The 144,179-nt window shown below is 20.6% G+C and overlaps 3 protein-coding genes across 3 annotated transcripts; 2 read left to right on the top strand and 1 right to left on the bottom strand.

Annotated features, from left to right (window-relative positions):
• Window positions 1–24,019: 24,019 nt before the first annotated feature.
• Window positions 24,020–24,978, top strand: LOC122719074. The gene is made up of 2 exons (XM_043944611.1): window positions 24,020–24,348; window positions 24,641–24,978. Exons 1-2 carry the CDS (start codon window positions 24,061–24,063, stop codon window positions 24,776–24,778), a joined length of 426 nt encoding a protein of 141 aa, XP_043800546.1. The 5' UTR covers window positions 24,020–24,060; the 3' UTR covers window positions 24,779–24,978.
• Window positions 24,979–57,229: 32,251 nt separating this feature from the next.
• Window positions 57,230–61,453, top strand: LOC122719069 (sorting nexin-4-like). Its single transcript, XM_043944601.1, has 10 exons — window positions 57,230–57,357; window positions 58,393–58,499; window positions 58,631–58,847; window positions 58,927–59,032; window positions 59,111–59,220; window positions 59,284–59,421; window positions 59,578–59,788; window positions 59,866–59,998; window positions 61,033–61,147; window positions 61,228–61,453. Exons 1-10 carry the CDS (start codon window positions 57,280–57,282, stop codon window positions 61,276–61,278), a joined length of 1,266 nt encoding a protein of 421 aa, XP_043800536.1. The 5' UTR covers window positions 57,230–57,279; the 3' UTR covers window positions 61,279–61,453.
• Window positions 61,454–66,847: 5,394 nt separating this feature from the next.
• LOC122719046 (insulin gene enhancer protein ISL-1) lies at window positions 66,848–127,303 on the bottom strand. The gene is made up of 6 exons (XM_043944571.1): window positions 125,764–127,303; window positions 80,322–80,508; window positions 75,652–75,956; window positions 68,945–69,246; window positions 68,322–68,528; window positions 66,848–67,233 (listed from the first exon to the last, which is right to left on the bottom strand). The coding sequence occupies exons 1-6, from the start codon at window positions 125,900–125,902 to the stop codon at window positions 67,000–67,002; spliced, it is 1,374 nt and encodes a 457-aa protein (XP_043800506.1). The 5' UTR covers window positions 125,903–127,303; the 3' UTR covers window positions 66,848–66,999.
• Between the last annotated feature and the right edge of the window lie 16,876 nt (window positions 127,304–144,179).

Raw genomic sequence — 144,179 nt, 5'->3', positions numbered from 1 at the left:
ATTATAGAATTTCATTAGTCCACTGAATATAAGAATCAAATTAATTTGATGAGAATAACTCTTCAGAAGAAAATATGGACGTCAATCGCTAGTTTGTTATTTCTGTTCACATCACGTAATTGATAAAATAATTTTTATACAAGAAATAATTTACAAGTTCTTTGAAATCATATAATTCATCTTGTATAATAGCTGTCATTTATTAATATAAATGCAATATATATGTACAAAATGAAAATGTCAGTCATCGTTCTGGTTTTGTTACAAGATGCGTCTATGGTATCGGTTTCTTTTTCCTTTAAGGAGAATAGCGAAAAAATGAGCTTCACGTGCTAACGTAAATACGAAGCTAATCGTAAGTGTTCATAAAATAATTATGAGACGGAGAATGTTATTAATATGTTATTAAAAAAACGTGTGACTGAGGAACAGTGATTGTTATAATAGGACTTAGAATAACAAGAATGAATAATCAATCTCACACTGGAATCTAGAATATTGTTAAAAATTTTAAATTAGAAAATAATAATTAATTTTAATAATAAATAGTTGTTATTTCATTTTGCAATATTTATTCAAATAATAATTTTAGCTTTTGAATTTTTAATTTGAAAAAATTAATATTTTCAAATTAATATCAAGTTCCAAAAACACATAATTCAGATTATTCAACATTCTTAAATAAATGAATAGTTTCCAAAAATATGCAATTTAAGCTATGTTCTTGTAAATTTAATTGTAATTAGAATAATTGCATTTAAGATTTGAATTACGAAAATTTAAAATCTTGGAAGATCTCACTAAAAATATATTTCTTACATTCTATAATCTCAAATCTATAAAAATTCCAAAATTTAATTGACGTTTTCACGTTTTCTTAGTTTTAATTTGTAATTTGTAATAGAATAATATTCACATTAAGATTAAAAATATTTACATATAAAATATATTACATATTAAATTTTTTTCAATTACGAATTTTAATCAAAACAATCAATATATTTAATATAATATTAAATATATAACATAACATAAAAGAATCACAAGTGATTTGAAACAAGAACTGTATTTCTTCTTCGTAAAATAATAATTGTTTGAATAATCTAAAGATATTATTTTAAGATTTATTATTATTTTAAGATTTCAGTGTCAAGATGGTTTTGTCTATTACGATTTCACGGGGTAACATGTTCACTCGTTGAAAACTAAAATCGTGAATGAAGCACTTTATGTTCGGTTGTGAAGTCAAGTTTTCTTTGGCAATGAATCAATTAGAAACTATGAAAAAGCATCTAGAACGTTTCCAAATGTTAGCAACTTTGCACGCAAAATTAGACGAGAACTATGCAAAATTCTAGCTCGTATATCCGTCCATTGAATTTAGAATTTTGAGTTATCGGATTGAACATTGCGTTATTGTTAATAGGACTATCAAATAAAATAATATCTATAATTCTAAAATTAACTCACCGATAATTCATAAAAAAGTGTATAGCTAAAAGATAATTTTCAATTAACTCGTGTTTCAAATTTGATAATAAAATATAATAAAATTTTGATAATAAAATTTAGTGATTAATTTTTAAGGTTAAATCTCTATGGTGTGTGATATAAATATTTGATGATGCAACATTAAAAAAAATATTTTTCTTCCATTAATCGTATTTCTTCGATACATTAAAATTCGATACATAAAAATTAAATTATAATAACAAATATTTCAATATTGGAAAAAAAAAATATATTTGCTTTTCTCATATTCGCAATGTTAATTATGTAATTTTTATAATTCTCTACTTTTTTTGACAAATTTAGTAAAAAATTTATTCATAAGATCTAAAAGACATAAATAATATAATAAAATCAAATCTTATTTTAATCCAATATAAAATATTTATGTTAATCTAAAGATATTATTGAATCGTTTAACAAAAACAGAAAAATTAATATGTATGATACTTGTTAAAATATCATAATTAAATTCATAAAAAATATAATATAATCGAAAAATATAATATCGATTATAAATAACTCATTTATCCACAATGTTTACATTAATATTTCCTTTGGTATTTAATGTTATTGTTCAAATCTATTTTGATAACAATTACCTTTATCCTTGATAATAATAATGATTTTGAAATATATTGTAAAAAGTAAAATTTTGAGCAACTTTTTTGTTTATACATAATCGTATTTTAATTTTGTTATACATAATCATATAATCGCATTTAATTTTTCATAAGATAATTTTTAGTACTATACCAATGATCTTCTGTCTATGTTCCATGACAATGTATGTATCAGTATACGATTGTCATTTATCAAGTATTTCTATAATTCATAATAAATGAATTAATAATGTGATCGTACTTAGTATCTATCTATATTCAAGCTATTTACATTCGCGAAATGTAAAAATATAATATAAAATAAGCGATTGAAGTTATAATGATAGCGATATCAGTAAATATATATTAGTTTCATTGTTGTATATGTCACAAAGAAAATTTTAGAAAAGAATTTGTTCAAATCTATAAAAAAATAGATTTTCGATAAATATACACACACACACACACACACACACAGACATATATATATATATATATATATATATATATATTAATTGCCGATTGCTCTAATGTGTTTATACAGAATGTTAATATATATATATATATATATATTAATTGCCGATTGCTCTAATGTGTTTATACAGAATGTTAATATATTCGTGGATACCTTTGAATGGTCGACTCTAATAACTAACTTAATAACTAACTTAAATAAATATAAAAGTTGGTATACAAAAATATCGGTTGAAACTTACTTATTCAATTATATGCAATTGAAGTTTATCTTGTTAGAGGAAACAAGACAAAATAAAGTATAGTGGAAACAATTTCAATCACTTATAATTCAATAAATAACTTAATTAATAAACCTTAATATTTTTCTTTACCAACTTTTGCATTCATTTCGACTTTTAGAATTGATCTTTCAAAGATATATATTCTTATAAATATATCAATAACTTATATAAATAATAAAGTTTGTATAAACATGTAATTGATAGTCATATACTGATATGATATAAATTGTCATAAACATACGTTTATAAATAGTATTCAATGGTATAGTATTAAATGATCTTTTGCAAATAATTCGATTATGTGTAAAAAAAAAAGTATCTAAAATGATATTATTATTTCAAACTTATTAAGATCGAGGAAGTCAATCTGCAGATTGATTTCCATTTTTATGCAATCTCTATTTGTAATATTATTTACATAAATCTAAAGATTTTGAGATAATCCAATAAACTAACAAAAACTTTTTAGATTTGAAAACTTTATAGATAATCCTAATATAATATAAATAATCCTAATAATATTGAATTTTTGAATATTGAATTTTTTTTACCAGAAAGATTTAACCATCTAACAGAAAGTTATGATTATTTGATTGTTTCACCAAATTATTTTTTAACAAACTTTTTACAAATTTTTTATTCGAATATTCATCTAATGCCACTCAATCGATGTCCTTATGCAAAACGCAATCGATCCGAAGGTGTGAATGATCATGATGACGCAAAATGCAACGATGCCTGTGGAACGATCCTTAAAAAAACAAAACCAAGTATATACATACTTTCCTTCACCGTGATTCAGCACACGTAAACAAAGCGTTTGCTTAGTGAAATATCTTAAATAAATATGTTATTATCAGAAGATACAATGAAAATATATTACGTAATCAATGTTATTAACGCAATGGAGCAACGTATGAGAGAAAAATTGAGTATAAGGGGGAAAAAGTGTGAACGATAAAATGACGAAAAATGTATGGATACGATAAAAAACGTGAAATGCAGATCGTATTAAAATATAATTTACGCTTAAAATGATTTATTTTTCTCATTTTTTCGTCTACACATGCTACAAATTGCGACCAAGAATTTTTTTTTCTTTTTTTTATACAAAGGATAAACGTGCATTTGTTTTCTTAAGACCGATCGATCAATCGATTTCTACCATCGATATTAATCTCGAAGTATTTCAGAAATATAATTAATACGCATCGTTCTTACGAATTAAAAACAGGAAAATTCAACGTTTCTCCCTTCGTAAGCGACCTATCGAGCTTCTTTGGGTAAAATTTCCGGATCCATTTCACGTGTCGCAGTCATAAATTTTACTGGTTATCAAAAATCGTATATGTATATATGTAGATCGCGATTTTTCGATACCGACTTTGCGCTTAATGTTACGTATATGTGTCGATCAAGTCACGCTTTCTGTTGACAAGAATAATCTCGATGCAGAAAGCGTGAATATGTTAAGGAGAGAGAACGAAAGTATGCGTGTGCTTCGTGAGAGTGAGAGTATGGCTTTCTCATTGAGACATGGAGTCCATTTTCTTTCCTTCATGCGAGAATATCCTTTATTTTACAAAGAAATGTTACCGCAACAGGTTTTAAGACCACCGATTGTAACTCTTTTAATACTTTGTATCCCATTATAGTGTTATTTTTTTTCTTCTTCTTCTTCTTCTTTTTTTTTTCTTTTGTTTTTTCTATTTTTGTTTTCTTCATCTTCTTTTTTGTTTTTCTTTATGCGTGAGTAAGCACAAACTGTTTGAAAAAATTGTATAAGATATGTAGACATATACTTGAAGAACTTGAGTTATATATTTAACATGAATACTATTTAATATATGATTCAAGCTTATAATAAACAGGTTGTATAGAAATATTGTTATTAATGACTCTTTTTTACTCATTGACTAATAATCCTATCCTGCATATTCCTATATTTTTCTTTTAATCATATATATTTCTAATTATATTATTTTAAGAAAACAATATCTTTTTTTTTCATATAGTAATATCTTAATAAGATAGATATAATGCAAGAATACGTGACATCTATTAACGAAAAAGATCGATGTTTTAGAAATTACTAGCGTTGTTTTTGATTTGCTTATTCTTTAAGATGAGAAACGATAACGATCTAATATGAAATAAAAAGAAAAAGTTTATAAATATTTAAAAATTAAATTATTTCCTGATATGAAATATATTTAGTAAAAGTACTCAAAGGTATTTAATTTGAAAAAATAATAATAAATTTATACATTAATAAAAATATATTTTAGAAAAAATGATTCTCCTTTATAGAGACACTATACTATATTTATATATATATGATATATAATATATTATATATAATAATTCTCAATAAAATTTTTATCTTTCATGAATAACAATAACATGAGAAAGATATCGTATTAAATAACTATATCTAATATCTAATATTAATAAGCAAATTTGATTTCAAAATTCGAAAATCTCAAGTGTCACGAAAATAAGTCATATATGTATTAAACTATAACCTGATTATATACTTATAATCTAAAATTTTAATTAAAATAATATGTTTTAATCGATAAAAAAAGGTAATTAATTCTCGAAATATTTTAATTGAATCGATTAATTATATGATACATCATATGATAAAATTCTGAAAAAAAAAATATCCTTTCTAGAAGAAATATTCTTTTAAAATAGAATTTAACATATCTTATTTTAAATAAAAACAGTACAAAGAAATAATAATTATATAGATATTAATATATTCATGAAATATCTTTGGAAAACTTATCATATAAAAATATCATTAAATGTTATAAAAGCTTATTTTTGAAGTTATATGTAAGTAATTGAAGTTTACATTAGACTAAGCAATTGTGGTTTACATTAAACACAAAGAATAAGACATCTTTATCTCTTATTATTTTCTCTATTATATCATCCTATTGTTCCGTCTTTTCATCTTATTTCATTTAATAAAAATTTCAATTTATAATTTAATAAATAATAATAACTTAATCGATATTTTTCTATTCAAGTTTCATGTTCGTTTCAACTTCTAAAATTGATCTTCCAATAATGTTCTATACTTAGCTATATAAATACATAAAAATATTTTTTCAAAAAGATTACAATTAAATTTCAACTGAATGAATATCTATTCACATAATCCAGTTTTCACTATCTGGTTAATCTGGTTGATCATTATAATGCTTGTTTTTTTATTCTATATATATATATATTTTCTATCTATTTTTGATGTTATTCGATTACATAATCAATACGACAACATGGAAAACAAATATTATACCGATCGATAATTGGTCGATATTCATTTTCGATCGAACAAAGAAAACCAAACGATGTGAAAAGACTCTTATTAAATTCTCTGTTTACAATAGAAAAAAGCTAACGAGGTAATCAAGGCAAATAATAGAGAATATAAAAATGACATGCGCTTGATCGAGCGCAGACAAGCATTCCACATCAAGTGTAGACAAGCATAAGATTTCTATTTCTTAGGTAGCGGGATATGTCCGAGTTACGTTTCAAACTTTCAAGATTCTTCGCAACTTTCGAAATCTTTAAAGATCTTCGCGTTTCTAGTAATATTCAGAACGATCTAGAAACTTTCCGAATCGGCGATTTGCTCGAAAACTTTATTCTTATTTCTGCTTTTATCGTACTCGATTTCGATGATCGTAAACCGACTTAGTTTATCACCGATAATTATCTATAAGTTTCTTTATTTGTCAATGGTATATTATCACTGCTTTATTATTTATATTAAAATCCGAAAAATCAAAATTAATTAACTATTTTTTTAAAAAGAAAAAAATCTTTTTTTTCAGATTAAGCATACATAAGTTAATTTTTATAAAAAAAATTTTCGCAAATATTTTAAATTTTTAATTATTATATTATTTATTTTTTTTATAAATATTTGTTATTTTTTCAATATTTTTTTTATATTATTAATATAAAATATTAATATTAATTATATTAATATATTTATTATATTAATATTAATTTATTAATATTTTTTTAATATTCTTTTTTCCTATTGTTAGTTAAGTCTTCACAAATAGTTTATAAATAGTTTGCAAATTTTTTATAACTATCAAATTTTTCGTAAACATTGTTTCTATAACAATTTCCAAATAATAATCTATCAATTTTTTTAATTTCTTGAAGAAAAATCGATTCATTATTTATGTTTGCTATGTACTTGTTATTTTTAAAAAATCAAGATTTATAAAAAAATAATTCGCGAACAACTTCTACACAGATCATGTAAGTTCTGCAAAAAATTCTATTTCATTCTAATTTAATCTTATTAATTATAAGTAATTAAACTATATATTGTATTTGGTTTTACTTCACTCAATTCTGGAAAATCTTAACAATGAAAATTTCACTATAAAATATATATGAATTAATTAAGTGTTTGCCAAAAGATTGGATGGTAATGATATTAAGTATTATAAAATATGAATGAACAATGTTCATTAAATATTCGCCGATGAGGACATTTCTTATAACTCTGCATTAAGAACATTTGCGAATAAATGTAATGCAAATAGATATGCAAACAGACAATTTCTAGAAAATTTAATTTCTATAAATTATACTATTCTATAAATTTAAGTTATATTGTACAAATTATATTATATGCAATGAGAACGCATCTTTATATTATAGAATATACATCTTTTTTTTTTGTATCTGAAGAAAATTTTAGAAAAATATCCAGGATTTCTGAGATAAATAATCTGGGTAATATGAGATGAGAGATTTCTATTCATTGCCATATCTATTTTTGCTAAGAATTTAAAATATTTCAAATAGTGAATGAATATATCAAGTGATAAATTTAAATCATTTCGAATCTGATTCCTAAATCTAAAAATTGTTGAAAATTTTGAAAGTTATGAAACTTCTGATTATCTTGGAAAATTTGGAAGTTTTTATCGTTTTGAAAATCTTATTCTATCTTATTTATACTGTTTATTTCTTACTCACTTCGAACTTGATTTTTGAAACATGAAAATTCTTGAAAAATTGAGAATTCAAAGTATCTTGATCGTTTTTTAAACTCTTGAAACTCATATTTTATTTTATTTATATTTTATATCTATTATATCTATTTTTCATTCTTATGTTTAGTCGAAATCAGATAATATCAATTTTCAAAATAAATAAGAATGAAAAATAGATAGATAAAAAAAATAATAAAAAAAAAAAATAACTTTAAAAAATTTCAAATTAAGATCTTTCAAGATATTCAAAATAATCAAGATTTTAAAGACTTTCAAGAATTTTTAAATTTTGAGTTACATTTTAAAAATTCAAATTATTTTATTTATTGTTATTTTATACATTCAAAATAATTTGAAATATTCCAAATATAATTGGAGAACGAGATATGTATATTGTATTCTTCCTACACAATATCCAAATTGATTCTATAAAATATATACTTACATAAATGATCAATAATTATTCCTAACAATTTTTTTATCTGAGATTTTTAAAATCCATACTAATGTTCAAATTTCATTAAATATAGTTAGATGAAACAGGAAATGGATAGAAATCTTCTCTTCCACATATATGTATGTATATTTTGTTGGAAAGTCGTTAATCAGTGTCAAAGAAGGAGTAGAAGGGAAGAATAGTGCATTGTGGTATCAACCAAAGAAAGGTAAAATGTCGAGGATCGAGAGACAGGAAGGAAGACTTAAAATGGAACTTTTAAGTGTAAGTGTGCTTCTCTTCTTTCTTCATCTCTTTCATTCTATACTTCCATAGAATGCTGAATATAAGCTTTTCATAGATTTTTTTACATATTTCTTCGTATTATTTATGAATTTCTATTAAATTTTTATAAGTAGAATACAAGATTAAAAATCTAGCTGTGTTAATCTAGGAGTATCATTTTACATAGTAACAAAAATTTTATACTAATAAATATATCTATAAAATTAACATAATATCTTAAATGTTAATATGAAAGATATTTATTGTAAAAATATTAAACTGAATTAATTAATATATTCAATTCTTATGAAAATAATTGTCATTATATTTAAAAAATAAAAAATAAATATATAGTATATATTATACACTATAAATATTTCTCTATTTATATACATAAATATTTCAATTATGAAACTTCAGAATGAACATAAAAAATTGTAAATTTTTTTTTTTGGTTTATTATTGATGTGTTATATAACTTAAATTATATTGATATATATCTATATTTTGTATATTCTAAATAATATACATTTCTGATTAAAAATTTAATGAAATTGTAAAATTGTAAAAAAGAAGATATTATAACTTACAACATATATATATATATATATATATATACTTCTATTTAAAAGTCTTAGAACAGCAATTTTGATACATAAAAAAAGTTAAAAAAGTTAAAAAGTTAAAAAAAGTTAAAAGATACAGAAATTAAAAACATATAATTTGATATTGATAATTTATTTATGTATTGAATTAAAAAATAAAAATATCTTGAGATTTTTAATGGTAATATAACTTCATTATTATTAGTTAGTGAAATATTTAATAAAAGTCCTAATACAAAATATAAAAAATATATTGATCAATTAGTAAATTATTATACATATATATAATATTTTATAACAAAGATATAATATAAACAATCTTACTTAATATTATATAAATTTATTTTTTTACAATGTATATTCTTTGTAGATACTTTCTACATAACATTCTATTAGATATGATTTTCTAATTGAAGCATTTGAATAAAAAGAATATTAAACGAAATGGTAGTTTATAGTGAGACTTTTTCTCGCAATAATAAAAATTTTCTTTCAAGAGACAGAAGAAATGTTGGAAGGAGGAAAAGGATAAAATATTCTTCTAATAAATAATAAACAATTCTTAAAATGAAGAAAAATTTTTCTCTTTTTCTATAAATAATAAAAAATTAAATGATATAATATCATAGTAATCTTTTTTTTATCCCTCTTATACACATAAAGTCAAACGATATGGTAAGATATCGATGAAATAATTAAAGTTGAGATTCATGATAAGTAAGAAGAAACCGACTGGTCGAGAAACAGTGAGATTTCTTTCAATTAAGTAGGCGCGTAGAAAAGTCGCATGATTCGCGGAACAACGAAGCGTATGTGTCATAGCAATATAGCACCTTCCTCCATGGTGAAATTTTTAATTAAATTCTCGCTGTTTTCTCAACCATGCCGCGGACTCGGTGCAGCTCCATCGGAGTTTTTTCATTCGTCGACTTCATGTAGAAGTCCAGGTTATTCAGAAAGGTCTCCATACCCCACGTTCCTCAGTCTCTTTTTCCCTCTCTATGAATCTCTTTCTAGTTCTCTTTGTAACCTTCCTTCGTCGACCGCCAAGCCGAATCCATCCAACTCGAGATTGCATTTAAGTTTCTTGAGTATCGTTGCAAGGAGCTTCATTCTAATCTGCCATCCTCTTTGGCCGCAAAACAATTAAGGGCTACCGTCCTCGCGACTTGCAGATTTTTCTCGTTCTTCACAGCCATCACTATTTTTTGCTCATTTTTTTCTTTCTTTCGATTGCTATTCCATATTGTATCTAGCTTATCTGGATAATTGAATAATGAAATTAAACGAATCATGTGATAGCTGACAATATAGTGTTTTGATGTTCGTTAGAGATGTTCTTTAAAGAAAAATTTAATGTATTGTTTTACTTTTCGAAGAAAAATTTTAATTCATTGCATGATGTTTGAAACACAATTTTATTTTTTTTTTATTTGATATTTTGTAGTTTCATTAAAGAATATTTTTTGGTTTAAAAGTAAAGAAAATTTTTATTTTTCTCGGAAGATTTCATATAATTTGATTTTTATATTGATTTTTATAATCTTATATTTATTTAAAATTTTTTATTTAGATTTTTCACTTATTTCATTCACTTATTTGATAGATAGACGATAGACTCTTTCTTATTGAATTCATTTTAAAGTCGTTTTAAATTCGTTTTATATTATATTAATAATGTAAAAATTCAATTACTATTCGTATTTATAATTTTCTAACTATAATTTTCTTAATTTATCAAATATATTATTATACAAAATATTGTATTATATATATATTTAAATTGATTACGACTAAGATTCAATTTCGATTTAAGATAGTATTTATTTAATCAAAATAGAATTTATTTAGAATTTGATTATTGCAATCTTTTTATTTTGTATTTCTTCTTTTTTCAAAACTTATTTATATAACTTATTTATATAACTTTTTTCACTTATTTATATTCGTAATATTAAACTGCTAATAATGAGAAAATATAAACAAGAAGAAAATTTGTTTATAATTTGTGAAATTATTTTTGCAACTTAAAAATAATGAACATATATATGTAAATAGAATGCAATAAAATATTATTGAAAATTTTTTGCAAATAATTCAGGAAGGATAACCATTGATTACATGAAGAAAAAGTTACTTAAAATGGTATTTTTATATAAAATAATGATAATGGTAATGATACTAATAATGGTATTTTTATATAAAAAATATTTCAAGAAAAAGCCTTAAAAAGAAGAAGCAATCATTGATAAACATCACCAAAATAATTAATAAGACTCTTATATTTTAAAAAAATCAAAAAATATGAACTTTTTTTTGTCATTCGATAACGGATAGATTTTAAAAATATTATTTTTTAATTCTAAAGAAATAAAAACTTTACATCATATAAAATATCACGCACATCCCAATAATGATATTTTGTAATTTTTTATATTTCTTGAAATATAAAAATTGTTGAAAAAACAGTCATTTTTCGATTTAATAATTTTTAAATATATTACAGAAATCAACATATTAAACAATTTTTTTTTATATAATCTTAATTAGTCTTAATTTTTGAATTCGCAAAAAAAAATTACAAAGACATATGCATTCATCAATATGCTATTTATCAATATTTAATATATTTAATAAACATAGCGGTTGATAAAATATGTGAATTCATCACATTTATTGTTTATCTATAGAAAATTTGAGCGAATCCGATAATAAAATATGAAACAATTCTTGGATGATCAAAATTATGATGATAGAAGTTAAAAACTATGATACTAATATTTCTATTATAATAATTTTATACTAATTTTAATAATAATTTTATTAATTAATTTTAATAATTATTTTATACAGTAAAAAGAATTAAATTTCTGAAAAATCTCATGAAGAATAAAAATTATGATCGACGAACATTTAATAAAATCAGACAGAAAATGTATATATATATAGATATATAAATAAAAAATATAATTCAGAAAATTTAATAATTTTAAAAAACAATCAATATGAACCACGAACAATTAAAGCCGAATTTTCAAAAAGTCAATCTAAATTATACAGAAAAGTGATAAAAATAAAAATCATCTATTACGAATAAGCGAAACTGTTCTGCGATCTATAAAACGGATTTACAAATATTCAACCGTGAATAAGTGAAATTTTATTATATTTTAAATTCTTTATTCCACATATTCAAAGGATGCTTAAATTCGATTGAGACATTTCAAGTTCATCAAAATCCATTAAAAAGTAACTTTATAATCGATTCACATGTTATACATTTTGGACAATATAATATTTTATTTATAAAAATAGTAAGCAATTGTTTGCTTATTATGCTTATGATGAACATATATATGTAAGCGAAATTTAATGTAATAATAGTAATCTTTTTTTGCAAATATTTCAAAAACTATATTCAAGTGGTCATTATATATATTGTAAAATATTTGTCAAAATATTGATTTTAATAGCCTATAATTATATATATTCAAATTTATGTACATATCATATAAAATATTTTTTCATTAATAATATAGAAGATGGTGAACACACATTTTACATTTTTTCTTATAAATTTGATCTGTTTATGATATAAATTTGATATTAAAATGAATGCAACCAAAATAATATACATTCGATAAAATAAATCAACAAGATATTGTTCTTTAATAATGGAAAGATTTCTTATTTTTATGTATTCTGAATTTGTATTTACAAAATATGTAGCTAAAAAATATCAATTTTCGCTAAATATTAACAAGAATATTCTATAGTAATTTTTTTCGAATATTATCAATACATAGTATTATTTCTTTCCTGTATAAAATTTTATTTATTATCATAGAATATTTATGTCAAGATTATATTATATAAATTTGAAATTATTCCTTTCAATTTACTGATGACAACGAAGGAATATATAAAGATTCATATTAAGTTTCTTCAAATCGGAAATTAACAAAGTGATATATATATATATACTTATTGTTCTTTGAAAATAAAATATTGAAAATCTTTATCCATATGTATTAAAAATAAAATAACTTCAAAGAGGTATATCTCAGCAAAAAAATTTTATGATTAAAAATTAAATTTGATTCCATAAATATATATTTTATGATAATTAAAAAAAAATATAATAAAAAAAGTAATATCTTTAAAATGTTCTTGATAAATATTAATTCGATATTTTTTATTCATTTATCTCCTAACTTAATACGATTTGATAATTTTTACAGTTAGATATGAATTTACACAAAAAATATAAAAAAAATTATTCGATAATATTTCATTGATGTGTTTTATGAATTTGTTCTTTTAATTATACCTATCATTTACATAAATAGGTCAAATTTATAAAAAAATTGTAATGGTATCATTACATGAAAGTATCATTACCATCTTTTATACTATTAAGAAAAATACTTTATACACTAAATTATAAATAGTCTGGAGAAACATTAAAAATTATAAAGTGTATTATGATTTTGTTGCAAAGTATAGTTCAAAAGTTATACATATATATAACTTAATATAATAGTTTTAATATGCGAACTAATACCTTAGTTACGCATATGTAAATTTAATAATTTTAGTATATTACGCAAGAAATATTACGCAATATACAAATGTTTGATTTTTATAAAAAAGTTTATTGAAATAGATTCATTTACAATTATTCAAATGGAACAATATAAAAATGCAGCGCAAATGGTATTTATTGCAGTTACGTATAAAATATAATTGAACTCAAAAATATAATGAATTTTATTGATTTCTTTGCGGATTAAAGACACACAATCTGTTATTCAATTTTCCTTCTTATATTAACTATTTAATCGTTCGTTCATATATATATATATATCTACATGCTATCATCCTTCTCTTGTCGCTTCATGAAAATATAATGATTGACAATAAATGTTCGTGAGATAGAATTGAATTTGCAATGTTAATCATTCCTTAAATAATATCGCTCATCTTTTTCGATTTTACAAATATTTTTTTCACAATGTACATGTTAATGTTCGCAGAATAAGTAACATTATCATTGTTTCCATCATGCCAGAATTACAAATTCGTTTTCAGATGTCATTTCAATGTTAAGATTTGATGAATCGCACTATTTTTGGAGTTTCTAGCGAGAGAATCACTGTATTTCTTTTAGAACAAAACAAAGTATATGTGAGGAGAGGGAAACGTTAACGGGTAAAGGTAGCTTACTTATAGACATACCTAAGTAAATATCTCCAAAATTCAAATTAATTGTCAATTATTCATTTCTCATTGTCAAGTCTTCTGCGAATAATTATAAGTACGAGTCAGGTGGATGAAGTCCAAAATATATTTTACGCGGGAAGAAAAACATATGAAGCGCGAGTTGTTGAACATTATAAGTTGTAAAGTGTGTAATGATAATAAATAGAGAGTAAGCATGCTAACATTTTGTCGGAAGAAGACGTTTAATTGCCTAAGAAAACGTATTCCGCCTTGACTTCCGTGCAGAAAAGATATCAATATGCATAATGGTTTGAGGGGGTTGAATGCTCGAAACTCTAGCCAGATACTCCGCAAGTAAGCGAGCTATAACGAACTATGAATTATGAATTAAGTCGGAACGAAGAAACGTCTCTCTCCCTTTGTGTACCCTAGTCTACTTCTTACGACTGTTCAATTTAACGGACGATTCTCATGCTCGTATGAAAATAACAAATGTTATTCTTATTACAGTTATAACTGTAAATATTTTGCACTTGTGAAAACTATATCTATTATATATTATATAATAGATAAATATATATTTATATATATTTAATATATATATTTAATATCTATTAAATCAGCTCACTTTGGATAAATTACATTGAAATTGTCACTAATGCTCAATCCGCGATTCCGTGATTTTTGAAATAACATCGAATCACTGCGCACGGTAAACTTTTAGCAGTACAATTCTCTTTTTTTTATTTGTTCTTTCTTTTTTCCTCTGGTTTCTTCTTTCTTTTTTCTTTACGTTTTCATGTGAAACTGTATAATTTCTTCAAACTGGAAATTTATACGGATACCACTTTTTGATTGGTAATAATTTGTAGAATCTCTTGGAGTATTTGTTTTGATAATAAATAATTAATGCTAACAATTAAATATATAAAATATAAAATAGATTAAAATAAAATTTGAATTGAAAATTATTTTTATTATTCATTTTTTTATATATTGTTATAAAATAATAAAAAATTTAATATAATATAAAAATATTTTTGTTACATATACATGTTTTATATTATTTCTATACTAATTATGAATAATTTGAACAATAATTGCAACAAAAATTAATTTTTTAAACAAAATTAAAAATAATTCAAAAATTAATGAATCTGAGTATTAAATTTTATTATAATTTTTTAAGTTTTGTGATAAAATAGTTATGAAATATGACTATATAATTATATATAATCAATTATAATTATATAATTATATATAATCAAAAGTAAATTTAAATATAATTTTAAATACTTCATTCATAATTCCAAATATCATTTTCTTTTATACTTCACAAGTAAGTGGAAAATCACATTGTTTATAAATTTCTTTTTAAATCTTATTTAATATTTAATATTTTTTATTATATATATGATATTTGATTATATATATATATTTTTATTATATATATGATATATATTTTATTTGATTTTTATTTAATCTTATTTTATTTTTAGTATATTTTTTATAAACTATTTTATCGTGATACGCTCGATTTAAAAAATTAATATAATATTAATAGAATTTTAATATTAAAATTATTTTTAATGTGTTTAACAATTTTTATTGCAATTATTCTTAAATATATTTTATTTAATATTTAAAAATTCTTATGCATTTTTATTTCTTACATTATTTCTTAATATTTCCAGTTGATTCGTAATTATAAATAATTCAATGCATTCTATATTTTTATGATATATGATATTTTAAATAAATTTTTGTCTCTTTTTTATTTCAACAATATTTATATATATTATATATTTGATGAAATACTATATAAATGAATTGTTATATAAATATTTATTACTCGAAATATATTTCTATCATAGATATTATAAATATTTATTAATATTTCTATAAATTTTTTCTGAGTTATTCTGTAAATTTCTAAAAATATGTATATATTATTTATTTCTTCTAAAATTTTACTAATAAATGAATCAACATTTTGTTTGAAAATTAATTACTATGCGATACTTTCTATATAAACAAAGATAGAGATTTTTTCTATTCATTATGTATCAAAAGAAGATAAAACATAGTTACATATTATTTTTTAATATTTATTTTCTAATATACCGAGACTTGATAAAGTAGAGATCTCTCTATGATAATAACAGATTATATGATAAATAGTATAGACATAATATGCAATTTTTTTTTGTATTATTATAAGAATTTGAAGACACAAAAAAAAATATAAGATATCTAAACTAATATAATAAATAATGTATTTTTTTGTTTCACAATTTTGGATCTTTAAAATTCGATTATCATTTCATTATCATTCTCAATATTATCGATTTACCATAAAATTATATCATTTATGATGATTAAAATTAAAATTATATTTTAATATAAAATTACAAAGAAGATATAAAACAAATTTTCATAAAGTAAATTTCATATTAAAATATATTTAAAAATATGTAAAATTTAAAAAATTATTATCAATATTGATGAGTTAATATAATATGAATTAATGTAATATTTCTTTCTTTGTTTTAAGAATTCAAGAATCTTGAACCAGTTTCATATTATGTTATTGAGTCAATATAGAAAACAATTGTAGCATTAATAATGGTTAAAATTAAAATTTGATATAAAATAATAGCACATTCTATGGTTTTCATTGTTCTTGAAACTAATTTTTTTTAAATTTATTAAAACTTTACATAAAAGTATCTCTCTCTCAATATTATAAATGAAAATAAAACATAGTTATTATATTTTTCTGCAAATTTTATCCGTTTATATAAAAAATAAATGGAATAAAATAATATACATCTAAAAAAACGGATCAGACAATTTCTTTTTGTTTGAGAATGAAATAATTTTTGATATATTTTTATGTGCTGGCTGTAATTACTTGCTTATCATTTTTGGTTTAGCAGATAAATGGATTTCTGTTATATTTACGTAATTTTTCTATTATTTGTATTAACTCCATCGAATAATTTTTTTTCTATGAAATCGAATTTATCATCATAATAATTTTCTTTTTTTTTAATAATATACTGTTCATTAAAATCATTTCATTTTTAATATGAATAAAAATATATTGAAAAGTATTTTGCCTTGATATTTGAAAAATCATGAATATTTCATATATTTTCATTCTATTAATCTTCTATTAAAAAAGATAAGCCAGAATCTTCAATTTTCTTATTTTTTGTAAGTAAGTTAAAAATAAAATAATTTCAAAGCAATATATCTTTATATTATTATATTAATAATTTTATGATGATAAATTAAAGTGATAAAGTATATAATATAGTAGTAGGCAGATAACTAATTTTTACAATTCAGCACAAAAAAATAAAAATTAAAAATCTTTTCATTTTTAAACAAAAAAAAAATTTTATCTATCTTTATCAAAGATATTTTATATGGATATGTTTAAACTTGAAATTTCTATTTTATTATATTCTATTAATCTTAAAAAGCAATATATATAATTTATCTATATATATATAATAAATTTATCTATATATATTATATATAATAAATTATATATATATATAAATTATATAATTTTGAGAGAATAAATAAGATTAATAATTAAAACAAAATAAAGAATAAAATTAGTATTTTTTATCCTTGTTTTTGTATTTATTCTGAATTACTGATTGTGCAAGAAATGAGAATGCTTACTATAATAGAATAATGAATATATATTGAAACCAGCTATTATAATTCTATTTATATTGAAGTTGGTAAAAAGAAAATAAACGAAAATATAACTAATATAATTACATTTATGTTACATTTTCATGTACATGTATACATATCATTCATATATATATTTATGCATGTATTAAAAAATTTGATTAATTTTTACGCTAATAAAATTATATTATAGAATAATAGAACTATATTATATATAAATTTTATTCATTTCCTAAAAAAATTTAATAAATATTAAATTATTTTTTTGTAGCAATATTTCTGGTAACCTATCACACCCTGAAATTGTAAAGATAGTTTTATTTGTAAAGATAGTTTTATGTATAAAAATTATATTTATAATGATGAATTATAATTATAAAAAACTTTTGTTGATTCGAAATTTAAGATTCAAAGTTTGTAAAAAATTTTTTATTTTAATATTATTGCCAACGTTACCGACACAGCATAAAATAAGATTATATAAGTATTTAGTTTTGAAGAAGGATCGATCAATCGTTTGTACATATTTCTTTATTAGTTTGTATATATATTTTTTATATATATTGCAATATCAGTGTGTATATATATATAATACAATAATAATTAATTTATTATACAATATAATATTCTTGAGAAAAGCAACATTTCTTTTTTGTTCCATGACCGATACATGATAATAATTTTTGATTTCGATGACAATCGATATTGTCATTTCCTGTGTTGCGGTTCATATTGGTTCAACATTTCACATTATTGACGTTTCACACAAAGATATCTGTTACGGTCATAACAATATAATATAATAAATTAATATAATAATTAATAAAATATTCTTATAAATTCTTATAATTGTAATATTCTTATAAACGTGTCAATGAAAGCTTGTTGAACCTATTTCTATTGCAAATGTACAAATTGTTCCTGTAATTTTAATGATTTAAAGTTAAGGATCTAATTTGTAATTCTAAATTTTACTTCATTTTAGATTTTATATTTTTATATATTTTAGCATTTCTATAATTCTATAAATTTCATTTCATTTTAGATTTTTTTTTATACATTTGAGTATTTATTCAAAAACTAAATTCATTATAAATGTATAAAAAATAAGTATCATATCTAGAGAATTATGATTCTCAAATCGTATGATGATTTCTGATTTTGTTTCTTTAGAAGGTTAATTAACTATATTAATTATTTAATATTATTGTATAATTTGTGTAATGATTTATGTAATTATTAAATTATTATTATTATTAAATTATTAAAAAATAATTTAATAGATTATTATTAATAAAATGTAATTCTAATCAATTTCTGTTTTTACACCAAAGATAACGTTCATGATTTTTATATTATTTTTTTTTTAAATATGTTTTTACTGATCTAAAACTTAAAAGATAATTGTTATTGATAACATTTTTTTTATTATATATTTTTTTATTATATTTTTTTTATATTATTAGAAAATGAAATTCATTAAAAAGCTATTTTCTTAATAACAACTTATCTCAATGCAGTAATAATCCAACTATTAATCCAACTAAGATTAATAATTTCGCTTCAAGTGATAAATAAATGATTTCTTATAAAAAAAATCTATTTCAATATATTACATGTAAAATTTAAAATATAATATAAAACAATTTAACATTAAAATAGTCAACAGTGAAAAGAATGTATTATTTTTCAAACATTTTTTATGTTTTTTCAAAATCGAAAATCTTAGTCTCTTCAATCTTTTTAATCAGATTATATTAAATTTTTATATTAAATTTTTATATTAAATTATATTACTTTCACTAAAATCTTAGATAAATGTATATACTAACATTAAAAATAAATATACATTATCACATTTATTATGTTTTTATTAAACTTATATATATATTATATTTTTTAATAATTGGATTTCTGTTTTATAAATATAAATATCTATTCATATTTATTCATATCTATTCATAGAGAACATTTATGGATTATAGAATATAAAAATAAAATATAAAATAATTCTTAAGCAAAGATTAGTGATCAAAATTATGATTATAAATATGATAATAAGTATGATGCTGATTATTATTGATATAATGATATTAATATTATTATCATTGTAACTTCGATTATTATTAATTTTAGAATTAAATATAGATAGAAAATAGAAAACGTGAAAAGTTTGAATGCAATATAGCATAAAAATTTCAATTAATGTTAATAATTATAATAGTTTTCTAAAAGAATCTTAAAAAAATTATGAGATTTTTATTTCACTCAATGGATATTATAATTCTGTTATATCGATAACGCAGGAAACTAACATTACTAAAAAACATTACTAAAAACATTTTTCACAAAATTTTTAATCTTAATTTTCAAATCATTCAAAATTCTTCTCGCAAATATTGATTTTCTGTAAAATAAAATTATTTATAAAATTTCAGATACAAAATTGACTGTAATAAATTTTTGAAAATACAATCTTTTTTGTTATTGCATAATATATAATAAAAACATCATCGAATTTTCAAATTTTTATTAAAATTTCTTTAAATATAGTAATGAATCCTGATTAAATAAAAATATATATTTTTATTTTAAAAAAATGATGATTATCTTGAGATTTTGGAATGTTTTCATCTAGACAAATCTGATTATGATATAAAAACTTAAATGATATAAAACTCATGAAACTCTTGATTATTATTATTATATAATATAAATAAATAATAATATATTCAAAATATAATATATATAAATATAATATATATATAAATATATTATATATATATATATATATATATAAATATATTATATATATATATATATATATATATAAAATATATAAGTTTCAAAAATCAATCCTAAGTTGAGATATGTTCAATAATGCATAAATAATGCATAGTTTAAAAAATAATTAGATAGGTTAAAATGAAATATTCTGTATATATATGTATACATATATCTTGTATATATAAAAAAATAATTGATCATCGGTAATCATTAAGAATCAATCAACAAAATAAATGAATTCTGAAAACAGTCAAATAAAATTTCGAACTCTGTGATTTGCATTTGTTGCTGGATTTTTTCCAAAAAAGAAAAATAAATTCCATTCGAAGTGTTAATTAAATTACTTAGTTTATATATTTTATGTTTTACTTTTCTTATAATCAATCTACTGTTTCATTCAAAGATTTATCTATAATTATTTAAAAAGCATATTATTAATAAGCATATTATTAACTTCGATGATTTTTGAATGTATTGTAGAAATCGCTCAGCTTTAATTTTCGAAATATTTGCAAAAAATGATAATAATTATTTAAAAGAAAGAGTCTTTTGATTTCGATTATGAAATATGTTATAAATATATTATTACGAAATATATTACGAAATATTATCTTGAAATATCTTATTAATATTCTGTACAATTATTGTTCTCTTTATATGTTATCATAGCTTTGTCTTAGTTTCTGAAATACTTGTAAAAACTAAATTCTATTGTAGCAATATATATCTTATTGCTATATATTTGTATATTGATTATTTTCTTAACGATAGTTAGATACAATAAATTAAATCCAAATTGAATTGTTAAATCTAATCTGAATTTTAGTTTATAGCATCTATAAAAGAGAATACAGATTCTTCGAATGAAAATCTCTTGTAATATTTGTATTTTGGATTAATATTATTATTATCAGTATTATTATCAGGATTATTAGGATTATTATTTATCCAGGCTAATATCACTAAACTTTAACTTTAATTTCATATAAATATATTGTTCAGAATCATGCTTTTATATTTCAAATAAAGATCATATGATATATTAGATGAAAAGGAGTCTTTCGTAAATAATAAAAACCATTTCTAAAATGGTTATTATTATTATATTGAATTTTACGTATATATGATTATCATTTATCAATTATTTATATTATATTCTACATTTTAATTATTTATATTTATACATATACATATATATTATTTATATATGTATATTTATACATATACATATAATATATATAATATATAATATATATGTAGAAGATGTATATGTATAGGAGAAATTAACAAAAAATTAGAAAGTAGCAATTTTTGCAATATGTCTAGAAAATTAAGGCAGAACAATTTGAACATATTTACATCAGAACATCAATCAGAACATATTTATATAGAAAAAAGTTGTTCAAAATCTTATCCTCTATTCAAAAATATAGAAATCGATAAAGTTCTTTTTCTAAATAATTACTTTTTCTTTTCTTATCTCTTAATTTATAAGTTGTAAAATCACGTAACAATCAAATAGATTTTTCAAAAATTAATTTTTACTTAAAATGAATTTACATTACATATTCATATATATTCTATATGTTCTCAAAATTTTATAATTAAGTTTTTAAGTTTGATGATTTTTCTTATTAACTTTTTATTAGCTTTATAAAAATCAAATAAATGTATTCTATTATATAAAGATTCTATTAAAATCTTTTTAAATAATATTTAATAATTTATAAAGACTTCATTAGAATAAAAATATATAGGAATTAAATATTAATAATATTAATAAAGAAAAATATATCATATATAAAAAATATAATAAAATAATAAAAATATATAATAAATTAATAAAAATATATAAAAAATGTTAAAATAACAATGTCTGTTAAAATAATTTCTTTACACAATTCATATTAATTGATTCATATTATATTTATTAATCATTTCATTTTTTACTGTTTTCCAGCAATATTAAAGTGATGATTTACAATATATTATAAATTAAAAAAACTAAAGTTTATTATTAGATTAACAATTGATAACATATACTTATATCTAGTTAGTGTGTCATTTTAGTATTATTCTTATCAAAAGTATATTATATTGTCTGTACAAATGATTTTTTTTTAGTACTTTGTAGTTTTATACTATTTAAAACAATAAATAAATGAAAAAATATTTATATATAATTGTGATTATTTATATAATAATTGTGATTATTATACAAATTGTTAAAGTGTTTCTATTTCCTCTTCTATTTTGTTTTTTAAATAATAAAATGAAACAAATAAAATTAGATTTGTTCATAAAAAATTAGATAATTCTATATTATGTTAATTCTATATTACAATACAAATACATTATAACACAAATAGAAATAAAGAAAATTTAATTCATTTCGATTGATTAGAATTTGGAATAAATTTTCTTTACATTTTTTTTTTTTTATTTCAGTTTCACAATCTCATTCATATACAATCTTGAATAAACATTAGTATAGATTATTTTATATTTTAACTTTTTGTAATTCATAAAATTTGCAAATTCATTTATAATAAATACATTTAATAAGATTTAAATCTTATTTTATTGAAATTGTAACGGAAATGTAATAATCAGATCTTTATCAGATAAACAAAATCTAATAGATAGATAATATACTAACATATTATATATATATTATATATATATATATATATATTATATATTATATTATATTATATTATTATATTATATAATATATATATATATATATATATTTATTTATTAAATTAAATCAAAACTATTATTATTTTTCCAAAAAATTTTATTTTATTTTTCACTTATAATTCTGATTAAAATATATTAGATGATATATTATGTCTAATTATATTAAACATAAGTATAAATAACATATTATTTCAGAATAATATCCTGTTTCATTGTTATCGCTATATAAAATAAAAAAAAGAGAGAGAAAAAAAATTATTAACAATGTCAATCACAATGATACGGAAGTATCATACGTAGTTATCACGGCGATAACTACTTATATACGCTAGCATCGAAAGTCATCAAGAATAAGTTGTTGAAACTTTATGTGCTCTGTCCAGAAAATTGATCACGATGTATTTCATCACGGTGTCGTTCATTGTGGTTTGTTCTATGCCAGGAATTTTGGCCAACATGTTATATTATGATCAACGCTTTTTAAACGCAACCATTGAAGCTTTGGTAATGACCAATGGACCTCTAACTGGAATCAACGAAGGGTCCGATCGTTCAAATTTCTGGCTCGAATTCGATAATGGCATGCATATCATAGTTCCATGCAATTACGATCATCATTATTATAGCAAACTTAATGCTTGCATTGACACATCCAAAATGGGAATAATTTATGATCATTGTCAGGTAATAAATGAGATTTATTATATATATAATTGTAATGAATTATAATTTGCAAAAGAATTAAAAATTATATATTTATACATCGCATAAATAAATTATTTATATGAAATGAATTTATAAATATGAATATAAAATTTTCGATATAATTAAATTAATTTAAATTATTAATAATTATATCGATTGATTATATAGATTATAATTATTTGTACAATATTTTTCATAAAATTTATATTTATATCATGTATTTGATTCATTTTCGATTATAATTATTTATTTTTCTTTTATATATTTGTAGTTTTCAAGGAATCCAGATTGTTGGAATGAAATGCCTTTTTGCTTTTTCAATAATGAGAATGGCAAATACAAGCATGATAATTGTCTACCTTATTTTAAACGCAATGAAGAAGAATGTCGATGTGAACTCGTTCAATAAAATAAATGAAATAGAGATAGATGAAATATATAAAATAATATAATATAATTATTATAAAAAATAAATATCACTTCCAATTATTCGGATTAATATTCGGATATTAGAATTATTTTAAAATATTAATGCGTTCTATGTTCATTTATTGTAATTTCATTGATGCACAATAAGTAATAAATTAAATTGAAAAATGGATATAAAAATATAGAATTTTAGATATTTTTTAGAAGATAAGTATTGTTCTCTTTCTTCAGTGATTTTATTATTTTATTTTAAGCATTTATTAAAAATAACTTATTAAAAATTATAGATAATGGATTTTATTGATAATGGATTTCATATTTTATTTCTATTTTAAACAAATTTATTATTTTTATTTAATAATGTATATTATTATGTATATTAATGTATATTATTATATATATTATTATTATAATAATGTATATTATTATTAATTATGTATATTATTTTTTTTTTCAATCATTTGATAATCAATTTTTGGCTTAAGAATATTTATAAGTGCGTATCATAAATTTGCAATATTAATTATTGCTAATTATTCATCTATGTAAAAGATGATTTTTTAAGATTTTTTGTTCCGTTTATCTGTAATATTCAAATAATAAATTTAATAAACAGATTTTTCATTTTTGGCATATAATAAATCGACAAATTTTTTATTTTTCTATTATCTATATATTCTATTATAAAATCATGTATTATACTTTTATTGTAAAGTATCGTAAAGTAAAGTTGAAAAATCTGCTGATTCATTATCTAAGCATTATAAGATAAACAGAAGAGAAATTTTTAATACTTAGTTTGTAATGTCTGATAATGAATACATTTTTACTCTTTTAAATGTAAGTCTATACAATAGAATAACATTTGTAATATTATCATTATTTTGATTATATTTTATTTTTTCAAGATTATTACATTTTTTAAATTAAATTTAATTACATTTAATTTATTTTAGCTTATATAGAAATCTCATAATCTTAAAAAAATAAAATATAATCAAAATAATGATGATGTTACCAATGTTATTCTATTATTAATATCTCTAATTATAGACTTACATTGATTTACTTTGTTTCGAAGATAAAGAAAAATAAAAAATTTAGGAACTTTTGAATGTTAAATAAAACTCTTTTCTTAAGCATTATATACAATATATATATATATATATATATATATATATATATATATATGTATATTATATGTATATATATATATATATATAAAATACATAGAATACGTACAATAATGGACTAGATTTTAAGTACCGATTGGACATTTTAACAAATTTTATTCAAATGTATTATTGAGCAAAAATTTTGATTTATTTCTTGTGATGTTGCTATTAAAGTTGGAGGCTGAACAACTTTGGATATTACATAAATGTGGTACCTAAACTGCTCAAAGGATCACCTACTGCTGTAGGACTGTTTAAGTGTTTATATTACGAACTTTGAGTGAGCAAATGGTGATATTTTAATTCTTTGCAGCTAACTGTAATGATTCTAACTATATTTTGATGCAACTATATCGTCGTTGAATTCTATTTGCTCTGTATTCTATTTCTATTGTAACTCAACTACAAGGCAATCACGAGCCTTTGTTTTTCCTCCAATCCTTGCTTTTCGTGAAAATGCACACTGAGAGGGGGGGTTAGAAGAACCAATCATCGTATTGGAGGGCGGTTTCGAAGGATAGGCCCTTGCGGAGTAGTGTCATAGCGCGTGGGGACAAAGATCTTTGTTCTCGCTTCCATAGTAGTCCATTGCAAGACGTACTGTGATATGATTTGTAAAATAGCTATGCTGTGGTATCACTGTTTAAATTAAGAATCTGGAAAAAGTTAGGAAATTATAGTTGCTCATAAATTATTAGACTATTGAAGGTATGCTCGAGCTGTTGAAAATAAAAGCCAGGCTATCCGACTGCTTCACAAACTTTGGATCTTAATTATTTTATTTTAACATTTTAATATTTTCCTATTTGTACGAATGACATAATTGTAACATAATTTGACGAAAGACTATTTTCTCATTCTAATAACCTTGAAATATGATTATTATTAAAATCATTTTGGAAAATTTTTTTGAGCAAAATCGAATCACACTAAGTTCAGAATAGAATAATAGAATACTAGATTTATACAAGTATAGATAAATATAGATTAGATTAGACAATTATCCAATCTGTTTTATTTTTCAAACAATTTATATATAATAAACAAAATTTTACTGTATTTTTATAAATATATTTATTTTCTCTAAATAATAAAAGCAAAAATAATGCTTTTATTATTTTCATTAAATATAATATTTTATACTCGAATGCATTTCTATTTTCAAATTGCTTTTTATATTATTTATCTTTGCTTTTTTACTATAAATTTTTACTTTATTTTAAATCAGTTTCATTATTATATAATTTTTTTATATGATACATTTATCATAAAAATCCAGATATGTAACGTATTCTATATAATTATTTTTCATAAAATAATATACATAACATAAATCATAAAATAATATTTAAAACGAATTCTTAACTCTCTTCTATTTTCCTCTAATATCTTTTTTTTAATTTAAAAATTGTTAATAAAAAAATTATTTTTTCAAATACGTATTTGGTACATATTGTAAATTTTAATTTTAAATAAATCTTGGAAATATATGATGATGAATTAAAAACTGTTAATATACGAAATCATTTAGCTCTGCCATTCAAATTTATTTATATCAACTATTTGTACAAAAGATGTTTTAAACGAAAGTTCTTTAATATTAAAAAAGTACTAATACAATATAATAATAATTAGTATTACTATTATATATATAACAATTCATAATTATATACGCACGCGTGCATGTATATTAATACAATATAATAATTAATATTTTATAATATAAATTTATAATATAATAATTAGTGTTAATTATTATATTATAGTGTAATTTATAGTAATTTATAATTATATGTGCATATATATATATATATATATATATATATATATATACATATATATACAATTTTGTTAATGAATTATTAACAAAAAACACTAGCCAATCACGGAACGCATAGTTTAGTTGAACTGCTATAGTGCTAGATGTCGCCTATTGAAATGCAATTATATATGAAAATGTGTGTATAATTATGAACTATTATAAACTAATTATTATATATATTATATATATTATTACATCGTATTAATATCCATTTCATTACCAATTAATAATATGAATATTATATATATTATATATACATATATCTATATGAATATTATATTTATTCATTGTTCATATATATATATAATCCGATATAATTTTTTATCAATAAAAAAATATTTGTTATTCAACATTTTCTTTGACATGTTGCTTAGATTTCATGCTCAATAACACTATTATCGCAGTTCGATTAGGCTCCGTGATTGCTTAGTATTTTTAATAACTCATTAACTAAGCTGTAATAAAAATTCTTGCAAGGAAAATATTGCTTAAAATTACCTCAGGATCTTCAGTTTATAAATGTTTTAATATTTTTGGAACACTTTATATATGTGTAATGTATAGTTAATTATAATATATATAAAATATATAATTATAATAAAATATATAATAAAAATATAATAAATATATAATAAAAATAATATAATAAAAATATAGTTAAAATACTTGTAAGACATCTTTAAAAAATCGTTCTAATTCTAGTTAAAACAAACATAAAAATTAATATACAAAGATATATAGATTAAGATTTATTTATTAAATTATAAGTAATTTGCATAAGATGAAGAGACAGAAAGAAAGTGAAACTGTTCTTTCTACTATTGTCGCATTCATTTCTCGCCTCGTCTAATTGGAAATAAAATATCGAATTGGAATTAAGTAAATATCGATCAACGAAAAATAGAAAGTATATTTCTTTTATCGAATAATTTGTCGGAAATATTTAATATACTTTCGTAAAAGAAGGAGGTAGTATATTATTTCGCTACTATTTGCTGAAAGCTGAAATAATATCAATCTGATCCAATATTCATTCACGTAAATATTTTGATTTGTACGGAAAAAAAGAAACTGTTTGATCAGATTTATGAAACATATTGTAAAATTTATATTCTATTTGTTTTACTTACGAAAATATTTTTCGAAGTAGAGCATAGTTAAGGTAAAAGAATACATTTCTTATAATCATACAATGTAATTTCATTTATCTTGTAATTGTATTTATTGTTTAATTGAAAACTTAATTTTTTTCTTTTTTCTTTTTTTTTTAGATTTCATTTGATCAATTATGTTATTATTTAAAGAAATTTAGATTTTTATGCATTATTGAAATTATATCTTAAAAACTCTATTTATCTTCTTTTTGCATTGAAATAAATATCATTAAATATACTATATATAAAATATTAATATATTCGTGACTTTTGGAAAATTGATTTTAGATCAAAATAAACATAAAATTTGATATAAAAAAATGTTGGTCGAGGCTTATTTATTAAGTTAAGTAAGCAATTAAAATTTGCATTAGATAAAGTGAAACAAATAAATAGATAACAGATAAAATGAAACAGTTCTATTTTCGTCATATCGATGTGACGAATATATCATTGAAATACAATCTTAAATTATTTAATAATTTAATAAATAAAAAATTAATAAATAAATAATATATAATAATATATAATAAATAAATAATATAATAATTTAATAAATAAAAAATTTTTGATTGGTATTTTTGTATATCAATGTTTGCGTTCGTTTTTTTTTATAATTCACTCTTCAAAATTAATATTAATATTTTGTAATATAATAAAGCTTTTTAGTTTTTAGAATATTTAACATAATTATTATTTTTTATTATAACATTTATTTTTTCCCAAAATTTAGCCGTAATATTATATTTTGTCATATTAAATTTCTTCAAAAATTTTTTAACACATGCTGTTTGATCAATAAAAATGAATAAATAGTTGTCTAGTAATTCAACATTAGATTATTAGAAATAAGCAAAAATCGACAATATTATATTATTATTTCTTTCTACAAACCTTAAATTAAAACATTCAGCATCTCAAATACATCAAGTACATCTGCTTCAATCTTAACATTTTTTCAGTTTATCTATATCTTTTCAATTTTATTGGTTGTCATGTAAACATTTTTTTCTATATTTATATATATAATTTTATATAAGAATATTATACAATTTTTTATATAAGAATATTATTTTAATATCGAATTATATTAATTTCAATTTTTTTTAAATTATCTTATCATTATTCTAATAATATCAATTTTAGTTATTGCATTAAAAATTTAATGGTAATCGATTTCTTCTCTAATATGACGATATCTTTTTGGTATTAATCTGACATTAAATGATCCATCTGCTTTGGTTTTGATTTTGATCATTCGTCGTTTGTCAACAAGTATAATATCGTCAGTTGCATTTCACCTAAAAATTCCTAAAAATATAATTTTTATTCAACGATAAGATTTTCATAGCCTTTTCCATTTATTAGCTTCTTTATAACATTCTTATATAATTTTGAAACAAAAATTTCGACAACATTAACATGATAAATTGAAAATTTTTTTATCAATTCGATCTTCTAGATTTTTTTAAATGTTTTACTAATTCTGAGTATGAATATTCTGAATATTTCAACTATTCTTTTTACAACCATAAAAGGAAATATATAATAAATAAAATTTAATTTAATTAAAATTACATATATTAACATAAACATGTAGATATATATTTATATTTGAATTATTGAAACAAAATCGTATATTGAAAAAATATTGAAAAAATTAAAAATAAAAAGCTAAAAAATTGACAAAAATATATTGTAATATTGGAAAACCCATAATCATTGGCAAAAATCGAATAATAAAATAAAAAATTATTTGTAAGATACATATTTTTTTATATATTAGAAAATTTGGCAGCTAAGAAAATATAAAATTTTTAATTTTATAATAGAAGCTGTATCTTATTATTATTCAAATTTTATTAAATAAATTTTTACTTTCTAGCAACTTATTTTCTATTATTATTTTCTAGTTTTAATAAAAATATAGAATAATTATCATCTAAGAAAAATCTATATTAACAAAAATTACTACTATATTGTTACTACTATATTGAATTTTATCTATATATTCATGACAATTAAGTTTCCAATCTACTCAATATTAATCAATTATTTTTATAAATCGTAATATTCAACATGTAAAATATTTATTGATTAATACTTTTTCATACAGAGCTTGGACATGGAATAAGAAAATAAAATATAAAATAAGCTTTAGGAAATATTACAATTATAATTATAATAAATAATAAATAACTAATAATTATATAATAAATAACATACAATTATAATGATTATGATGATTATTATTATGATGAAAATTATAATTATGATGATTAAAATCATAATAACGATAGCTCAATTCTGAGCATCTATCATTATAACTTTGATTACTTAAGAACTGTTTTATATTTTATTTTCACAGATTTGAAAAAACTCTCTATGGACACTAGTAAGTATTAGTAAATATTATTAATTCATTGGTAATACTAATTCATCCATAATATATTTTAGATACAATTCACGACGATATGCTTATAGTAAATTGCATATTGATGTATACACTGTTATGGACACATAGACAAAATTTATTGTATTAATAGCAACAACTTTTATTAAAATTTCGAAAATCCGGATATATATAGACATTGAAATTTTTGAGGCATAAATTCTCGAACTCATTGTGCCAATAATTGTATCGAATCAATTTATATTTAATTATTGTAAGTTTTTCATTATTTCATATAGTTGATTCTCTATAATTTAAAATTAATGATTTAGAATTGCACAATAGTACTAAATTAAATTTCGTCAGATTTAAGTGAGCACCAAAAAATTCATTGGAATTGAATTCATTTAAAATAATTCAAATCAATTAGAACTTATGATATCTTCTGATTTATCAATGTAAAACTGTTTTCTAAAACTGAGAATATATATTTTGATTTATTTTAATTTTTATAAAAAAAATTTTTTGTGAAGCGAATTGGCACTAAACGAAAGTTGTTGCATTTATCAAATATGAAAATTCCTCCTCTAAAAATTAATATAAAGATTCAACAAGATTCCGATATAAAAAAATGAAAAATAAAAAATTAAATTTCAATAATGAGAGATATAAAAAAAAAAAAAATAAAATAACTAATAACTAAAAAAAGAATAAGCAAACTAAGTTAGATTAAAAATCATTATAAAATTCTATCTAATCTAGTTGAAAAATAGCTAATTACATTTGAAAAATTTTCAAATTTGATTATTTATAAAAAAACATTTTATTGTATATTTTCACCTTATTTTAAATCAAAATCTTAATCTACATATTACAGACCATATATATATATATATATATATATATATATATATATATATATATAGTATATAATATTTATAATATATAGTATATGATATTGATATGTTCAAAGATAATAATATAATAATTAAGTTGTTAATAAAACAATTTTTATGAAAATCAAACAAAATCAAATCGACTTATCATTCTAGGAATCAATAAAATATCAATTTTGAAAATCCATGAAAAAAATTTTTACATAGTTACGAGGAATTTAATTATGTTTATTGTTTCTAAACCAACCTCTTTTTAAAATATCTGGATTCTAATCTAAATAAATCTGAATCTAAATAAATAGCTGAATTCCTTTCACCTCAATATAATTGATTCCTATCTATAATCTATCCCTATATATTCTTTATCCATTTCGTATTTATTTATTTAAACAAAATTTTATAAACATCTGTTCGAATTACTAATCTTAATCTAAAAAATTTCATTCATTATTTGATATGAATTTAATGCAATATATAAATTATATTAAGTAATAATTAAATTATATTAACTATTTGTGTTTTATATTTAATTTTCAATTGTTTTTATATTATGATATTAATTTTGCTCTATTTTCAATTATAATATTAAATAACATATTATATTATATATATATTATACATCTATTATTCATTGCTAGAAAGAAATCTCGTGAAACGGCACAGAAGTCCTTCGCTAGGATCGTCTATTTTCACTTCAGACGCTTTGTTAATACTGAATTCTGATACTATACACTACATAATAGTAGAAGAATGCACTATATAATTAGTAGAATAATAAGTAATAGTATAATTCGAATATTTAAAATAATAAAAATTATTTTCATTTATGAAATTATTTTAGGATTATCATTTAAGAGTGAAAGCTGAAATATTTTAGAAACTATTAATTATTTTGATATAATATTAATATATTTATAATATATCTAGCTTAATCGTATATACAATTATTATCTTAACTATTTGAATAAAAAAATACATTTATAAATTAAACAAATGTTACAAATAATTGTTAGAAATCATAATTAGTCTACACATATTATGAGAAATAAAACAATTTTTATATCATATTGATACATTAGAATACTCTGGATATTGTGTCTACGTTATTGTATTGAAATTTAGATATAGATCGTCGTTATGGATTAGTATATGTGATAAATACCATGATAGAAATAAAATAGGCATTTCCTTCCACATTAACCAATCAGATCCTCATTCCTTCCGCGAAACTTCTTTTTAGTAATGATACACATTAATTATATATACATATTAAATTAATCATTAAATAATGTGTATTACACATATATTTACACATATATATTTGCAATTACATATTCTTGATGTAATTATATTGAATTTTATCAAAATATTTCATTTATACTTTATTGGATTATTTAACATAAAATATAATTGCAGTCAATTTCGAGAAAAGTCAATTTCGAAAAAAGTAATAACATTACTCATTCATGTTTTAACAATAATATTAATATAACTTAACATGTTAATAACAATAACAATTTAACACATCATTAAAAACTACATTCAAAAAATAGAATTACATAAAAAATAAAACAATTATATTACATAAATTTTTTATATATGAGATACATACATTTTAAATAACTTTTTTTATTTGTTGATCACATTTAATTCTTCTAAATTACTTCTTTTGAATAAAATAAAGACACAAAATAAATACAAAAATTATTATATGACAAAAATATTATTATATTATGATCGTAACAAATTTTTATTTCCTCAACATCTAGAAAAAAAATAAAAAAAGAAAATACAGAAAAATAAGAAAAAATAAATGACACAATAGAAAGAAAAAATTATTTTGAATGTAATTTTCATAAAAGTAATATCTATTATGGAAAATCTCTGAGAGGTTTAAACCAAGGTATTAATAAAAACAATCGATTGTAATTTACCGTAATTTTTGTACATTATAGTCTATTATTATAAACATAGGTAACACTATGAAAATACAAGAACAAGAAAAATAATAGCATAAAAAATCTATAAAACCGAGGTGTAATAGAATGGTTCTTGAAGTTTTATATGACAGTCGTTCTTTGACATTTGACTAGTAAAATGGATGTGTTCTACAAACAATATCGTACCTATCGAATTCTAACTAAGATTGTAGATCTTTGATAGGCCATATGATGACTCGATTTATATATGGATTCAAAGATTATTATTGTTGATACTCTTTTTTTACGGTATAATATTTCAGGTGAAAATTTTTATTATTCCTTATAAATATTATTAGATATACATTATTGGAAACCTATTTATTAAAAATTATAATTTCATTTTTTATGTTGCATGTAAAAATTATAATTTATATATTAAAGTATTTTATGTTATACTAATAAAATATAAAATAATTAATAACATATTATATTGATATAAAAATAGAGAAAGAAAGTGAAAGTGAGAGAGAGAAAGAGAGAGAGAGAGAGAGAGAGAGAGAGAGAGAGAGGAAAAAGTGCAATATTTTATTATTTTATAAGAGAAAATAAAAAATACATTTAGATCTTAATATATTTAAGAAATATTTTTGGAAACTCAATTCTAAGACCACTGAAAACAAACACAATTTATTAAATTATTAAGCATTTAAAATTTACAAATGAATAATAAGAAGATACGATGAAACAACTCTATTTACATCATCACGACGCGTCGAGTCGCGTTGCGTCGTCTCATTCTCATTCATATTTCCTTTGTATTTAATAAACTTAAATTGCTTATATATTTATTATCATATTTTGTCCATAATTTATTAAAAATCAAAAACTACAAATATATAATTAGTCTTAATTAAATATCGATAAAAATATCCTTAATGAAATAATCAGTAATCATATATCATATGTTATATTTAAAATATCATTTTATCTATATATAAAATATCATTTATTTTTAAAAATTCTTTCTAGATAATAATAATCATATATCAATATCAATATATTTCTAATATTATTTGATCTATTTTTAAAAATTTTTTCTAGACAATGACATTTTTTAAATCTAAAATTACATTATGAAGCTATATTTTGACGTTTTCTACAACCTGTCCATGTATGATATTTTTTTTGCAATATATTTGTGTTTTATTGTTTCCTTGAAGTTTTATGTTTCCTTTTGTAAGTAATATATAAAAAGTTATTTAATATTTATGCATCTATTTTTATTTATTATATTTCTATTTTTACATAGTTAAAAAAATTTTTTGATCATTTACGTACGGAACAAAATACTGTACATATTAATTATAAAATTATGAAATTAATTCTCTTAAAATTAATATTTCTTTTTTCATTGACATTTTATTAAAGATCGCTTGATATTTTTAACTTTGCTTGCTCGATTGTATTAGTAATGAAGTACTTAATATAATATTTTTAATTAAGATTTAATAGAAGTACAAATACAAATAAAATGCATCAATGATTCCAGTTATATAATCAACATTTTTTTTGTAAGAAATTATTTAATATACATTTGCTTATTATTATCAATTAATAATTCTGCCATTGTCATCATAATTATTAAAATATTCGATAAATTACATATACGTATGATTATCTTTTTCTTTTTGGTAAAAATATAAAAATATAATAATATAAAAATTAATATATATATATATCTATAATGAATATCGAAAGTATTTGAATCTTATAAAAAGATTTATAATAAATTATAATTTATTAAGGCAAATTACAATTATAACATATGTAATTACATTTAAAAAAAATATATAAATAAAAAATTTTTTCTATAAGTAAATACGCAATATGTACATTTTAAATGCATACATGTGGTTATTTTTGTAAATATCGGAAATAGGAAAAAATGTTCTAAATAAAAGTTATATATCGAGATATATATTATAATGATATGTATTTGATTCAGTAATAATATAGAGTTTCATTTAAAAATTTAAATATATCTTCACAGAATAATTCAAGATTATATCAAAATCAAAACTTATCATCTCAATATGTATTCCTTGATACTATAACTTTTATCTGAAACATTTTTTCGTATTTTAATTATTCAGAAAAAATAATTATATCTATATATTTATAATGCATTATAATATTTTAATATTTTGCTGTATTTCATTTTTATATAAATTATAAATTCTATACACAGTATCCGAATTATGTTTTTATTATATATTTAATTACATATTATATATTTTATTATTTAATTATAATTATAATATTTTATATACTTAATTATAACAAACGTTGTATTTTAATTTATTCATTAATTTATTCAATATTGTTAAATAAATTTTTTCTTAAATTCACATATATTTAATGAATATATTATTTCAATAAATTATAAAGCATTGTATATTTTTTGCATAATAATATTTTTTTTTGCTTATTATTCTTTTATACGAATACTTTTATATTCGAATACTTTTGCTATTCATCGTATATTAATTATAAAATTATGAAATTAATTCTCTTAAAATTAATATTTCTTTTTTCATTGACATTTTATTAAAGATCGCTTGATATTTTTAACTTTGCTTGCTCGATTGTATTAGTAATGAAGACTTAATATAATATTTTTAATTAATTCAATTTTATTAAATTTTTGAAATAATAAACAAAAATTTTTTTGATTACTTTAAATAATAATATATAACAACATTAATTCGAGCATTTAAAAATTCTTTTTAAATTTTAGATTCTGTAATTTTTGTATTTTTTACTTTGTGCTTCTTAATATTGAATCTGATATCTTTGAACGAATCTCATAATAATTTCGTTATATATTTAATAATATTCTCCGATGATCGAATTGTGTGTTTTTATATGGTATATTTAACTTTCATATTGATTATATTCTTTGGATTATTATCTTTAATATGCACGGAATCATTATTCAATATTCTTAGTCATCATTTATGCGGATTGTTTAATGTCATGAGGTAAATTATGTTACATTATTGTATAAATTTACATTTATATTATGTATAATATACATTCATATTTATTAATTTTGTATGCGATCTACTTAAAGAAAAATCACATAAATATCTTCTTCAATTGTCATATAAAAAATATTTTTCATGCAATTTATATAGCAACTTTATATATATATATATATATAAAATTATGTCAATGTTCATAAAAAAAAATATTTTTCTTAAAAATTATGAATGAAAAACCAAATTAATTTGAAAAATCAAATTAATTTAAATAATTTAAATTAAATAATCAAGTTTTTTCTTAAGTCACACTTATTTATAAATATTATATTATATTTTATATTATATTTTATATTTTTAGTTATCGAATACAAAAAACCATTCAAGAACTGAATATATCTACTTCTTCATCAAAGCAGATCAAATTGAAACTTAAGGATTTCCACCAAATAGTCGATGCACATAATCAAGCTATCGAGTTAGTAAATTGATAAAATAATAAGTAAATCATAAATGTTTTAAATAATTTTTTATTTTTAACTTATCCTATATTATTGATTCATTTGGAATTCATTTTATCAATGAAAGATTTGCATATGCGTCCGCAAGTAAGATGACAATGCAATATCTCATAGTAATTCTTATAACTACAATTTCACTTGCTATAAATTTACATCGAGTAAGTATTTTTTATTAATGCACACACACACACACACACAATATTATAATGATATATATTATATTAGTTGTATTATAATTATATTATATATTAGTTATTGCACTTAATTTTAGATTTTTTTAATAATATAATAAATAAAAATCAATCAGAACTCTTAAATAGTAAAGCGAAACATAATAAGACTTTCTATCCAAATTCTAATAGTTTTCATTCTTTTCATAATATGGTTTCATGAAGAAAGATTTTTATTCCTTTTTCCTTTTTTTACAGTTATTTTGCAACTAATACTTTTTACAATTTGTTTAATTGTTATATGTAATATTCAGCTGAATCAATTTGATAACAATTTTTAATAAAATGATAAACAATATGATAAACAATAAATTTATAATTCTATTAAATGTAGGATATATTTTTTAATTTTTTTTTATAAATTTTGCCTTTATTATATATTGATATTGAAGATAATTGTTTTATGAATTTCTTTGTTTTAGATTACTATAATATAATCATTTTTCATTTTGTATTATTATTTAGTATATGAATTTATTTATTTAGTATATGAATTATTTTTTTCTATAACTTGAGAGTAGAAAAATTTAATATTGTTTTGCATTAATAATTCATTCCATTCTTTTTTTTAAATTTTTTAAATTTCAAATACTTAAAAATAATTATTTAATTGACATTCAATAATCATTTATAATTTTTTTAATGTTCCTGTTGAATTTTTATTCAAAATTTTTTTATAATTCCTCAAACTTTATCAACTATCCTATTTTTTTGTTTATTTTTTAAATTAAAATTTTTAAGTTTTGAACTGCCTAAACCAATATTCATATGTTTCAATAGATGGGCAAGTATCAAGATATATTTCACTAATGATTCAATAAGTTTGAGCGACTACTTTTTTTTCTTTTGAAAAAAAATAGCAAATGTCGAAATTAATGCTTAACATATTCTATTTTTACGCGTTATTATATATTATTATATTATAACAGTAAATTTTTATATTTATTATTATTATTATTATATTAATAATTATATTATTAATTATTATAAAATTATATTATTTATATTAATAACAATTGAATAACTGTCAAATTAAATTCAAAAATGTTGACATAAAACAATTGCAATTAAAATAATTTATAGAATTATACTATTAGCGCTATCTGATAGCCAACTCTCGAATTAATACTTAATATAATACTTCATATTAATGGTCATAAGATAACAATATTGTAAATTAAATTATTATAACGTCGATTGATGTCAAGTGCAAGATATGTTTATATATTTTTGTATGTGTTATTTTAAATTTCAAAAGTTCCAAATTCTTAATTGATCAAAACATTGCTTTTGACATTTATTACATTTGAATAATTAATATTATTTATATTAAATATATCACAGCTTGTATCTTATCAAATTAATTAATACAAATTTCCAATCATACTTATAGAATATGTTTTAAAATAAAACAATATAAAAATTCTAAACAAAATTATATATCTTATTGCTTAAAAAGAAATAGACGATTTATTTTCAAAATATTTTTTCAAAAGTAGCATAAATTAAAAAGCAATTGTGGAAACACGATCCTTAATATGGACTTATTTAATAATTATTAATTATTAATAATTATTTAAGTTAGTGTCTATAAAGATACATATATAGTACTATGAAAATTTTTTATTTAAATAAAAAACATTCCCAAATTGGATGAAGTAAAAATAGATTTTATATAACATTATTTAATAACATTATAAATCAATTTATAAATATTTAATATTATTACATTAGTTATATACTGTAAGTCTTCTCAGTCTCCATATTTTTACTAAAAAACAATTTTACTAAACCATGATATCGATAAACAAAATTTTGTGAATTTATTATCAAAAACTTATTAGTTGAAAGAAATTAACTGCAAAAACAAAATATGAATACAAGATATTAATATTATATAATATCAATAAAGAATATTTTAAAAAAAAAAATTTATTACATTTATTACATTATTACATTATTATTAGCACATTCGAGACTGCAAGAAAAATCGAAAAAGAATTCTAAATATTGATTTTCAATAAGCATAAGCATATAAGAAATAATTTTTAAATGGCAAAAAATACAATAAATATAATATAAATAAATAAATATAAATAATAAATTCTTATTAAAGATAATTGTAATTAAATTCGTATGCAAAAAAAAACCGAAGAAAAAATATTTTTTCATCTTTCTTCTAAAAAAATATATGATATGACAATTACTATAAAATAGCAATTGTTGGAAATTGTTTTGAAATATAGAATGTAAATGTTCTGCAATTTCATTTACACAATTGAATTTGTCAGAAATTATTTAATTCTAGTATATATATATATCAGTTTCTATTGAATGATTTTTCGTAAGTATTTGTTTGCATAGGTTAAAATAACAGTATAATTTTATCCTACATATTTCTAACAAGTCGAATAGATATATACAGACAAACATAGATCAGTCGATTATTTACATTGCAGTGTTTTAAAATTTATTTTTTCTGTAAATATATTATTTATTAATTATTAATTATAATTATAATTATTTACTGTATAAGAAATTGAAAATATCTTTTAAATTATGTTTTTATTGATATATTAAACTAAATATAACTAAATAAAATTAAATGTTTTTTTGGTAGTTATTCAAAGCAATAAAAACTATGGATGATCTATTAGAAATCTTTACCTGTATCATATTGGTTATTTACCATTTGATGTTCATATTTATCAATAATTACAATGGATAATTGATTATAGATAACAGTCTTAAGATGTTTAATGAGATGTAAGTTTAAATAATTATTTATTATGTTAATGTTTTACATGTCTGAAATAATCTGAATTTTCTTAATTTATCTTTTAATTGCATTAATAGAGCGATTATTGAAATAAATTAAATGATATTATAATGTGCAGATATATTTCAACATGGTACTGTATTCCGTTAAAAGCGCAAAAATTATTGCTGTTCATCATGTTGAGGAGTTCGATGGAATGTGCATTTCGTCTCTCTAATTTATTCACTCCATGTTATGTAGGTTTTTCAACGGTAATTTGTTTTTTGCTTTATCTACAATTTTTTCTGCTAAAATCATTTTAATTTTAGACTTTTAAAAATAATGGCATTTCAGATGATAAACACATCATTTCAATATTTTACCATGATGTATTCTATTCAATAAAACATTAGTTTTACATTAATTTAGTTTTACATTAAATAATGTTAGTATTGAAATAAATTATTAATGCTTTACTTTTAGATTAATTAATATTACTTCTTTTTATTTTTTTCTTTATTTACATAATTAAATATTTTATAGATATTTTCTTAAATTGCAAATTAATTAATTCATATTATTTATATTGAGTTGAAGGATAAAGAATTCTACTGTAAATTCTAACTTTATTTTATGCTTTATCAGATAATTGACATAAAAGGCACAATAATATTTGAAACAAATCAAATAGAAATGTACATCATGTCAATTAAAAATTTATGATAGCAATAGACAAGGATAATAATAATAATAATCCGAAATTCATTAAATCCAAAATATCTAGAATATTAACAAAAATATATTATTATTAATAGTTTATTGCATTTTATCTATACATAATTAGATTTGCAGTATATAAATATGAACATGATGCAGATGTGCCGCAGAATGCAAAAATAAAATATAAAATAATCTTGTAACCAAAGTATAATCATATATAAATAATAAAGTGAGAAAATCACACATATTATTTTTATATTCTATTTAATTGTAAAAATATAGTATAAATATAATAATATAAATATTTATTATTATAATAATTAAATATTTTGGAAACTAGTAATAATAATATATTTTTATTATTATCTAGAAAACTTTATAACAATCAGATTATTATAATTCTTATTTCAATCAATACATTTTGCTAATAGATATGTCAAAATTATATCTTTTAAAATATTAACTTCAATCTTTTATCATTATTCTATTGATTATATTTTCACGAATAATATTTATTGCAATAACACTATTCTATTATTTTTACACATTTAATTATGAAAAAGTGATCGAAATTATTTATACAGAAGAAGTATCGTAAATATCGTAATTATTATAATATAACTATTACATATATATATATATATATATATATCTACATCTCTGGATATAGAAGTTAAAAAAGGTTTACCTCAAAATTGATCTTGAAATTTCAAATTTCTTTTTTGCACGATATGGTATTCACAATGAGAAACAAAAATCTTAAAAAATATTATAGCTTGCAAATAAATCATTCATATTTCTCTTAAGAAATAATTTTAAAGTTTCAAAAATTTTTACTATTAAGTTATTATTTTTAATAATATACTTTTATGTTATAATGAAATACAAAATAAATAACAATGTTGTGCTTCAAGTGGAAAGTTCACACAAATTTCAGTGAATTTTTTACAACAATGTCGTAGAGACAATATATTTACTTTTTAAAGAAAAATCAATACTCTCACATCTGGAAAAAGTCACAAGTGGTATAAATCTGCCTTTAAATCGCCATAATTTAATGTATTTTTTGAAAATAATAAACTAATTTGTCGAGACATATTCGTGTTATCTATATCATAATATAAATTAATGAAGTTCACTTAACTATACATATGAGACGAATATTATAAATTTAAAGATTTCTACCAAAATATTGAGAGCAAAATATATTTAAATTCAAGAATTACAAAACAAGTTATTATCAAATTATTGTATTTTTGTTATCATAAAACAATTACAGGGAAAAAAATCGAAAGATTAGATACAGATGGCAATAATCGGAAATGAAAAAAAATAATCAGTAAAAAAAAGTGTTTAATCATTAATGATTAAAAGTCATTTTAAAATTGGAATTGGAAAATTTTAGTATTTTATTTTATTTATAAAGTTACATAATCATAATTACAACAATAAATATTCAAAAGTACAACTGTTCAAATACATAAAACAAAGCGAAAAAGCTATAACCATATAATACAAATAAAGCGATTTCATTCTACTTTCATTTCGTTTCATTTAATGCAAATTTAAATTGTTTTGTACTCGTTTTGGTTTCTCGATCTACCAAAAATATCGCAGGAATATATTAAGATTTAATAATAGATATAAGACAAAATTAGAAAATTAGAAAATTAGAAAATTAGTAAAATAATTAAATAATTGTAACAGTCGATGTATCGATGTGCAATTAATTCGATTCATTATTTTCATCAATAAATGTGTATTATATTTATTGCCTAATTCAAATAATAGATTTTATTATAAATTATAATTAATTCTGAAAATTTATTATATTTATTTATAATATTATAACATTATGTATAATAATTAAAGATTGAATAAAATATAAGTAACACATATAAACCGATTGTTATTATATATATATATTATAAATATAATATATGATAAAGTTATATTATATATAAATATAATTAAGAATTTACGAATATTAAGAATATATATAAACATGTATTTAATAATATGTATAATTAATATGTATAATTAAAAATATATAACTCGTTAATGAAAGTTTTTACAAAAGAAAATGTTGAAACTTACTTGAAATCTTAAGAATCTCTAATTAATAGATATTCTTATACTTTAGAACATTTTATATAATATATTGTAATCCATAATTTGTATAAATGTTTATTTTACAAAGAAATTTTTATCACAATAAGATGAAAATATATATATAATAAAATTTTTTCTTTTATTCTGACTTCGTTTTTGAATACACCAAATTTGAACATTGTTCAAATGTAAATAACTAATTCTCGATTGGATATAAATTATCTATAGATGATTACTCTATATGTAAAAATAAACAAAAAATATGAAATAAAATTTTATTATTTAAATCTTCGTTTTTAAAAAATCGAGATTATATATTAATTAAGAATTCGTATAATTGATAAATTTTTAAATTCAATTTCTTTGATAGATAATTTTTAAATGAAAAAAAAGATTTGTACATTTTTTGTTTATTTTCATATAGAATAATTTTCTATCAACAAATCATTCATATCCAATAAGAAATTAGTTAACTTCACTTGTATTTGAAAAATTTTCAAATTTTATTTATTCAAAAACAAAGCCTCCAACGCATTTTCATTATTCTTGATTATTATTTTATTTTTTATTTCGTAATAGAATTTGAATTCTATTATAAATTCTTTTATATATTTACAAAAACTAAAACAAGTTATCAGATTTATGTACATTATGTACAATTTTAAACTATAAAATTGTTAAATGTAATTATTGTCATGGTTATATAGCTTAATATGAAGTGCAGTTGAAAAAAAAGTTTTTTCTAAAAAATAGGAAAGTATTCGTTTTCTTTATTAAAAAAAGTATCGCTATTTTTTTTTTTATTGTACCAAAGATTAAGATATTGTTACTAAATATTAATTTCTTCGACAAAACAATTAAACAGAAAGCACTAAAATTTAAATTAACTACAAATTAATTTTATGACATTTTATGACATTTATTTAGAAATAAAAAAAGAAATTATATTTAAGAATAATATATAAAGAAATTATATTATTCTATTTATCGTATTTTTCAAACGAGATATTTGTATAATAATAATGGAAATGTTTTTATAAATAAGTTGATAGGTTTATACGTTTTATAAATAAGATATAACTTCATCAATATCCAAAATATTCATATGTTAAATTATTTAAAAAGAAATAAAAATTTAAATAAAAATTGTTATTCATTTTAAAACAGTGAGACGATAATCATAATCAATTTTAAAAAAGTCTAATTCTTAAAATTTAAAAATAATAATATTACTCGTTTATATCTTAATAATATATTAAGTATCTTTTCTTATTTGTTGATCACATTTAATTCTTCTTTATCACTTTTCTTGATAAAATAAAAACATAAAGGGTATACGAAATCGTCTTATGTGATAGCTATAAAAATATTAAGATTGTAACAAATTTTTACCATTTTTTAATAACTAAAAAGAAAAAAAATAAAGAAAGAAAATAAAGAAAAATAAAAAAAACAAGTGAAACTATAAAGAGAAAAAAATATTTTGAAAATTGTAATTTTGTCGAAATCAAAATCAATATTATGAAAAACTTCTGACAGATTTAAAGTGAGATAGCAACAAGTTAATAAAATCAATCGATTGCAATCTATTGTAATTTCTATACATTATAGTCTATTATTATAGACATAGGAAACATTATAAAAAAACGAGAACAAAAAATAAAAGCATGAATAATATATATAATCGAAGTGTAATAGAATGATTCTTCAAGTTCTATACGTCAATTATTTTTTAACATTTGATTAGTAAAATGAACGTATAATATAAAGAATGTCGTATTTATCGTATTTTAAGTATTTTAAATTCACGAGGAACAATTGTTGATCTTTGGCTATATGATGATTCGATTTATATATAGATTCAGAGATTATTATTATTGATGATTTTTTTTTATAGTATAATATTTTAAGTGAAAATTTTTATTATTTAATATTTCAGTTGAAAATTTTTATTATTCTTTGTGATGTAATTTTATTCTAAAAATATTATTATATATTATTGAGAGCTTATTTATTAAAAATTATGATTTCATTTTTTTAATGCGTATGTATTTCAATTTTGCGTTACACTTATCTATCTTAAAATATTTAAATGTAGTATATTATAAATGTAGTATAATATAAGACTTTTTTATAAAGAATGAAAGAGAGAAAGAGAGAAAAAAATGCAATATTTTATTTTTCATATCAAGAAAATATATCTAAATATTATATATATAAGTATTAGTATATAGTAAATAGTTAAATATTAATATATGTATTCAATATGTTTGGAGGTCTAGACTAAAAAAAATATATACAATTTATTAAATTATAAGCAAATGAATTTGAACTAGATGAAATGAAACAGAAGATAGGATACAGCTTTATTATTCTGTTTATATCATATCATTATCGTCTCTCTATATTTTCATTTCGCTTTGTTACACAAATTTAAATTATTTAACATAATAAATAAATTAATCGTCATTTTTATATGACAACTTTTTATAACTTGAAGAAAAATGAAAAAAACAGAAATAATTTTTAAGCATTTTTAAAAACTATAATTTCATCACTCATTTTTTTTATTATAAACTATTTCTTACCGTTTCTTTTTTATTATCTTTCAATTACTTATCACCAACTACTTACTTATAAATCAACTATTTATGAATTATTACTTTAATAAACCAACTACTTCGAATTCATTCATCATATAGGGCAGATCGGGATTAATTATGTATAAGGATAGATTGAATAAAATTTAAATAAAAACATTGTTAATAATATTTCATATGTGCTATATCGTATGAACGTATATAATAGAAAAAATGATTTTTATGATGTGAATTATTTGTCTTCAACACTGTGATATAAATACTATTATTTTTTATACATAATTTTATACATAAATAATTTAAGATCAGGAGAAACATTAAAATCAAAATGAGCATTTGAATTATAAGTTTCTATATGTCTTTTTTATGATCTAAATTTTATATTTAAATTTTATTTCATATTTAAATTTTAATTATTTCTATAAAGATTTAAATTGTTTTTAATATTTCTTTTAAACTTATTATAATTTATTGAATAAATATGTTTTTTATATTAATTAAAAAATTTTTATTTTATTAAAATATGAAAAAATGATTATTAATATTTTAATATTTTATAATAACAACTTTCTTAACATTGTATTATTTTATTATCATTAAATAAATATGATAAAACTTTTACAATTCATATTTTATTTATAATTTTTAAAAATCAAAAATTTAGAAATTGATCTATTAATTCTCTTCTACAATAAAATACAAATCCATATACGTATATGTATTATTTCCTATACTTAAATTATATTTATTTATTATATATTTATTTATTATATTATATTATATTATATATTATATTTATATTTAAATTAAAAAATATCTCAATATAATGTCATTTTTTTCATTATTTATTTTTTTGATATCTAATTATAAATAGTATAAATAATAAATAATAAATAATTTAATTATAAACACATTTGTTATTTTTATTTTTTATTTTATTATTTATTATTATTTATTTTATATTTTATATTATATCTATATATATTATTATATTTTATATATTTAAGAAACTTCTATGTGACAATCATTTCACTAAGAATATTCTTATTTTTACCATTTAATTGATCAATTTTTATCAATATTTTTTATTAATCGATATGTTAAAATCACTGAAAATGTTTTCAATACTTATTAATATTGACTTTATTTACGTAGGTATTATATATTGTTATTAATGATAATCTTTCAATATATTAATTTTATATGAAAATAATAATAAAATACAAAGTAAATTCAATGAAATCATTCTTGCTGATTTCAATATGTCAATGAATAAACAATATTATTTTAATTAGTATATCAATATTATTAGTGTATTATTTTATCAATTTCTTTTTTAATATATATATATATTATTAAATAATATATATTATTCTTATCAATTTTTATTTTATCAGATTTTATAAATCTGAAATTATATTACAAAGTTATATTTTATCTGACCAATTGTGATATTTTACAATATGTTTGTGTTTGTACATTTTTTCCTTTTGTAAGTAATGTACAAAAATCAAAGTTATTCAACATTTATATATATGTTTTTATTTATCTAAATATATTTCTATTTTTGTATAGATAAGTTTTTGATTTTTTGATACCTACGAAAGAATACCTAAGGAAGAAAATACTATACAAGATTTAATAGAAACACAGATACAAATAAAATGTATTAATGATTCCAGTTATATGATTAACATTTTTTTTAAGAAATTATTTTATGTATATGTGCTTACTATTATCAATGAATAATTCTGCATTGTTATCATAATTACTAAAATATTCAATAAATTATATATATATATTACAATATGTATATATATATTGTTTAATAAGTTATAATCCACTATACATTTTCTACATGATAATTATTTTTTTTATATCGAATATTTTTGCTCATTATATATTTATTATAAAATTAATTTTTCAAGATCGATATTTTTTCTTTTATTATAGATTGCTTAATATTTTTAACTTTTTCGAATATATTTGTAATGAAATATAATATTAAATATGTTTTTTTTAATTGATAAAATTTTGTTAAATTTTTAAATTAATTAACAAAAAAGATTTTTTTGCACAACATAAATAATAATATAAAAAATAATAATAATTCGAATATTGAAAATTCTTTTTAAGAACATATTCTATTAATTTTTTCTTTTGACCGCACAAAATCAAAATAATTATCCAGTTCTATTCCATATATTTTCACAACCTAATTAGATAGATATATGTAATAAAACATAATATATATGCAACCAACAAGTTATATATAATCATATATAATATTTAGGATGCAATGCTCTAAAAATTGTCTTTTCATTTGAGAATCACTTATTAACATCGATTGGAAACGTCTTTTAGATCATATGTATTAATATATTAAACTAAATATATATTCCTGGTAACTATTATTATAAAATAATAAAAACTATGGATGATTCATTAGAAATTTTTACTTGTAATCTACTATTTGATTACAATGGTTGGTTATAGATAGTAGTCTCAATATTCAAAGAGACATAAAAGATGTAAATATTTAAATAATTATTTATAATATCAATGTTTTATATATTTGAGATCATTAATTCGAATTTTCTTAGTTTATCTTTTTATTACATTAATAATGAATGAAATTATCAAAATAATACATTAAGTAACATTATAATATGTAGATATATTTCAACATGATATTGTATTCCGTTAAAGCAAAAACTATTGCTATTTATTATGTTGAGTTCAATGGAATGTGCATTTTATCTTTCTAATTTATTGACTCCGTATTATGTATGGTAATTTTCAATGATAATTTATCTTTTGTTTTACCATAATTATTTTAATTCACATTTTTAAAAATTATAGCATTTCAGATGATAAGCATATCATTTCAATATTTTGCTATGATGTATTCTATTCAGTGAAACATCTATGGTTTCGCATTAAATATTGTATTGTATGTATTAAAATAAATTGTTAATATTGTTTTATTTTTGATTCAATAATATATATTATTAATTATTATTTTGTCTTTTCTTCTTTATTTGTATGATCAAATATTTTATAGATATTTTCTCAAATTAAAATTAATTTATTCATATATAGAATTGAAGGATGAGAAAGAATTAAATTCTACTCTAAATCTTATTCTATATTTCATCATATGTATACAAGGCATTTAATATTTGAAATGTTGATTAAAAATACATACATCGATTGAAACAAGGATTATAATAATAGTATTATAATAGTACAATAATAGCATTTTCGCAAATTTATAGTTTCTAAAATATTAATAAAAATAAATTACTAAATTATTGCGTTCTATTTATACAATATACTTAATGTGATACAAATACGAACATTAAAATCTGCACAATATGAAAATAAAATGTACAATAATTTTTGGCAATCAAAGTTACAATTATAAAAAAATATATAAAATATAAAAAATATATAAAAAAATAAATAACAAAGGGAAAAAATCGTATACTTTTACGGATTGTTCATTTGTTCTATTCGCGTGTAAAAATTTAATATAACAATATCAATGCCATAAAAATACGAACAAAAAAATTTTTACTAAATTGACTTTTCAGATATGCGTTATGGTTTTTTCAATTGTTATTTACTTCCTAAGCATTTCTTTCAAATAAACACTTGGAAATAAACACAATTATTACATTACATATTTACATTATTTTACATTATATACATTATATATTACATTACATTATATTACATTATTATATTATATTATATTACATTATATTATATTATTACATTACATTATTATTAGTTACATATTTCATATTTATACATGTAATGACTCTTATTGATATACATATATGTTCATACATGAATTCTATATAATTTACTATCTTTCATTATAGGAAAATATATAAATATAATCATACTGCATTAGAAAAATTTATATATATATATATATATATATATATATATGTGTGTGTGTGTGTGTGTGTGTGTGTGTGTGTTCCATATCTTTTTTTCGTTATTACAAATAATAAATATCTTTATAATAAATAAATATCATAAAATACCATATTAATAATTATAGTATTAAAATCATTTCATTTGTTTTATGATATAAATATGCATATAAATATATATTATATATTTATAGAATATCTCTGGAAGATTAATTTTAGAGACAAAAAATATAAAAAAATTAGTATATAAAAATGATTTATATTATTATTATTTATTAAATTATTTATTAAATTATTTATTAAATTATTTATTAAATTATTTATTAAGCAATTGAAATTGACATTGATTTTTGTCTTTACTATATCGTCATCGCGTTACTATTCCTGCTTCGCTTCATCTAACGAGAAGTTAAATTTAATAAATAAATTCCAATCAATATTTTTATTAAATAATTTTTGTATTTATTTTAGTTTTTAAAATTGAAGTTTTATAATTTTATCTTATTTTATTTTATAATTATCTTATAAATTTAGTAAAATTTAATAATTATTTTTAATTCAAATATTAAAGATTTAATAAAGTTTATGTGATAATTATTTTTGTTATCTTAGGAATATATTGATATGAACATATATGATAATCACATTATTGATTATAATGAGCCATAAATATATATATATTGAAATCATAAAATCAGTTAAATATAAAATAATAAATGTAAAAAAATTAAAAATAATTGAATACTTTTAACCAATATTCATATATTCAGTATGATACTACATATATAACAACCATACTACATATATAACAACCATATGACAAATATGAAATTATTTTAATAAAAGATGTAGATATCTGCTGATTAATTCTTTTCTCACTAATTTTAGTAAGCTAGAAATATTTTGTTAAAATATTATTATTATTTTATATTATCTTTTTTTTACACATAACTAGCTTTAATTTTCGAATTATTTGCAAAAATTTTTAATATCATTAAATTTTTTACTATTAAATCCAATCTATATATCCCTATATATGACAATGGACGAATATTGGAACATCATATTACTTATATTAGTTATATTTTTGAAAAGCTAATCGTTTCCGATTTAACTGAAATTTCCCAAATATTTTCATTTTATATAAAAATAATATATAAAATTTTATTTGCAAAAAGGATTTTTGATAAAAAATTGAGATCCGAAATTTTACAAAAAATGTTCCATTTTATTCTCTATTTTGAAAACTTTTTTTTCTGAATATTTTAATTTGACTTAATTTTAAAAATAAATTATAGATAAAATCAATATTTACAAGGATTTTTGATAACTTGAAAGTTAAGACTATTAAAATTCTACAAAAAATGTTTTATTATTACAATATCAAATGTTAAAGATTAGTCAATTCTGCATTATTTATTTAAGATAAAATTATTTATTAAAATAAAATAGAAAAAGCATCTTTGTGGAGACATTCTAAGATCCATCTAAGGAACTATTATTAATATATATTATAAATTATTGATATTCAAAATATTTATATTGTATTGAGTTTAATTTTTGTATATTTTCTATTTTCTATCTGCATTCAATTTCGATTAAAAAAAATTATTATATATATTTTTAAAAATATTATATATATTTTTCAATCAATCATTATTAATTAATATATGTTAATTAAAATATATTTTTGATTAGAAAAGAAATTAATTTCTATTTTCTAAATTTTTTGAAATTAATTATTTTTTAAAAAAAAATTAAAAATTAATTTTTTTCTTCAACTAAAAATTACATTTTTATAATTAGTACATTATATAAAAAAAAAAATAAGAAATTAAAATTACATGTTTCTGTTTCTTTCATTTTTTTTTATTTTTGTCTTCCAAAAAATAATCTTTAATTATTAATATAATATTTTATATAATGAAATATTAAAAAAACTCATTATAAAAAATATTCTTATTATTGCAATTTTTTTATCACAATTTAGACGGTTTTTATTTAGTTTTTAATATTAATAAATTTGTAATATAGATTTTAAATTTTAGATAGATGATTAATTAGAAATAACAACCATTGGATTAAAAAATTATTTTATTTATAAATATTTCCCGAAATTTTTATGCTTTCGAAAGAATAAAAAATATGCTATTTCTTTTTTTCATTTAGATTTAGATTATAATATAGAAAAAAAAATAGATATTTCAAATAGAATAAAAAATCATGAAAAAATGTAGAAATTAGAAAATAATTTGAAGCGATAAAAAAATAAAAATAAGAAATATCTTTCGATTGTAATTTCAAAACAAATAAATAAAAATATAAAAAAAAATTTTTTATATAATATTAACATATGAATGATTAAAAAAAGTAATTACGCATAAATGATTTTAGAGAAATAACAATTGTATATGATTATATTTTATCTTTTTTATATATATAAAAAAATAAAATATAGATATAATATATTAAATATATTATCAGATATATTAGATAGTCTTTTAGATATTTTGAATAATATAAATTTGAGAATTAAAGTTGTCGTTTGCAATCAAAGAATAATATAAATATAGCAGAAAGAAGATAAATTAATATTTAAAATTTTTATTATATTAGAAATAATATAAAAATTTATTTTTTATTATTTATTTAATATTTTTAAATAAAAGAAGTATTAAGAATGATCTATTAAATGATTTCCAAATTATTAGTTTGTGAATATTTTAATATGATGTTTTTTATGAAATGTGAAATGCTGTTTCTAATTATAAGTAATATTGTAGAGTCTTCATATTCAAAAAAATAGGATAAATAATAACAAGAAAGATACTAAATATTATATTACTATGACATAAAGGATGAAATCTCAGCTTTGAGTCCTGAGGATTTTCGAAACTCGCTGATTGGTATTTATTTTTTTCCTCAATTTTCACATAAATTAGAATTCCAAATAACATGAAAAACATGTAAAGCCATATAATTTCAACAAAATGAAATGTTATTTGCATTGTAAATATTTACAGAATTTCTTCCACTTCATATACTACCTCTAATATAATTATATAAAATATTATATAAATATAAAAATATTACCACGTTTTTTATCCTATTTTTGAAATCTTCGATAATCTATTTGATAATGATCTATTTGATAATTTAAACAGAAAATGTTCATGATACTAACCTGCATAACTGCGTCATTTTTAATTTATATTTTAAATTATATATTTAATTAAAATTAATTCATTGTAATAATTAGAGAGTATATTTGATTTATAATAATTTTTTTTTTATTTAAAAACTTTGCCTTGTTTGAATAATCAATAAATCAAATAACTTTGATAAGATTTAATAAAAGACAACGTTATATTTCTGATGACTTTTCATTTAAATATAAATGTATTAAAAAATATTTTTTTAATTTTTCAAATACACAATATTACAATTGAAATCTGTTTATAAAAATGAATTTTTTGTAAATTTAATTAACAAAAATATGATATTGAATTTAAATAGAATTTCCTTAATAGTAATTGTTAATCTGACAATGACACAACGTTATAAGAGGATAATGTTATATAAAATGGAAGAAAAAGATTTTTATACATTGCTACATTGCTAAAAAAAAAAAAAATATAGAAAAATTTAAATGTAAAAAATATTCTAAATATTTTATTAATAAAAGTAAAGACCTTCAGCTTGACGAATAGTGCACATGAGTATATTTGATTTATAATAATTTTTTTTTATTTAGAAACTTATGTGTAGTTTCAATTTTACTTTCGGATGTTTATTAATATTTTTTATTAATATTATACATAATATAATATAATATAAATTTCTAATATTTTTAATATTACAAATGTTATATACAATCATTTTTATCTGGCATTATATAGCAAAATATTTATTTTAGAAAAACTATTTTGAATTATATCTAAAGTTGTAATAAAATATATTTTATATAAATTTAAATATACAAATTTAAATATATATTGGTTTATCGAAAACAAATATGCTGCACATCATAAAAATATAATTTATTTAATAATAATTGTCAAAATTTATAAAGATATAATGTGATTAGGTCAACAATTGAGATGTTTTATTTATAAAAATTATAAAAATTGGTAAATTTATAAAATTGATAAATATTAATATATTATTATGTATTTGTGTTTTTTTTAAAGAATTTTATGGTAAAATAAGAATATAGAATTTTGGATTAGTGATATTTATGCAAATTTATATTTATAAAATTCTTTATTTATAAAATTCTTTATTTTGATATATTTTATATTTTTAAATATTTTCATATTTGAGAATGAAAATAGAATTAAATAATGGATGATTCGATTGTTTATTCATATTACTCAAGTTGAAAAAAGATGCGGGAGATGTTTCGCAAATTATTAAATAATGAGATTACTATACATATAAGAAAATTAGTATTACCATATATATGACCTTCTTTAAAACTGTTAAGAAAAATTAATTCAATTATTGAATTATCGATGAATTATTGAATGTTATTATAATTAAAAATCGATATCTAGTTGAAAATCAAATCGATCGATTTGATGAAATTTTATTACGCTAGCTTTAATTTCTATTATCAAATGCTCATGCATAAGGATATCTCTATTTTAAATAATTATCAATAACTTTTGTTATTCTGATAATCATTACAAATTTCTTTAAATGCGAATTTCTAACGAATCCGCCTACACTATTTCAAAGATTTATCAACATTATGCTAATGAAATGTATAGAATACATTTATAGAATACAAAAGAATTATTTTCTCATATATCGTTAATATTATTAATTATTTATTGAACAAAATTTTGAATATCTTAGTATATAGAAGTTTATCTGAATCTGTAATTATTATAAGATTCTATTGAAAGTAAGATAAGTTACATTCTATAAAGAAAATTCTCTATTTTATTTATGCTTTACATTGCTCATGTAACGAAGATAGAACGATATGATTTTATCTGTATGTCATTTTGTTAACTTCGGTTATAATATAATTCGATTATAAACTTATAATTTAATAAATAAGTCTCAACCAATTTTTTTTGACTTCTAAAATCCATTCTCCATAAAACTACATTTTTCCAAAAAGATATATTTCTGATTGAAATTTAGATGAGAGGAAGTGGAGAAAGAGTTCTGAATATAAAATTTTAGTTTCAGATTTTTATTAGTTTCCGAAATAATAATAAAAAAATTTGGAATAAAATATTGAATTCTATCTATATATGCATACTTTCGGCAATATATATCTTAACATCAGTATGCTATTATCTATTCTTTTTATAAACATATCACAGTGATATTCAAAATGTATAATGAATAAATCAAAAAACTACTTTCTTATAGATTATAATAATAATTTCTTATAGATTACAATTATAATAAATTAAATAAAAATGTTAATATTCATTATAATTTCAGTCATTGTAATTTCAGTCCAAGGATTGTTTTATATTTTATGTTATTTTCTTTCCGATCCGCGAAATACCCAAGCTCGGTATTGGATTTGAAATATTTTAAGTCCATAATTTAAATCTATAGTCATAATCTATAAATCGTTTTAACGTTTTATTAACGTTATATATTTCGAACTTCATTTGTTGCAATAGAAACAATAGATAAGCGATCATACTATATTGACATATACATTTCCAAGGGCACTATAGAATTCAATGTATTATACCAAACTAATAAAAACTCGAAGTTAAAGTTTCAAGATTTTTTTCTCTCTTCCTTCTCTCACTCCTAAAATTTCAGCTTGTTTGGTCAAAAAGTGCATACTTTATCTTTTTTTTCATATCCATTTATTTATATTACATTGAGGATATAAAAAAAAGAATTTATGTATATATATTTTAATAACTCTATAGTGGCTTTTCTCATTTTAGTTTATTTTTTGGCTCCTCTTTAAATTAAACTTAAAAGAATTTAATTAAAAAAAAAAAAAAAAAAATCAAATGAAAAAAATTGAAAAAGTTCATTTTAAAGAAAAAGATAAAACTATTATTATATAAAATTTTGTCTATATGTATGAGTTTGTGATAGTGTCTATTTATCTTTATTAATAATCTTTATTAACACATCGCGAAAGATAACTAATATGATGAATTAGTCAATGATGAATTTAGTCAAAAAGCTATTTTCTCATGAATTGTATCTCATATTTTCGATACTCCAAAAAAATCATTTTTTATCATAATATACACAGTATCTATCTATAGAGATCTATCAATATCTATTTCAAAGGAAATTTAATTTGAACATTTCATGAATCCTTCGGATTAAGATATAATCATTTATACAATATGCTATATATATATTCTGTTACCAAAAATATGTAAATTCTTTTTTTTATATCCTCTTATATAAAATAAAGTATTCTTCACTATATAAGTCATTAATTATATAGAATAGATATTATTAAAATGTTATTAAATAATTAGTCAATAACAACTATATAAATAATTAATGTGCAATTTCATTTTAAAAAATAAAAATATCATTTTTATTATTTATCACTCCTAAAAATTTTTTCTTAATTGTTGAATTCTTTATAATTATCATTTAATTATTGTTTAATATCATTTAATCCATGTAATATATGTTAAAGAAAATTATGTTGATATCTGTAATAACACAAAAAAGATATATTTATAACACTATAAAATAGTTTATAATAAACTTTATATAGCATACGTATTGTATCAGTATTAAAATAATAAATATTAATATTCGTTTTCTGAAAGATGATTTTGCACATAAATATTTATAACATATAAAAAATATAGAAATGTGTATTCCATCCTTTATAATCAACTATACAGTTTGAAAGTTTATAATTTCTTAAAATTCCCTAGCATATAATCGAGAACTTTTAAAATATTATATTTTTTAGAATGTAATTATATTTTAAATGTATTTTTTGTATTAAATCAATAATTAAAACCGAGATGTTAATTAAATTAACATGAAACATATAAAAAAATTAATGATAGAATAATTTATCAAATATTTCAAAGGGAATTTAACTTGGTACAATGTACAACACTAGAATAAAGTGACACTGACAGTAATGGAGAAAGTGGACGTGATGTGAAAAGTCTCGAAGTTCCTTTGTCATTTCGTAGATTTTTAGGCCGGTACAGAATCATGGAAGAACTGTTTCAGAACGGAAATTATCAGAGGGAGACGAATGCGAATATAACTACTATGGAAACACAAAAGGAAGTAAGAATTCTTTGATTATTTGAGCATTTTAATTCATCCGCCAAATCAATACATCACTCGACGCTCATCGATCATGTTAAATGCATGTTCATTGAAACAGTTTTCTATGCATTACAGTTATTATTATTTCTACGAATAATGAAATTATATTTATTTAAGTTAAAGAAGTGATGAATAATGATATTGAAAATTTATGTATTTATTTTACAAGAATCGAAATGGACGCAGTGATTCTCATGTTTTATTATTGTCAATTTAAATTTTTCATTTTTTGTTTGATACAATTATATATCCTTATTTTTAATAAATTACCTATATATTTATTGTCATTTAATTTTTTTTATCTTCAAGAGCATTGTGCAAAAGATATTAAATCTAGTACAAATTTTTCTATTTCAATCACTTATATATGATCAATATAAAATCAATCGTTCATATAAAAAATAAATAAATAAGAAAATTAGATATATCATTAAAATAGAAAATATTAATTTTTCTATTATATTTAAATTTTTTCTAATTTATTACCAAAATAGGTCATTATTGTATAATTGAGCATCATTACACAAGTGTTGTTAGCAGTATAATATTATATATGCATTTATAAAGAATTTCTAAATCTATAATATCTTAAAAGTGGTCGAATTTCAATATTATTATTGAAAATCATTTCAATAAATCATCAAGTAATTTCCTCTTAATATAATTTAATATAATTTAATATAATTTCCTCTTAATATAAATTGAAAATATTTTTACTTTTAATTTTCAAATTCAATAAATACAAAATCATTGTTATAATTCATTGTTATCATTGAATATAATTTAGTATTAATATATAATATGTAATCTTAAAATAATAATATACAAATAATATTAATATTACAAATAATATTAATATTAACTTTCTAATAATTATTTATTTATTTATTATAATAAATATTAAATTTATAAAATTATTAATTTCAAGTATTAAATGTATTTTTTATATTTTAATATTTAAATGTACTTTTTATTATTAATATCATATATTAGGATTCATTGCTTGATCACATGGAAATCTCAATAGTTGAAACTGAAAAACGAGCAAATGGAGCATTGAACTTAAGAGAGTTTTATACAGTCTACCTCATTGAGACTAAGTAAGTGAATATTCGTCTATCAATATTCTTTTTATATGATAAAAATAAAAATATTTTTAAATGAATTTAATTTTCATTTTTTATAAAAATTATTTTAACATGAATATATTAACATATATCATTACATATAGAGTTACAGATCCAGATTTTAAAGGTGCACTTACCAAAGTAAGTTCTCTCTGGCGTCGATATACAGAATTTGAACTGCTCCGAACTTATTTAGAAATTTCTTATCCATATATTGTACTGCCTCCATTACCAGAAAAAAAAGTTTTGTATGCATGGCAAAAGGTTACCACTGATACATTTGATCCAGATTTTGTTGATAGACGAAGAATTGGTCTTGAGGTATATCATTTGATATATATATATTTATTTATTTATTTTAAAATATATATTTAACAATTATGATAAATTTGTTTCTAAGAATTTTCTATTAAGAGTAGCAACACATCCTATATTGTCAGGTGATGAACATTTTATTGGATTTTTACAACAAAAGGATGGATGGAGGGAAAGTATTAAAGAGACTGGTAAATTATATATTCTGTCATAGAAATATCACTTAAACTATTTATATATATTGTTATAATTATTATGTTTTGTAATAGGTTATTTGCAATTAGTAGAATCAAAATTAAAAGCACTGAGTGTAGCAGTACGATTAAGGAAACCAGATAAAAGATTTGAAGCAATAAAAAATTATGGAATTGAACTTCAGGTATGTGTATTATTTGCAAATAATTAAAATGTACATCTTCGTATTATTTCTTCGTTATTTTAGAATAATTTATGTAACCTCCTTCGAGTACGTGCGCGTCTTGTAGAAAAACAACATAGTTTATACAAATTACATGCAAATTATGGTCGTGTATTTAGTGAATGGAGTGCCATAGAAAGAGAAATGGGTGATGGACTGCAGGTATTTAAAACTTAATATATATATTTTTTAACATTTTTTCTTAATAAGATTAAAATGATCAATTCTGTGAAAAAATTCTAAATAATATGACATAATTAAGATATATTATAAGCATATATATTGCAAAGCCCACTGCATTACAGCCTATTTTCTTAGAAATCGGGTCACTATTTGGATTCATTAGCAGCGACAATAGATACAACTCTTGAAGAAGAGGAATTAATAGCAGATCAATTGAAAGAATGGTTGTTTGGTGCTTCTGCATTACAAGCTGTTATCAAACGAAGAGAAGCTTTACAATTAGCCAAAGATGAAACTCATGATGTTCTAACTGCAGCATTTGAACAGAAAGAAAAAGTCATACAAGGTTTTAAATTATAAAAAGTATTGCTAATATTAAATGTAAATATACTTATTGTAATGTAATATACTTTATTATTATAGGTAAATCAGGTTTAATGTCAAGATTATTTGTATCTGTTGATACAGAAGAAGTTCGTGAATTAAAAATGTTACAATTAGAACAAAGGATTGCACAACATGAAGAAGCTGTTAAACGAGCAGATGAAGATTTAAAGTAATATATTTTGATTAAATATTATACATAACAAATAAATTGGTTGAACAGAAAAGTAAAATAAAAATTTATATTAATATTTTTCTTAAATGAAAAATACGAATGAAAAAATATTATATGATATAAATTTAGATGATCATTAAAATATTTCCTAATTAATTATAGTACATACATACATTTTTTATGTATATGAATATAAAAAATTATGAAATTATGAAAAATATAAAAGTAAAGCATTGCACTCTATAGTTCTTGTAATATTTTGACAATTTAATTGATTTTTTATCTTAAACTAAAATGTAAATATGAAATTTTTTTGTAATGTATTTATTACATTAGAATAGATTTTAGAGAATATAAGATATATGCAGGAAAATTTTCTTTTTTATTTTTTTTTTAAATCATTAGATTAAATAGTAATATTTGATTGAACATCAGATCATGAATCATTGTAGTAGATAATTGTTGTTGTAATAATTTATATATTTAAGATTATTATTTATAAAAAAATTTACCTATTTCTGGTTTTTTAACTTTAATATTTGCTATATTATATTTTTAATTATATGTGTTATTTTGTTATTTATACTTATTTTATATAGATTAATAGTTTCTAATTTAAAAAAATAAAAATTTTGCAATTTTAAATAATTTTAAATAAATATTCACTTTATTCTATAATTATAGCGAAAATAAAATTTTATTAGTTTAAAAATATTTTTCTTTCTAATAAATTTTTTTAATGCTAAATTTTAATTTCTGATATTTAAAAATTCATTTAAAACTTACAAAATAAATTAAAATTACTTTGGTTATTAATTTTTGCTTATTTCTTTTCTAAATAATATCATATGATTAAATTTATTAAAGAAATTGTATTGTTGTCAAAATATTATTGACATTATTAATATATTATATATTATTATATAATATTATATATATCATATATTATTAATATTATTGAAATTATATAAAATTTGATAAAATATTTTTATAAAAATATAATATTTTTTTTATATATATAATATTTCTAGATCTTTCTCTATTAAAGCAATGATGGATATAGAGAGATTTCAACATCAGAAAGTCGTAGATTTGAAAGAAATTCTGGCAGCTTACTGTATTTTACAATTTAAGCTTGCTAGAAAGGTAAAATTTTATCTTTTAGTATTTATTTCATTATATCTGTACTTTCGTACATAAATTGATATTGTTGTAAATAATTACAGGGATTGCAAGCTTGGCAGCATATCAAGAGTTGTCTGGAAAGTATGCCATAAAAATTTTTTCTTATTAAAAACTGACAGAACAATAATTGTTCCACATCTTTCGTACGATATACATTCCTATAATTATAAACTCATATTATACGCTTATTCTTACATCAATGTACAAGATTGTTTTTATTATTTAATGTTAGATTACGTAATATTAAATAATATATACGTATACATATATATATATATATATATATATATATATATACACACATACATATACAAACATATACAAACACAATTCATGTTGAATATATAGTTATATGAAACATTATTTAATATTTATATATATTTAGTATGTTCTTGTTGTAAGATTCAATTAATTAATTCATGAAAATGTTCTGACAATATTTAAGATCAGAAAACAAAATTTGTGTGGTTTATATGTAATATAAATCAGCAAGCAAAATTTTTCTAGAATGTTAATTATTAAAGTTAGAAATATTATTGCTGTAATTTTTTATTTATTGTTTTTTATCTGCTCAATAAATTTCAATTTCTTCATCATCGATTAAATTCTTTAATTGTATCTTACTTTTCAATGCAATTGTTGCATTTATTTTTTGTAATATTAGAAATCTTAATATTATTAATAATTGATAAAATTTAAGATTTAATTATTTAACTATTTTCTAATTTGTTTTATATATATATATATATATATAATTATGATTTTCTATGTATATATCTGGTTAAATATATAACTTGGTATAAACTTAAAATGTATATATATTAGTTTCTTTTATTTTTTATTAGAATATTTTTTAAATCATATATTTTACAATGTATGTAAAGTCATTGTCTATCATATCTTAAAATTTTTTGATAGCAATGACAATTTTTTGAATTCTTTATTTTATTTGATTTGAACATAAAATAGATATATATTTTTTTTTATAAATCTTTATTTTATTTCTTAAATTTTGTTTTGATGTAATTTCGGTATAGATATTATTTTTAAAAACATGTTTTATATATGTATACATATGTATATGTTAAATATATTTGTTTATTAATATTTTTTATAATTAATAATATAATTTAATTATATTATGTTATATTTTTTTCAATAAATATAAAATTTTAATATTTATATGAGTAATTAATATTATTTGTAATGAATAATTAATTTGAAAAAAATTTATTGAATATTTTTAAATTTAATTGTAAAAAAAGTTCAAAATCGTTTAAATAAAATATAGAACTATATTCTATGTTTCATTTAATTATTATAAAAAATTTTTCTAATGAAAATATTTATTGGTCTTATTATATAACTTATATATTAATATAATATATATAACTTATATATTTAAATATATATTATATAACTTGAACGTGTTGCATATCATAAAATTGAATATTATAAAATTCTTCTATTATGAATATTATGAAATTCTTTTATTATATCACCAAAAATATTAATTAAAAATTCGACTATAAAATTAAATTATAATTATTGATGTTGAAATGAAACTTAATAGTTATTAATGTTATTTTAATAATTATAAATTAATTTTTTTAATATACATATTAAAAAATTAGCATATTATTTTATTAATCAATGTACCAAGAAATTTTTATGAAATTCTAAGATCAGAAATGAATAAAAGGAAAAAATCAATTGCAATTCAATTACATTAAAAAATTCTGAATTATATGTATCAATATAAATCTATTTATATATATATTCTAGTATATATCTAATATATATCGAGTATCATAAATATATATTCTAGAAATTTATAAAACTTAATTAGAAATTTCTGAAAATAAATATGATTTAAAAACAATTTTTTCCTTTGTAAAAATTTTCGCTTTTATTAATGAGTTATTAATAAAAAACATTAACCAATCATAAACCAATCATATATCTGATGCGCAAGGATATGTTTTATTAACTTCGACATGTTTACTTTATTATTTATTCCAATTTTATATAACTATAGCAATTTTATATACTCTAGCATAGCTTAAAAACAATTCGATAATATTACATAAAGAATCATTCTATTTTGATATGCTAAGGATTAATATGATTATCATTATTATATATTATATAATATTCATTATTCAATTAAAATCAATTCTGGTAAACCAAACAAGAAAAGAAGTAATTAAAATAAATAAAAAAAAAAAAAACGAAGATGAGAAAAAATATTGAAAATATTTAGTAATAGGGTTTTGTTATAAATTAATAAACAAGTAGTTTAATTGGATAATTTATTATGTGCGCGCCGGTATAGAAATATTATACAAATTCGAAGACGATTCGAATAGATTACGAAAACGTTAGGTCTACGTTGTTCTCCCTTTTGAAATATACATTACAAAAGGAACAGTGGTAGAACGATTGTATACAAACATTTAAACAAATCATTCACTAAAACGAACCACTAATTAGCGACAACAAGGGTAGAAGCAGGAAGAAGGGAAGGATTAGTGAAGATATTTACAATTCAATGCGTTTCTGTATTCGCATGAAATTTCGCACACTTTGGTATTAATTGAATATACATACCTGTGTTTACAATATGATTTGTTCCAACATAATTCGGGAGATAATGTGCTATCATCAATATTATTTGTATTTTTTATGCTTTTTTAAATCCTTTATATGTGACTCGGCTATTCGTATATTCATTATGAATTAGCTGCGTCTGGTACATTGTGATTCGAAGTTCATACTGGACACAATTATATTTACAATATGAAATGATCGTTCACTTTCTTATTCACAACGATGCAATCAAGAACAGAGTTGGATATTTTTTTTATTTTTTATCTTATACGTAAAAGAACAAGTAATTTATATTTTTGACATAAGTATTAAAATTAATTTTAAATTTTATTATTGGAAATCTGATGTAATTGAAAATAATTAGTTAAAATAATTGATAAATAATATAATAATAATTAATGAATTATCAAGTTTAAGATAAATAAATCACATTATCTTTAAAATTATAAGAAATAGTAGAGAAGAAATTAAAGTTTAATCATCTTTATATTATATTTACATAAAGACGAATTCTTCCAGATAGTAATCTTTCATTAAGCATTTTCGTATATATATACGAAAAATAATTTTGAAAAATATAAACACATTTTATAAATCTTATTTAGATAATTAAAAAAATTTGCATTCAATCACATTCAGACTGTGTTTCATATGTTAATTGTTTTTTGCATTTAAAACATGCAAAATAAATTTCTTAGATTTATTTTATAGTTTTTTTTCACAATTTGTGATAATTTCAAATTTTTATAATAATGTTAATAAATATAATTAGAATTACTAGAATTATTAAAATATATATATATAATACAATTTTAAAATAAAAATTAGTAATTAAAAACAATATTTTTCAAATAAAAATATTTCATATCTTTTAACTGTTTTAATTCGAAGGAAATAAAGATTGCATTGTAAAAGAAAAAAATCAAAATAAATATTTTATTTATCATTATAAGTATTCATTTTTTGAAGTTTTTATTCTTTATTTATGCAGATTTATAAATCTGTTCAACTCTGTCGATGACTCTTATCGTTTTTTCTTTCTCTTGTCTTTTTCTAATAAAAACACTTCGGTCATTTGAACTGGCTGTAATAAAATCTAGAAAAAAAAATCATCAAAACTCCACAAATACAAAAATTGAATTATTATTTTCCAATGCAATTACTTCATTTCTCGCTGCAGAACAGAATTTCAGATATAATATTGATGAATTATGATCACATTAAATTAATTCGTCCAATGTCGAAATTAATATCTTTCGATGTTAACGTAACATCTTGACCTAAGAAAATTTTTTTATATTTATTGCACCCCTTCACCCATAAACAATGCACTGAAATTGCATTTCATAAATAATAAAAAAACGAATTAATTGTCTTTCTAATTTATTAAATAATTAAATAATTCTACACATCTAATAATAAGTAATATTTAATTTTCATATTCATATTGAAATTATTTATAATCACAATTTTATCAATTTACAATTCTAGTGCATAAGGGTGATTTAGAAACATTAATACAGTGGTAAATTAATTTGATATATCTATAATCAATTTACAACCTTAATTCATAATTTGTCCTTAATTTGTCACAATTATTCGATTACTCAGTTTGGCAAAGGATCGATTTATAGGGGTGTACTTCATTTAAAAATATTAGCGCGTTGTTTTATATAATTTTTTCGTTTTTTTTAAATATCATTATCGTTTGCAATAAATGAACAATTATTAACTCGACAAATTCAATTATCGATATTATTCATGAATCATTATACATATTCTACCTGAGATTTCTCGCAAACGGATCTACATTCATTATCGAATTTCTCTCATTCACGATAAAAATAATTGTAAAACATCGAGCACAAAATTTATGATCTGTAAAATAACGTATTAAATGATTATTTATTTTATTCATTCGTTCTGAAAAATAATCGAAATTTTTTAGATATTTTTTTTTCTTCCGATTATTCAATAATTTTCATTTTTTTATTATTTTAATGAATTTCAATCATTTTTAAACTTTTGTTATTTTAAGTTTATGTTTTTGCAAATTATATCATACTTATAATTTATTTATCTTTATCAAAAACATTAATGTCTTAACCCTTTTGCGCAAGAATTTTGATTTGTTTGTTTCATTAATTGAAAATAAATTAAATTAAATTATTATATTCTCATTTGATATTAGAATATTTATATAATTTCAAATTTCTATTTATACATTGATAAATTTTTATCAATATTCATATATTTATTTCAGTTAGATATTATTATGAAAATATAAAAAATTTTTAATACAGATTCAAATGTTATGATTAATAATACAATATTCATTTAATGGATCAATGATTTTCACATTTAATTTATTAAAAAAGTTATTAATCTATGTCTAAAATGTTTTAACATATTGCATAATAATTCACATTTTAAAAGAAAAAATTTCCTCTCGAGATATTCTGTTATTCATGATAAATCAAATAAAGAATTTTTTTATGAAAATTGAAAAAGAAAAATAAAATTTAGAAGTTTTTTTTAAGCAAATCAAATATTTTAAATACAAATGAAATTAGTTAATTTCAACTAGATACAAATAAATTATAAATAGGAAGTTATTTTTTATATAAAAATAATAACATACAGCAAATAATATAAAATTTTTTTTCATTTAAAAATTAATTTTCAAGAAAATTCATTATACAACTTCCTGATTATAGATCTTCAATTTCGGTTTTTTCAGAAACAAAAATTTAAACCATAAAATTTTATTCTATATTTTTTTCTTATTTTTATGTAATTTCCATATTTTGGATATCCATAATTTATTTATATTCAAAATTATTTAATTTCTCTTGTACTTGAAAAATTTTAAATTTAAAATTTAATTTACGAAAACAAAAACGAAAATTTAAATAAAAAAATATTATTCTTTCTTTTGATTTATTTATTTATTTATTTATTTTTTTTTTTTTACTATCTAATTATATAACGGATCATCATGTATAAAATATTTCAATGACTAAATTAAGCGCGAAGGGTTAAGATTTCTTTCAAAAATAATTTTTCAACCAAATTTTATGTTTCGTTTCCAGCCATTTACAATCACTCTATTTGTTCTCACAGACTACAATTCTCTTTAAGCACTTATTGAAAATGGACCACGAAGAAAGCGGACACTTTCGTTCTGGCCACACTGCACAACACTATGGACTTCCTGTATCATGATGAAGAGAGTCACTGTCACTTTCGAGATAAGTTACATAGCTATCTGTGCTGTCGGGATGTTGACTCATGTCTGGACCACCACCACTGGGATGATGTGGACCAGGGGGTGGTAGAGATCCACCTCCACCACCTCCACCATCATTCATTGGTCCACCGAGCATTCCCGGTGGAGGTAATTGTGGTGGTCCGCTGTGAAGATCATAACCATGCATCTGAAATTAAACATTAATATCATTTTTATAAATCATATATAGAAAATGGTAGGAAAATGAGATGAAGTGAAAAATATCAGACATTAAAATTTGATTTGTATATAGTAGTGAGAGTTAAGTTAATTCACTTTAAGTTAACTAAAACTCAAGTAAAATAAAAATTATGAACTTATACAACAGCTATTACCTTTCATTAATATTGTTTAATTTAAAGAATTTCCTTTTTATTTGATTTGCTTAAAATCGCATGCATAATTAAAAGTTATGTATTAGTAACTATAAAAAACCATAACAATTATATAAAATTTTACAATCTTGTTTTACTTATCAATTATTAAGTAAAAAGAAAAAAATGAAATATTAATTTTTAACAATAATATTGTATGTGATTATTTTATTGCAATTTTTTTTGTGATTATTTTATTGCAATATTTTAATCGAATAGAAGTTTCTTATTTTCATTTTATCTAAAAAATATTATATTATAATTTTAGAAGATTAATATGTATTTGAATATTTATATTATATTTTTATCTTTATATTATATTTTCTTTATTTTTTTATTATATTATCTTTATATTATCTTTTTTTTATCTTTATATTATATTTATGTCTTTGATTGTGATTTAATGACAAAAACATAGCGAATATTAAAAAAAAAATGCCGTTAGAAAAATTAGTAAAAAAAGTGAGAGTTTTAATTAACTTTAAGGAATATGCATCGTATACTATTATAAAACAAAAATGAAGTACAAAAAGTTAAAACAATTATGAGAAAGATAAAGAAACCCGTATTTTTTTAAGAATAGAAAGAAAGAAATATAATTTTCAGAAATTTTTACGTCATTTCATTTTATCAATTAAATTTATATTTCACATTCAAATTTTTTTTATAAAATTTTCCGTACTTATATGTATGCTCAAGATCTAAGATATTATATAAAATATATCTAATAATAATAATATTAACAATTTTTAATAGTAATATTAAAATATTTTTCTTCTCTAATTATAAAGTATTCAAATCAAGTATCCTATCCATTATTTCTAGCATTATATATATTATACTGAAAATTTTGATTAATTACCTGCGATACCAGATGATGGAAAGAAGGAGTGTTAGGATCTAGCCTGTCTAAATCAGTGTGCAGAGCGAAATCTGAAAGAGCTTTCCATGGTGGTTGATAAGCTTGCACTTCCAATGGCGTCATTCCTATAGAACTCTCGTGTCTTACAGGACTACTGGCCACCATAGGAATGCCATGCATTCCACCAAAGCCTAATTTACGGCCATCCTGCAACATAAAGTATCTTCGTTCGTTAAATTGTATCGTTCAAATGACAATTTTATGAAAATAATATAATGTAAATGATAATTTTTTTTTAGTTTTGTATCAGAAATCAATTCAAAATATAATAATTTCAATAATTTGCTATCCTATAATAAATCCTAAATATACATACATAATTAGAAATAATATATTTATCTATCTACTTAATGATATGAATACATGTACATAAATATTTATATTTATTTAAATGTAATATAATTACATTTCTGTTTCAATAAAAGTTCGCATTAATTTTATCAAAAATATTTAATTATTGGAATGATAAAAAATCTATCAATTTGATAGTTATAATGCTAAAAAAGATAAAATAAATGAAACAAAATATAATGAAAGTAAAATAGCAAAATTCGAATAGTCACCTTTTCTTGCATTTGTTGTTTCATGGCAATCGTTTTCTTTTTATCTTTGCACCGTTTGTTCTGGAACCATACTCTGATTACTCGTGGACTTAAACCTGTCATCTCGACTAATTGTTCTTTCATCAACGCATCCGGTCGCGGATTCGCGGCATAGCAAGTCCTCAAAGTATGAAGTTGTTTCTCATTTAGAACGGTGCGAACTCTGGTTGGTTTTCCGTCAGAACCGCCGCCGCTTTTATGGCTGCCCGATCCTCGAGTACTACCCATACCAGCTTTGTGAGATCCACTCTCAGATCCGGAGTCTGCAAACAAAGCAACGTCACGATTATTCATATCTTTTGTCCGTCCATTTTTTTAAAACTTTTAATTTCGATCCATTTTTTTCTTTTCGCTTTCTTTGATAACGTTAGTTAGATACTTCATTGCTTGAATACATATAATTTTTCATAAAAGTATTGTTAATGGATTAATGAAAGTAAGAATAAATCATTAAATAAATATTTAAAAATATAATAGCCTATTGTATAGAAATCTTGAATCAAAAATATTTATATGTAAAAATAATATATAATTAATATGTATTAAATTTTAACTTAAAACAATTTACAAAAGTATTTGTATTCAAAAAAAAGAATAAATAAAAATTGAATTTCCAATTATAGAAATAATTGAAATGATTATAATAAAAATGCAATAAAGTCTTGATTATTAGAACTTTTATTAATAAAATAATTAATTATTGAAATATCGATAATCGAATAATTAATAGAAAATTTAATTATCAAAAATTTAATTTTAATTGATGAAAGCTTTCATTATCTGCATAGTATTATTTCATTTCGAAAAGAAAAAAAGAATAATTTAAAAAAAAGAGAAATAAAATTGAATTAATTAATGATTATTGAATTTGTAAATCAACTATTTGTAATATAAAATAGAAAGAACAAGAAATTACAGAAAAATTACAATTCGGAAGAAATTGTTAATAAATATTTAGATATAATAGTATTTAAATGATTTTCAATAAAATTGTGTAAGATTATGAGAATAGAATAAATAATGAAGAAAATTATTAAAAGCTTTAATATTTATAATTATCTATAATATATTTTATAAGAAATAATATTAATGAAAAAAATAGGTAATTATTTGATTATTTTGACTATGTTTTGACATCGACAATTGAGATTCTATTGTAAAATAATATTATAAAATAATAAGAAAATATTTTTAGTTCAATTTAATTAAAATAATTACAATACAATAAAATGTTAATATATCTATTTGTAACGTTAATTTTAAAAATCAAAGAAACATAAAAGTTTGTAGAAAAATATCGATTGATTTAGTTTTATTAAATTATAAGCAAATTAATATTAAATGAAAGTTTATCTTCATTTATTTTCAATTTTTTGTAGTTTATCTTCATTTTATTTCATTTAAAAAAGTAATACAGTATAACTAAATACAGTATAACTTCGATTATAACAACTAAACAAATGTATTCGAATAAAAATAAAACAGATTTTTCTAAATTATTAAATTTTGTATATTCTAATTTAAATAATATAAACAAACTGATGTATATTTTTATCTCTATTGAAGAAAATTGGTAAATATTTAATTATTTTTTGCTAGCTTTAAAATTTTTCAAGAACTATTAATATCTGATAAATTAATATTATATTCTTTATATAATTTTATATAATCTTTATATAATTTTCTTTTGCTCGTTTTATACTTTTTATATCACTAATTGTAGATTTTTCAAATTCTTATGCTAAATTTATTTCATATTCGCTATTTTCCAATTTCTTAATAATATCTTAATAATATTATGTTTTGTTTTAACACTATCTGTTTCTGATATTATTAATATATATAAATTTGTGAACACTCTAAATGCAAAATATTATATTAAAATATTGTGAAAAAATTCGGTTTTGATAATTAGCTTCGATAATTACAATAGAAAAAATTATAATAGAAGTAAATGTAAACATAGCACAGACTATATATGGACAGTATGAAATGTACTGTTCGAATAATAGAACATTTCGATAATATAACGTTTGGATAAAAGAAAATTCGGAATCAAAGTTCTACTATACTATACTATTATTTTCGAATAAATTTTTGCTTCTAAAATCAATTCTCCAAAATTATCTTACAAATATATAAATACTCTATACATATAAATATATATTCAATATTGTTCATGTATTTATATTCCAAAAAAACTAACGAAAACTTTATATTATTTCTTAAATTACATATTAAAAATCATAAATTGAAAATCAAAAGGAAGAATTGAAGAAGTTAAAACACAAATGATTTGTTTTGCTTTCAGCAATTATTACCGATCTGATTGGCTTTGGAAAAAAGCCAACTTCTCGGGAAAGACCAGTGGAATTAAATGAGTAGAATGTAGAATAGAATAGTTCTGCTGTGACTATCTAACCGGTCCTGCGAAACGTTCTTTGCCAACTAATGGGAGATCCGGATAGTGGTACGACATGGCGGATGGAAAACGTGAAGACGAATGCCTGCTAACTATTCGAGAGGCCAGAGACAATATTGTCGATGGGCAAACTTGGAAGGCGATTCCGTGATTGGTACTAGGTTCAATAAGGAATATCGTGAAGGTCTTTGGAAACGTTTCAACGAGATCGAGCATGATTGAGAAAAGTTTAGAGTATTGACGCTATTCGGACGACGGAAGTTTACATAAAATTATATTTGAATACACTTGGATAAGATTACTATGATTTAGAATAATTGCTATAGAATTTAAATATATTTAGAAGATTGTAAAGATATTGAAATATTAATTTGAACAATTTCTTGATTTTTTTATCTTAATTAAAAGAAATTAAAAAAGAACTAATAAGAATATTTTATTATTAGAATAATTTTAGTGTTCTTTATATATTTTCTAATTTTAATATTCTTATGTATTGAAAATGCAACAATTCAGAATATTGTTAGTAATTTGGAATACAGAAATATCTAAACAACTATTATATTTTCTAATTTTTAACATTGTAAATAATAAAAATGAATGACCTAAAAATGAATTAATCAATAATATTTGCACAAAATTTGTAATTTCAATATTTTTAATTTAATCTGCAAAAAAATAAAATGTTAATTTTGGAAACTTTTTTAGCAAATATTCAATCATTGAAATCATAGNATATTATAATATAATTATAATAATATTATAATTTCATAATATAATATTGTGTTTTATATTTGATTAGATCGCACGAGAAAATAATTTTAATAAACATTTGTTTTTTATCACTATTCCAAATTACTTGCATCTTAATAAAATCTTTATTTTGTGTTATTTTTTAATTAAATCAAAGTTTCAGACTTATTCAAAGTTTGAAATATATATTAATTTCTTTATAATTTGTAATTTTATTTGTTTTATATTACAATATTATTATGTTTAAATTATGTAATATTTTATTTATTTCCAATTTGTAATAATTTTTTATGTATTTTAAACAAATTAGAATTTCCAAAAAATATTTCCAAATATGCTATATTTCTTTTTTATTAGAAAAAACGGAAGAAAGATATATTTAAATATATGTAGATATACAGAATATTAATATAATTATAAAGAGAATCGATTCTAAAGATAAAAAAAGATATAAAAAATATTGAGATTTATTTATTAAGTTATAAGTAATTTAAGTTATAATGTTAGATGAAGCGAGACGGAAATAGAGTAAGACCTTCACACGTTCTTGTCACATCCGCCGTCGCATTCTGTTCCCATCTCATTTCATGTACAAATTTAAATTATTTATAACTTAATAAATAAGCCTTAATCAATATTTTTATATAATAATTTTTATATTTGTGTCCTTTAAAATTGACTCCCTGAAAATATTTCTTGAATATATTAATATCTATATTTTATTACTTGATTTGATGATGCTATAATAATTCCTTTATATATATAGAAATAACATACATAGAAAAAGCATTACATAACATTATACGATACTAAAATTGTTTTAAAAAACGAAGGAATGTCAGAGAGATATCATCGAAGCGATAATAATAACGCTCGAATGTATACTTATTTAGCTTTCTTTTAGCTTTTAACTACATGTTCTATGCATTGAAAATTCACATCAACACCCCATATCCATGTTTTACACATTTTATCTCATCCATTATCATCGGATGAACAAATAGAAATTATCCGATGTTTATGTCGAATCTCTTTACAAACCAAAGAAAGATGTAAAATAAAAATGAAATGTTCGAGTTTTCAGGTTCAACTCCCTTATTAGTCGCATCGATCAGAACGAACTTCTCAAGAACGATTCCACTAAGAAGAATAAAAAAAAGAAGAAAAGAAGAAGAAGAAGAAGACGAAGAAAAAGAAAAAGAAAAAGAAGAAGGGGAATCTTTTGGACACTTTTTAGCCGACCAAACAGCGAAACCCATATGTAAACGGCTGGACGAGGAACGAGCGTCGAATTTCATTAACTCCCAATTAACGAGTAATAAGTAACTCGTGCCGCGATAAGGATCCAGTTTCCTTGGCGGTGTCCTTCGAAAGGATTTGGTAGTCGCACGAAATTGAATGTTTGCGGACGGTAAGACGAAAAGGCAATCGAGCAAACGAAATTCTGCGCCTATTTTTGTGTCCTAACCAAATAAGCGGTCACAAAGGAAGAACCGCACTCGAAAAAAAAGAGAGAGAAAAGAAGGAGGAGAAGAAAGAGAAAGAAAGTTAAAATTGTTTGAGAAAACTTATGGACGAGAAAGTATTAAAAGATGTCGTCAGCAAAAATAAAATCGTTCATTATTAATAAGCATTTTATGTCATTTATTGTTTAATTATTGGTCTTAAATCATGCGATTTAAAGAATAATGGCAACGTTTGTAATATAATTTGCGTAATGAAGGAATTTTCTACTTAAAACCTTCAAGCAAAAAAGATTTTTTGCTCATAAAAAAGAGACTGGTTAATTGAACTAGTTTTTGATAGCACAGAAAATTTCTATGTTTATTAATTTATTAACGTTTTTAAATTCATAAATTTTATCAAATTCATTACATTATGATATGAAATAATATTAAAAATGATATTTTATATGTATAATTATAATGTATAATCTATGATGTATAATTTCTTTTTTGTTGCTTTTTATACGTATTTTTTTCTTCTTTCGAGAAAATAATCCAAAATAAAAAAATTTAAGCAATATTTTCTCTTAGCGAAATAATCCGCAGCATTGCATATTTGTTATCATTTAAAGTACGAATAAAATATTTTTTCCTAAGCTATATTTATATATAAGTGATAAAAATATAATTTCATAAAAAACAATATTATTTTGTACATGTATCATTTTCAAAAATGATATAAAAATAAAATCGTTATGATATATAAGAAATGATACATATGATATATGAATTCGTACACATACTATCCATTAAATAAGTAAAAAGGAAGCGATTTCTGAACGGAGGTGAAAAAAAAAGTTGAATAAATGTCCATAAATAAAAAGAAGAAATGAAGGAGATCATGCGTAGTTATGTGCCACAGTAGTTGGCAGAGAGGTGCTACATTTGACACCTTGGCTCCTCTGTAAAGAGTTGTCGAACCACTGTCGTCACCGATGTGTAGCCCTATGGGTTTTATATATCAAGAAAAGATAATTTAGACGCAATGATTTCCACAAGGAAGCCAAGTGACAAACATCATAGAAAATATGCGGCTCGCGACGACCCTCCATCAAATTGTTTACGCGAGAATTAGGAAAGAACGTTTTAGCTTGGCCCTCTGTGTCCCATACTACACAATTTTCAATTATCATCGATTAGAATACTCGTCCAAATATAATTTATCGTCGGTCCATGTAAATAATGAATTAGTAATAGTAGACGTGACCGTATATAAATAATATATCACCCAAACTTTTGACATTCTCTATGCGATCCTTGTGATTTTCAAAACTTTTTCCAATATATTTCAACGATTTTGCTACTTGCTTAGAGATTGTAGAATTCGATGATATTTGTACATTAACCGGTCACAAATATTCAAAGAATTATGTTTTCTGTTACGCTTAATGTTTGTCAACTCATCGAGGTAACGCAATATAAATGATAGAATATGATTAAATTATTATCTACTCTCGCGAATCTTATTAAATATTTAATCCAATCAAACTAGACAGTGTATGCTCACATATTAGGACTAGCTCGAGAAACGCTAATCTTGTATAATCCTGACGTGTAGAAGGGAAATGGTCAAGCCTTTCGGGTCTTAAGGGCTTCAATTATCAACACCTAATTATGACTGGTGATCCTAATACAACACCATTATATCAGAACAGCCTTTGAGCTTCCCCTCGAGCGGACTCCCTTTAGCAAATTTGCTCTTTGTACTTTGATAGTCCATGTCCAGACAATGTAATCCTCAAATAAGTTAGTCATTTGCCAACGTGATAAAAGTCAGGATGCCGTCATTCTATCAAATTGTCATTTATGGAAATAGTCAAGTTAATCTGTTAATGTCATTTTTTCGTAGATAATGATAATAAGCAGACATATTTTATATTATATATATATATATATATATATATAGATTACACGAGAATATATAGGTAAATACTTTTATTATTATTTTTATGTCCATTTCTTTTATATAATTATAAAAATTTTTTTACCTGATATTGAACCATCGTTGGGATGCAGATGATGATTATTATTCATAAGGGATGCATTGTTGTTGTTTTCACTTCCAGGAACACCTCCAGGTCCAGAGCAGAGCTTTCCGCCTTCGAGAACGTCGTGGTCATGTCTGCAGAACAGGCCATCCTGTCTCAAGGCAAATTCATCGCCAGGCACTAACTGTCTCATGCAGGCTGAACATCGGAAGCACTTTATGTGATAAATCTTGCTCCTTGCCCTCATTACGTAGTCATCCTTGCTAAAGCACTCACTGCACTTGTCGCATTTTGTCCCGAACAATCTGAAATCAATTCTGTATATGTTAACGATTCTTTCACGATTTCAATTCTCATTTTATTCATATCTTTAGTATCGATCATAATTATGATCTAATTAAGTACAAATGATTAAAATTGTAGCAAGTATTTGTAATAAAATCAATTATTCAAACAAGAAATTCTTTTTTTTTGTTTATAAAAATAATAGTTATTGAAAATCTAAAAGAGTGAAACAGTGGAAGCTCTATATTTATTATTAATTTGTTCAATCCAAAATGAATATAAAATCAATTTTTATGATAAGAATTAATAAAAAAAAATTAATACAAAAAGAAATAATTAGTTCTCAGTCTCAGAACTGAAGTATAAAGTATGAAGTAAAGTATAAATAAAAAATTTAAGAAATTTAACTTTTATTGAAAAGTAATTGTAGAAAATAAATCGTGGAATAAATAAAAAATTTTGAGCAAATATTGGGTTTTTAAACCATTTTTAAATATTCTTATATTTTCTTATATGCAAAATTATTTTCTATATGAATATTGGATTTGACGAATAAAAATTTAATTCTAGAACATTGGTTTTTCAATAAATAATATTTATCATAACAACTATTACATAAAAGATACTAAGATATTAAATTTTAAATTATAAATTTAAATTATAAATTTTATTGTTTTATAGTTTATAATTATTTTATCACAATATACTAATACACTTATATAATTTTACGCTATGATAATAATTCGAATATAATTTTAGTGAATCATTATTAATATTTTTGCAATGCAAATAGTATTGTAAAAACTAATATTTCAAATAATAACTCTAATAAATCACATAATTTATTCTTACTCATATCGAACATCTAAAATTCCACAAAATATAAAAATAGAAATTATCGCTTTTCTTAGACAAATTTACCGTTAAATTTATTAATTGTTTCAATTTACATTGATTTTCGAACATATGTTTCCGCGAAATTTCATTTGGATATTGAATCGAATAATTAATTATTGGTTTTTAAGCTAATTGCCTGCAGTACTTCGTTCAGTTCTTTCAAACTAAATTGTATTTATTAGCTCCCTAATTGTATTTATTAGGAGCTTCTTGAATTATTGAGTTTTATTAATAAAAAGCTTCATGGAATATATAATTCTATTCTAGTGCAATCAATTAATTATCTATTACTCGAGTAATTAATTATAAACAATGTAGTTTCATCGATAACTATATCATTTTGCTCGAGAAAATCCATAGAATCATTTTAAGAGCAAATATTTCTATTATAATTATATATATTATTATAAAACACAAAATACTTCCAAAATATATATTGAAAATTATAAAATCAGATAAATATTAAACAGTGATAATTGATTGTATTATATATAATATAACAGGTATTACAAATTTGATATTCAAAATAGCCATATTATATAAATAAAAAATATATAGATAATTATTTTATAAATATTTTATAAATCATAGAGCTCAGGAAAATTAAGAAAACTATTAAAATTAGTAATATTATTCCATTTAATTTCAATAGTTCGATTAAAATTGTTTACATTTTATCACTTCCGTAAAATAAAATAAAATAAAAATAAAATAATATAAAATGATCGATAGAAATTTTTTACTTCATTTCAAAATAAATCATAATTACAAAAAATTTTTTTATCACGTAATTCTAAGTTCTGTTCCATTGGTCGATAACCAAATTTATTCAAGAATAGGAAGCATTGAAGAACACCCAGAAGGAAACGTTTTACCCCACGGTTGTTTCGACTTTTCGTACGAGGCGACAGAAACAACAAACAGACGTCATCGGTGTCTCTCAGGGCTGGCAAATCCATGTCGACCGGATATGCCAGTCTTCTTCTTCGTTTCGGACGCATTTCAATGTTCGATGGATCAATGCAAATAAACTGCCTGTCCCCGAACCCAAAAATATTTGCCACAACTTTGCAGGGGGAAATTGTATCGATCGAAGAGTTTTAAAACGGAATTTTTTAACTTTTACTCATAGTATCGATCAATAATTTTTTTATTTTTGAAAACTTCATTCATTTCAGATTATGTTTCTGCATCATTAAATCACGAAAAATATGGTTTATATTTTTTATATCTAGATATTCATACCAATTTCTAAATTTAAATTAAAATTATTGACTTTTAATAATTCATTCTTTTCTATTTCAATTTTTAAAAAAATATTTTAGAAAAATAAAATAATCACATCAATATGTCAGAATAATTTCATAGCATTTTTGTTTAACTTCAAATATGATATAATTATACCTACTTAATAGTTAACTTTATTTATTTTTCTTCATATTCATATTAATTATATTAAATAAGCATACAAGATTGTTATAGATATGAAAATTTTTACTATAAATATATATATACTATAAAATATATATACTATAAATATAGGTAATAAAATTTCTATGTTATCAAATATTCCAAAACATTCTCTTTTACCTGTACGAATAAAACGATTTCTATTGCGATAGAAAATACAAAATTGACAACATTCTCGAATGCACGCGATATAGGTAATTCTTCTCAATTTGCATATAATAATTAACAACTTCTAAAAAGTATATTGTTCATGAAATAAACGATAGATTATGAAAAAGAAATTAAAATCACAACAATACGTAACGATTCGAATAAAGATACATTTGTATATTTTTCTCTTTTATATTGAAAGCAGTAAAATTTGCTTGTTTATACTGTTAACGTAACTTCAAGTTAAGAATTTCGTCGTGAAATGAAAGACGAATTCTGCGTTCAATTCCGCAAGTTCGATTCAACCACGTGTGAAGCATACTTTTTGTTACGAATGCATTTCTCCGCACGCAGACGGCAGAAGCTGCTCCGTATATGTTAGATAAAAATACTCCACGAAGAAACGTTTTGTCAGTTTTTATTTTCTGTACTTCTTCTTTTTTTTTTTCCATTCGACGCGTTGCATTTTTTTTTCTATTTTTATTTCTCTTCAATCTCGCCGTTTGCAAATTGAGAAGAATTACCTATATCGCGTGCATTCGAGAATGTTGTCAATTTTGTATTTTCTATCGCAATAGAAATCGTTTTATTCGTACAGGTAAAAGAGAATGTTTTGGAATATTTGATAACATAGAAATTTTATTACCTATATTTATAGTATATATATTTTATAGTATATATATATTTATAGTAAAAATTTTCATATCTATAACAATCTTGTATGCTTATTTAATATTATTGAATCAAAATTATTTTATTTTATGAAAAGTAATAATAAAGATATTAATAAAAATTCAAAACTGGAGAAAATGTTATTACAATTATTCCAAGATTTACAATCAATTATTTACAATTTCAATTTTAGAAAATCAAAAGATTTATGGAATTATTACAGTAATCATACTAACAATATAGATAATATGTGAAAATGAAATACCTGTGTTCATACTAAGTTTTTTTTACTAAATTAAAGATTATTTTATATGACGATATATATATTATTTTTTAAAAATTTCTTCATATGTCTAATTCTTATATTCAATTCATTGCATGTATTATGTCTATATTTTCATATGGTAAAAAGTAATATTGATTACTGAATATTTCTTATTCGTAATATTTTTAATTGAAGCTGTTAGTATTATTATCGTCATCAATAATACTTTTCAACTTATATTACTAATTTTTATTAATAAAATGTATAAAGTTATATTATATTTAAAAAGATCAGATTAGAGATTAGAAAAAAAGATGAGTACATGTTTGTAAAAAAAATGATTATGAATTATAAATTTTAAAATATAATTTAAAATAATTTTCAATAATTTAAATAAAAATTGTAAAATCATAATTTAATTTTAAAATATTAATGAAAAATTACTTTCGGACATAGAAAAATTATTTTTTTCTATAGATATATTTATCGATATTATTAAAATATAGATATATATTTTAATTACAATTTTTTATTGTATAATATGAAAAAGTTGATTTTGACTATTTATTAAGTTATTTTTTTTTAACATGTTACTTTCGATCTTCGATTATTTTAAATATTAATATAATTAATATTATAATAATATAATTGAATATTATTATAATTATTATTATAATTATAATTATTTATGTGTATATATATATATATATATAATACATTTAAATAAACATTACAATTCTAGTATTGATTGTATAATGGCACATTGGGATCTTTCATTATTTCAATAGAATACTTATTTTCATTATTGTATTCCGAAATTCTTTAGATATAAAATTTTTTTTTTAATGATGCATAGTACAAATATGTAAGGCATGCCAAACCTAAATATGTCGTTGCAAAGTTAATAATAGATTATTAAATAATTTTTTACCTGACATAATCTCGCTTGCAATAAGTTTTTCCATCTCGTACGAAGCAGGTACAGTGCTCGTCCAAAAATTGCTGACATTCCGCACATTTCAAACAAGCAGCGTGCCATTCCAGATTCGGTGCCACTCGCAAAATCCATTGATCATGAATTCGACCACCACATCCTACGCAATGCGAACTTGTGCTTTCTGTAAAAAGAGAAATCTTTTTTAAATATCCATTATTTTTTTTTACCATGCAATTAAATAAAGAAGTATATAAGCAAATATATGTATCAGAAAAATATGACGATACGTGAATGCAATATTTTTACTTATATACTTGTATAGAAATATTAAAATAATAGTAATATGTGAAATTTCTATTTAAATATTTTAGAATCTATATCTAAATTTTATTCAATAAATTGTTGCATTAAGAAATATTTATTATTATTATTATTTTACATATTTATTATTATTTTATGATTTATATAAAATTCAATGGAAGTTGAATTTGCTTTCTTTGCATTTTTATTTTCGTGTATTTATCTTTTCTTTAAATAATAGTGGAAGTAATATGGAAGTGGAAATTTTTTAATATGTATTTTCTTTTGCTTGTAATTTTTATTAAAATTATTTGAAAATAAGATTCCAAATTTTGTTCGTTTATAAATGCTCGTGATCATTTCATAATTGATTTTAATTAAAAATTGTAAGAAATGATTAGAGAAATAGTTACTTAATAAATGCTATAATTTTAATGGAATTTCATGAATTTATATTTGTACCTTAATTTTATTTTAAATTAATCTCTACGAATAATTTAACATTAATTAAATATTTAATCAACACGACCAAAACTGTTTCATAAAATAATAACAAATTTAATAAACAATACTGTTATATAATCAAATTTATTGTAATATCTCATCTCATATTCCTGGACCAATTTCATTTTATGTGGAATTCATTCTCTGGAGAAATTACTTGACGCTTAATTTTAACTTTATTTTCATTTTTCGCTATCAAGTTAGATTTAATCAAATTAAGTAACTATATAAGATATTTCATTTAAGATTATCATGGAAATTTAAAAAATTTATAAAAATTCTATTTTAATAGTCATATTATATCTATTCATTATTATTTAATTCCCTTCTTTTTTAATTGCATTTAATGTAATTTCGTATCAATCATATAAATGTGATTATTATAAATGTTGATAAAAGTATCGAAGTTTAAAAAAAAGAGAAAAGGAATTAATATTGAAGCTTATTATATAATGTAGTACATGTATATATTACTTACAATTATTGCAATATAGAATGTCATAGATAATATTACGTTTTCAAATTAAAAACACGTTATAGCTATAAATTTCTATCTAAAATCAATAAATTCTAATGATAATAATTAAAATACATTGATTTTTAAATAACCAGAATTATACTGCTTATAAAAAATAATGAAATATCAATTAAGAATATAGATAAATAATTATTATCTTTCATATATTAATGGATACTTGTTTAATGTTTCAATTATAAAGATTATCCATTAATTATATATTAACTTCATATCAGATTATCAATCATAAATAATCATAATCTGATCATATTGATTAAGCGTAACATTATTTCGTTTATTCTTTCCATAAAATATTTGCTATGTTTATCCGTTTTTATTTATGAAGAGATAAGATTGAAATTAAATCTTATAGAGTATGAAAAAAATATATTCATCTATGTGGAAAATTGTACAATTAGCGAATTCCTCAATATCAGAAATGATTATAATTGCAATTTAATAAGATATTTTAAATTGAATATATTTATAATTATTTAAAACACGTTAAGATTTTATTGACAATTTAAATAGAAGGAAGTACTAATTATTTATCTATTTAGATAAAAGATTTGATAAATTAATTATATTATTGAATATAAGAACAAATGAAATTTTAATTAATCGTTAATAAATTTTAATTTAATGATAATTGCTGTAATCAAACTTAATTGAAGGTTATCTTATTGGATTCCAATAATAATATTATTGGACAATAATAATATTGGACAATATTATTATTAATATTTAAATTTAAATTTAAATTTAATTCTAATAAGATTAAATTTAATTCTGAAAAATGAGCAAAAGTAAAAATTAATAAAAAGAATTGTTAATTTCTTTATAAATATTATGATAATAATATTATTAAATTTTTAATTTTTTCAATTTTTAAAATTAATTTATCAATAATTATTCGAAATTTTTAAATTATTTATGAGTTTATTTAAAAATTTTTAATATAAATTTTAAAGGAATTATGATTTTCAATTTTTCTGATTGCAATTCGATAGTTCTACCGCCATTTATTTTTATCGCAAACAATTGTTCATAAATTACATAAGCACAATCTAGACACAAATACGTTGAAATCTTTTAAAACATATATTATAGAAATGATTTTATGAACGAACATATATTGTTGAATAAATATACTTGCAAGTAAAGCGTCTACGCAAAACAATCTTCCTCTACTTTCTTTTCATTGTTGCGATACAGAAAATGCGTAGGTTGATGCCATGTCATTTTACTCGTCAATGTAGACATTTCTTCGTGAAAATTATAGTCATCTTTTGTTTCGATGAGTGAAATACATATAAAAAGCGGACAAATCGTGATTTCGCCGAAAGAATATTGATAACTTTTAACACGCAAAGGAGAACAAAAGAATATCAAGAATCTTATTGCTTGTTTGATCTTATTTATCCTCATGATTTTCAAATGGCGACGGGATGAATGATGAAAATAAAAATAAATTCTTTGTATGAAAAAAATTTCAAATCGTGATTGTATCCTTTATTTATAATTTCTTTTTTAATATAAAATATCGGAATGAACTTACTAAACTTATTTATTTTTATAGTTATTTTATTCAATAATTATAATTATTAAAAACATAAATTCGCAAATATTTATTATGTAATATATTTTTACTGTTGGTTTTAAATTATAATAGAATTATTTTTATAATAAAAAAATAAATAAACATTTATTAAATATTCAATAATATTTTTTCAATTTTTATTTGATTTCCGAAATATTTTTCTATATTTAATGTTTTTTTTTATTATATACTAAAACTGTAAACAATAAATATTATATAATATTTATATAATTTAAAATTATATTAATATAATCTTATATAATAAATATTTGCAACTTTTTATTTTAAAAAGTAGTTATTTATTGATGAAAATAAACATAATTCTGCATAATGAGCACACAATTCTGCGAGCCATTGTATAAAAATATTAAATCTGTATCATATTAATTAATACATACAAAAAAACAAAAAGTCTGAAAAATTTTACGTATTGATTGTAAATATGCGAAATTTTGCTATCAACTTAAAGACCCAAATTATCAAAGAAAAATACAACTGCTGTTAGCTTTTAGCCAAATTTCTATTCTCCTTTCATCCACAAATATTTACCAAAATACAGAAGCATACCGGCTCATTCAAACATCCTAAAAGCACTCGGTATATATATCATGAAACTGAATTCACTCGGATCGGAAGAAAGATGGTAGCAATCATCGAGAAAGAGGAAAAGCAAAAAGGGAGCTGGGTCGAAAAGAACAGGCGTAAATACAACGGCACACGATTGCAACAGTGGCTGACTCTGTCGATCTATCTATCTGAAATTGGTGGATGTGCTGGGGCGCGTTTGCGCGCTAGAAATGTAGCTCGCGAAAGAAATCCCACCGAGCAAGGGTGGGAAATGGCATAGAGGGGAATAGTGAACGCAGAAGGACGAACAGGGGACGAAGCTGGGCGGTGCAGTTTCACCTCGGTAGCTCGAAACTCCGCCCAGATTTCTCTGGATGAAACCATCGAGTCGGCGCGCAACTTCTTTTCTTTCGAGTACCGCGAAACCTAACCCATATTATGCACACGTGAGACTCGTTTCTTCTTCATATTACGCTCGTTCTACTCAAAACGACGTTGCGTTATCGGTGAACGTGGCGAGATATTCGATAATAAATTTTGGTCCATCATTCTGCATCATTCCCTTTCACTCGATACTAAATGGCTGTCGTAATATTATTTCATCGTGTTCTTTTGTTCGATTTTTTAACTCGTTTCGATGATAAAATTCAATTATTTTGTTTTCTTTCTTTCTTTTTTTCGTTTCTGGAATTTAAATGTTTGTGTCGGGAAATAATTAAGGTAGATAGAAATTATAAAGTTACAAATCGTTATTCCGATCTTAAAATTTATGATATAATTTAATTTATTTTCATTTTTGCCGATTTTGCCTTTTTTTTTAATATTATTGGCAATTATTTAAAAAGCGGGTTAGCGGGTTTTGATTTCGATGATTATTTAATATGTTGAAATTTTAAAAACTATTAATTTTAAAAAATTTTAAATAATGCTTTTTGTATACAACTGCCGATTTTAGTTTTCGAATATTTGCAAAAAAATTATTATTATTATACGGTAATTTTTTATATTACAATTTCATATATATATATTTATATATATAATATTTATATATATATATATATATATATATATATATATATATATATATATTTATTTTTGATAACTTGATATTAGTATGCGATCACTATTTATATAAACTGATTATATAAACACGATAGCTGTTCAAAATGTATTAGATGATCTAATCATATTTCGTATTCATCTACAGAAAAGTTCAATGAAGAATCCGTAAAATGTGAAAATAAACTATAAAATAATTTTTGGGCAATTAAAATTATAATAATCAAATGAAAAGTTAACAATGATAATTAGAGAAAATGGGAGACTCTAATACAATTAATAAAAATTAGAACGAAATCACGATTTCATGTATGATAATATTTTTTAAAAATTATTATTTATTTATAAAAATTATTATAATTTTTTTATAAATTAATGAATGAAAGCTTAAATAAAAGTAAGTGTTGTATGAATAGTAAATTTTGGTGTTTAAAATGTTAAATTGGATATCGCAAAGTTATTTAATATAATTCATTGTTATTTTAATATTAATTTCATTGATATTATTTTGATATTATTTATTCACATAATCTATTACATAAATAAGATGGTGAATTTGTTATCTCTTATAATTTATTCACTTTATAATTAATGTATTTCAAAAGTTATTCAAAGATATTCATTATAATGCCATGAAATTATATTAAAATATCAAACAGACAGAGTTTGAGTTTGATCAGACGAAGTTGCTTTGTTATTTATGAAATGTACGATATGAAAGAAATCTCATATAAATATAAAATTATATTAAAAATCTTTCTTTAAAAAAACTGGATGTTTCAAAATAATGAAATAAATTTTGCATTCGTAAAACTCGATGAGTTGGATTATTCACATATCAATTGTATTCATTAAATTAGAATCATCTTATCTAAAAAATTGACAAAATCACTTATAATTTGTTTTTCATTTATTATTAATTATATTTTCATATATTATTAATTATATTTTAATTATATTATTAATTATTTTTCATTATCTATTAATTATATTTATATTAATTTTTTTTATATATAATTTTGTTGCTATAAAATTATTATAATAAAATGTTATTTTTTTATATAGGTAATAAAAAAGTTTTTATTTATTTTTGCTGCCCATATCCTAAATATCTATTCTAAATAAAAAATCTATTCAAATTGTTACAATCGACCATTTTTTATTCCTCTATCTATATATATTATTTAATAATTAATGAACAAAATAAAAAAATAAAAACTTGTTATTAAAAGATGACATATATGAAGTGCACATGATGTCAAAAAGAAAATAATTAAAAGAAATCATTCTTTCGTATTCTAATATTTTAAATGTATATTTCTAATATTTTAAAAATAATATCTATAATTATAGAAATAATTATAAAAATTGTAGTTACAATCAAATAAGAAATGTTGAGCTATGAATTTTTATTATTATTTTTATTATTTATTTTTATTATCATATATGATCGTATTAAGATATATCTACTTATGTGTTTACTATTTATTCTCCAGAAGTTTTAAAATATTTATATAGCAGCTCAAATATAATATTAAGAAATGTATTCATTATGATAGTTTATTTATGATTTTTTTTTGTAGATTCATAAATTATTTGATAAAATTGCAATAAATAGAAATTTGACTTCAATATTATGAAAGTGTGAATATACGATAGATATCTATTTATTAAAAAAACTTTAGAATATTGTTTTTTATCTTTTTAAATTATATAAATTATTTAAATATATTCTTTATATTGCAATTTTTTTATTTATAAATTAAATAACTTTTCTTAAGATAAAATTACCATATCTATTAAAATTTATTAATATTTATATTCTAAAAAATTTATTCGAAAAAATATTAAATTTTTATATTTTATTATTAAATAATCGCATAATTGATAATAATATCTTTTATATATGATATAGGTATAATGTATAAATTATATGAAAAAAAATTATATCAAAAATAAATTTATATATTTAAACTGTTAATTTTTTGCAATTATATATTTTTATTCATTTGATTGTTAACTTTTTGCAATTATATATATTTTTATTTGCATTTCATGAAGCATTTAATGTATTTATAATAAATTGAATAGAATAATATGGTGTTTTTATGAAACAAGCTTTACAACAAGTTTATCAATCACCTCGCTTTCGTCAAGTGTGCACACAAACTTAAAACGAAGTCTGTAATTTACGTTATCTTTTGATAATTTTAAGTACAATATGCAATCTATTATGCACAAGTATACATGATAAAAACTGTACTTGTAGTCCATGATATGGCCTCTTTCTTTTATAATAATAGGTTGAAACGGCAACTAAAACCTTGCATTTTGATAAACAGAAATTTTAATATTTGTAAAAACTATTAATAAAATCCTATTTTATTTTTTTTTGCTTTTTAAAATAAGATTTAATAATATATCTATGTATAATAAAAATTTGATGCTGCGCGAATAGTGGATAATACATTTATATAGAAATCCATAATTTAAAAAAAAATAATAAAAATATTAATACAATATCATTAATCAATATCAATCTATAATATCTTAAAAACACGAATTTTTATTAAATACAAATTTTGATTTAATTTTGATATTCGTTTATCAGCATATATCTAAAAAAGAAACTAAAAGTCAGAAAACCTAAAGAAATTTCTTCTTAATAAATTAATGTACACAAATAGTATTTTAAACAAAAGAAAAGAAGAAGCGGGAAGAAACAAGATCGGTTGGAGCAACGATCATCGTTAAAATCGTGTATACGATTAGAAAGGAGGAGAAAAATATGGAGAACGATCGCGATACTGTAAGTTTTACGACGAGAACGAGGCGTCTTACTTGGCTTCCGATTTCACGAAATTTTACTTCGAAACTGGTAAAAACACGGGCCTCTCGGAACGTTTCCTAACCGGTTGGAAAATAAGAAGAACATCCACACTGTACACGATAGCGCGGATAAGCTTACAGATGAGCTTTCTTTCTTTTTGCTCTATCCTCGCGCATACGGCCAGATGTAAATACGTACGGAAAAGGGTTGAGATTTACGGCCACCCTGAAGGACCTCAACTGAGTGTGGATAAGATTTAAGAAGAGAAAAAAGAAACAGCAAAAGAGAAAGATATAGGTATAAGTAAGAATATAAATATAAGCAAGTAAGTATCATCTAGTCGACGGTAAATATCTAAATTAAAATAACAAAATGTAAATTAGTAGTTGAGAGGAAATATAATTATCGTATTTAAATTTTCGTTTCTTAACATTGAATAAATTTTGATAAAAAAAATAACATTTTCATAATTTTTTTTAAACTTATATGTAAAATTTAAAATTTAATTCTTAAAAATAATGAAATTGTTAATTTGATAATATCAGTTTCAAATTATAAATTTCAAAATTATAAAATAAAGCTTATTTTTTATTATTATTCAATAATAAATAAATATATTTATATTAAAAAATATTATATTAAAAATATAATATTAAAAAAAATTTTTGTTGCCTTATTTGAAAAACTCTTTTCATTTAAATATAAATGTCTAATAAAAAATTTTTAAAAGATTCGCATTGTTAAAGAAATACTTAATTTTCTAAAATAAAATAACACTGAAAACACAAAAGTAAAATTTATAATATTTATATCACAAATTCTGTGATATACACTGCGTACAGTGTGTTATTATTCGTAAAAGGTAAAAGAATTCTTATTCTTCTTTGAAAAATAAATGGAAAAGGAAAATAAATTTTTTCTTCAAATGAAGAATTTCAGAGCTTTGTTTTTTGAATAAATCAAGTTTAAAAATTTTTCACAAATGAAATTCGCTAAATTCTTGAAAATTAAATATTTGAGAAAATAAAAATTGGACATATATATAATTAAGCACTCAAGAATTAGCAAATTTTCAAATTTAATTTTTTCGAAAAATAATTTTCGAAAAAAATTTATTTATTTTTTTTATTTTCATATATAGAATTAATGTTTTAACGATTATTTCTTTACGATATTTTTAATTTATTCAATAATAGTTTATATCTAATCAAAAAAAAATCAATTTCATTTATACTTGAAAATATTTCAAAACTTGATTTACTCGAAAACAAAATCTCAAATAAAAAAAATTTATTCTTTTTTTCGAGAGGAATCATTCTCTGAAATATATACTCACTTTTTGAAATAAAAAGATGGATACTTAATTATTATAATATATATATATATATATAATAACTTATAACTATATAATATAATATATATATTGTTTAAAGAAATATAAAAACAAATTGTATTTTTTAAAATTATAATTTTTCATAACTGAACAAACTTTAAAATTAATGCTATATATATTATTATAAAATTAGAGAAACATAGAATATCTATCAGATTTTTTTCATCTGATCACAGAAATAATCCACGTGATCCATAATAATGCAGCAAAATACAAAATAACTTGAGAAACGACTTCCAGAGAACATAAAAATCGATCATTTCTACCGGATCTTGATTCTACAAGTTAGGTACATACATGAAGCTCGCGACCACCATGAAGATCCAGGAGGCTGTGAATAAGGTCAGAACGAGGAGTTGGAGAAGAAGGGAAAGCGGAAAGAGGACAGAAGTCGCAGAGGTAGAGGCAAGGGCAAGTTCGGTCAGGATCAAAGAGATTTGAAAGAGAAGAGAGTGTCGGTGGCGTCCCATTAGCTCCCAGAGACGACAACCAGCTCGTATCTTCGAGAACTTGCTGTGCACCGATACACCGATGCACCGAACGTTGCAACGATCTCTCTTTCTCTCTCTGTTTTTTTTACATAAATGTGGAATGTTCAGATTTACGATGCTTGTTTGCGATGATGAATTCACCAGCAATATTGTAATCCCCAATATTTACTTGCTACATTGTTGTCTTATGTAACGAATAGGTGCGGTTCTTTCTTGAATTTTCTGTTTTACTCTTTGCATGATCATTTTTTTAAACGATACTGTTTTATTTATAATTTTGTAAATGATATAAAAATAAATACATTTTAGTTAGATATTTACATATAGTATTTACATACATAGTTATATATTCATATTAATATTTGAAAATACGCTATCTTTGAATTTATTATATGTGTATATTAGATATTATATGACAATTCTACAAACTTATACTAACAATTCTTAATTCTACAAATAATATATATATATATTTAATAATATATATATATATATATATATTTTTTAATGTATTGAATCGAAAATGTCATGAATTCAATTGACTACATTGAGGATTTTGATTACTTTGCTAATTAAGATTCTACAATACTTACAATTCTTTCTACATGAAGAAAAGACAATTATTCAAATAAAGTTGAAAAAATATAAAACAAAAAAAAATGAATAAGTTTATTCGATAAATATATATAAAGATAATATAATATAGTAATATTAGATAATATTTTATAATTTATATTTTATGAATATCATAGAAATATATATTCTTCTTTTAACAATAAAATAATAATTAAATAATATGTCAAATTACAAGAGTGCATAATATTATGAGTAATAAAAATAAATAGAAACTAAGATTAACATGTTTAATCTGAAAGAAATTGAAATTCTCTTCTTTACTAAAAACTATTCATACAATTTTTCATTTTACTCTATTGCTCAATATAAGCATTTATATACGACCAACGTTTTAAATTCAAATCGAACAACCTTTGCGATGTTCGAGTAAACTTAACGCGTAAGACGGAAACTTTTCGTATGTTTTGAAAGTCTTATCGACCAACTCGTTGAGAAAGTAAATAAAGAGTTTGCCAATTACTATTCGCATAGGAAACTCATCTATGGGAAAATTAAAATTGTATTTCGAACAAGTTTATAATGTATGTGGTAATAATGAATACTTAATTAAATCTTGTGTTATTGCTCAAAATATATAATTTCGGGAAACTATGAATAATGTATTCGTGCGATTTTAATTTGAATTTAGTTAAGAAAATATTTTTTGATTTTTTTTTTATATTTATATTATTGTTTATTATATTATATTATTATCTTATTGTTATTATCACAATTTATCAATAATATTTTATATTTTTTTTTTACATTTGATGTGAATATTTGAAAACAATATTGGTGAGATTTTGTAATTGAAAAAAAAATTAATCTTCCTGCAATATTTTTCTATATTAAATTTTTGTTTATTAAACTTTCTTTAATCAAAAATTACGAAAAATTAGAAAGTAGAATATAATTAACATATTATTATTCTATCTAATAATTAATCTAATTTAAAAAAGAATAAATACATACTATTCTACAATTATATATATACTATATACTATATAATAATATATACTATATAAATACATATAATTTCATTTTCATATAGATATTCTATTTTATTTCAGCCTAAAATCTGATAATATCCATTACCCACACATGAAGTTCTTTAGAAAAAATTTAATACTTATACTTCAACTTGATATAAAATAATTAATTATTTATATTTATTATAATTATATTTATTATATTTATTATTTATATTTTATTTATATACTATATATTAATTTTCTAACGTAATGTAACGTAATGTAACGTAATGTCTAACGTAACGTAAATGTAAACTAAAGTATAAACTTATTACGACATTATATATTGAAATTTCTCAAACTTTTTACACACAAAAAAACAATTTTCATAAGACTGCAATTAATTATAATATATTTAATGTCTATCATTCAATCTTCATTCAAATTCATATCACTATTCATATATATTTAATATCTTTTTATTTGTATTCTTTATTTAAAATAAATATTCTGTTTTTTACTTTTTCTTATATATGTTCTACCATTTTAAGAAAAATCAAATCAAAAAATAGTGTTGGAAATACCATAATATGCGTATTATCAAATCTATCAATTATTATAAAAAAAATATGAATGAAATGAAAATATTATAATATAATAATAATAATAATTTCCTATCAATAAATTAAATAGGAAATGTGTTATTAAATAGAAAATATCATATACATATTAAAATATAAAAAAAATAGATAATTAGATATATTTATAAATAGTTTTATTAAAACAAATTTTGTAAATTAACAACATTTTAATATTTTAAATAGGATAAAATTATAAGATTATTATATTAAAAATGATAATATAATAAATCCAATTTTAAATATTAAATTTATATTGATATTTTATCTTCTTTCACATGAATCATTATTGTAATAGAATATATAATAAATAAATATTTTAAACAAAAAAAGAAATTCAATAATTATAAAAAATTATTATAATATAATAATTATATAATAAAATTAATATAATAAAATTTTTTATGTGCATAACTAAAACAATTTCAATATAATGAAACTATATCTTATGAATATTTAAATCGATAATATTTTATAAATAATTTAAATTTTATAATTTTTTTTAACAAATGTAACAACATAAAATTTAATAAATGAAATTTCATAATATCTTAATTTTTCTTTAACAAATTAATTATACCTATCTAATTTTTTAAAAATAGATTCTTCATAATTATGAAATGAATGCAGAAATATCATAAATCATAAGGGATTGATTATTGATGACAAAATGGAACTTGAAACATAAATCTGAAAAAGAATAATAAAAATGAGCAGAGATACGATGTATATGGAAAAAAAGATGAAAAAGAAAAGTAGAAATTTTAAAGTAGCTTGCTACTGACAGAATGTGGGTGGCAAAGAATCATTAGTCTTAAGATCCTGTTGTGTATCCTGCAGAATGTTACCTACCATATCATATCAAGAAGATTGATCCTAGAAATCAAGACAAATATAAAAATTGTTGTACAAAAATATCGATCGAAGTTTATTCATTAAATTATAAATAAGTAAAGTTTAGGCGAAGTGAGATGTAAAATGAATCCGTTTTGTTTCTGTTATCGTCACATTTTATTATTGCATCACTTCATCTAACGCAAATTTAAATTATAATTTTATAAATAAATCTTAACTAAGCACAAATATAATATTGTTATATATCAACTTTTGTGTTTGTTTTGATCTTTACAATCAATCTTTTAAACATTCTTATTTATTTGTATTTATATTTGATTACTTTATATTCATATTTATATTTTATATACATATATTTTGACAACTCTGTATGTTTAATTATAACTTGCGAAAAATTTGGGAAAACATTAACGTGATATAAATCTTATATAATATTAACTTATATATATTATCTTATATAATATTATTGTATTTGAAAGGTTAAAAATTTTTAGCAATTATATATTTACAATCTAAAAGTACCTATCCAAATTATTAATATATAATATATACATTAGCTATATCTACATTATATATATATATATATATATATATATATATATATATATATAATGTAGATATAGCTATATATATATATATAATTATAGCTATATCAAACTTAACTAATCTTATATAAAAAATATAGTGATTATTTCTAAATTCTATTTCTAAAATATATTGAATATTTCGATTGCACTTAATATTAATCGAAATTTTGAAATATTTAAAACATATTTATTCTCATTGTTTATATTTTATTATTATACTTGATTATCTAATAGCTAATGAAACGATTTTTTTCTTTGTCTAATAAATTCTTTAACATATTAATGAAATTTTATTGCCTACTAACACGATTGCTATAGCAGTATTTCTTTAGTGAAAGTCGATAAGCCTTTACTTTCTATCATCTATTTTAGGTTTCGAAGACATTTTCGTTTTCATGATCAGCACATCTTCGTTTACAGAAGGAACCTCTTTTCCTTTTTTTTCTCGTTTTCTTTCTTTCTTTCTTTTTTTTTTTTTTTTTTTTTTTTTTATTTTTAGGATGACGCACATCAAACCAATCGCGATTGAAATCCATTTTGTCTTATAATCCGCACTTCCGAGAACCGCACACGCGTGTAAAGCGATGGATAACTCTTGACGGTAGGACGATGGGAGCCGTATAAAAAATCCTGAATTTAGAACAGGTAGATAAAACAGTGAAGAGGGGTACGAAAATAAGAAGGCACATAAATAGAGTAAGAAGACTGGACAAGAGCCGGGAAAGATAGAGCAGAAAGAAGGAGAAGAAAAAGAAGGTAGGATAGCATGTCGAGATGAAAAAATGGAAGTAAAAAAATACGATTAAAAATATTTGATTAGCTATTCGAAATCCTAATGTGGAATATCATAATACATATACCTTTTCAATAGAATGTTGTGTCCAAGAGTTTATAGATAATTAAAAAAAATGATTAAGTTATAATTTATAATTTATAATATAAGATTATTATAATTTAAAAATTGTAAGAAAAGATAATAAATGAGTTAATAATTTCAATGAAAATTTACATTCAAAGAAGAAATTATTTGAAATAAATTATTTGAGAATAATTTATATTTAAAAAGAAATTAAATAATAGAAAAGAAATATGCGTAACATATTTAATAATGGAATTTCTCGCGTTTAACAATTCATTAATGTGCATATGTTCATTTTTCCTAATTTATATTTAACAAAATACTTTTTTCATTTTTACTGTAAAAATTTTATCTTTAATTAACTTTAATTATTTGAACTTTTCTTCAATTTCAAAAAATTATTTTTTCTTAAATAAAATATTACTATTGAAGTATTTTTAAAGCAATTTTTTATTTATTATAAATTGTTAATTTTTCTTATAATTTATACTGTTAATGGTTTTTGTAATTCGTATTATTTTTGGTATAAAAATTTATATATTTAAGAATTTATTTATTTTAAGAATTTCAGAATGTTTGTATTACTATTTTCAATAATTTGATAGAAAAATGTTTCGAAGAAAAGTTATTCAGTTTTCAATTGATTATAAATTTTAATAAAAATTAAAAAAAAATTATTTTTTTAAATAATAAATTAATTCATCTTAATCTTTTTAAATGGTATTATATATTTTTAATTTCTAATAATATTGTTATAGCTTATTATAGCTCAAGACAAATTCAATGGTGTACCATGACCTTCAAATAAAAAATTTAAATGAAGAAATAACGAGTAAATTTCCATAGTTGAAGATATTTCAATGTTATAACATATTTATTATCTTTCTGGACTGCTGTAACTTTGTCTATTATTGTCTATTATTATCTTAGATATTTATCGAGTATAAAAAAAATAATCTAACCTAACATAATTTAGATTTTTCATTAATCGAAAATATTTTTTGAAAATAGTTGTTAACAAAATATAATGTTTATATTTTAATCTAATTTTACATACAAATATAATATAAATATATTATACAATGCTTGAATTTCAGTTTATTTGCGCATTTAAACTGTACTTTATCTGAATATTTAGAAAGAATTATTTTAAAACAAAAACTATTCTAAACAATTCTAAGCAAATTTAATAACGTGAAAAATGTATCTATGTATTTATTATCATTTGATACCGAGAATATATATAATATTTATTTAAAAATATAAAAAAAATATCAGTATAATATAAAGTAACAAATCAATACTTAAAATAATACTTACAACAATAATGTTTCTCTTAATTTACTTGTTTTCTTCGTTCAAGATTATTCGAAAATTATGATACATATATATATACATATATATTTAATAGTTATAATTCTAACCGATGAAAATGAATTTTTATTAATTATTATTTCGATGATATCGAAATAATTATTTTATTCTATTTTATTCTATTTTATTCTATTATATATATTTATATTATATTTAGATTTATATCATATTTTATAACATATATAAAATGAGTTTAGTCAAAGATATTACGTTAGATCAAAGACATTATTATAAATTGATTAAAATAGCAATATTTAATTATAGATTTTTATAATTAATATTATAACAAATATATATTTATTGCTTAATAAAAATAAACAAAAGATGGCTTTTTTTTATAATACGAAAATAAATCCATTAAGCTAATGGAAAATTTTAATTCATTCATTGAAATATTTCTTACTTTCGTGTCTTTTTTTTTAATGTTTTCAAATTTCGATTATTTTTTATTAGTAAATGTTTTCTATACTTTCTATAATCTCCATTCAATATTTTGTTTCTTTTCCTATATCGTAAAATATACAATACTTATTTTTTTTTTACCTTTATATTAAATTCTTAATTTCATAATTCTATTATGCACATTATTTTTAGAAAAAAAAGTTTAATAAATAATTCTTATAATAAAAATATTTTTTTTATAAATAATATATTTTTTATCTTATAAGATTCTATTAAGAATAGATAATAATAAGAAACTTTTCTTCTTCATTAATAAAACAACTTTTACTTATTTTTAATAAAACAAGTAATAGTTATTGCAAATTAATTTCATGAATGATCATAACTTACATAAAGATGATCCACCCATAGTAACAAGGGATAGATGACTCACCACAGTTTCTGTATTTGCAGTTATTTCTAAAAAATATTATGTTAAAATTTTTACATATTTTAGAAAGGATCATACAAATCCATGAACGGAATATTTAACATGTCTAAAATATCCGACTTTTTAATTTTAAAAATTGGATCCATCTTTTACGGATGATTAATTTCAATTATTTTATTAGCAATATTAATTTGGAAGAAATTACATATTTTTATAATAATCAAAAATTAATAATTATTAAATTTTTAATTTATTAATAAATATTTCTTATCGCGATGAAAATTGAAATAATTTTTTTCGCTTTTATATATCTTATAAATATAAATTTTGAAAAGTATTTTTTACATTTATATTGACTTTATAATATATAATTGATTAATTAATTAATTATTTTTTTACTTTCTTCTTTATACAATAATTATATTTTCTATGAATATTATACTGATGAAAATTATGTATTTTTTTATTTTTTTTACTCATATAAATCAATTTTTCTAATTTTCTTTCCAAAATATAATTTATAACTATTTTACAAAAATCTAATTCTCCAATGATTATGATTAAATATTTCAATTATGTAAAAGTTACACGCGTTCCAGTATTCGAATTACGGAGATACTCTTTTAAAATTCAAATCTCTACTTTCAATTTTGCAATATATTATGTGTATAAGAGATATATACATATACGAAATTTGCTATTTAAATATCCATGAACGCAAGACACTGTTTCCGGTGGAGAGCATCGATTCGAAAGCAGATCTATGGTAATCAGTTTCCAGGTTTCTTTGGAGTAACAAGAAGATCTTCGAGCGGGCAGACGCATTCTTCTTTGAAAGTCGAAAAATCCGTGAAGGGTTGAGAGTATCGGACGAGACGTACATCGTGGCAAGACGGAAACACGGAGAAAGGCAAGGCGGGCAGAAACAAGGAGATATGTTAGAGAGTAGCGGTTGCAGAGTTACAGAAGGACGAGGAAAAGAAAACGGCGCCGTGGACTGTGTCGAGGATGTCTGGTTGGCAGTTCAGAGGCGCCGACCTGGTGTCCCACGGCGTTCGTTTGGTATTTCATTAACACCTCCGCTAATTATTTCCCTTTTTTTGTGCGGTCTGGCCGGTTTCGTAGCAGGATTGGGAATGCACCTTACAAGTCGCAAGTCCGGACTTCGGATATCTCAGACTCAAACTAAGGATGCTGTATATGCTTACGATTCTGCGCGTAAAATGCGTTCAATATTTATAAACGATTCAATATCATTTATAAACGATCTATCATCATGTATCCTATTCTCACAAAATTTGTCATTTTTTATTATAACGAATGAATTTTTTAATATTCTAATCAGAGATATTATAAAAATTGTACTCGTTAAATGGAAAAAAAATTTTGTCAGCAAAAAGGTAAAATGTAATTGATATTTTGATAAAACGAAATATTAATATTTCTCTTAAGAAAATTTGCAGACGGAAAGATTTATCCTGATATTCATTAATCAAATGGTCATAGAAGTTATGTGTTTACATATATTTTGTAATTAATTCGATGATACATCTTCCGAAGATGTTTTTTTGTGTATATCAGAAAAATTTTAATATAGTGATAACATAATTACTATTTTTGTAATTTAAATATTGAAAAATTATTATGATAATTAAAGCATTACGTTTTATACTTCTTAAATTGCATATTTGATAGTTTAATTGACTCTTTATTTTATGTTGAAATGTAAATATTAAATTTTTTTTAAAATATTTTATATGTGAATTGACGAGATATTTAATAATATTATTAAATATAATATTATAATATAATTAAAATAATATTTTAATGTTTCCAGAAAATCTTATTATATTAATTTTTTCATAAAGTCAATGAAAATGTATATATTTAAATATTTTATATATATATATTTCATTTAATGTATATTCAAAGTAATAATATAAAAATATAATATAAGAATAAAAGAATAATAACAGTGGAAAAATTTAGGAATGCAATAGAATTATATGTACAAATAAGCGAAAGAGTAATCATTACTTATTATGACTATTCAATTGTTACAACAAAAAAAAAACATTTGCGTAAACAGAACAAAACAATAAAAAAAAATATTAAAAAAAATCAGCAATATGATATTATTGTGTATGTGACTTTGTTATTATAGATCAAAAATATAATAACATTTTATCCATCATTTATAGGTACCAGATCTCGTATTTTGCATAAGATTTTAATAATAAATTTAAATCGATATTTTTTTTAAATTTAATGATTTCAATAAAAAATGCTTCTAAAATTCGATAAGATAATAGAAAAATCAATTTTGTTTTGGAATAAATTTTTTGAAATTTTTTTTAATTTTTATTTATAATTTAAAAATGATAAATAAAATTTAAGATGGATTTTAACATCTTGTTTTTAATACTTTTGTAAATTTTTAAGACTTCAAATAAATGAAAATATTAATATTTTATGGAGAAACGATGTTGGTCACACTTTCTATCTACTAACTTTTTTTTTATATAAACACATTATTCACGCGTATTTGATGATGATAAAAATAAAATAATTATAATAAAAAAAATAAGATAATTTTTTTATATTTACTATGTAAAAATTTATAATAAAAATAAATACGATGTTTTGGATTACATTTAATAAGTGGAAAATATTATTGTGAAAAAATTTATTATATTTAAAAAAATGATCCAAATTATTAATTACATTTATTTGTATTTAATCAAAAAAATTTTATAATTTTATTTAAAAAAAAAAGTTAAAATTTATTTATTTAAAAAAAAATTAAAAATTAAAACATTTTATTATTATATTCATTTATATTTTATTTATATTTCTTGATATATTTATTTTGTTCACTTAATAATTCTTAATTTTCTTTCTTTTTATTTGTTTTATATTTAACAAAATGCAAAAAAGAACTTCTCGTCAAATTATAAAAGAATTAAAAATTTTCTTTTAAATAATGCAAAATTTCAGAATCAAATATATATATATATATTTTTTTTAAATAAAAACAATAAAAATTTTATTTGTTATGAATGAAAATGAAGATTTTTATTTTATCGCACTCTGTATTAATAATTTTGACGATTCATTCTTTTAAACTGATTCTAAAAATTGATTAGAATAATATTATATTCTATGAAATATTTCAAATTATATTTTTTTAATTATATTAGTTATTAGCTAACATTCTTTGAATAAGTTAAAATCTTTTAAAATCTTTTCTAAAACAAATAGGAGCAAACTATAATTCATCAAAAAAAGCAATTATATATTATATATTTACAATTATATATATAACTTAATGAAAATTATAATTTTTTTATCTTTTACAAAATCTGTATAAAATTAAATGAATTATTCAAAGTCTATGAATGAAAATAATTCCTAACACGATTTTATTTATATTGTTAAATTATATTATAATTGTTAAATATTGTTAAATTATATTATAAAACTATATAAAAATATAATTATATCTTTAAAATTTACAAGATATTCAATGTGTAAGCATATTTAATTTATATTATTAATTTCATTATTCTTAATATTCATTCCATTGAAAAATTAATTAATAGAATTAATAGAAAGATTTAGTAATTCAATTGGATATTAATTCTCAAGTAAATTATAAATAAAAATTTGAAATTTTTATTAAATAAATTTTAAACTATAAATTGGTATAATAATATTTTTTCAAATTTTAATTAATGTTTTATTTAAATTTAAAACTGCCAAGTTTTTTTCTAATACTGCTAAGTTTTTTTATATAATGAAAGTATTTTCTTGCAAATAAATAATAAATATTATTTCTTATGAGTAATATTATTATATTATGAGTAATATATATTAAAAATTTTTATTTATTATATTAATAGTTTTCAAAAATTTGTTTATATTTAAGACAATAAAATTAAGAGCATGATAAGTGCACATATTCAAAATTATTGTATCAGTCGATTTATAGTCATCTAAAATCTATAATATTTTATTATATTTACTATATTATATTTTACTATATTATATTTTATATATAAAAATGATCAAATTAAAAAATATAAATATAAATATATAATATATAATTCTATATCTTGGTTATATATCTTATTTATAATTTTATAATATAATTAAGTTTTAATCATTATTGATATTATAAGTATTGAATTCTATATTGAATTTATATTGAATCGATAATATTGCACGAAAATGATAAGGAGATCATATAATCTCAAAATATGAAAAAGCATTGAATATCATTTATTCTGTACCTCATCTATGATTATATATATTGACATATTAAATCCATGATATTTTTTATGGATATTCATTTTATAGATTTCAAGTTTGTATTTATTTATTTATATTTGTTTATTTTTATTGAAAAAATTTTTTCCGATGAATTTATTTCTAATAAGAAATAATTATATAAAAATAATAATAATAAAATAGTAGATTGTTAATTTAATCAAATTAAATCGAATTAATTAATTATAAAAAATAAATATTATTATTATTTAAATATTTATATAAATTATATCTATGTAAATAAATACATATACTTATATAGAGTATAGTATCAAATAAAAATATTGGCTCTAATTTTTTTAATAATGTTTTTAATAAATATAAATAAAATACAATTTTATCTTTGATTTTTTATTAAAATATAATTTTAGAGTGCAAAATTTAAATACATCAGTAACTGGTAATATAATATACTGGTAAAATAATAAAAAATATATAAAATTCACTATTTTTAGCAAAATATAAATATTATATAATATTTTATAATGTAATATATATACATTATATGTATAATAATATTTTAAACTTTAGATTTTAAAATTATATTTTAACAAAAAATTAAAGAAAAAATTATATATTTTATAAATTCACAAAAAATAGAATATGTTAATAGTAAATATTTATGTTCAATGCATGTATAATATACTTATTTATTTTTTTGATTTAAGATAGAAAAATAATAAATGATTAAAACTAAAATGTTAAATATCCCCAGTAATATATTAAATAATTATTATAATATAATGTATTATAATCATATAAATTTTGAATATGCAGTAAACAATCATAATTAAAATACATACGTATTTATATGTACAATATGAATGGGCATATAAAGAGAATAAATATATATATATAGAGAAGAAAATCATTTATATTTGAAATAACTTTTTATTAATAATTTTAAAAATTTTAACTTATTATTTGAAAAAGTTTCCTCTTTTTTTTTAATAATTTTTTCTTAAATATAAATAATAGTAGATATAATCATTACATAATATTATTATGCATCATTATTAATAAAAAATGATTTAAAAAATGATTAATAATTTAAATTCAAGTGAATTATTGGGAATGACAATAACATTTACAATTGGAATTGAAAGTTGTAAAGTTGTACTGATGTTAAAAATGTTATAATCAATAATTAAAAAAGAATATTATTGCTTTGTTTGTATTACCAAATGAAAAATAGATGCAATGCATTGAGTAATATTATTATTGATATTAAATATTATATAGTATAGAGAAATCTTAATATAAAGAAAAAATAATTTGTATTATTTATCATATTCTGATATTAAATAATCCTTAATTCCGTAAAAATTTTGTAATTTTTAATCATGTTTAATCATGTTATTTATGTATAAATATTTGTACAATTGCTATACAATTATTGTATTTATATATAATTTTTCATTTTTTATTAATTTTTATCATTTGTTGTTTTTTATTTATTGTTACTTAGAGTTTTACTATACTAATGTAATTAATAAGATAAATATGGTAGATAAATATATAAAATTGTTATCTAAAAATTTTGTAATTTTTATAATAATATATTAAAAGTTAATTAAAATCAATTAGTATATATGTATATAAATATAGTATATTAAAATCAATGTTATTTATTTTTTATTTTTCTTTATCTAAATGATTTTTTTTATTTGAATTAAAATTTTTTTTGAATTTTTTTTATTGTGATATTTTTATTACAATATTTAAATTTTTTTTTGTTGTTTTATTTTAGCTATTTTTCACATATCTATGAATATATAACTATGAATATATTTTCTAAATTACATATATCACGTATATTTATTTTCCTAGTATCAATTATTTATGTTCCCATTATCAATTATTTCCTTGAATCTATAGTATCTATTATATAATATTCTATAAAATATTCTTGATCTTTAAATATTTATATAATTTAATAGATAAATGTACGATCAATCGTATATTGGAAATTTATTTTAACAATTAAAAGCGTACTTATAAATTTTATACAATTTTATTACAAAAATGTATCAATGTACAAATTGTTAATTTGTGAAATATTTATGAAGAATTGTTTCTAGATTCAAAATAAGTAAAAAGTTGATAAAAATATTGATTAAGATTTATTTATTAAGTTATAGATAATTTAAGTTCATTAGATAAAGCAAGATCGGAAAGTGTGATATAAGAAAGATGAAATAATCTCTTTTTTTCTCTTATTCGCTTCATCAAAAGTTAAATTGCTTAACTTAACAAATAAATCTCAATCTTGGTATATAAATCTTAATTTTTGTATACTAAGTTGTTTTATTCTAGTAGAATCAAAGGCATTCTATGAATATATTAACATTTATTTAGATTCTTATATATATATTAATAATTATTATATATTAATATATTATATTATATAATATATATAATATATTAATAACTTTTTAATATATATAATATATTTATAATTTTTATGAATTTATCATTATCTTTAATATGTATTTTGTACATTATGATGAATTTTTTTATATATTTGGATTTGTAAATAGATTTTTTTAAAAATAAATATAAACTTTCAACTTGTAATGATTTTAAAATATATTGTAAAGAATAACATTTTAAGTAATTTTTTTCTTTATATATAATCGATTTTTAATCTTTTTAATCTTTTTATTTTTCGGGTTATTTGCAAAAAACTAATATTATATCTATATTGAATTCTGACTAAACATAGATATGTATTCGTGATTGCGTGTGCAGCAGTATGTAATTGCTACAATTATTTATACATATATGTATATATTATAGTTGATTGTACATTTTATATTAAATAATTTTTATTTATTTATATAGCGATTATTCAAATGTATATTTGAATAATATGCAATTTTCAAGTTATTTTGCTATTCTAAATGATTATAATTTGAAAAGACATTTTTTTACATTTACAAATTTTATATATTACTATAAATTCTAAAAGCAACATTAGAATAATATTCTAATCCTTACAACCATAAGATAAAATTTTACATAAAGATTAAAATAAATTTGAAATTTATAGACTATTAATTTAGTCAAAGTTACAAGATTTTATTCATAAGATTCAAGTTTATGAATTAGAGAATAGAATTTTAGCCCAATTTTTGTCATTTGAAACGAATGTCATAATTTTCGTCGCGTGTGCCGTTTCTTTCGAATAAATAAGTCAGAGTAGAGTGCGGATAACGATAACGTAGCCGAATAGAGGAGAAAGTCGGCGTCGCGACGCGACGGTGTAACTGCTGCATGCAAAGCAGACGCCTCCCGTATCCATGGAGGCTGATACAACACACCGTGGCCAGCACTAAATTTAGGATGTATGCTTAAATGAACGAAAGGTCGTCCTTAGATATCCCTAGGGCCGAAATTTATGTAGGTGTTGTTGGTGGGTTTTATCAGTCCGGCATTCCTTTGCATTCACCCGGCGCCCCGATGTCGGCCGAGAAGAGGTTCTAATTCGTGTGACTGTGACTTGGTTCCTCGAATCGGCTCCCATCCTACCCGACTGTTCGTTCGCTCATCCGCTCGCGGAAAGGTTGCACGAAAACGGCGTATTTATACTTTGACGCGCCAACTGGCCAAATTATTCCCCGTTATCTCGACCCGAGACTGTACTTCGATTTGTTCGAGAAACCGTGTGCATAATATTTGCCTGGTGCGGTGAATGAGTACCACAACTGCGACTCTGAGATTAAAGTGATAGTTCTTCCGCGAAATTTCATCTTCTCTTTCGATTCTTCTCGTGCCAATGCAATCGTGTTACATTGCTCTTCCTTGTGGAAATTTCATAGAATTAACGTATATAATGTTATTGTGATTTATTTTTGTCTTGGGATTCTTTGAAAAAAAAATCTAGACTAACCTATCGATTTTTCTTACTTGAAAGTGATTTATAAGTAGCATAAGAAGAGGACATTATGAAGTACTGAGATTTGGTAAAGTATTGCATTAATTTGAAATAATTAATTATTATTTGAATTAATAATTAAATTTACGAATAAGTTTATTCTTTAAATTTTCTTCTTCAATATTTAAAATGATATTCATTTAATGAAATTAATTATAATAATATTTGTAAATTATTTCTATCTATTCTATCATTTATATAATTTAATCTATTGATGATAAAAAGGAAACTTACAAACATTTAGCTTATTATCTTCGAATAAAATACTACAACAAAAATGAAAATGTGTACTTAATTATAGTTTCTTATATTGAAGTAAAATATCTTTAAAGTTTTTATTGCAATTTTATGCGTTAAAAATGAAATGATTTCAAAACAATATATTTTGGCAAAAAAAAAATGATTAAATTCAATTTTATAGAGAATATTATTAGAATACTATTAAACAATATAGTTGACAAAAACAATAAAAAAAATTTCTTTCTTTGAAATATTTTTATAAGTTTATTAAAAATCGATATCTTTTATTTATTTACTTCCTAATTTAATGATAGGCAATTTTTATAATTTTTAAAATTCAGATTCAATATCTATATAAAAATTCTTATAAATAAATCATTCTATTTTTTAATCTATTTTTTCATATCTGTGTTATTATTGTTCCACAAATTTTTCATATAAATGGGATAAATTTATAAGAGAAAAATGTTAACTACATATATTGTTAATCTTTTTCTATATTATTAATTCTTCTTTATAAATATAAGTATATAAGTACATTGATAGACAAAAGTATTCATACATTCTTTAAAATGAAAAATTATGATTTTTAATATTTTTAACCATTTATAATAATAATAGTTAATAAAATTTTATACGCATATAAAACTTATTCATTTATCTATAAAAAACATCTTAATCTCAAAAAATCATACAATGTGCTATCATTTTATTCGAAAGTACAAATTATTAAAGTTAAAGGCAAAATTTTTAAAATATATTTTTTTCACTTTATTTGTTGCAGTCTACATAAAAACATGCAAAATAAACACTGATACAAGTTTTCTTTTCAATATTTATAAGCGCAAGGTAGACTGAAGCGATTTCTTTCCGCTCAAACTGATTTTAATCATTCGATGTTACGAATGCACTTTATCCTTGTCACTTCCTTCTTTATTAAAACTTTTAACAGTATATAATGATATACCCGATTTGTTAATCGATAAAAAGAACAAGAAAGTGTTCATTTTTCGAATCTCAATTTCTTTCGGTCAATTTCTGACTAAAGAAATCTTAAAAAAAAACTTTGATATTTATAAAATTATAAATTATTTCTTAAAATAAAAATCGCAGTTAAAATTTAACAAATAGTTTCCTATCTCCTTATTAGATAAGTAGAATATCTATATTTTGAAAAATATATCTATATTTTGAAAAGAACTGGATGTAAAAACAAGTCTATGAAAGTAAAATTTTAATGAATATGTATTTGAATTATATTTTGGATGTTTTCACGTTTTAATAAAAAATAAAAAAGTAAATGATTATAAATAATTAAAAATAATATTTTTATTATTGCAAATAATTAAATTTTTTCCAATATGACTTTTCTTTTAAGTTTTTTAAAAAAAGATTATGCTTAACATTTATTTAGTATAAGAAACATTTATGATATTAATAATTTTAGTCTAATAAAATTTTATCAAATATTTAATGAAATTCTGTGATAATTATAATTAACATAATTAATTATATGTAAATTTTTTTAGTTTAAATTTTTACAAGTAAGAAGGCGAATACTTATAATTATTAATTGTTTGCTGTATTAACGAAATCAATAAAAAGTAATAAAATAGATTCTAGAAAATATAATCGTAAATATACATTTAAAATAATTCTCTAGTTTTCCATATATTCATTTTTAAAATTTCTAAATGACTATAAGTTATAAATATTTATTAAATATATTAAATATATATTATTAAATATATCTTTTTCAAGTATGATAGGTACTATTTTATATGATTGGAGCTTCCAAGTATTTTATGAGGCATAAAATAAAGTAGTTAAAATTCATGTAATTTTATACGCAGTTTGATTAAAATACTTTTGTAATAATAAAAATGACTATTCGAAAGTTACGTTAGGTTATAATTCGTTGGATGCAATGAACGCAATGGAATGTAAAGAAAGTAGCAAAGTGAAAATATCTGTGAAGAAATTTATTTTAAAATATATCTAATGTATAGAGAAATATTTTTCTTTTATGTTTCAATCGATGGAGAAATTAAATTTTGCATTATTACAATTGATTTATTATCAATTTAAAAGTAATTATTAAAAAGTTCTTTATTGACAATTTTCCATATAATATTTTTCATTTAATTTGTTCATAACAAGTTCAATATTTATTCTTCGAGTAATTTTATTCTTTCATTTTCAACTATCATTATCATTCTCTTTATTTTTTCAAATAAATACAGTTGAAAATAATTTTGTATAAAATTTCAACATCGAGAAATTTTTTTAATAAAAAAAGATAGCGAAAGAATGTGTGAAGAAATTTATTCAAATATTCGCGGAGACAAAAATTTGCCGTAATCAGCATCTTGTTCGATCTGCTTGAAGCACCCAACAAATTATCAAGATACACGCACGGCAGCGATAATAAATGACATTCATATCCGATTCTTGGTTGCGTTACCTTCTCATGTGATTACATAGTAGTATTTTGAAGCGTTAAGGCCGGCTTCTTAATTCTCTCTATGAAATTAGCGTTGGTGACAAGACTCAGTCTCTGATGATGACACATCGACAGTATTCCCACACAGCTTATGGTCATCAATGGGTCATTTTACTGTTTTCGAGAAAACAATGTCCAGAAGGCCCTACGGGCTAGCCGCGACCTTTTACCGCGGCCATTCTAAACCGAGCTTTCCAAGTTCTACGCCGGCGCCAGATTTCGGATTTACGACACGGATTTGGTCCTGTCATTAGTCCGCTTTAACGAGCACGGACCACTGTCCTTCCGTTTCATTTTCTTCTTTTTTTCTTTCTCTTAGACTTCATATCAATTGCTTTCTTTTTTATTGAAAATTGATTTTATGAATGGAATTTAAATTAAAATTCAACTAATAAATTGAAAATAATTATTGTCAATAAGTATGGCTATGGATATTTATAATTTTAATGAATTCTATTTAAAAAAATAAAATTGTGCTTATTTTTTAGAGACATTTTCCGAGAATTTTATCATTCACTCTTAAATAATATTGTATTGAAGTTCGAAATTCAATCAAATATGATTAACCATTTATTGGTATATATTTTCACTCACAACATTTATTTCAAAAATATAGAAAATGTTTTTTTAGAAGTTGCATTTAAATCTTCTTTAAATTCATATGGATTATAATCAATTGAAAAAGACACAAATTATTTTACATCCAACTGCTATAACTGTTTAATGCACATTAATTTTAAACTAATTTAAACTAACATGGAATATAAAATAAATAAATATATATAAATAATAAATATAAATAAATAAATATATATATATATATATACAAATAGTAATAATGATTATTTAAAATTTTATTATTGAATCAATTCAAAAATCAATATAACTTATCCAATATAAATATTCGGTATTTTATATTTATGTATGTATTGACATTTTTTTCAATATATAATTATTCAGTGTAATTAAATTAACAAATTCATTCAAAAATATAAATTTAATTTTTAAAGTTTTTTAAAATTTAATTCAAACAAAATTATATTTTAAAGAATTCTAATTTGAATAATTTTTAAAAATCTAAAATATCTAATTCTTAATAAATCCTTCGATTGATATAAATTGATATAAATATATAGAAAATCATCTTGATGAAAGTATAAATTCTGTAATAACTAGAATAATAAAACGATGAAATCTAGCTTGTTCATATAATCCCTGATATAAAAAAAGAGATATTTCTCGATTTGTAATGTCTAATCGTTCGGTACACAAAGTTATCGATCGTAATCAAACACATCCTTCGCGTATTACTAATATCATAGAGAAATCGGTGTTTTCGGCACATCAAAGACGTGCCGCTTCGAAGGAAAAAGTATTTCCACTATCGGAGACTCGATAAAATCGGTGTTATCTGAACGAATTGACTAACTGTCCGATAAGTGAGAAAATCTCATTGATTGCGATTCGACGTCACGATTAATTCTTTGTTATTTTTGACGTGTCAAGTACTTTTGGGAGTATTAAATTTTTGGCTCGTTTCTCGTTTATATTGTTAACTCGATAATTGTATACTTCAATACACTTAACGTAATTGAACTTTGAAAGAATCGTACGATACTTTTTATACAATTTTTTCTTTTTCAAAATTTTTTTTCTAAATTAAAATATAATAATAAATTGAATAAAATATAAAGTCTAAATTAAAAAATACAAATATGTGTTATTTAATAAGTTTAAATTAATTAAAGAAATAAAAAATATTTCTTCATATTTTAATATAAATTTTTATGAATTCTTATATGAATTTTATTTATTATCTAAATATAAATAAAATGAGAAAAGAAAATATTTTGAAAAAAATTTTAATTGAAATTAATAATGATAACTAATTAAAAATTGAATAAACAATAATTAAAAATATATTTATTAAAATATTTCATGTAATTATTTTTTTATGTAATTTTTAATATTTCATTTTAACTTAGAAAACAGTTTAATTTACTTTGTGCTTGACTTAAAATCTTATCGTTAGTTTCTTTAACCGATTATAAAAATTGTTCAAAGATTATTTTCTTTTTTTTTTTTTTGTTAGATCATTGAAGATTATTGAAAATCACACGCATGGAATAATGTATTTCAATAAGATGAATATTATTTCTAAATATTTCTTTTCGAAAATTTTATAATCAATTAAAATACTTTTTCTTAATATAATATTTTCTTATAATTGTTTTCTTCTTTTAATTTCTATAAAAATAATTTCATTAATTGATATTCTTAAAATATTAGAAATATGTTTTATATAAAAAAAATATAGAAATTATATTTAATGAAAATATGTATAAGTAGAAACAATCATACTTCATGGAATATGGAAACATATTTATGGAATACATATTTATGGAAAAGAAATTTTTTTAAATAAGCGAGAAGGAATTTTGATCTTTTTTCATTCAAATTCATCGCTTTTGAATAAGTTAATTCGATATAAAAGTTTAAATAAGAAATTATCATGCTAAAATAAATTTGATGATATAATTTAATCATTTTTTATTTAAATCATGAATTAAAATATAATAATTTAATAATTATTGTTGTATAATTTAATAATAATTTAATAATAATTTATGTTTTTATTTCATATATTTATTCAAGAAAAAAAAATTAAATCAACTATATAATTGTTTTCAATAATTAAACATAATAACTTGAATAAATTTCTTGAATAAAGAATAATAAATAAATAATAGATATATTATAAAATTATTTTCACGAAGTTTTTAATTATCGAAAAATTTAATGAAATAGAATTATTACATTTTTAATGGATAGAACAATGAGTTTTGAAATATGAGTAATATAAATTTCAACTTAATAAATTTCAATTTTAAAAATATTTGACATATCTATATTAATCAAATTGTTGTGAAATTATCATTATTTATCTTTTATCTTTATTATATTTAAATTTTGAAAAATTAATGTTTTATACTTCAAAGAATTGCATTGAGAAAAATATTTTTATGGAAAATTTTCAAATACATTTATATATTTGCAATTACTCTTGCAATATAATTATTAGTTATTCAGTATATTTCTTCTTTTTTATTGCGATTAATTCTTAATAAAAAATAATGTGTCAAACATAACTTTGGACGTAATCCAATAAATCATATTAAAATTATAATTAAAGTTATAGTTTCGTTTTCCTTTTATAATGATTCTTTTCGTTATCGATAGCTTTGAATAAACCGTCTAATTTGTAGATGAAAACGATTACGCAAAATAAATTATAAAACGAATGATTATTTCTCGAAATAAAAATTTTCAATTAATAAGAGGTGTTGTCATATATATTAATTTTATTGTTACAAATTTATTTTTATAAAAATAATTGTATAAATTTTAATCCTTTTCAGTTATATTTAAATTTCAATAATTTGACGAAAAAAAAATCATACAAATTTTGGGAAATCATTATAAAGAAAAGATTTCAATTTTCAAATCTATTGTGAATATAAAAAAAGTTTTTTAATGTTTTTACATGATATTTGTTACATGATATAAAATGAAATTCTTTAAAAAAATTCAAAACTATAAAAATAAAGATTTTATGCTTTAAAATAAATTCAGATTGATAGTTGTATGATTTTTTTTAATAAAATAAAACAAAATAAAACAATTTTCAAATATTACAGTATAAAAAATTTAAATATAATAATATAATTAATAATATAATAATAATATAATATATAATTTTCGATATTCTTTGTTGTAATTTTTAATAGAAATTATTATATTTTATAATTTTGCAAGACATTAATATTCCAATAATATCAGTTATTTTTTATAAGCTAATGTAGAATATAATCGTAGAATCGAAAATATGAAAATGTAATTATGCAGCGCTAATGAAAATATTCATTTAATATTAATTTATCAAACAATTTTTGTAAAATAATGAAATCCTATGTTTTAAACATAAAATGATAACTATACGTAATAGATAAATGATAACTACACATAATTTAATTCCTTTACTTTTAATTTTTTAATAAAAAATATATAATAAAAAATAAATATTAATAAATAATTATAATCATGAATAATTAAAAATAATTTCATTATAAATTTCTTTTTATTAAAAAAAGGAAACTAAAAAACAAAAGCATATATCCATGAAGAATCATTGTACAAAACTCGTCGAATCCTTTATTATTATTTGGAATATAGATCTATGTCGCACCTCCAAACCTTGCTCGTTTCATGAAACAAGTTGAAGGCATTGATTAACATTAAAAGCAAAGGCTTCTAGCGAGACACTGATAGATGTCTACGTATGCCGATAGAAAAAAGAGCCAGGGTCTAATTCAATTGCAGGCCGCCGTTCCGCAAACACTCATGATAATTCAATCAAGCTCACCCTATTCCTATTCCTCCCTTTGGACCGGCCCCATACGACCAAGAACCCCGGGCACGATCGTTGTTGAGGGTGGAAACGGCTTATAATCTCCGTACGAGAACATCTGCACTTTAATCGGCTGATGATTTCCACCTAAATCTTTTTCTATCCTTCTCTAGCCACCCTTCACGCTCTCGTACACGCACTCTACCCTTCATCGGTAAATCATGTGGTTGTCTATCAACATTTCCATCGAATATTCGTCACTTCAAGCCGATTTTATTGTTTGCATTTGATTGATGAAATTTTTTAAGAGGGCGGTTTAACTTATTATTTGTTATAGAATAATTCTCATTTTGTAAAATTTCTTTGTGTAATATTCCATGTTTTTAATATATGGTTTTTAATAAATTTTCTATTATTTGAAAGAATTGTATTTCTTTTAAATTTTGAATTATGTGAATATAATGTTATATATTATTATCAATATATCAAATACATTTAGAATTTTGTATTTATTATTTATAAATATTATAGTAATATACGTTGAGATATGTCGAAATTTATATTTTATGTATAATTATATGTACAACATGTTAATAGATTCGTGAATGTGAATCTTTTGAAAAGTCGATTTTAGAGATCAAAACAAACACGAAATATAATACATAAAAATATCAGTTAGTATTTATTAAATTATTAAGTTATAAACAATTTAAATTTATAATGGAAACAAAATGAGATAGCGATATAACAGAAACAGAATAATCTCTGTGCATTTAATGCAAACTAATTGCTTATGATCTAATAAATATACCTTAATCGATATTTTTTATACTAATTTTTGTGTTTATTTGCAAAACACAAAGAATTACTGTACAAGAAATTACCTGTAATATATTAATACGAATACATCGATATTTTGCTTATATTATAAATTACTTAATCTTATGATTGATAAATAATTGAGTTCCATATTTCATAACTTATAAACTTCAATTTAAACTTTTTGGAATGAAACTTTTAAAATATATTTATCTCATCAAAGTTTTATTTTCATAAATTCCTTGAAATTTAAAATAGAAGTTCTAATTTTTTTATTTAGAACTTTTCATTCATAGATAAAATTAAATATAATCTTAATTCCATATATTCAATGTCGCATTGGTTATTTTCATTCTCGTAAAAATAATATAACTTTAAAAAAGTACTCTTAAAGTTATAATCAGAATTCATTGTCATATACAATATAATTGCTACACAAGATTGTCGTAATGCTATCATTTAAAGATTATGACAAATAATTTTATACTAACCAGAAATCTTTATATTTTTTAGGAAATTTTATTATTATAATTAACTGTAATTCATTTTAATAAACTATAGGTATTTCTTTTGCAGTTTATAATTTATATTTGGTGAAAAATTAAATGAAACAAATAATAAAACCTTCTTTACTTATTAATTTATGTGCGCAACAAAAACTATAATAAATATTATTGCATTATGCAATAGTTTCACGTGGTTCTATTTCATACTATATCTACATATCTAATATTTTATCATAATCTATATATATATATATATATATATAGATTGAATTAAACATATATATTCACATCTACAATAGTATCTATTTATTATATTTTAATTTTTAATTTTAATTATATTTTAATATAATTATTAATATAAAATATTTTTTAGAATTAATTAAAATTTTTGAAAATTTTAATTCTATAGTAATATTTTATTTTCAAAAACTTATCTTTTAAAAATATTTGAAAAATGCATACATTAAATATAATTATAACAATAAAAAATTCTAATTATAACTAACTATAACTAAGTAAGTATCTATAATGTATCTATAATGTATAAATTTATAAAACTAAGTATGATCATTTTCTTTAAGATAGAAAGATGTTTTTTAATTGGAAGATTTAAAAAAATATTGTTTTTTTTTAGTGACATTTCTCCTATCTCATTTAGAATAGAATTTTGCGATTTTTAATTTGGAATAAATGGTAAGTGCATCTCTTCCACAGTTATTCTAATTATACGTATTGAAAACTATTTATAATTTTAATGATTATAATGAAAATGCAAAATACAAAATTCATTGAAAAAAATATATTAAAGCAGAGATTTTTTATGCGAAATTAAATGCTTGCTATATTATTCAAAATTGGACTCTTTTAACGTTTGTAAAAAGAAACTTTGATAAATATTAAGATATTATATAATAAATATTATTATAATATTAAATGTAAGTATTATTATAATATAATCTTATATACATATGTAAGATATTTCAAAGATGTTATTATTATAATATTTTTTATTAGTTTCACGTGGAGACAATGTCAATGGTAGTTTGTCAAAATTACACAAAAGTCTTTGCATTGTAAACAATGCAAGAATTATCATGTTTTTAAAATAATTATAAATTTCGAATTTTTGATATTTTTTATCTTTTATATTTTGTTTTTTATTTGCATAAAAATTATATCTACTATTAACAAATGCAAAACGAATAAACAAATATTTTTTCAAAATTTGATTTTAAAATGAATTATTGCTATTGAATAAACATTTTTATAATTTCTATGATAATTTATTTAAAGATAAATAATAATTATGACAATAAAAACTTATATATATCATAACATATGATAATAGCAATAACAATAACTATATATTCTATATAAATTATTAAAATATTATTATTTATAATAATATATATACATATTATTTGTGACGCCAATTAATAGTAAATATTCTTCATAAAAAAAGGAGTACAATATTATTTATATTATAAGCTATAACAATAAAATATATATCCTATTCGATGTTGACCGATAATAGATATGTTATATATGTTACAAAATATATGCAATTCTTTAAAATACTAAAATACAACATGATGTTCATATCGAACACAAGATAATACACTATTTATACCAAATGCTACGTAATGACATAGGTATTGTTGCGTAGTATACTATCGATACTATGCGCTATATCGATATATTATGTACATATATACATATATTCATATCAAAGATAATATACTTATAATATAATATTTGACATTCTACAATATTGCACGAATCACTATGATATGTATGGTCTTTATTTTCTAGTTTTCTTTGTTCATAATAAATCGTAATTTAATTTGTTACAAAAATATAATTTATTTCATTTTTTCAATTACCAGTTGCAATTTATATTATACTTGATACACATCGAGTTGATACATAGCATTGGAGATAGGCAGAGAAACAGATATTCTATTTCAATATTTAAAGCTAATGTCAGGTAAAGTTATACGCATTGGTGAACAGCAGAAGTAAAGATATTTAGTAATAGGTAGAGATAGACATATATATAGGAATAAAGAGAAAGAGAGATGAATCTCACTATTAATGTCGTAATCGTTTTCAATGCAATGAAATGCTAATCTCACGTAACTTTCAAGGTCTTATCATGTAAATGTATTAGTCGTTAATTAAAATTAATACAAATATATTTTATCTGATGGTAAATGAGAAAAAATGCTTTCTATTTTTCATCATTGATGAAATTTCATGATAAATTCATGAAATAGAATAATTGAATGAAATAACGAAATATTATTTTTATATATTATTTTTTTATATATTATTTTTATATATTATATATATAAAATAAGTACATAAATTAAGTAAAAAATAGAACATTATAAAAATTGATATAAACAAATAAATTTCTATAAATACATAGAATTTGAAAATGTTTATATTTTTTTAACATCTTAAAATATGATGATTTTTTTCGAAACATATTTATATATATAATAATCCAAATTTTTATATCTTATTTTATAATTTTACATAATTCTTTAGACTGTTTAATAATTATTAATTTATCATCGAATTTTTTCGAATATCTTTTTCATGAATCCATTACATACAAGAAGTTATGTCTACATATATTGAACAGCTGTTGTTCTTTATTTCTTTGACATTCTACAATAAACGTTTCAAGATTTCAACTCGGAATTTTAATAGTCACTTTGTAATTTTCCCAATCAAAAAATATCTTGAAGGATTTATATCGAAGGAAAAGTCATGTAAAGACCAGTTGCTTTTCAGCATTTCGAAAATTGTCGGTAGGAGAATTGGTCGAGGTGACAGACTGAATTCGCTTGAGTTTATTTCTGATTGCATCCGTGCCGACCGATTCGGCGACCGGCTATTCGGTAGTTAAGTAGAAACAAATGAAGTGAATTCAAGGAATTCGAACTAAGACCACGGTTTTCAGGACTGCTCTAAATAGTTATTCGAAATCACCCGATTTCTTTCTCTAATTCTGATTTGATCGATCGGTTGAAATAATAAATAAAAGTAATCAAAAGTAATTATGTATATCTATTAATTATCAAAAATAAATATTAATTAATAAATAAACAAATAATAAATAATCACTCAATTAAAAATACTACACTATAAATATTAATATTATAATTTTTTTCATTATTAAATTAAAATATTTTCTAAATTGATTTCATGATATATGATTATAGATAAATTATAAATAATTGATTATAAATAAATTAATAATTTCTTTTGTATTAAAAAATATATGATTTAATTAAGAAAATTCAAAATAATTTTTATAAAATCTTAATAAAAAAAAACAATAAAAAGATAATATGTCTTGATATCAGATTTTTGTTTAAAATATTTTTCCTTAAGAAATAATCGCTTTTACATATATAAGATATTCACTTAGTTGCTATTAGTTGCTAGCGTTTCTTTCGCGAATAATATTTTAAAAAAAAAATGGCAGAGGAAAAACTTTTATTATTTATTATATATTATACCTAATGCAATTATTAAAACAAAACTTTAAATTTTCAATAGTAAATCAAAGTAGTGAATTGTAAAATATCGATGTTATAATTTTTTTTTAAATTAATATCTATCTATTTTATGATAATGACTGTTAAAAATAAAGATGAATTCAATGATATTATTAAATGATAAAATTTAATAGATAAAAAAAGGCAACTAATAGTTTACAAAAATTTGTGAAACAAAATTTTTTTTGCATTTGCCACATTGACTTTATAGAAGATATCTTAATAAACGACATTATTAGTTCCAATATTTCAAATAGTGTTGATTATTAAAATCGATCAAAATATCAGCATTATATGTTTTTCTTTGTAAAACTAATAACTTAAAAAATTATATTTATAACAAAAATTTTTATATAACAACGTTAATATCGATATAGAAAGAAAATCAAACATTTGAGTTATACATGGAAATGTAAAAAAATAAATCTAATTATTCAAAAATTTAAAAACTTTTGAACTAACTAGAAGTGAGGAATATGAAATAGTCCTTCTAATTTTTGGGAACATTAAAATAAAACATTAAAATAAAATAATTAAGTGATTTAAACAAATAATTTTGGAAATTTCATGAAAAAAGCGATAATAAATACTATAAATCTTTTACAAGAAACTTATAAATTTTTTATTTTTTTTAAATTAAAATAAATGATAGATAATATGAGATAGTATAATCTTGAAAAGGAATATGAAATTATGTAAAAATATTAATAATATATATATAATTATATATAAATATATATATAACTATAATATAAATATTAATAGTTTATGATATAAAAGTTTTAAATTACACAATTACAATTTATTTTATTATTTTTAAATGATAAAATATGCAAATTTCAAATGAACACAATAGAACTATAATATAACTGTGATAATTATTAATTAGTTAGTATCTTTTTTTTTAGATTTTTTTTTCTTTTCTTCAGTTTTTTTGTTGACATCTGATCAAATAATTGATTTTATTATTTATTAATAAATTCATATTGCTACTAACTTGCTATTTTAGCTTCTTGCCATTAAAATCATAATTAAAAATATATTTCAAATTACCATTAATATTCTAAAATTAAAATAAACTACGATTATCATACAATACCATGATTGGTTCTTTGAGAATTCTAAAATAAGCCAGAATAAATTCCATCGAAATATGCATATGCAAAACCTTCCTGTTGCAGCGGAAACAAAAAACGTCCATTAAATAAAAATATTAATGAACAGCAATGACTTCTGTAAAAATTTTTACAATATTTAATTTAATTAAGTTCTAATCTTTACTAAAATCTTTGTTTCGTTAGTATATTATAGTATAAAACATAAACTTACTATTTTATATTGCTATTTCATATTCTCAACTTCTGTTCTATTCTGAATCTCGATTATAGCAAATATAATTTAAGTAATTTAAGTAAATCATATTAAATTCTTTATATGATCAAATCTCGATACATTTTCTCTATTTTACTTATAATTTATTTATTATACATATTTTATCATCAGTTACTTTTGACTGTTGATGTTATGATCATTCTTAACTATTCTTTCTAATATAAATTATAAATTTTCATTAATAAAATGCACCAAAATGATGAGTTTAGAAAAATCAGAATAATAAAAAAAAAATAATTTAAGAAAAAAACATATATTTGAATATATATTTATCCCAAAGTATTTAGTTATAATAATAGACTATTTTAAAATATATATATATTTACGAATATATCTATGTATTTATATATATAATAATAATATAATAATATATGTATTTATATATATTCTTATAGAACCTAATGATGTATTTGTCAAATTCAAAGATTAGAAATGTCAGAAACATCAATGAGAAAAATAACTAAAATATATTTTCACAATATATAAAAATTTTAACAATGGAATACAATTAGATTTACGTTTATTAATATTATATTTAACAATATATATTTAACTGTACATTTAAATAATCTTTAATTTACATTAATTTTTTTTTATTTCATATTCCATAAAAATGAGTAAAAGAATTATATTTTTTAATATTTTTCTTGATTAAAATCTTGGTTTAATCATGAAATAAAGTTTTAAGAAAAAAAAATCACAGTAATATTATCAAAATTCAGAAAAATTAAATAAGAATCAAAATAATTTAGAGTATCGAAAAATAATTTTCTATTTTATATTGCATATTCATAAAATATACATGTTATATTAATTATATTAATTATAATTTTCTATCTATAAAAAATTTCAATCTACATAAATTCAGACAAAAGATGTAGAAAATTTAAAGAGTTTTAGAGATTAAAACACGAATATATATATACAAAAATTGGAATTTATCTTTTAAATTAATAAACAACATAATGCTGTGAAGATGAAATAATGATAAAAATTAAATATATACTTTTATGTATATATTTCTATTTTTGTCTTTTCTTATCTAGTACAAAGTTAAATTTTTTATAAATTTTTTGAAAAAGAATATCAACCCATATTTTTGCATACCAATTCTCGTGATTGATTTAAATATTCTAGTTTGTTTAATCATCTATAGAAGATCCATCTACATATAGAATTTGTGATTCTGACTATAATATTTTTTGAATTACTAAATATATTATCTTTATTTTTGATCTATCTCTCTATTCTGCATCTTATATTCTTAGCAAGCACTTTTACAATTATAATTACAATTACAATTATCAAGTTTTTAATTTTTTAAATTTAATTAAGTTTATATTAATTTTTGTTAAGTATAAATGGCGAGAAGAAATTGCAATAGAACTTTGTACCATTGCCTTATTCATAACCATTGTAATATTGCAATAGTATAATAATTATGCAAATAGTTGAATAAGTTGAGTGTTCCGCTGGAGTAATTACGATCGACATACGAGATCCATAATCGTTGATGAAACACGGGAAATACATGTTAAACAAGCCGGTGTAACTTGATATAACGTTGAAACGATAGAAAGTTATCGTGGAATCGTTGTTTGCTACTAAATATTCTGCGGCCATGAGATCGTGTTAGCCAATTATCTGATCCGAGGATGCACACATCGGATTGACTTTTATCACTGAACGCTCACTGAGACTTTTCAATTCATTTAAGGCTATAATTATCCAGTTTTTCTAATATTATAATAAATTATGAGAATTAAAATAATATCTAGATATGTATATGATTTTAAAAATTGGCACATTTTTTAACACAATAATTTTTTTAAAATTGAATTTAATTTAAATTGTTTTGAAAAGTTAAAGGAATTAACTTAATAAATGACGTACAAAAAATATCTTGAACAATTTGTAATTTGTTGGAATTATGAAGAAAATAGTATACCTTACTTTTTATAATATTTACAAAATTTAAAAAATATATTTTGTAGATTTATGTCAATTATATATCTACATGTTAAAAATTTCGAAATCAATTAACGAATTACAAATAGTGAAAATCACTTTTGTTGATGATTTTTAGATTTAAAAATCTAAAAATTTTTTATATTTTTCGATGTCTATTGCTTGTTTCTACATTAATCGATTTCAATTAAATTTATAACATGTACAATTGACATAAATTTTTAGAATATATTTTTTTAATTTTTATTACAAATTCAAATAAAAAATTTGTAAAATTTGAAAAAATGATCTTTAATGACTTTCTTCCGACAAAATGCAATTTTTTCAAGATTTTTTTCACACATCATAAAGTAATCTTTTTAACTTTTAAAAATAATTGAACATATTAAAAAATTTAAAAAAAATTATCGTATTTTAAAGAGTGCGTTAATATTTTTTAGAATTATTGTATTTATTAATTTTATGATTAAATATTTTAATAAAATTATAATCTACATTAAATACTAATAATTTAATGTAGATAAATTAATAACAAAAAATGAAAAAAAAACAAGTTTTTATACACAAGATGATTTTTTAAATATAATTTCTATATAATATTCAAATTTAATTTTTATATAAAGAAATAATTAATAATCAAATAATATTTATTTTTTATTATTGTAAATTTTTATGTTCAAAATTTATCCAATCTTATGTTCTCAATGTTCATATATTTGCGATATTTATTAATCGCAATTCAAATAATACTTATATTTTAAATCTTAGGAAAATAAAAAAGTATAAAATTCTTTCCAAGATTTAAATCTAGGAGATTCTTTTTATACAATAAATAAAATTTTCGAAGAATGTAATAATCATTTGAATTGAAGAAAACATGATTGCAGGAAAATCTCGAACCAAATGTATTCCACTAGAACGTGCGTATAATAGAGGTTCTATTGTGACAAAATTAGCAATCGGAACTCTTTGTGTAAAAATATTTCTTCAAGTAACGAATTTTCCATTATTTTTAACTATTATCCATTCCCTCACATTAAGATAAAAATGGTGAAATAATCAGATTTCAATTCTTCGCTTCAATATCACTTTTCATTATTAAAAATTACAATGTATGAAATTTATGGTTTTACTTATCTAAAAAATTTGCAAATATGATTGTATTATTTATGAAAATCTCTTGATACCTATCTATTTTATTTCATGTGTCCAATAAATTGTTTTTGACAAACGCATAAGGCTATTATGTGGACATGACAGCCACATAAAATCGTAGAAAACGATGGGTAAACAAATTTGCATCGGTACATATTTTATACCTACAGCAACGTGGAAAACTGGTAATCGGATTGAATGATACCTGGCTGGGATTCGCGTTGAAATTTCCGGAAATATTCTAATTGATGTGGATTCCCATTGATCCAATATCATGATATTATACACCGATACCGGATTGTCATTCAACAACAATAGATACTGATAAAATGAATTGTCCAAAATAATTCTGTCCTCAGATCTGACACGTCATATTTTCATCAAAATTGAGATAAGACTTACGTGCAATTATTCACAAATATATCATATTGAAATTATAAAATAGTTTCACCTATTCTAAAATAAGAAAAATATGACATAAAATAAATCAGATTTTGCTATTTGATCACAAAATTTTTCTATAATTTTAATAATTTTCCGTTTTTATTGAAAAATAATTTTTATTTGCTTATTTACATTAACTTATTTGTTATTAAGCAATGTGATTCATATTTAAAAAAATGTTTGTTATCTGTGATTAATTAATTTTTATTTCTATCTTACATTTTTGTCTGTTTTTCTTTGTGGAATATATAAATAGAATACGTATATAAAATGAGATAAAGAATATCTGTAGAATAAAAAAAAATGATTATTTTCTATTCATTAAATAATACACATCGAAATTATTTTAATGAAATTTCTTTATATTTTATGAAACAGACAATTATTGTAAAAGTATTAAGTGAGCAATATATGAATATAGAAAGACTAAATAACTGATACTACAACTATACAAATGTCAATCTCAATTTATGAATAACAATTAAGATATATGAATTAAATATTTATAATAAAATGTTTAAAATTTTTAACGAATTTATTATTTATTATTTTTTATTAACAGTTGGATATCAGAGTCACAATATTGCAATAAAATATCTAGAATTTTTACATGATTAATTATTTTTTATTCGTATCAAATATAAATTTCTCGTATTTGTTTCTTAGACAATTACAAAAAGTATCGAATGTATGTCTTGCAAGGCAACCACTGACAGTGCTATTTAAAGTCCAATCACCGACAAGACGAACTTCTAGTGTTTCTACCGAATACTGAAGCATTCCTTGAATCAGTACCTACTTTCCAAAAATCGTTCAGAATTCTTTTGAAAGCGAGCAAGCTAAAAATTGGTATCTCCAATAAAATATAAATAAAAAATAACTTAGACATATCACGCTATCAATTAAACTTTAATTTATCAATAACTTATAATTTACCAACAAACTTGTCAATAGTTATCAACGCAAAAAAAAATCATATTTTAAAATCATTGTTTAGTTTGTTTAGTTCCATGAAAAATCATAAAAACGAAAAGCATATCGAAATCGATAAAAATTTAATTGATTTCAAATGAATATTGCATAAAATTCTAGCACAATGATGAAGTTTTCACCTGACGCGATGGCCATTCATGTATTTCATTGCATTTCATTCGATCTAGTTGAATTTTCAGTTTTTTTTCTATAATTTATGTATACTATTAAAATGAAAACGAATCAAAACTATTGCGTTTTGTATAGTAATTTTTGAAAAATATATATATATTAAGGTAAAAAGAAATGGAAATAACATTTTGTGATTTGTAATCTAAAAGTGTTAATAACTTAATAAAGAAGAAGAAATTAAGATTAATTGAACAATATGGACTTTCCTTAGAGTGAAAAATATACAGTTGAAATGTGCATTATATATGCAACATACATATAAAGTTGCGTGATATATATCACCAATAAAGTAAATTTATTTTTTTTAAATACGATTTTACAAAAAAATATTTGTATATGTAATTATAAATTTTATTATATATAAATATTTATATGTCTTTTTTTCCAATCATTTTTTTTTTATTATATTCTACATTTTATTTTTAAAATTATCAAATTCATATAATCGTACAAAAAATAGCAAAAGATAAGAATATGAGATATCTTTTTTTATTGTTTTTGCATAAAATTTTACATGAAAAGTGAAAAAATGAATATAAATATTATAAATTTTAAGAAAATTGTGAATCTTTAATTTTACTAAAATAAAGACAAAATAATAGTAAATACAAGTAAAAATTTGTATTTATAATTGAGATGATGATTTCCGATAAATAATTAATAGATAAGTTATGAAATTACATTAGTTTTAATAATACAACAATTTTAAATATAACGATGCAATCACAATTTCCTTTGTCTTTTTTTCTTTCTTTTTTTTTTTTTTTTACTAGTCACATATGTAAATTTCAATAATGCATTTTTAAATATGATGGATATAATGAAATCACAAGTTTTAATTTTTCATGTTTTTTTTTTTCTTTCTTTGAATTCATTCTTACCATTTGAATACATTTTATTATTTACGAATATTAAATATTATTATCAACTCGCAATATTTTTACTTCTTATCATTACTGCCATTAAAACACAGTAAAATTTTTTTTTAAATCGTTATTAATATTCAGAAATAATACTGTACTTAACACTGAATAAATGGAATATTTATGTCATATTTAAGTATTTTCATATTTTATAGAAACTAAATGAATAATAGTAGTTGTTAACTTTTATTAAACGTGTTTTTTTGACTATATTATTTTTATAGTAAATTTAAGTTAGAAATTATATTGATAGAATAATTGAGATGTATAAAATCTAATTTTTTGGAAAATATAGATTTTAAAATTATGTGTACATGCGTGTGTGCGTGCATGTGCGTGTGCGTGTGTGTATGTATGTGTGTGTATGTGCGCGCGCGCGTGTGTGTGTAGGTAAAGCAGAAGATTAATATTTCTTTTAAATAGTCAGTAAAAAGATATTGTATGACATAAATTTGACATGAATCTATACAGTTATCGAAGCATTTTGTAATTGATCACAGTTCTATGAAGATATTCTCTTATATCAGAGCATGAAAAATTCGAAATGTAAAAATTTTTAGTGATAGCATAATAATTATTTTTTTTTAATTTGACTATTGAGAAATCATCAAGATGAGTAAAGCATGACATTCTATAGTTCTTATACTGTATTTTAACTTTTAAACTCTTTATTTCAAACATAAATATTAAATTATATTTTTTTAAAATATTTAATGTATATAATGTATATAAAACAAAATGAAACATTAATGTAGAATAAATATGTAAGAAAAAATGAAAATTTTTTCTTCTAATACATTTTTTCTTAAAATTATTAGATCGAATAATAATATGTGTGAAGATTATACCAATACGAAAAAGGAAGATAATTTATACATTTATTAGAAAGTTGTTTACCTATTATTATTTTAATATTTTTTATTACATTTTTAATTATATATTTATAGCTATTTTATATAAATTAATAATTTTTAATTTAAAAAATATTTTGGAATTTTAAATAATTTTGTCAAATTTTAAACAATTTTTAATCTATTTATAAATATATTATATGATTCAATATTTTTACAGTTATTTTGAAAGTTAACATATAAAAGTATAATACAAATAGTACAATACAAGTACAATATATATTAAAATTAAAACAATTGCATCAATTACATAATTATATTATAAAGAATTTAAACTTTCCAAATTAAAATATCTATTTATTTTCTAATTTTATTAATGTTTTGATAAAACAAAAAATAACATGATATTTAACTTTAATCTTATTATCACCTTATCATTATAAAACTAAATGATAAATTATAATAATAAATAAATAAAAAAAATATTAATAAATAATATTAAATATCCATTCTTGTTTTTAGAATGAATAGAAAGGATTATTATCATATTTATGAATGATGATATTTATGAAATGATTTAATAGACTAATTTACTCTAACTATTAAAACTATAGAATTATTCCAATAGAAACATACAATAAATTTTAATACATACATATACCTATTAGAATCTATATTATAATTAAACATGTAATTTTTAATCAATCACAAAAAATAAATTTTCAAATAAAATTTTTAATAAAATTAATAAATTTTCTTTAGATTTTATTAAATTTTCTTAATTCTCTATTAAATAATTTAACGCAAAAATTAAAATATTGTTTATATAAATTATTTATATGTATATTTTTTCATAAATTATTGTTTATTCATGCGTATAAATTCATGATGTATAAATTCATTAAACAAAATTGTTCAACGAACATTTTTTCAAATAGCATTTTCAATTAGAAAAATGGTAAACTTACTTATCGTTAAAAATAGCTACATAATAATTTTATATTTTATCACTTTTACAGGAAATATTTTTATCAAATTACATATATATATATAAATACATTTTAAGTAAGAATTTCTAAACATATTAAATAAATGAAATTTTTATTAATTAAGAATTAAAATTTTCATTATTTAAAATAAATTTATTCAATAATTAAATGGCACGAATATTTGCAAGAATCAAAAAAATAATAGAAATACATATATAAATACATATATTGATGGTATACGTACTTTGAGAAGTAAGGTCACCGGGTTCATCTTGTATATTAACGGGTGAGATTTTCACTGACCTTGGAGGACCCTGAAGGCTGAGAGGCCCGGGCCCTCCGGTAGCGGCCATCCTTTGCATCGCTGCACCCCCGATTTCCATCGCTCTTCCTGCCCTGCGCACCTCTCTCGACGATTTTCGAGCAATCTTGAAGCCTTACTGCCAAGTACGACCGTCGGCCGTACTTACTTTTTTATACAGAATTTCACTAAAGACTCGAGATCTCGACGCTTGAACCAACACTTCGACGGTTTTTTTTGGTTTCTTTTCTTTTTTTAAAGAAGTCACTCGAGTCACAAAATAAAATAAAAATCACTGTTTACAGTTTTAAGATGATGGATTTGCCTGTTGAATAATATGCAATTTACGAAAAACTATACATATGTATATATATATATTATTTTTTGGACCGATTGAATTGATTGATTTCAATTATTATAAATATTGAATTAACCCAATAGATTAATTTTATTTCCGAATAATTTTGTTAAATTTTTTTCGTTACTTTTTATATCAAATTATTGTTACATTGAAAGAATATACACTTTTGGTCCCTTTTCACCGATCAAGCGTTAGTTCATAATTGCACATATCTTCCTTAATAAATATTCGCAATTTCATATTCTACAACTTGCACTCATCTATTGGCTATTATTGAAAACCACTATTTGTAAATTCAATTCAATCAATAAAATAATTTGCATTATTTGCTAATGTATTGTTCGTTGCATGAATTCCATTTCAGCTCATCACGAAATTTTAATTTTTCACATTATTCGTTCACACTCGAATCGAGAAATTTGCACGATTTGAAAAAGTTATATATTTTCAACGATAGTTTTACGCCATTTTGCGGTTTTTCGAACCAGCGATTCGTTGATTTTTGCGCACGGTTCTCTCAAAAATAATCGAAAATCACTATTATTATTATTGGCACAAATTATTTCTTCCACAATTTCTCCAAACATTTGTTAAATTAATTTAACGACAATCTCGATGCTCAACTTTTTATTTCGTCAATCTAGTTAATTGAATTCCTTTGGATCATTTATGCAAATATCTTCACGATATAATATTCAACATGTAATTTCGATTCAAAAGAATTTCAGTGAACTTTCTATCGCATTCTTCCAGTACATCATATTCATCTCAAATCTGAGACAATTGAAAATTTTTTATTTCGTTAAACTCATCCCAAGGGTGTAAGAAACGTTCCTCGTGAATTTATTTTTCCAATTTTTTCTTTCAGAGAAATGAAACCAATGGACAGGGTATCCGATCAACAAGAATCATGACTCGGGTCCCCAGATTTGTGGACGCGTAGCATCCATCAACAGTAAATATCATCGAAAGTGGCACGTGTGCGCGATTATTTCCTTATCACTCGTGACAGTGTCGATTGTGATGGTATCGATTGTGACAACAAGTCAAAAAAAAAATTGTACGCGGAAAAGGGGATAGAAAGGGGAGAGGGAGAGGGCCCAAGAAAGAAAGGGAAGAAAAAGAGAGAAAAAAGAGAGAAAGAGAGGACACGTTACACGACACAACACCAACGAGACTAACGGCGCGGGGCCCTGGGAGGCACTGACTGCCGGTTAAGTTCCTATAGAACCCAACCTAACCACCCGATACCCCCACCTTCGAAGTCGACCTTTCCGACCCCACTTCAATGCCGGTCCCACCACCCGACGCCGCTCCTCCACGTCCTATCCGGTAACGAGAATTCGTGCCTCGATTCCACGCCGACGTCGAGCTATTCGTTCTCCCGATGGAGTCGACTCAGTCGCTTCCACGCCTTCTGCGGGCAGCTGTAGGATACTTGGCCGATTCGAGCCGCTAACAAAATGGCCGACAGACCTAATCGATTCGTACCAACCCTCTCCTCTTCTTTTGTCTTGCCTCTTTCTTCCGTTTCATTCCTCCCTCTCTTTCTCTACGGACTTTCCTACGTCGGCTGCTGTCACCGCCACCGTCATCGCCGCCGGCCGGTCCTTCGGCTTACTTCGCGATCGCGTCCCCCGACTCGATGCTTCTCTTAACGATATTCGCTCGAACGGTGATAAAGATACTATGCGCGTCTCTGGGATACTTTTCGTTCGAGCAGTTTTCGTCCTGTCTGTTGATCTGGTACGCGACTTTTTCCTTCTCTTTTACGATCCAGTCACGTTTCTTCCACGACTCTTTCAGACGACCTGTTGTTATCACTCGCTTCTTCTCATTGGTGTATTCTGTTCGCTTTCTTTTTTGCACATTTGCTTTTTATATGTTATTTTTTTTTTCTTTTCATTTTTGTAAATTTCGCTTTGACGTTTATTTACCGTCTATTCTTCAATGATAATGATAGAATAGGATTTTTTTATCTTCAAAGAAGTTTCTTCTTACGCGATTAGAAACATTTTAACGCTTTATTGATTCGCCACGTGAAAAGTTGCTTTGAATCCTTCGTTTCTTTGTGCTGTTCGAATACTTTGATTTCTCATTTACGTATGTTTTAACTGGTCATATATTTCGATTCTTATATTTTCGTTCTTCGTGCTCGCTGCTGATTTATTTTTTGAAACGAATACTTTCAATTTTAAATAATAAATTTATCAATATTAAAACTTTAGATATATATTTTTTTAAATATTTTTTTTTCGGTTCAATATTCTAATTTTTCGGTCGAATATTCTTATTTGTGCTGATATAAAATTCATTTGTTTTTTCCTTTTTTTATTCTATTCATTCAAATTTTATAAATTTTCTAATATCTAAAATATATAAACATTTTGATTTTCTTTGAATTTATCATTATTTTTATATTATTATTATTCCTGAAATTTTAATTATACATTTTAATTATTAATATGATTATATTAATAAATACTTTTATTTTTGTTTTTAAATTTTATTTAAATAATATCTATATATTATATCTAATTTTTTATTTCGTGTTATTTAGATATGATATTTATTTGAAATTCATTTCAACTATGCAATCATTTACATATAGATCGAATTGTTAAAAAGGAATATATCCTTTTATATCCTTATATCCTTATATCCTTAATAATATTATTAATATTGGTAACTTTATAGTATGCGAAATGAAATTCATTTTCTGCCATTTTAAAATATCTATATCATTATTTTATCGAAAAATATTTTGGAATTTATACGAAATGAAGTTTTCAGAAATTTTAATAATATATAATAGAGAATTATTCTTTTGATAATTCTTATTACAAATAATTATTTATTACAATTCTTGTTACAAATAGTTATTTAATTTATATAATTACATATAATCAATCATTTTATCTATTTATATATATAATATTTTAAAAGTTAAATAATAACGAATTATAGAAATTTGCAGTATATAAACTAAATATATATAAATAATCAACTTTTTTCTTTTCTTATTTTAAATGCATTTTTAATATTATTTTTATTAATATTATTTTTTTTCATAAATTTTCATAAATTTATTATCTACTAATGTTCTCATTAAAATTAGCGCTCGTTGAAATATTGTTTCTATTCGATTATCTATCTATTATCAAAATTATTAATTATTATTTTAAAGATACGTTAAATTGATTCTAAAAACTATGCATTATAAATGGAATGAATCATTATAACTACTCTTTTAAACCAATTCAATCGTTAAATAATCAATCAATTAATTTTTTGATACATTAAAAATAAATAAAAAGATTAAATAAAAACAAAAAGTGTACTTTTCGACAAAAATATTTAAAATTTTAGTAATATCTATCTATCAAATTTATTTGCATTCAAAATACAATTATTTATTATAAATTCAATATGAACGAAATCTATGATCTTTTAAAAATTTTGCATCAATAGCTTGAATAGCTAAGTAAATAGATAGTCAGCAAAAAGTATGAAGACAGACGTTATCTCATTAAACATTAAATCTATTGCGAAGCCAGACGATTTAACGAGCAAGTTCACTAAATTATTGGAAAGAGTGAAAATAAATTGAATTACTGAATCTACAAAGTTAAAGTAATTCGATAACACATATTAATTTGTTGTCTCGCATTTTAGTACTGAGTGAAAAAATGCTTTGTTAAATCAAGAATTATGTAATTAATTATTTATTTAATAAACAGTAATTTAATAAACAGAATAATGGAAAAAAGGATTCGAAATTTTGATTTAATAATCAAAATTTATAAAAAATCAATATTTACTTAATCATCGAGAAGAGTAAAAAATTGTCTAATCAATATCAGTTCAAAGTTATCAATGAGACTTACTTATTAATATCAGTAAAGACTAAACTACTTTATAGATACAAATCTATTCTTGTTTATATTCAATATGTTATAAAAAGATTCACTTACGATATCAAATATCTGTAAATAACAAAAATTATTTTATGTATTTTATATATTAAATATAACATATATTTGTAATTATAGTATAGTATAATATAGTTTTTTATATATTTTTAAATTTTCTAAATATGTCTACTAAATAAAAAAAAAAGCGGATCTCCTAAATTAGTTTTTCAATTTTTAATTTTTAATAAATTAAAAATTTAGATAAAAAATCATGATATTATATTATAATTATTATCAAGCATTATTATATCTAATAAAACATATATATGATTATCAAAATAAATAAATTAAAAGTAATTTGATTTAATAACAATTAAAATATACTGAGTTTTTTTATTTTTCAATTACATAGATTAAAGAAAAAGATAAATTAGAAAATATGGAATTAGTTGACTATAGATGAATTTTTAAATCAATTAAGAAACATTACATTAATTTATTTTAGTGATAGTAAATAAATGTATTAAAAAGTTGTGTAAAAGATAATTTATAAAAAAAATATATAAAAAAAAGATAATATTATAAAAAAAAATATTTTATTATTATATAAATATTAATTATTTTTTTTCACATTTTAATAACATAATTTTATAATTTATATTTTCATAATATAAAATTATAAATCTTCAAGTAATTAAATATAAATTATAATATATTTACTTATAAAAAGAATATAAAAATTGTTTTTAATATAATAACGTTTTAAATCTTTATAGAAATATAAAAAATTAAATATAGAAATATAAGATTTTTTTATAGAATCTTAGATTTTCATATAGAAACTTAAAATTTTTATGTTAGTTAATTAATCTTCATATTAGGCTTGAATATTATTAGCCACTTGAATGACTTTTGACTTCATAACTTATATTATTTATGTTTAAAAAAATATCAATAGTATCAATAAATTTGTTAATAAATAAAAACTTTAAAATTATATATAAAATTCGTTTAATATTTATTGTATTATAATTGTATGATAAAATGTAAAAATATAAAATCTTCAAGAAAAAATATTTATTTACATAATCAATTTTTCAAATGTTGATAACTTTTTAACAATATGTAATTACAGCATCAAAAGAACAGAAACAAATAATTGATATAGTAAAAATCATTTGTTTTCACATAAATATTATGTTTCTGTAATTAGCATATTAGATACAATATTTTTAACAATTAGTTAATCTATCCTTATTTTTAATATATAAATATAAATAATTAATTAAATATAATTAAAATAATATTGTATGTTATTTATATAATTATAATTTAAATATCTCTTAATAATAATAAAATAAAAATAGATTATTAGCAAAATAAACAGAAATGGAATGTCAATATTCTTTTAAAATAAAATAAAAGCTGCGAATAAAAAAAATATTGTGAAACATAAATCTAAATGCTCGTAAAAGTACTATATTTTATAATTAATTTCTATCTCGTAAAGATATTTTTTTATGTTTCTTATAGCGTGAAAAACTTTAAGTAATAAATTTTTTTAATTTGAATATTGTAAAACTTTATATTGTATTCTATATTTCACTGTATTTTTTCTTTGATTATATTCCATCCATAATATTTTGGCTTGACATTTTATTTTTTATAAACTGAAATGTAAACATTAAATTTTTTCTAAAATATTTCATATGTAACAAAATAGAACACTTTGATATAGGGTAAAATGTATAAAATATAATATAAAAAATATATATATATAAATATTTCTTTTAATAGATTTTTAAAATCATTAAATTAAATATGTTGTTTATTCATGAAAATTGCAAAAAAAAATAATTTAATTTATAAAAAAAATCACTTACGATTTAACTTGTTTATTTATCTTGTTTATTTAATATTATATTTTAAATTATATTTATAAATATTTTATAGAGATTAATAGTTTTAAAAAAAATTAAAAAAAAAAAATAAAAATAAAAGAAAAAAAAAATAAAAGATTTTATAATTTTATATTTATATTATTATTAATTTTATATTTTATATTTTATGATTTTAAGTGAATGTTTCACTTTATTCTATTATACTTAGATAGAGAATGAAATTTCATCTTTGTAAAATTGTATTTTTCTTTATAGCTAAATATTCTTTTTTAACGTTAAATCTTATTTTTTTATAGTAAAAGGTTTAATTAAAATTTTAAAATTGATATAAAAAATTTTACAGAATAAATGTTATTTTTACTTTTTTTGTTTTTTATTAGCGCAATAAAAGCGTTCATTTTTATTATTTTTACTTTCCTTTATCTAAAAATTCAATAAAGTTTAAAGTATAAAATATTGAACTATTTATAACATTTATTTTTTTGATTAGTAGAATAATATTATATTTGTTTTCATTTTATAATTGTTCATTTTAAATCTTGAAGAATCTTCTTATTTATTATTAATTAATCTTTCATATTGTTTTATATAGTTATATCTACTTATTTTATATAAATAAAATTATGATAATTGTATTTATTATTTTGAATAAATACCCATTGCTGATGATCTTGGAATATGAACTCTAATGTAAGTAATAAAATGACATATATAATTATTAATTGATATAATAATGAATAATAATTTTCAACAAATTATTTATTATTAATTTCATAAAAAAATTTTAGTTTTGATATCGTAACCATTTAAAATATATTTGTGTAATTTAATTAATCTATTCTCTTTTATGCAATATTTTATGTATTGTATAATATTTATTAAGGTAAAATTGATTTAACAGTTGAAATTGAAATTAATAATAATTAAAAATTAAAAATACTTTCAACTTTATCATTACTTTTTTAATTTACTTTTTTAATTTATTCTAAAATTTATATATTTATAAATATGTTTGTTTATTGTTATAATCTTGAATTTAACATATCTACTTAGATATTTATTGGTTTTATCTATTATTTATATATAATATATTATATTATATTATATATTATATATACATATAAATATGTTTCCTCTTTATATGAGGAATCTTAGATAAAGATTTTTATTTTACTAAAATATGAAATATTTAAGTCGATATTTTTTAACCAAAATAAAAAGTTATTTCTAATTACAATAAGACTATATAATTAAAAAGTAAATACAATAGTAAAATTAATGTAAAATGATTTTAAATCATTCATTACCATTCTCTATAAATCAATTATTTTAAAATTCTATATTTATTATAAAATATTAAAAAGTATTATAAAATTATCACGAAGATTTACAAATAGATATTTTTAAATATTTTAATTAGATTACAAAAATAATGAAATTTTAATAATATTTGAATTTCTTATATCTATATAAATAAATATTATAAATATTATAGTCTTAATAATATTTTTCATTCAAGATGATTCTAGAATAAAGGTTTAAAAATTAATTTTTTATTAAAAAATTTAAAAGATATTATAAGAAAAAAATATAATAAAAAAATATAATATAATAATCAGAATTATATAAATTCATTGTTAAATATTTTTAAATACCGCAAATTGATCGTCATACATATGAATTAAATTATTTGGATATATTATCAGGTTTCTTTTCAAATGAAATGTTGTGAGAGAACCATGACAGTTTTCAAGTATACATTGTGGCATTGGTGGAGATCAACATTTTATGTGCGGTTGGAACGTGTTTCGTGTTCGTGCTTAATCTCTGATCACCATCGCAGAAGTATGTTCTCTTTATATTCTTTTTTTCATTTACATTTAAAATTTTTTTTTTTTCTTTTATAACAAAAGATTATATTAATCATTATATATACATATTCATTGGAAATTGTATTTATTTTCCATTTATTTTAAATATTTAAAAATTTTATTTTAAATATTTTAAATATTTAAAAAAATTGTGTATTTATTGATTTTAATGATCTTGAAATATATTATAACGAATATCATCAATAACTTTTTTATAAACATTCAATAATTTTTTCCAATAAATATAAATATATAATATGTAAATATTTATTCGATTGACTTTAGTGTTCGAGTTTTAAAATTATTTTTTATTTTTCACATTATCAAATGACTGGTTTATATATAGTGAAAATGTTGCTAAGTATTATCTACATATATATCTATATTTATTATTAATATATATATATATATATATATTATATTATATTATATTTATAAAAAAAAAATTATTCAAAATATTTTTGATAATATATTTCAAGAAATTAAGAAGAAGTTTTTCAAAAAATTAGTTTTTCGAAAAATTATTCATAATTTTTTAATTATATTTATATTTAATTAATACAAAACACCATTAACTTTTTTGATTTTTATAATATATTTTAATATTTAAATACTAATTATGTTTCCGCAACACTATAACTTTTGAGATGAAAATTTATATTTACATGATTCAAAAATATATTTTAAACATATTATTACAATTTATTATTTATTTAAGAAAAAAAAATATTTTTTAAAATATCACTAAATATAAAAATATTTATTATATTAACAAAAAATCTATATTTCAATCTAGCTAATATTAATAAGACCAATAAATATTATATATTGATCGATTTATCATATTTCTCAACATTATTTTATACCTATCTATATTAAATTAAAAATATATTTAAAAATATATTTAATAAAATATATATTTAATAAAGTTTTATGAAAGATTATCTTTCTCATTCTCTAATAAAAAGAAAAATTATCTATTTATCCATCAAATTTCAATATTCTATGATTTCGGAGTATAAATGAAATGATTGAAACATTTTTGCAAGTGAAAAATTTTGTATCATGCGATGAATGTTCGTTCATGACATTTTACAAAATCAAAGAAAACATAAATGAAAAGTAAAAGAAAAGAAACGAAAAGTTTCCAACAATGAACAGACTCAACACATCGAGATCTATTTACGGTTGAATGTACTGCAATGTGGATTAGTTAATGCACGCGGTCGGTGAACCGCAAAAGATTGTCCTTTTTTTCGCAGGACAAATCACGCTTGGCCACTTCGAGGCTGCTCTTTTTGCGTAACCATCTTTCGTGTCTCGTTTACGGAGGAATTTCCGCTTGAATGCCGTGGAGATCCATGTTGAATACAGTTGAATATGCATTTTGATACTTTAAAGACAAAATTTTCACGCCCTGTTTCCATGGTTCAAAACATCTAATCATTTTATTACGAATACCAAAAATTATATATCATCTATTTATCTTATTATTTCTTTAATTTACTTAAAATTTTTAGTAAAGTTATTTATCCTAGTAATAGAACAATTCATGTTCGATTAGAATAATTCTGAATTAGAATTATTCTGAATTAGATTATATTTTTGCATAAAAATAATTTAAATATTTTATCTATTATTTAACATTTTATAATTGAAAATCAATTATCACTGTCCAACGAGGATAAAACATTTATAGAGTTTCAGTTCATATTTTTTAAAAATCGTAGAATTATTTTCACAATCAATGGAATTTCAAATAAATTTTCGATAACATCTATAAATTTATATATAAATATATAAATACGTCAAAATATTTCTTTTCCTGTAGAATTGCAATGCAATATGTTTTATTTTTATTAAAAAAGTTTTATAAAAATTGTATATATTTATATATATATTTTTATATATTATAAAAATTTTAATGAAATAAAACAATAGATAATATTCTATTAATATTAATATTCATAAATTAAATATTAATAAAATTTATTTATATTAGTCTCAAAAGGTTTTGTCATTTTTATAAAAAATATATATTAATAGATATAAATAAATTAAATGGTCCAAGTTATTACAATTACATCATCGATGTAAGTTAAATTAAAACTGTTTATTTAATTACATTAATAGATAAAAATTACATAAAAATTTATATTTGGAATTCGAATCAAAACAAAAAACATTAATCTTTTCCTTTATTATATTTTTAAAAACGAACTTTAAAAAAAAGCCTCTTTTATCTAACATTTTTCTTTTCTTCCAAGTTATTTCTAATAATTAATAGCCATCGCATAAAATAGTCATCCATATCTACACCTTCCACTAATTCTACTCGTAAAATCCACCCTTATTTCCCAAATTTGCGATCATTTATTCGATTACAGTATATCCAGTATATGTATATTTATAAGTATACGTATTTACCTCACCCATATAGAATGCTCCTTTGTGATGTGTTACCGTCGGCGAAGAAGGAAGAGGATGAAGAGGAGGCCTCTTAAGCGGCTCAGCGCGTACAAGCGTGTATGAGCGAGAAGCCGACAAAGCTATCAGCGCCGAATGCATCCCGGGCAGATGCTCCCTTTACTCTGTGCTTACTTTCTCTTGCTCTCTTTCCTCCCTCCTGACTATCGTTCTCTTTCAAGCTGGTTCGAGTGTCGAAGCCATGTGAACCTTGTGTAATAATTCACTAGTCCCTCGTATACGTATAACTATATACGTAAACTCTAAAACGTTCGAAGCGAAGGAGCAAGCATTTCACCAGCTTCGTTCGATGGAGTAATTTTCGCCGCGTTGAAAAATGCGAAGAGCTTGTTATTCGTCACTTTAGGCTCAGGGTTGTTTCCAACCGAAAAGAATCTCGAATGAGGCTCAAAAAGGATAGCGAGCCGAAATTTTGTTCGAATGGCACTTAAAGAATAATGATGAGATATATATTGCAAATTGCAAATGCATGCATATAATGATCATGATGCAAATGTTTCTAAATACAGTGTTTAGATTAATGTCATATCGATAGATTAAATTTGATTATTTTTGAATACTGAATGCTTTTTTGCATTTTTTACAAAATAAGTATTTAAGTATTTAAGTATTGATTGGTTTTACTGATTGATACATTTTGAAAAATATTTTTAGCTAAATTTTGTACCGAAGATTTTTTTCTAGATTTAGTATTTTATTATTATTTAAAATATATCGCGTTACTATTTTAATTAGAATAAATTCAATTTTAAATATTTATTTTATTTTATATATTATATTTTAGCTATATTATATCTAGCTATCAAAAATGATTTTTTTTATTTTAAGAATTAAATATTTCAATTATTTAGAATCAAATACAAAATACATACTAATTAAAAATATATACTTATATTTTATATTACTTATCTTATAAAAAAATATATATTTTTTTGTTATTATGTATTATGTAAAATATCGATGATTATTTGTTTAAAAATATTTGGAATGCTTATCATAGAATTTTTTAGAATTCGTAAAATTTTTTAGTATATAATTATATTTGTTTTCTTCTTGAAGTTGTTATTTCAAAAATCTATGAAATCAACCTACACTTACCTCGAGAATGTTTGATCTCGTCTTTGAGTCTCTCTGAAGAAGTCGATCTTTCCATAAAGTGTGAAAGAAAAGGAAGCAAAAGAGTCAAAAGCAATCTATACAAGTATGATAAAGAATGTTTCCTCAATTTTAAGCAAAGTCATGCTATAAATGGTGACTGTTATAAAGAAATATACACATGTGTATACAAGCGTCGACATATGTAATATTTAGCTGTTTCGATATTTCTCGAGTTTTTCGAATCGTCAATCCTCCTTTATTATGCAGATGAAATGATTAGTAAATTGGCTGTTCGCTGTTTATAATATAAGCATTCCAGAGAAGCTCGAAGGACTTTTATTCCTATGTAAAAATCGAAATGATTGATACAAGTTTTAAGAATCCTTCGAAATGTTCAAATTTGCATATTTCTGTCTTTAAATTCTCGTAAAAAATTCGATTTCATGCTCTTGATCATTTCAAAATGGTCGAATTGTAGATAAAGAAAAATGAAATTATGAGGATGCGTAGAGATATAAATTTTAAATTTCAGAATTTTCATGCATGTCTGTAAAATTATGATGCGATTTAATGAAATTTATTGGCAGGCGGCTTGAATAATTAAATTCTTGAGACTCATACTTCATTAGATTACATTGATAATTGAATTTCTGCCATCCTTTTTCTTTCTTAAATTTATATAAATTTATTGTAAATATATGTAAATATTGATTATGTCCATTGAAAATAAATAAATGTCGGTAAAAATATATTTTATATTTTTATATTTTTATAAATTACTTACGTTAAGCATAAACTTAAAAATTAATAAATAAATTATCTTCAAAACATATGCCTAATAGTATCGATTTAGCATCAATTTAAAACATTACTAATCAAGAATCATAATTTCAAAAACCACTTTTTTAGATCCAGAATTCGCTTTATTTCATTTTATAGCTAGATACTATATAATAAGATAAGTTCAGAATGTAAAGTGTTTTTTAATTCAAATTTATCATAAGTGCTTTTTTCTTAAAATTATTGATTAAAATAAGAATTAAAATAAGAAATTAAATTTATTTATTCCATTTATTTATTTCAAAAATTCTTAAATCCCAAAATTTGTTTCATTTTATATTATAATAAGATAAATTTCAAAATGTAAAGTGATTTTTAATTTAAATTTATCATAAATGCTTCTTTCTTTAAAGTTATTCAGTAAAATAAAAATTAAATTTATCCTGTAATTTCAATTAATATTTTTAATAATAATATCAAATTATAATTAAAAAAATGAATAAAAAGAATTGAAAGTCAATTTTTTTGTAAAAATCACTTTAAATACGTTGCATAAACTTTAAACTATAGCGCTTAAAAGCAAGCTATTTTAGTCGCGTTATTTTTTAAATCGTCGATAGCATGGACGAATAAAATCGGAGAAGCGTCGAGTGAGCCCGTAAGCGATTATACGCGAGAGAAAACAGTAAAAAACATCGGATGGCGCCTTCTGCCCGCGTAAAAGAACTCACCGAGGCACTCGTCAATGCAGGAAACCAAATCCTACCTACTTAAGCGGCTCAGAACTGCTCCTGGTTCAGGCAGTTGGAAATATGGAGGTCAATCGGTTGCTTCGGGCGCGGAAGAAAGCCTTAATCCCTAGTAGGTTCTCTGTCTTCTTTCTCCTCCGCTCCCCTGAGGCTCGGTCCTAGACTTTCTTTTTTCTTCTCACCCTTGCTACTGTTTTATTGCCGCGAGAATTCTGTTGTATCACTTCGGCTACTCCACTTGTTAATTCGGTCAACAATGGATTTCCCCGGATTATGCGTGCCTGACGAATCGCGAAACTCTCCGAAATTCTTCTTCCAACGTAACTGGGAGGCTTGGACTTATCGAGCGAAATCGAAAGTCTGAAGTTGCATTGAATGATTGATAATGAATTACTTATCTTAACCGAGGACTCCTTTGAAGATAATAAAAGTTTTAATTTTTCTTTTAAGATGAATATAAAAAAAATATGAAAAACTGGATAAAAAAATTATATATATTTTTAAAATATTTATGAATTTTATTTGAAAGTACGTGCAAAAAAATACCAAAAATTGTTAATTTAGAATAGTTTGTAATTTGTGTAATTAGTTAATGAAATTAGTTTTTAAAATGCCCTTTTAAATTACATGTTTTGTTTAATATTTATTATTATTATTAATTTTTAAATTATATTATTTTTTATATGTTCATATACATTTTAATAATATATAAAATACATTTATATATATATAGATAGATTATAGCTGCAAGTTTATAAAGAAATGGAAAAAAAGTAAGAAAGAAAATAGAAAACTAAAAGGAAAAATTGAATGAAATTTTAATGTCTATTTTTTTAATTTTTTTTATAAATGCAACGATACATCTGAAAAAAATATAAATATATTTTTTTTTTAATGAAATTGCATATTTCTTTGTATTCAAATTAATTTTTCATTTTATGAACAAACAAATATTAGATTATATCAAAAGATATTCGGAATTTTTTGAGATATATTAAATCCGTTTATAATAATAATAATTTCACATCCAGAAAATCTAATTTTAATGCATATGATTTTGTTAATTTTTTAATAATATTAATAATAAGTATGATAAAATTTTTTTATAAGTATAAAAAAATGAATAATATTACTGAATAATACTTATTTGGTGCCATATTTTAGATATCTAATATTCCACTTTTCATCCGTATTTCTTTATATTCTATACTGTGTATGAAATGTATTTATACTTTTTAAAGTTTATAATTTTATTTTATTCATATTTTTTAAATACGATTTATTAGGATAAGATAAATTTAAAATATTATTATTAAATGCATATAACAACATATAATGCATATATTGTAATCAATTAATTGTAACGAATTTATTTTAATATTACAGAATACTAGCGTAATCAAAGGTAAAACATATTCGCATCTACTTTTTCTGAAAAAAATTTCTGAAGAACAAAACAAAACAAATTCTACAAAGATTATTCAAATATAATCAATAATCATATTAATTTTATTATAAAAAATATATATTATGTGAAAGAGTGAATAAAAAATTTATATAAAGATGAAATTTAAATATTTTTAAATTAAAGTAAGTAATTCCCATCTTATCAGAAATAAAAAATATCTTATAAAATATATAAGTTTTTAAAGTTATAGTCTAATATTTTTCACGCAGAATATTTTACTGAGTAAAAAACTGAGTAAAAAAAAAATATATAATTTTAGTAATTTTATTTAAAAAAAAATTACATTTTTCAAGTTCATTATTATATCTGTTAAAAAAAATAATCATAGAAATTAAAAAAATAGAAATCATTGCATTTATAATTCATTCAATGTTTTTCTTTTCATAATATTTTCTGTTTCTTATTAAATTTAAAATACAACTTGTTCTAATTGTGTGACTATTCTTTGTATCTTTAAAGTTATTTTGAAATTTTAACATTTAAAAGTTTGAGTTTTTCATTAAAAATTTTTTATCTGTATTAAATTCCTTTCTATCGATTTTAATTAATTTTATTTCTCTTATTCAATTGTCTGAAATAAATTTTAATGTTCTTAATTGAATAAATTACCTCTAAAAAAGAAATATTTGTATATATTATTTTATTTTATTATTTTATTACAAATACATTAATTTACTTTATTATTTTTTGAAATTTATACAAAATACATTCGATTTTTAATCCTGTTTCATTCTACTTCATATTATAATTAATCATTTTCATTTTCTTCTTACATTATAACATTTATCAAATTATTAAGTAATTAATTGAATGGATTGAAGTGAAATTTATAGATAGATAATATATTTACTTATTAATAAAATTCCAATTGTATTACATTGAAATAATAATTTTTAAAATGTGACATAGGAAATGCGCATGTCAAATCAAATGGATTGGAAGAAGAAATGTTCTATTTGACAAATGAACTTGTAATTCTCTTTACTTGCAATTTATACATTCTACGTGAAATTAAATATCAGTTCAATCACATCAAAAATGCATATTTATCATTTTACTCATTGTAAATGTGGAAATATTTTAGCATGCATAATTTAATATGTATGAAAATGTAATTATATATTATAATTAAAATAGAATTTCAAATTACAAAAAAGAATTAGTTCATATTAAAAAAAAATAATGTAACTATTATTAATAATTAATAACAATTAATAGAATAACTTAAATTATAGTTTAATATAAAAATAATAATTTAACTACTATTATTTAATTACTATGATTCATTATTTAATGAAAAAATTATTTTCATATTATATTACATACTGTCAATTATTAATCAATGATCAAATATTAATATAAATTAAGAATTATATGTAGCTATTAAAAAATCTGAAATTAAAAAAATTTCTTCTTGTTATATAATCTCAATATTTTAATAATAATACATAAATAATATATAAAGTTATTTGTTTTATTTAATTAATAGAGAGAAAGTATAAATTTAATATTTATTTATAATATTATATTTTAATATATCATTTTCTTGAAAAATTGGACAATATTTTTATGCAATTTCAAGTGAAAGGTACAGTAACTTCCGGATTCCTGGGTGTCGGAAACAATTCCAATCCTCAAGGATTAGAGATCACGAAGAAAGAGAGAATGGATGAGGTCTGTGCCGTGAAAAAATTATCGATAAATCCGTACTAATGAGGATAACCGTAGAAGAGCTAGAAGATCAGGTAATGCTGTAAATTCGAAAATAGCCTGAAGTGTATCTGCAATATTTTAATCTTGAAATGTATCATGCTAATTGTTGCATGAATCTTCGTCACAAAAAGAACAACATCATGATTGTGAACATTGAATGATGGCCTTTAAATGTTTCGTTCAAACATCGAGATTTGTGGTGTTAATAATGTCGCGACAAATAACATTAATCGTTAGGTAAATTTAATAATTATCGAAATGTGGTATTTTCTATATTCACAGCTATCATGTGTTCATTTGGGTTATTTAATCATTCATTTGGTCATTTGAGGCTTCTTCCATATGAGAGAATTGCAAATATTTATTTATAATACCGAAATATTCGCAATATTAATACTATTTTGAGATGATTTCAATACATGTTAGTTTTTAAATAAAAATTTTTTAATTTCTAAATTTCTTAAAAATTTTTATTTTAATTTAGTTAGCTCTAAAATTCTTAAAAAACATTTATTTATTTAGAATTTAAGATATTAAAAATTTGACATTATTAAAAATTAAAAAATTTTATTATTTCTTAAATTTATTCTTAACATTATTATTTCTTAAATTTATTTATTAATATTGAAAAACTAATTATATATTTAATAAATATATCTATTAAATTCTTAAGATTTTAATGATTAATGTCATAACTATTCTTATTTATTTATTTATTTTTATTAATTTTTATTAATTAAAAAGTTTCAATCTAGAAAAAAAATAATATGTCTCTACTGTTAAAACATTATTATTTTAATTATTTAAATAATGACATATCAGTGAAAATAATAAGTTTCTTTTTATTTAATTATCCACAAATATGATAAAATATTAAATGTGATTATTAAATTTCTTAAATAAAGATATTCAATTTTATGTTATTATTTTTCGTGCAATAAATTAACAGATATTTAACAATTACAGGAAAAAATAAAAATATGTTAATTTTATTTAAAATTTTATAATATTTTATTTATTTAAAAAAATGCGAGATAATGACTTATTTCAAAATTAAAGATTACCATTATTAAAAAATTAAATTAAAAAATTGTTATTATTTATTTCCTGTTATTTTCTCTAATATTTTTTTATATTATCTTTATATAAATTCAATATTCTTAATAACTGAAACTTAAAAATGTTATAAAAATTTTAATCCTAAGAATTATGCCTATCGTTTATTGTTCTCGGTAAAGAACAGCTAACCACGCCTTTGCAGCTATTATCACTCCGAAAGAAACTTTCCTTCGGTCACTTTCCACGTGACCACGGCAAAAAATGACATAGCCAAGAGGATTTGTGACCTTATTTACGATTGACATTCGGCATAGTTTAACGTCTTTCCTGTAGATGCAGTGTCGGAAAAATCGGTGACTACCTGAACCTCGAACATGAGAACAGGATACGCGTCATAAAGCGTGGCGCCAGACGCAACGACGTGCACTTAAACGTTTACCCATAGTGGTAGCAGGCATCAGTACTTATTGCCCTGGGCTTATTCCGGCCTGTCGCAATTCTTATTGCTTAGACATTGCCATCAGAGACAAGGTAAGGAAGACTTACAGTCAATTTTTCTGGGATTGTTTGGGACGATTTTCTTGTAAATCTGAAAATACACCGTTGCCTATCGTAAAATGCGGCTAATTAGATAGAGTTTCGGGATTCTGATGGTCGTGCAAATGTAACAAGGATTCTCTTATCATGGACGAATATTGAAGAATATTGATGTTCTTTGGATGATTGACTAGAATAATGCATGATATAATTTAATGAGAAGAATTAAAAAGAATTTTTGTTCTGAATTTTTTGAAAAGATGGATATTTAAATTATTTACATTTAAAATATATTAATATAACATAATATTTGTTAAAATACAAAAGAAATTTTAAAATTATTTACATCGAAAAAAAAAATATATTTAATGAAGTTAATTTTATAAATTTTATAAATATAATAAAAATTTTATAATAGAAA

Source organism: Apis laboriosa, unplaced genomic scaffold (assembly GCF_014066325.1).
Source record: "Apis laboriosa isolate Shangri-la unplaced genomic scaffold, ASM1406632v1 scaffold69_cov144, whole genome shotgun sequence".
In the NCBI taxonomy this organism is placed as follows: Eukaryota; Metazoa; Arthropoda; class Insecta; order Hymenoptera; family Apidae; genus Apis; species Apis laboriosa.
The sequence above is the reverse complement of the archived record's forward strand: the minus strand, read 5'-3'. Positions and strand labels throughout refer to the sequence as shown.

Excerpts from the sequence above, each read along its gene's own strand:
- LOC122719069 (XM_043944601.1), top strand. The coding sequence starts at position 57,280 with ATGGAAGAACTGTTTCAGAACGGAAATTATCAGAGGGAGACGAATGCG. Across the intron at positions 59,033-59,110 it reads GGAAAGTATTAAAGAGACTG|GTTATTTGCAATTAGTAGAA; the intron begins GTAAATTATATA and ends GTTTTGTAATAG. Across the intron at positions 59,221-59,283 it reads ATTATGGAATTGAACTTCAG|AATAATTTATGTAACCTCCT; the intron begins GTATGTGTATTA and ends TCGTTATTTTAG.
- LOC122719046 (XM_043944571.1), bottom strand. The coding sequence starts at position 125,902 with ATGGAAATCGGGGGTGCAGCGATGCAAAGGATGGCCGCTACCGGAGGG. Across the intron at positions 80,509-125,763 it reads CGGTGACCTTACTTCTCAAA|AAAGCACAAGTTCGCATTGC; the intron begins GTACGTATACCA and ends CTCTTTTTACAG. Across the intron at positions 75,957-80,321 it reads TGCAAGCGAGATTATGTCAG|ATTGTTCGGGACAAAATGCG; the intron begins GTAAAAAATTAT and ends AATTGATTTCAG.
- LOC122719074 (XM_043944611.1), top strand. The coding sequence starts at position 24,061 with ATGTATTTCATCACGGTGTCGTTCATTGTGGTTTGTTCTATGCCAGGA. Across the intron at positions 24,349-24,640 it reads TAATTTATGATCATTGTCAG|TTTTCAAGGAATCCAGATTG; the intron begins GTAATAAATGAG and ends ATATATTTGTAG.